The 144,179-nt window shown below is 45.4% G+C and overlaps 1 protein-coding gene across 1 annotated transcript; it reads left to right on the top strand.

The window, feature by feature from the left end:
- The first annotated feature begins 32,421 nt into the window (after window positions 1-32,421).
- B4GALNT1 (beta-1,4-N-acetyl-galactosaminyltransferase 1) lies at window positions 32,422-139,304 on the top strand. The gene is made up of 11 exons (XM_083169407.1): window positions 32,422-32,580; window positions 86,267-86,470; window positions 89,042-89,215; window positions 106,333-106,439; window positions 111,604-111,644; window positions 113,350-113,530; window positions 116,605-116,697; window positions 125,583-125,773; window positions 130,248-130,388; window positions 132,544-132,781; window positions 133,466-139,304. The coding sequence occupies exons 1-11, from the start codon at window positions 32,576-32,578 to the stop codon at window positions 133,675-133,677; spliced, it is 1,587 nt and encodes a 528-aa protein (XP_083025533.1). The 5' UTR covers window positions 32,422-32,575; the 3' UTR covers window positions 133,678-139,304.
- Window positions 139,305-144,179: the final 4,875 nt, after the last annotated feature.

Genomic DNA, 144,179 nt, shown 5'->3' with positions numbered 1-144,179 from the left:
TGGCTTATGATCCAAAGCATACCACAGCAGAGGCAGAATTCTGGGAGGCAATGGAGTCATCTGCCGCCGGGCTCCTGCTCCCAAGGGGGCACCTCTCCTCCCTATGCAGGTATAAATCAGTTATTTAAAAGCCAACAATATTGCTTCTGTGGCTGAGTTCTGAGAAATATATGTTTCTGAGTTATCTATCTGTTTCTTAACAGAAATATGTATTTTATATAAGGTTTTATTGGGAGTGTGGGGGGGGGGGGGCACCAACATATATCTTGCCTCCAGGCATCTGGAACTAATTTACGCCACTGTACCACAGCATCTGTAAAACACAGTGGATGCAATGTCATGGAATAGACATGCATGGTTTCTAGTGACACTGTGTCACTAGTTTTTATTGATGATGTGACAGAAGTAGCCATATGAACAGGGACGGATTATAATGGAGGCACAAGGGGTCAGTGCCCCTGGGCCCCCCTCTAGCTAGGGGCCCCCTGTGGTTGGCATATATTTTTAAAAAAAAAATAAAAAAAAAAATATATATATATATATATATATATATATATAAAAAAAATTAGCTAAAGGTTTTGTGCATGGCAGTGGGGTAGTGCTGCAGCTTCACCTATCTGCCAATGTGACAATGATTAATGGTACTGAGCATCGGGAGCCAAGGCACACTGACTGCACGAGTGTGCAGTGCATTACTGGGAGTTGACTAAGTGCCATGACACTTTGCAACAGAGGGCAGAGGCTGAGAGGTTTGTGCTGAACTCTGATTGGTGGAGCTCATTACATGCTTCTCAGGCCCATGGAGAACAGCAGCAGCAGCTTAGTCATGGGAGGGTTTTTAATCAGAGGCAGCACTAGGACTGTGAGGTCTCCTACAGATTAAGGTGCAGAGGGACAAACACAGGCTTTTCATGTGGTATGTATGTGTGTGTGTGTGTGTGTATATATCTATCTATTTATATATATATATATATATATATATATATATATATATATATATATATATATATCCCCTGCAGTTACCCATTGACCAAGTTTATTCTGCCTTTACTCTGTGTTTTGACAGTGTAATATTCTCCCGTGCAGTTTGCGGCCAGTAATGACAAGTGCAAGGGGGCCCTCCTGTCTAAAGTACCCCAGGCCCCCCGAAGGCTTAATCTAGCACTGCATATGAATACTGTATAGAGACATACTATTTACTTAGAAGTGTTTGGGGCAGGTTGGGGTTAGTAGGTCAGGGAAAGGTTTATGTAGGATACACACCAGAGCGATCATGATCGTGAGCAGATGATGAGACCATCATACGATGGTCACACGATCTGTTGGAGCACACGATCTGCATACGATCCAATCACGATCTGTACCCAGTTGAAGGGGTCATTTTCAAATCCCGACTGCAGCAGGAAGGATCTGCAAAACGGTCAAATAACCAACTGGGTCACGCATTGGATCGGAATCCGATCTAAAACATGATAATGTTGGCCAATTTACATACAATCGGTCGAGATTGTATTGAAATTGGAGGTATTGAGGCCAAATCATTCTGGTGTGTACCCAGTATTAGGCCCTGTGGAAGGGATGGGGGAAAGGTTATGGTTATGCTGCAGGGAGGGAGGTCTAAAGTTAGGCAGTGGGGTATGGGGGTAGGGGTTATATACAGCAGGATTAGGGGGCATATAGAGTATACTTAACTAACCTCTGTCAGGATTCCCTCCATCGGGATGCCAACATCAGTATTCTGAACGCTGGCATCCCCACTGCCAGGCAAGCATATGTATCCATATATATACCATATATAAAATATAACAGATACATTTTTTAACTCATAATATATGACATTGTCACAATTTATAAATTTGCATAGTATTTTTCTAAAGATTTTTTGCAAAAAAAGATTTTTTTCATACCCTACTATCCACTAGGATAGGGGTGGCCAACCCGCGGCTCGCGAGCCGCATGCGGCTCTCCTCTCTCTCATGTGTGGCTCGGCGGCTGCCTCCCTTTGATGTGCGGCTTATAGTGTGTACACCCTAATAGCACCGCCGGCTCAGCAGACGGCCCTTTCATGTGTGCCTCCTGCTTGCACAGTGCGACCACGTGCATGGGCAGTAGCACTAGGAGGCAGTGTCCCCGGACTTCCACACTCACCTCCCCACCCCCCCGACTGCAGGAATCAGGCGCCGATACACGCCTAGTGGGTCATCCGGCCTCTCACCGGCAGAATAACCCACTGAGCTCCGCCGGTGCTGGTTTGGGTTAAGGTGAGTACACAGATGCCCACAAATAGAGAGCCCGGGAGCCGGTTCCTGTGCGTCCCCTAATCTGTCTCCGCCCAGAAACTTTGGCAGTGCACTACAGTTCCGGACAGTGGCAGGGACAGAGAGAAGGCCTGGCCGGGTGGGATAGTAGTCCCACTGAATGACCGAAAGACAGCTGGGGTCCGGGCGGAATGACAGTGGGTGAGCACTCAGTGACTGCTAGAAGTGCTGGGTGTGAAGCCTGGTAGAAGTTCTCTCCACTCTCTCCTCTCCCTCCTCTCTCTCTCTATTTTCTCTCTCTCTCTTTTCCCTCTCTCTCTCTCTCTCTCTCTCTCTCTTCTGATAAATATAAAAAAATGTTTTATAAATTGCATAAAAGCGAAAAAAAAAAAAAAGGTTATCAAGCACATAGCAGCATATTGGTAAGTATATGGCCGGCTACAGGCTCCTCCTCCTACCATGATGGAGTGATGACTGTTAAGTAAACCTGTACCTATTGTGCTTACCAATATGCTGCTATGTGCTTGATAAACTTTTTTTTGCTTTTATGCAATTTATAAAAAAAAAATGTATATTTATCAGGAGGTGTGCGGATATCTTTTTTACAGTTTTGGAAAGTTTACATATACGAACTGTTATGAGATTTAGCACCCAGAATTTATAGCAGTGATGGAGTGCATTTTTTCTTATGCCGTTAACACAAAAATGGGCCAGGGCCAGGGCCTTGTGCCAGCTAAGCCACAACCCATTTAAACATGGGGCGTCGCCTACTGGGAGATAGGCCACGCCCATTTTAAATGGTATTGGCTCTTTGTTTTAACAGAACATATTTTTTGGCTCTTTGTCTCTCATTGGGACATGGAGGGAGAATAAAATAGTGGCCAAAATATGGCAACCAAAGCAATCCACGTAAGGGGACGTGGTACACTTAGACGGTGTCCATGTCAGCTTAAGTCGAAATAGACACCAAAAAAACCTCACCATGTTGACCTTTTTCATGTCGACCTAAAGTCCTTGTCAACCTATAGTCCATGTTAACCTAAGCCATTTTATAGGTTTTGACCTATGGCCTGTCGACATATGGGTGTCGACTCAATGTATGTCGACGTACTTTAGGTCAAACCAATGACCTATCAGGGGAAGGGCTCTGATTAGCATCAAATCACAGATATAATGGCAGCACATGGCAATACAGTGAGCAGCATGCTACTCAGTTTATATAAAGTGCCATTAGCACATACAGTATACGGACACATGCACTAAGCTTCAAAAGTGATCAAATGGAGAGTGATAAACAGCCAGCCAATCAGCTGGGGGGGAGGGGGTGTTTGTGGGAGCACCCACCAGAAAAAAATGTAAATCGGCGCCCCTGGCTACAATAGATTAACTGGCATTTCAGAGTTTCCAGAATTGTATGTTTTTGCAATGTCTGGCCTCATATCCTCTTCTTAAAATCCTCAGAAGGAATCACTGCCAAGGCCATAAATAGAACCTGGTGCAGCAGAACTACTCTTTTTTTCAAAACCTAAATGGTAAGGAATTTAGGATTCAGACGACAAGAGAAAACTGTAATTCTACAGCTGTGGGCTGAGAAATGCTACTGCAGGAGACGTTCAGAAACTGTAGCCATACTAATTTTACAATACAGTCTTATGTAGTATATTGTATAATCATTATATCATTTTGCAATGTTTTTGCCCCTTTTGCGAATATTAGTTACAATGAAACAAGGGATTAGCAAAAGAAAATTAACCACTTTACATCAGTTGTGCCTTTTTACTTTTTAAGTCAAATATTTTCATCAGAGGCAGTACTCTGGAAGGCAATGGAGTCATCTGCCGCCGGGCTCCTGCTCCCAAGGGGGCACCTATATATATCTTGCCTCCGGGCAACTGAAACGAACTTACACCACTGATTTTCATGACATAAATGTGTAGCAGTGAGTTACGCAGAGCCGGCCTTAGGCATAGGCAAACTAGGCCAATGCCTAGAGCAGGGGTCCTCAAACTTTTTAAATCGGGGGCCAGTTCACTGTCCCTCAGACTGTTGGAGGGCCGGAATTTAATATAAATGGGCCCATAGAGAACTGTCTGTGCCTCTCTACTCCTCCTACAATCATGTCACTGACCCATCACATGCACCCCTGTATTAAATAATACATCACTCAAATCCTGATATATCTGTGCTGCTGGGAAACCAGTACACATGGAGGCTGCAGGAAATGATCAGAGATCAGACCAATAATGATCCTTTGCCAGGAGCCCTGCTCTCCACAGAGCTGCCATTACAGGTTCTGCACCCCAAATTCAAATTACGCCATAAAGCAGTGCAACCCGATTTACATCTAACCGCACATAGTCCCCATATTCACATTCCATCATGCATGTGTCCTTTATTGTTAAGCCACACAGTAGTGCCAGGAGGAGTGGCTGGTCCACCAGCTGGTGGCTGGTCAATGTGGGAGAAGGGGGAGAGGGCAGCGCTGCAGCTGGTGGCTGGTCAATGAGGGAGAAGGGGGAGCGGGCAGCGCTGCCGCTGGTGGCTGGTCAATGTGGGAGAAGGGGGAGAGGGCAGCGCTGCTGCTGGTCTGTGAGGACTGAGGGGGAGCGGGCAGCGCTGCTGGACAGTCAGGAGGGGGACAAGGGGGGTCAAGCACCCCCAACATACCCCCAACCAGTCACGGCCTCCTCTCACCCGAAAGATTATATGCGCTGCTCCCTCCCTGCTGGCTTCTCATCCGGCTCCTCTCCTCTTAGCCACAGCGTGTGACGTGATGACGTCACACGCATAGGAGAAGCTTAAGCAGGGAGATGGGTCGGACCAGCAGACACTGCTGCTTCCACCTGATGTCCCAGGCCACGCCCCCGCCCGTCCATTCGCCAGCCAGCCTGCCTGCCCATCTATCCTCCCGGCAAGTGAGACTCTCACTTGCCGGGGTCTCACTTGCCGGGAGGTGAGAGTGATTGCCGCGGCAGCGCTTGGGCAGTGGCGGGCCGCATAAAAGTCCTCAGCGGGCCGCATCTGGCTCGCGGGCCGTAGTTTGAGGACCCCTGGCCTAGAGCATTGGCCTATGCCTAGGGGCGGGTGCCTCCTTTAACCCCTTACCGACGCAGCATGTTTTTGCCTTCCTGACAGAGCCCTTTTTTTCAAATCTGACATGTATCACTTAAGTGGGGATAACTTTTTTTGCTTTTACTTATCCCAGTGATTTTGAGATTGTTTTCTCGTGACACATTGTACTTTAAATTAGTGGTAAATTTTGGTCGATACAGTTTTTTTTTTTTTGTGAAAAATACCAAAATGTCGTAAAAAAATTGAACATTTTGCTATTTGCAAAATGTAAATTTTTCTGCTTGTGAGACAAATAATCATACCACTCAAAATAGTTAATAACTAACATAGACCATATCTAAACTTTATTATTACATCATTATTTCAACTTTCTTTTATTTTTTTGGACACTAGGGGGCAGCAGAGTCTAAATTTTACACATCACACAGTAAACGCTGCTTTTGGCTGTTCACGTTTGAACAGCCAATCGCAGCGATCGCCCATGGCGGGGGGCATCGCTGCCCCCCCTGGACAATGAGGGAAGATGTCTGCTGTCAGGGACAGCAGACATCGTCCCTCTGTCACCGCGTCTCTAGACGAGGTGACACTTTGAAGTCATGACGTACATTTACGTCATGTGTTGGGAAGTACATCCCGACCATGACGTAAATGTACGTCAAATGTCGGGAAGGGGTTAACATTGGTGATCAGTGGGGCATCCGTTTGTCAGCGCTACCGGCACTGGCACTTCAGCTGAACCGAGTGCCCGGATTCTGCCCACCAGCATGGGTGCTAGCTTATAGTTCCGGTGCTGATGCCGTCGGTAGGACTGCTGCGCTGTATATTAGAATCTGCCCCTAAGTAAAAAGTCCGCTTTGCAAGAAGGAGGGCAGCTGCGCATGCCCAGCAGCAGACCTTCCTCCTATGATCTAGTATGCAAAGTCAGTCTCCAGGCGCCGCATCGAGTTGGTGTCACCCGGCTCACCACACTCCTCCTCCCACTGCCATGTAATAAAAGTTGAGGAGCGGACCGAGGCGAAGGACAGACAGGGGTGCGCACAATTGCACCTCCTATTTGTCGGTACTGCTACCCCATCCAGCTAGCAGTACCTGTGATGGCCTGGGCTCCTACGGCACGATTTTTCAAAAGGGGGCGAGGCCACTGGGGTCCGTGATTAGGCCACGCCCCTCACTTTGCATGTGCCCGGGTGTGCACAGCGTGGGATCCAGTGAGTAAGTGTGTGTGTGATATATTGTGAGGGAGTTGGCTGTGTGTGAGCATGTAGCAGACCTTTTGCCACTTAGCGAGCAGAGCACCGCCTGCCGAACGCCCACCCCCTGTATAATGTGAATATGGGTTAGTATGCACTATGTAATGTGAAGCGGTCACTATGCACTGTGTAATATGAATATGGGTCACTACCATAGGCGAATTTTGTAGCTGAGGGATGGAGCTTTTCAACTAGCCCAGCCCCGTGTCTCTAGCCCCCTGGGAACCGGAGATACTGCCAGGCAAAGCTGGAACGTTTTCCCTATAGGATAACATGGGACCCGCTAATCCACACCCAGTTCAAAGGCTGCCAGTTCCCCTTTCGGCATCACTGAAGCTCGAGGTTGATCTCAGTCGAACCCAAATCGCTGGGCCTTCAATCTGATACCAGGCTGGATCCATATGGGTTAATTGGTTCCAGGGATATTGAGGTTAAACCGTTTTTTTTTTTTTCATTTCTTAAATGTAATTTCATGACTGTTTATGTTCTTTGAGGGCAGATTTCTCTGGAAACAAACAGTCCAGTTTCACTGGACCAAAATCATTCGAAGCCAACTCAAAAGTTCTTCAATATGATACTGGTCTCATGTAAATGGGTCAGTTGGTTCCGAAGATATAGCTGGTTGGTTAAAGGGGGGTAGGGAGAGGGGAGTGGTTGTCTCTCCCCCTCACACCAGAAAATGCAGGGACTAGGCTGGTGTATAAGGGGTCAGCCTAGGAATGTCCCTGCATGATCCTGGGACCATATTCCCAGGTAAATCCCTGCATTTTCTGTTGTGAAAGGGGTATTATTTCAAACAGCCGTGACCTGCAGTGCTCTGAATACAGCCGGGCAGCCCCCTGCTCTCTGCGCAGCTGTCAATGACTGTCATCCCTGCAGCTTCAGCTGAAATTCTTCTCCCCGCTTTCACCTCAGCCCGCCCCCCCTTTAATCATGTGGTGCCGGCGCCCGGCGTGCTCCCCCAACGTCACGCACAACAACGGCATGCACAATATTTCAAATGTCCACTCGGCTTGAGGGGACACCAGGAGGGTAGTGGGAGCATGCTCTGCGCTGCGCTCTGCTCCTCTCCCCATAGAAGCAGCTGCACCGCTCTTTATCTCTCCCTGCAGCAGCAGCGAAGGCTCATATACAAATTTACAGTAAGTGGCACTTTTGGGGGCATTGCTTAAGGGACGCTACAAGTGGCGGTATGTGGGGGCATTACGCATAATGTATGGCTTAATGTGTAAGGGGCATTACGGTGTGCAGCATCATGTGTAAGGGGCATTATGTGTGCAGCATCATGTGTAATGGGTACTATGGTGCGCAGAATCATGTGTAATGGGTACTATGGTGTGCGGCATCATGTGTAATGGGTACTATGGTGTGCGGCATCATGTGTAATGGGTACTATGGTGTGCGGCATCATGTGTAATGGGTACTTTGGTGTGCAGCATCATGTGTAATGGGTACTATGGTGCCATCAAGCAAGAACCCCCTAGCAATGAGCACGTAGGTAAGCAGCACTTATGTGGCAAATATGTAATGGGCATTACGGTTTGTTATATAGTATGTAATGGGCATCATGATGTGTGGCACGATGTGTAATGGGCATTATGGTGTGTGGCCTTATGTGTAATTGGCATTACGGCGTGTGGCTTTATGTGTAATGGGTATTACGGAGTTTGCTAAAATGTGTAATGGGCATTACTGTGTATGGTCTAAAGTGTAATTCCACACCCCTTTTTGTGATGCCACGCCTCCTTCCCATGAGGCCATGCCCCTTTTTGCTACGCCGCGCAAAGGTCCCCTTCTATTGTGTCTAGATCTGGGACCATCCATTACCATAATTCTAGATTCGCCTATGGTCACTACGCGCTGTGTAAAGCGAATATGGGTCACTACGCGCTGTGTAATGCGACTATGGGTCATTACGTGCTGTGTAATGTCACTATGGCTCATTATGTGCTGTGTAATGTGACTATGGGTCACTACGTGCTGTGTAATGCGAATATGGGTCACTACGTGCTGTGTAATGGGAATATGGGTCAATACCTGCTGTGTAATGCCAATATGAGTCACTACGTGCTGTGTAATGCGAATATGGGTCACTACGAGCTGTGTAATGCGGATATGGGTCACTACGAGCTGTGTAATGCGGATATGGGTCACTACGAGCTGTGTAATGCGGATATGGGTCACTACGCAGCCATTTTCTCAGTGGTCTTTTCAGCTGCTCTGCCATACTGAGGTGAGTAGAATGTAATAGGTGCAGGCCGTGTGGCACACCTTGGTCCCATTATGGATACGCCCGAGGATGGTGGGTGTTGATGGCTGCTGCTGTGATTTGTGCTGCTGAGTTATGGATGCTTTGCTGTGAGAGGGGTGCTGGATCAGAGATGGAACTAGCAGCAGTGCTAGGGGGCGCCAGACAAAATTTTGCCTAGGGCATAAAAATGGCTAGGGCTGGCTCGGGGCTGCAAGCTTAAATGTATTGATCAATTCATGAACTAAAACCCCATTATTTATTTGATCATTGGTATATAAGGTGAGTTAGTTTATTATGCTGAGTGCTGAGCCCCCTGTATTTGTATTTACTAGAGTGTGTGGTCACAGGCCACTGCACCCCAACCTGGGAAGTGTGGGTGCTGTTTGCACCCCATTCTTAGAAATGGCGAGTGTGTTGGTACTTCTGTATCTATCTGACTATCTATCTATATATATATATATATATATATATATATATGTATAAATATATATATATATATATACAAATCGATGGTTGGCGGCTGTTCCGCTGGAAGTATATATATATATATATATATATGTATATATATATATATATATATATATATATATATAGACACATACGTTTATATACACTATCTATATATATATATATGTCACATCCACCATGGCGCTTACCCAAATCCCCTGTGCTGTGCTCAGCCCTAGGCTCTCTAACCATTGACAATACCATGTCGCTCACCTCTGCTTATATCCCTGGCTCCGGTGGGGTACATGTGTCCGCGTTGTCGCCGCGTGGTAACACCGGTGATGTGTGCTATGGTTCCATGCAGGGTGTGAGTGGCGTGCCGCCATGTGTGTTTGTGTCTGGTTAGCTCTGTGACTGATTGCCGGCGTTTGCGCAGCTGCGTACTATCCTGGCTGGCTGAAATCTGTCGCCTCTCTGGCGGGCGCCATATTGTTGGTTCCCTCAGCCTCTCCTGTGCGGCTCCGCCTCCCCTGTCAGATTGCCTGACCTATCGCCAGGGCTTAAAGTGAGGGGGAACGGGGTGGAACTGAGTACCACCACCTCAAATGGTGAGGTGGAACATTTTAACCTCCACATTGGCCCTGCACAGTAAATCTCACAGCAAAGCATTGTAGTTTGCAAGGGGATGCCAAATACCCTACCACTGGCCCTGTATTTGCCTAATGGGGGGATTTAATTAGGTGGGATAGAGAAATGAGTTCCCCCACCTCTGCATGACCACTTTATGCCCTGCCTATCGCTGCACAGTCCACCTGTTAAGTACTGACTGGCCGGGTTAGACCGGCAGTCAGTACAATGATGTCTAACCCTAAGCATCATTCCTCCAGCCTGGCTCTGTAGTTGTCCACTACACTCCTGTGCGTCTTCAAGGAAGTCTCCCTGCTGATCGTCTACTGCTTCTTCAAGTGCCACGGACTCCATTGCCGCCAATGAGGATCCAGCAAGGTTAGCCCTCCAAAGGGGTATTACCTTGCTCTATATTCCCGACGGTTATTTCCCACGGTCACCTCTGTTTGCAGCCATGATCCTATTCAGCAAGGACAAGTCTTCTTCATTCATATTCTTCGTTATTATTCCAATCATCCAATCTTCATTCCAATCATCCAATCTTTAATCCAATCACCCAATCCTCGATTCAATTATCCAATCTTCAATCCAATCATCCAATCTTCAATCCAATCATCCAATCCTCAATCCAATGATCCAATCCTCAACCCCATTATCCAATCTTCAATCCAATCATCCAATCTTCAATCCAATCATCCAACCCTCAACCCAATCATCCAATCTTCAATCCAAACATCCTATCTTCAATCCAATCATCCAATCTTCAAATCCAATCATTCAATCCTCAACCCAATCATCCAATCTTCAATTATCCAATCAAATCCTTTCGTCTTCATTTATTCAACAACTCTTCAAGCAACATTACAATATCCTTTCATGTACCAAGCATCATCTTCTTCTGCAATAACATATTGGACTATTGACTTTATATTTGCATAATCTGCCATATATCATTTGTGCCATCAATATCATTGTCTTGCAATATCTTTATTAAACCAAATTCATTTTATCCTCTTTGTTTAACTCCCTTCTGTCGTGGATGCAACCCCCATACGTTAAAACTAGCCTCCGTTATTCTACAGCTGGTGCTCCTAAGAACGTGACTATATATATATATATATATATATATATGTGTGTGTGTGTGTGTGTGTGAGTGTGTGTATATATACAGTATATATATATATATATGTTTATATATATTGCACTCTATCTTTTACACACTAGCGGGAAATGCTGTGCAGCCACCAATCCTAATAAAAGGACTCCGACCCGGCCCAGCCGCTGGAACCATGGCTGGTTCTTAGTAATGTATGGATTTGATCCCACTGTTATTTTGGGTGTGGTATATTTCTCCGACGTTCGGGATTCCGACAGTCATTACTCAGACGTCGGAATCCCGACTGCACAGCGTGGGGAGCGCAATGAAGCCCCTTGCGGGTTTCTAGCTGTATACATCCTGTTTCTGTAGACCATTTATGGCCCACGATTACTAAGTCACCGCTGTTACTGTGACTTGATCGCTCTGTCATTAAGATGCTGGTTTTTCTACCGTCTGTGGTTTACTAATTCTGCCCAGTGATTGGCCAGTAAATATTTAATTGTTATCCTATTTCTGACCTGGATATCTCTGACATTAAGAAGTAGTTGTAACCATGACATCTGAGGCTTGTTAGAACAGCCTGTGATTTTTCACGTCATTTTTGAAATCTAATGTTAAGATTCCTCTCAATCTGAAGGAGACCATTTTTAGTTAACCTTGATGGTATGATAAGTCATCTTTAGCCTTGTATGAATTGTTAACTTCCATTGCCCCTGAGGAAGTCATTCTATATGAGGAAACGCGTTGGGAATTCTATTAGACTTTGGAGGTCTTAACCCTCAATGAAATTTTTAATTTATTTTATGAAGTGATGTTTACGATTGTCCTAAAGGCTTTTTTTATTGTTATTAATAAATTGTTTTTTATTCAGTGGCTGTGATTATATCCATTAGCGCACACACACACACATATATATATATATATATATATATATATATATATATTTTTTTTTTTTTAATTCCACACCATCTAGGATCCAAACATTCTGAAGGATAAGGATCTCTTCCAGTACTCCTCCAGGTGATGCACAAAGGATGGATCCTGTACTACTGTAGCACAGAGGGAAATTTAATGAGGCAGGCCAAGAACTTACCCAAAGTCAGCAGGTGTGGTGCAGTCATGGGATGAGTAATTGTCTCCACAGGGTAAGATCAGTCAGAGCAACTCCATCAACCTCCTAGTAGCCATTGTGGCAAGCAGATGCAGAGTAGAGATGTTGCACTCTCGGGGGGAAACACCACTTCTTCTGGCAGAGTTTTTCATACTTTGCTAAAATATTAGTTTGCATTGGTGTGTATGGAAAAATTAAGTAAGCAACATGCAATAGCCTTGTGATTATGGGGGTTATTCTGATTCATTTGGAAAGGCACAATCACTCTCTAATGGACAAAACCATGTGCACTGCAGGTGGGGCTGATGTAACATGTGCAGAGAGAGTTAGATTTGGGTGTTTTATTGTTTCTGTGCAGGGTAAATACTGGCTGCTTTATTTTTACACACCACATCCAAATCTAACTCTCTCTGCACATGTTACATTAGCCCCACCTGCAGTGCATATGGTTTTGTCCATTAGAGAGTGATTGTGCCTTTCTGAGTGAATCAGAATAACCTCTCTATATCTATAATTTTACCCATACATTTATGTACTTCATCATTTTTTTTTATCCATTAACCCCTTGAGTGGTGGAATTTGGTTGGGCAGGACAAACCTACCAGGGCAGGTTTGACCTGCACCAGCAATACTCACCACTCAAGGGCAGCAGCCAATCCCAACTTCCCCCTCCTGTCACCCCCCCCTCCTGTTCCTGACCTCTGCCCTGCTACGATCTTATGCAGCAGCTCCCTGCCACCATTCACACTGCATCAGTGACCAGGTGGCAGGCCAGTTTTGGGGAGGTTTGGGGTGGCTCGGGGGGACTCGGGCACCCAAATTCCCAAACGCTCCTGAGTACCCAGAGCCACCCCAAGTCCCCTTGAGTGGCCCTGAACCTCCCCGAGCAGGGCCTGCCACCTGGTCACTGATGCAGTGCTAATAGCAGCGGGAGCAGCAGCAGGGGAGTTCTGGTGTACAATCACCAGAGTGCGGAGGTCGGGGGGAGCAACAGGAGGTGGCGACGGGAGGGTGCCGCTAAAGGTGGTGCACAGCTGCAGGCACCGCTAGCGCCAGTGGCATAACAATAGCACCACAGCTCCCGCGGTCCCGGGGAGGCGCTGTGTAAGTGCGGGTGCCAGGGGGCTGTGGGGCAATTGTAATGCCCCCCATCCCCCGCAGCTTTACCTGTATTCGGTATGGTGGTCCCGGCTCCCCTCCTGGCTTCATTCTGATGTTATGGAGACGGCCTATCATAAAATGTCCGCCCCATATAGCAGATTGTCTCTGCAACTGTCTGCTGTATGGGGGATGACATTTTGTGATGGTCCATTTTTCATAGCATCAGAATTGTAGCCAGGAGGGAAGCCGGGACCACTGCAGTGAATACAGGTAAATCTGCGGGGGGCATGGGCGGCCAGGGTGGTGGTGGTGGTGGTGGTGGGGGGGGGCGATGCTTTATTATTGGCGGGGGGGGCGCACAAATTATAGTTACGCCGCTGGCTGGCGCACACCTACCTGCTGGTGGTATCCCCAGAAATTTTCCGGGACAGCGCGCTGCGGCATACCACTGAGAAGTGGTTAATGTAGCATGGTAAATTTGTACAGATCAGTGCAAACAAATATATGCTATATTTTTTGGGTGTATACAGTGATATCATGTTAAAGCAATATTTATTTTGTCCAACAGGTCTTTGTGCAAAGAATTCATGCCAAAAGAATCTGGGTACTTGTGTAATAACTGGGCGCCCGATTTTGAGATCGGGTCGAAAAAAATCGCATTGCATGCAACCAAATCGCATGCGATGCGATCAACGTGATTTTCAATAGGATTCAATGTTAAAATGGTCCTGTTCATTTCCCCACTATCCAAGTGGGCATAGAGTTGATTTTATAAAGCGTGGCGAGCGCAGCGAGCCACCGAGCCCGAAGTGTGGTGAGTGGACGCAGAATACATATAGGCACGCTTCGGGCTCTGTGGCTCGCTGTGCTCGCCACGCTATATAAAATCAACTCTATGCCCACTTGGATAGTGGGGAAATGAATAGGACAATTTTAACATTTAATCCTATGGAAAATCGCGTCGATCGCATCGAATGCGATTTGGTCGTGATGCGATGCGATTTTGCCGAAAATCGCGTCGCATCGCATCTGATTGTATGCCTTAAGTTAAGGTATACAATCAAATAATCGGGCGCCCAGATATTACACAAGTACCAGAATCTGGATGCTTTAAAACATGTGGATAAATCTGGTGACTCCAGGTGACTCCAATCAGAGAGGCTGCCGGTACACAAGCTCTGATTGGCTCACCAGCCAGTACTGCATATTAATTGGCTGCCGGCATCCTGCATTGAAGAAGCATGTGCTTCGGGACCTGCTGAGTCTGGTGGTAAGTTAAGGGAGGGGGAGAAATGGGAGCTCACTGACAGCTTCTGGGGGGGCCAAATCAGTCCACGGCTCCAAAATTCCTAGTGGCAGCCCTGTAGTGAAGCCAGATGCAGTCTGTGAGACTGCACTGGCTTCACTGTGACTGGCAGTGACTTCCAATTGGAAAACCGACCTGCCAGTCATGTGAGGCAGGATGTGTTCACTACCTCCGGGATGCCTCTTTATGGCTGCTGATCCGGGATCTGCTCATGCACTGATCCCAGTGCCTGTCATCTGTATTGTATAGGAGCCGGGACCATGATATCCCTTCTAAGGGCTGTCGCTGAAGCAGCTCATAGAAGCTGGCCGCATGTGCAGTACAGAGGACGGTACTTCGCATGCATCATAGTTCAGGCATTGGGACTGTGAATGTTGCAGCGGGGACCAGGATGAGCAGGGGAACATGGGTGGGGGGGTGGGGGGGGGTCAGTGCCAGCATCACCACCAGCAGCAGACCCCCCTCCTACCATAAGGTAAGAGCCGCCAGTGAAATCAATGCATTCCATTAGGCCGAACCAGAGACTGTTCAGCAGCAAAATGTGGAAGAACCTGTTGACACACCTTACTCTCTATGTTTTTAACTTTGATCATTCAACTTCTGCTGTTGAGGTTTTACTCACATGAGTCACAAGTCTCAGCATGAAAAAGATTTAAACACTTGGAGCTGCTGAGTGAATCTAATGAGAATATGAACTCCACTGAATAAAGCTCTGTCCCCATCCTTCGGACTTCAATCCATCTGGGGACACGTATATGAGGACGCTCACAGCTACCATCATCGGGTCGAGCCGTCGATTTGTCCGGCTCCCCGTTTCCTCCAGCACTATAACAACCAAACGCGGAGGGTGAGCTATCAAACTACTCCCTACAATACTAATTGTTGCACTCATATATGTGCCTAAATTGACTGCTACTAACATATACTATCTACTCGCTAACAAGCCTTTTGTATAGCAGCAGCCTGCTTGTTTTATCTGCTTGACTCTCAAAGCTTGCTTCCCTTAATGCTGGAATTAACCCCTAACTAACCTATTGCCTTGACCTATATGGAGACTCCCATACTAATTTACTATTTTAAAGTGCTATATATTTTTATGTTAAATATATATTTTTTTATTATTTTAATGTGATCTTAAATACAGTGATATTGTCTGTATGTACTATCTATATTTTGTGTTGTGATCACTTATACGTATTTTTTTTTTTTATAAAATGTAAAATAAGTACAGTGTGTCCAGTGTTGCTTTATTCAGCGGGTTCATGTTCTCATTAGATTCACTCAGCAGCGCCTAGTGTTTACACCTTTTTCGTTCTTGTCCACACTATTGTGAGCCTCCAGCAGACTCACTAAACACTTGCAGCAGCTGAGGATCCACTAATTCTATCTGTCACCGTAACATCATTTTTCTACCAAAGCGCCAGGACGTGCAGTTATGCCCCTTTCAGAAATGAAACGGTATATTGCCATTTCTTTACCGTTTCAAAACGGTAATATGTGCGGTCTGAAAGGTCCAGAGTGAATTTACCGTTATTTTAAAACGGTAAAAAAGCAGGGTCCTACACGTATCAGACCCGTTTTTTTTTTTTGCGGTCTGAACAGGTCTGAAACGGTACCCATGTGGACAGAGGGTTTGGTTGATCAGTTGCACAGGAAAAGGAGCAGATATTGAGTTTGATTTAAGGTTAGGCCCCCTCTAGTAAGGATGGGTAGTTTGTAATATACTTAGGGGTGTGCTACCACAGACAATAATAATAGCAGACTTTTATTAGGAGAGAGAAAGATTTGTCATATGCCGCTAACGAGTATTGTATTTATCAGTCCTTTTCAGGACTCTAATGTATTAGCAGCCTAACAGTCTCAAATCCCCCCAAGACCGCAGTAACAGCAGCACTAGCTGACGGCGGTACGGGGCAGGACGTTTGACTGACGGCTAACTCGTTAGCGGCATTTGTCCCTGCACAGGGAATGCCCGCAGGTTAGCCTAGCTATTAGGACCAGAGTAACGGCAGTCCCCCTGTCAGCCGTAGTACGATCAGCAGAAGCGGTCGGCGGCACAGGGTGAGACTGACTACGTCCGACAGTGCTTATTGCAGCATTCACCTCCCGCACAGGGAGTGTATTATTTAATACCATACATCTAAGGCGACCAATACAGCCTCGCTAAAATCACTATGATACCAGCATAGCTGAAGGTGATATAGCGCTTATTTCTATTTTGACTAATAAACAATTGGCTCAGAAGTAACATTAATCGGGCACAGCACCAAGACACTGTTACTTAACCAATTAACCTATTAGCCTAAAGGAATATAATAAATCTAATACGCCTATTATACTATAGACTAAGATATATTTGGCTCAGAAGTGACAATCATTGTGCAAATTGCCAACACTCTGATACCCAATTAATCAAACAATCTAGTAAAACAGATTTATTACCAGTTATATGCTGCAAATTCTAACACTGTAACCAGCAAATAGCCACTGATAAGGCTGCAGAAACTGTACTCTAACACACACCAAACTTCGACATAATAAGTATCGACACCTTCTCCTTAAACAATTAATATATGATGAAAAGGAATATTATAAGGTGATACCAGTACAAATTGAATAAGGTAGTTGCTCCTCGAACTCGCACGTGCCTTTTAAAACACACTGTTCCCACTTGTGTATATGTTATTTGTTGTTTGTCATATTTCGCGTTCCTTTTTAACGATAACCAATAAAAGGTATATTTTATGACTTCTTATAAATGGTGCACCACCATATGACAAATCTTTCTCTCTCCTAATAAAAGTCTGAAACGGTACCCAGGCAGCAGTGAGCAATATTGGTCCCCAGTGCCTGCATATTTAATGAGACGACCGCTAATTACATATGCGCATATGTAATTATTAATTAGCCGATAATATGTAATGCTCGGCCGGCTCGTTAAATATGCACTGCGCTGGCTCAGAGGGACCAGCGCAGAGGGGACCTGGCTCAGAGGGGACCCCCCCAATGTGTTTAAGAAAACCCCCATGCGCCGGTACCTCGTGCCTTATGATCCCGGCTCCTGCTGCTTATAAAAAAAGTGACTTTTGGAAAATGGCTGCCCCATAGGAAAGACTGTTTGAAAAAACTGTCTTTGGTATGGGGGCAGCCATTTTCCAAAAGTCACTTTTTTTATAAGCAGCAGGAGTCTGCACAGCCGGGATCCTCAAGGCATGAGGTACCGGCTGCACGGGGGCTTTCTTAAACACATTGGGGGAAGGGGGGGGTGTTAGCCCTATTGGTTGGGGGGGCGGGTGGGGTGTGTGTTAAATCTGTAACGCGCTGCCACACAGCGTGTTACGGGGGGGGGGGGGGGTTTGCTGAAGACCACACTGGCTTTGATCCTGTATTTGGAAACTTTCCAAAAACGGGTCTGTTAGTGTCAAAAAATGGCACTTAAACGGTAATATCCCTTTAAGAGATGCGGTGTGAAAGGGGTTTTACCTGGCAGACCCGTTTTTAGAAACGTTTCAAAATACCTGGTCAAAGCCAGTTTTGCGGTCTGAAAGCAGCATTAGTGGAGGAGCCTTAAAACCCCCCCACTACCTGCAAACCTTTTTACAAGTCTCAGCATGTAGCCAATCTTAAACAGGGAGATGTCTAGGGATGCTGCCACTCATGCCAAGGCTTGGAACAGCACACTGCAACCTGGCGAGTCAGAGTAATGCCCTTGACAATGCAGCTTGTGGTAGGGCAAAGCTGTGAATTGCGGGTCAACCAGAATCACCCTCTATGTGTAATAAGTTTAAAATTTATTTAGGGATAATTTTATACCCTTTAATCAGACCTCAGAAATGCTAAAACTATACATGGTAACAATTGAAATAATGGGCTGGTAGCCCCCTTATATGATAACACACAATAAAGACAACAAACATCCGATTTTAAGAAAGACAGCTACACCAGCCAACGTTTCTTCTATCCTTGACCAGAATAACAATGGAGCAGATGGAGCTGCTCCTCCAGGCCTCTACATAAAAATGGGCCCATCACCATGACAACATGATGATCACCAGATTATTAAAATAGCAACCATTCAGATTCTGTCTATCATTTCTCTATTGCATCATAGAAAATGATAGACAGAGTCTAATTGGTTGATATGGGCAATATTACCTCTTTATTTTTAGAATTTTTTATAACTTTTTGTTAATCAGACATGAAGGGTTTATAATGCCCAGATTGAATAGACTTATACCCCTTTCAGTGCCGGGATTTAAGACCCGTGTTGACCTTTTCACACCAAAGAAAACCCGGATTTTCAGCAAATTCCTGGTAATTTGCTTCTGGTGTGAATGGGGTATTTGTGGGTATCCTCATTTGATGATGTAGGTTGTCTAATTTTCAAATTGGTCTACCAGTAGTATTTCTACCCATTTCTATGCTTTTTATTCAAGAACAAAACGCATTCTCAAGTGCAGATATTATTATAAAAACCAATGTGCAGAAGAATGATACTAAAACAAGAATTAATAAGTATGTGACAGTTCATTTACTTTCCTTGTCTGTTCCATAAAGCCAACAACATTTGTCTGACTGAAAAGATCTTTTGGTGTAGCTCAGTGCAGACTTCTACAATGTGCACAACATGTCAGCATGCCGCCTCTTTCACTTCTGACTCCATACAACTTGTATTACTGTGATGACTAGGTGATCCAGCCTTCTAACAAATACAGCCATGTGAAGACATATATTGACCGGATACGTTCTATCAACTATCGAAAATCAATTTTGTGTAAGAGTGTCCCAGCAAGAAGAGTCTTCCATCTGCAATGTTGTTTCTGTCCTGTGAAAATACAAAAAATATATTTTTACAAACAAACTTGGTATAGGGAGAATAATGGTCAGTTACTTATATGGGTGTCAGTGTAATCCAACTTGGTCCTAGTTCTTGATGCGCATTTCCTCTATTGTCGGCTTGTTCCTTCTTCTGAACCCTCCTATCAAATCAGGCATAACTCTGGAAGGCAATTAAGTCATCTGTTGCCGTGCTCCTGCTCCCAAGTGGTACACTTTCCTCACCTGCGAGTTTGAGTCAGTTCATTGAAAGCGACAGCCATCGGTATCGCTTATGTGGTGGACTCCCCCTCCTAGCAGGACCTTAGACGTCACTCTCTTTATTCTAAACATCATTTTTGCAAGTGTCACCCCCTTTATTAGAATCTATGTCCTGTTCCACTAGAGGAGAATAGCGTACTGATTGAGCTTTTTGCTCATGCGTAGGAAATGCAAATTCTAGCTATACATTCAACTACATTACATAGCTCTGCCCAATTATAATGGTTTTGAACTAACCATGATGTGAAGTCAGAATCTGTAGGCTTACTTTGCAGGAGGAAATAGCTCTACCACTGTTAGTAAGGTGCCTGCCTCCAGTTGGACAGGTCACAGGTTCAAATCCTAAGTACAGCATGACTGCCAAGCACTGTATTTGTATAAAGTAAATACATATAGTATATATATATGGGGAACTATAGTTTTGGAACTCGGCGATAAGTTTTACTTGATGATATGGAACAAAGTCAAAAAGTTTCAAAAAGTCAGAAATTTATTTTAAAAAAGAAGGCTAACACAGCACACAATAAATAACACAAAAGGAGGTGACAGGACACTCTAGAATTATATGATGCTAAGAATATGTGTGCCCAGCAATACAAGAACAACTGAATGCTGAAAAACACCATAAAAATAGCTAGGCTCAGTATAAAATATTGCCTACACCAGGCATGTCCAAACTATGGCCCTCCAGCTGTTGTGAAACTACAAGTCCCTTCATGCATTGCCACAGTTTTGCTTTTATGGAATGCTAAAACTATGGCAAGGCATGATGGGACTTGTAGTTTCACAACAGCTGGAGGGCCACAGTTTGGACATGCCTGGCCTACATGGTCATATAATCATAAAAAACGGGATCATAAAATAGAGTTAAAAGGATATGGAAAAATCGTTTAGCTTGAGTGAGGAGACAGGATTAAAAGCTGCCCGACATGTTTCGTCTTAACAGACTTCCTCAGGGGGTATATATATATATATATATATATATATATATATATATATATATACTGAACGGTACTTATGTAGTTTCACGGCGGCCGGCTACGCTACAGCGTAGCCGGCGCCGTGAAACTACAGGAGGCAGCGCTAGGAGCAGGGTGGTGGGTGTTGTGGTTTATACTTAAAAGAAACAAGAGATGTGCCAATCGCACAGGACAAAAGTTGAAAGAAAGGACCCTCTATTAGAATGTGACAAAAATACTTGTCTATGTTTCATGAGGGTGTGCGTCCTCTGGACAAAATATTTTGGTATAGGAGAAGGGAGAGAATAGTATGTCCTTAATATGGTGCAACTATATCATTAAAATTTTGCTTTTATTAGGTATTTATAAAAATGGCTGCAAAATATAAAAAACACATTTAACACAAAGTGATATAAAGACACAACAAAGACGATCAAGTGTTTAAAAAAAGGTGGCGAGCAGGTGGCACGCTGTGATAAACACTTTAGATTTACACAGTCTCACTGATGCCCCTTTCAGACCGCACTTTAAAAACGGTATATTGCCGTTTTTTTACCGTTTTAAAACGGTAATGTGTGCGATCTGAAAGGTGCAGGACCACTTAACCGGTTAGAAAAAAACGTTTTTTCTAACCGGTTAAAATGCAGGGTCCTACCCGTTTCAGAACCGGTATTTTAGGCTCAAAATCGGTTCTGAAACGGTATTTAGGACCCAGCCACTGAGCTGGGTCCTAAATTCAGCACAGTGAATACTTAATAAGCGCTCATTAAGTATTCACAGCACTGGAGCCCCCCCCCGCACGTGTCGACGCCCCCGCACGTGTCGACGACCCCCCCCCCCCCGCCCGCGTGTCGGCGCCCCCCCGTGTCGACTTACCCCGTGCCGGTATCTCCGTTGTGGTTCCCGGCACTGCAGCTCAGTATGCTCTGAAAGCACTTATGAAAAAAGTGTCTTTCAGAAAATGGCTGCCCCCATACGAAAGACAGTTTTTTTAAACTGGTTTTCCTATGGGGCAGCCATTTTCTGGAAGACACTTTTTTCATAAGTGCTTTCCGAGCATACTGAGCTGCAGTCCACAACGGAGGTACCGGCACGGGGGCGCCGACACGCGGGGGGGTGGGGGGGGGGGGCGTCGACACGCGCGGGGGCGTCGACATGCGCGGGGGCGTCGACGTGCTCTCGGTCGACACGCGCGAGGGGGGGGGAGCTGCACGGAGGGGAGGGCTGAAGGCTGCACTGGCTTTGACCCTGTATTTGGAAAGTTTCCAAAAACGGGTCTGCCAGTGTCAAAAAATCGGCACTTGAACGGTAATATACCGTTTAAGTGCTGCGGTGTGAAAGGGGTTTTATCTGGCAGACCCGTTTTTGGAAACGTTTCCAAATACAGGGTCAAAGCCAGTTATGCGGTCTGAAAGCAGCATGACTGTTTTTTATTAGTAATGGCTAAATAGCCTGGGAGTTATTTTGTAACATTTTGAAACATTATATATCATGTTTTATGGCAGAGAAAGACTTGTAACAATGTGTTGCAAGTGCTGAATTTAACGAGTGACAGTTTGAGTAGGTGTGTTATGGATTTTATTTTCTACACTTTTATTTGATTTACTAGAAGGTGAACTGATGTCAGAATTCAGTTAAAGGTTAATCTTCAATGTATGTCCCGTAATAGGTATAATATGAGTTAACCGTATAAAACTGCTATTGATATTAAGGTACTTGTTTCCTAGCACGGCGCCCACAATTTTGATTGTATTGATCGGGTCGGAAAAATTGCGTCGATCGCATCGCATGCCAACCAAATCGCATGCGATGCGGTCGACGCGATGACGCGATTTTTACATTGGAATCAATGTAAAATGGTCCCTGAGACCCAATTTTACATTGATTTCAATGTAAAAAGCCCCCAAACCCCCCATATTATATATAGTGTGTCGAGCGCAGCGAGCCACCGAGCCCGAAGCGTGGCGAGCGGACGCGCATAACGCTGTGCTTGCCATGCTATATAAAATCAACTCCACGCCGACGTGGATAGTGGGGGTATGAAAAGGTCGGAGGACGCGTACCGCCGCCCCGCCCGACCTCCCCCTGTGTGTTACCACAGGTATCATAGATTCAAATGGTTTATACTTACCCTCCTCCTGGCGGCAGTACCCGGCCCTTCCCTGGCAGCAGTGTTCAGTCCCCCTCCTCCGGCATTCGCAACGGACGCATGGTTTCCCTGCTCCACCAGTGGCACTATGCTAATTGCGTACAGCATCCGCTGCGAATGCCAGAGGAGGGGGACCGAATGCTGCCTCTGAGGAGTGACCGTGGATCATAGTAGGCTTCGGTGGGGATGCGGTGCCTGTGGATTACAGCCTGGAGTCAGCAGGGATCGATGTAGGATGGTAAGTATAGATCTGCCATTTCACCCCCACTACCCCCACTATCCATGTCATATCCCCACTATCCACGTCATACCCCCAGTATCCATGTCGGCGTGGAGCTGATTTTATAAAGTGTGGAGAGCGCAGCGAGTTGACACGAATCCGCATCACCTCGTGCGGCTCGCTGCGCTCACCACGCTTCGGGCTCGGTGGCTCGCTGCACTTTATAAAATCAATTCCACGCCGACGTGGATACTGGGGGTATGATGTGGATAGAGGGATATTACGTAGTTTACGTAGCCAGCATAGTGCTGTATTAGTATTCTCAATACACCACTACGTAAACTACGTAACTGCCGCTGTGAAACTACACAAGTATCTACTAAACTAGTAAGCCCGCTCTCAAAAGCTAGTAGGCTAACTTGTGATTGCCTTTGTGTTTGTGCATGTGTGAGAGAGAAAGATATGTAGTTTCATTTGCTGCCAACAACTACATCAGCCTTTCTGTCCTTCTGTCTTTCTATACAAATCCAATTTACAAGCAAAGATATAGGAGCATATTAAAGCACGGCCATGGCAACTAAAAAAATTGAAATCGAAATGAATTACTGTTCATTTTTAATTAATTAAAAACCCCAATCATTGTGACAGTGACTTGGGGTGGTGGCTGTGAACATAAAGGCACTGTCATAGCCACCCTCACACCACCCCTCCCCCAGGCCTGGACACCGCCAAAACATGCCCCCATGACCACCGCTGACCGTACCCCTACCCCTCCGGAAAAAAAAATGACAGGGGAGAGGGGAGCCAGAACGCGGGGACAGATGACAGGTGAAAGTGGTATGCAGCGCCGTACATATAGAACATATTATAACAGTACAGGGTATACAGAACTAGACATAACAGTGACAGAAAAACAAAAACAGAGCACAATTAACAGCACAAATCTTGGTACACAATACAGCTGAGATATAGGGAAGTGAATGAGAATAGATGCAAGTATAGATTGTAGATTGTAGAGATTGTAAGAGAGCTGTAATTGAAAGGTAAGAAGAGTGCTGTGGGAACAGGAGGGAGGAGGGCCCTGCTCTAAGGATCTTACAATCTAGAAGGAGGGGGAGACAGACAGGTGACATGAGGTGCAGATAATGAGACCTGAGGCAAGAAGTGAGCATGGCAGGGATGGGCAGGACATGAGGCAGCAGGTAAAGAGAATGGACAAAGTAGTCCTCTCCCTCATCCTATCCTCCTCTCTCCCTCCATCTGCACCTTTGACCCCTAGCAGCCCTGCACTGTGGCCCATGCCACAACACACCCTGCTAGGGGGCAGAGAGCATGCAGAGTGATAGGTATACCACAAGATTGAGGAACCATGGCTCTGGTACAACAGTGTGGTTCAAAAAGATAGTGTTAAATAGAGAAAAGATAATAAGTACAGAGTTAGGGTAAGTAGTGTGAGAAGCAGGTGTAGAGAGACCTACACCTGTACAGTGCACAGAGAACTGATGTTTAATTTGGCACACAGAAATGGATACAGAGAAAATATGACTTGTGATATTAGGGTTAACAGAAAGTACTGGCTATGAGCATAGGTCTTTGAGACCTGCAGGCAGGGAGCTTGGTGAGGGCGGTCAGGCTGTACATTTAGAAAGTGTTGGAGGTGGCAAAGTCCTTAGCTCACTGTTGTATGCATACCCTCCAACTGTACCGATTTAGCCGGTACAGTACCGTTTTTTAACGGTCTGTACCGGCTAAATCAAAGTGTACCGAATGTACCGTTTTTTTGATAACTGGCTCCTCCTCTGGCTTCCGACAAACTGGCATGCATATGTTTGTAGTTTTATTCTTTCACAGCCGGCTGCTCTTCGGGGAGGGGGAGTGGCCGACCAAACTACAACTCCCAGAGGGCTTAGGGTGCCATGTCACACACCCTATCACGACGCGAGACACTTTGCGCCTGCCCTGCCGAGTGCTGACTCTGCTGCTGTGCCCCGCCGGCCGCAGCTGCTGCTACTACTGTCACATTCACAGTATATGACAGGATAGTGCAGCGCGGGAGACAGTTGGAAGAGCGGCTCATCCTCTCTCTGACAGAGCCACCCCGCCCTCCTCCTATGTGCCGTGTGTCCAGTAAGCAGCAGCATTTCTCTCCCTCTACCACCTCTCTCCCCCTACGTGTGTGTGCTAGCAGGCTTCGTCTCAGGCCACCTGCATGAATACAGTCTCAGACCCTGCACACCAACTGCCGCTGACTGCTCTCAGCCTGATGGACACAGGTAGGCACTGGGCAGCCTACTTAGTACTTACTCACCTCATACAGATGCAGTGTTTTTTTTTTTTTAAGTTTAGGGGTCGTGGCCACGCCCCCTTTACTCGTGACCACGCCCCTTTTCTGTAGTTGTACCGATTTGTACTCCTCAAATGTTGGAGGGTATGTTGTATGTTGATAGCATACTGTTTGGGTGATATTAGAAGGTAGATGGGTGTCCTCCTGTCCTCTCCTGTTTATCTCTGGGATATCTCCAATACTCTTATTAATATTTCCTCACACTTTACACTACACACTTAACAACTGCACACAAAACATCCGCACGTGGCAAACAGCCGTCCAGATTCAGATTAAAAAGAAGTATCTCAGACCTTGATTGCATTCATGGGGGGCACTGCCAAAAATTCCCAGCGAGGAGGTGCTATTTTTGTAGTTACGCCACTGCATTGTACTGAGTATATATATATATATATGCACCTTATATATATATGCACCTTGATAAAAAACCCGCTGTGGTTTGAAACGTTGGAGTTCACTACCTCTGTTTCCTGGTTCTTCATTTTTGTTACACCGCGAGTGCCTCCGTCTCACCCCCGCCTGCATACAAGCACCTGCATCGGCAGGTGTACAACGCGGAGGGCACCGCTTCTTTTTGCCTATTGGAGTGCCTTATCTATGAATAATATTATATATATATATATATATATATATATATATAGCACAAGTGTAGAGCTGTATAAGATCCACAAGGAGCACTCATCAATAAGAGATCACTGAATATTTTCAATGGAAGTTTTCTGGATAAATGACATTTTACTTTTTCAGGTAGTCAATGTTTCGGCCACTAGAGGGCCATGACAAGTCACCACACACATCCTTACAGCACCGAAAATCCCATGGCCTGTCTATCTGCCCTCCTCCTGGCCTCCGCTGGGTCCCCCGGCACCTGTGCATAAGGCGTCCATGGGGTGGCCTGGCTATCCGCCCTCCTCCCGGCACCGCTGGATCCCCCACCGCCTGTGCTTTAGGCATCCATGGGGTGGCCTGTTTATCCACCCTCCCACCTGCCGCTGGATCCCTGACTGGCATCTTGCTCTTGCACCTGATAGACTCTGCTGCAAAGTCCTCAAGTTTGTGACTGTCCATGAGCTACAGCTGGGGGGTGCTTGGGGGAGTTTGAGGCATCAATAACCAATTTCTTAAAAAAAAAAAGGGGGGGGGGTGCAGGACAGGGCGAACTTGGACAGGGTCTTAATGCTTGACTGGGGGGGAGGGTGGACAGTCAGGAAAGTCTGCATTTTTTTTGTAATGATATTCTTTCTAAATAGGCCATTATGTATAATCAGCACTACAATTGGCATTATATGTGTAAGGGTCTTGCCCCCTATAGTGTGACCAGACCCCTTTTTTGTGGTCACCGCCCCTTTTCTGGAGCACACGTGTGCAGAAAAACACTGCTATCTTCCATACCCTCTATTCAAAATCTCCACTTTGACCACTTTGTATATATATTTTGGTACTTGTGGAGTATCACGGCTCCCACGATGTGCATCGCATGCTAAAAAATCGCATTGCATGTGATCAAATCGCATGCGATGCAATGCGATCGCATGCGTTTTTGCACTGAAATGCATCCAAATGCATTGAAATGTGCAGCAAACATGTTAAATGCCCCCAAATGTCATTTTTTAGAGTGTACCACCCCCACTATCAACGCCAACCCGAAGTGTGGCGAGCGTAGCGAGCCCGCGAGGGGCGGCGGTACGCGTCCTACGACCTTTTCATACCCCCATTATCCACGTCGGCATGGAGTTGAGAATTGAATAGTGTGGCGAGCGCAGCGAGCCACCAAGCCCGAAGCGTGGCGAGCGCAGCGAGCCCCGCGAGGGGACGCGGATACCTTCACAGGTATCCGGGTCCCCTCGCGGGCTTCACAGGTGTCCGCGTCTTCCATATCCTCTATTCAAAATCTCCACTTTGACCACTTTGTATATATATATTTTGGTACTTGTGGAGTATCACGGCTCCCACGATGTGCATCGCATGCTAAAAAATTGCATTGCATCGCATGCGATCAAATCGCATGTGATGCGATCGCATGCGTTTTTGCACTGAAATGCATCCAAATGCATTGAAATGTGCAGCAAACATGTTAAATGCCCCCAAATGTCATTTTTTAGAGTGTACCATCCCCACTATCAACGCCAACCCGAAGCGTGGCGAGCGCAGCGAGCCCGCGAGGGGCGGCGATACGCGTCCTATGACCTTTTCATACCCCCACTATCCATGTCGGCGTGGAGTTGAATAGTGTGGCGAGCGCAGCGAGGCACCGAGCCCGAAGCGTGGCGAGCGCAGCGAGTCCCGCGAGGGGACGCAGATACCTTCACAGGTATCCGTGTCCCCTCGCGGGCTTCACAGGTGTCCGCATCCCCTCGCGGGGCTCGCTGCGCTCGCCACGCTTCGGGCTCAGTGGCTCGCTGCGCTCGCCACACTATTCTATTCTCAACTCCACGCCGACGTGGATAGTGGGGGTATGAAAAGGTCGTAGGACGCGTACCGCCGCCCCTCGCGGGCTCGCTACGCGTCCTACGAAAGTAGTACTGAAAGGGAGAATATACAGTACTTAGTAGTACTGAAAGTAGTACTGAAAGGGAGAATATACAGTACTTAGTAATACAATCCACAATTTGAATGCACTGTATACACTATACAGTACCCCTGACTTTTCTTTTCCCTAAAAAAGTTAATGTATACAGTCATGTGGGTTACTGTAGGTGAATCAGGAAGCTTGCTAGACTCTTCAGGGTCTATTGGATGGAGATTGCTGCTATTTCAGGGAATATCCTGCAGAATGCAGGAGGCTAGGCAGAGCCAGCCCTAGGCATAGGCATACTATGCAATTGCCTAGGACACGGGTCTTCAAACTGTGGCCCTCCAGATGTTGTGAAACTACAAATCCCAGCATGCCTTGCCACAGTTTTAACACTCCCTTATAGCTAAACTGTGGCAAGGCATGCTGGGATTTGTAGTTTCACAACATCTGGAGGGCCACAGTTTGAAGACTCATGGCCTAGGACATCAGCCTATGCCTAGGGGTGGCAACCTCCCACCCAAATGTCAGCGCTGTTGACGCTGAGCTGCCCGCCCGGTGCGTGCCCGCTCACTGTAGCATGCTGTGCCGGAGCGGGCGCTCGTAGCTGCAGCTGCCTGAGGGGCCTGAGGGGCTTTGGCGCAGTACACTAGAAATAAGCACAGTTGCCCATAAGAAAAATGACAGCTTGTGAAAAGGAGGGCTGCTGCACATGCCCAGCAGCAGACCATCCTCCCATGGTCCTTTGCCGAGTCAGTTTGACTCCAAGCACTGGGCTGCAAATATTCGGAGCCCAGTGAGCAGGTAAACGCCACCCCACTGAGCTCCTTCCGCCCACCCCTGTGCATGGCTGCGAATGTGTTTGCAGCTAGGCACACAGTGGCAAAAGCACTCACCGTAAAATTATTTTTTCCCCTGCTTGCCGCACTGAGTAAATCTAGAATCACTCGGCCTTGTGAAGACCGTGATAAGAAGGAGGCCCTCCCAACGGCCGGGCAATGCCTGCATTTTACGGACACTCTCAGGAAACGCTCTGCACCTGTCACTCACCTTTCGACAACCGCCAGGACTTGGCCCTGAGGCTCATGCAGGGGCTTACTCAAATTGGCTATTGGTCCTAATTCATCATGGATCAATAGTCCGAGAATTTGCAGTGGACTGCGAGGAGAAAGCCGCTGCCCAGACTGAAAGAAAACAATGCTTCTAATCTGCTACTGGAACAGACTGTAAGTGGTCATTGCTGATGTCAGAGACGACCCCCCAGAATCGCAAAGTGAGTGACACATTATGGCCGACCAGGTGCCATTTTCAGGGCATTCAGAAATTACCTTCAAGACTGATTTGCAACGATGTTTCAGCAATTATAAACTGCTGGACCAAAATGATTTGACAGCAGTGGGCATCCCTATGCTCAGATTAGCTTCTGCCCATATAATTACAAATGTATACAGCAAAAGATAGAAATGGCAGCAGCAACAACCACACCTGAATTATGCCCATTCTGCAGACTGCAAAGCATAAATGAAACCCAAAGATGGTGTTTGTTTCTCCATTGCACAACAATTTTAGAGGAAATCCATTCATACATGTGCAGGACGGATTTCCTTTTCCTCATCTAGCCCTCAGGAGTGACTGACCACCAACAATGCTGTGTGAATGATATTCTGGAGAGTACATACCATGCTGTATACATAAAATTAAGAGCAGGGCCCAATTCAGGTTGGATCGCAGAAGTACCAAAAGTGCAGATATGTCATTTTTGGACTTCGGAGCATGGACAGCAGTGACGCAGCTTTTAGGGATCGGTGTCCGGATTGATTTTAGGTGGCTGCGTGAAGTCGATGCGAAAGAAAAATTTGCGGCAGTGTGCCTGCATTGGCAGCCAGCCTGTGAAGACAGAGGTCAACCCTAATCGATGCGGTTGAACCAACTCCTGCCGAGCAAATGCAATTAGATTGTGACTGCATTGCAGGATGGGAATCTTCAAGCTGTGCGGCCTTTCCCTGTGCCGGGCGGCCCCAAGCATGTGAAAGTGTGCAGTAGCTAGCAAAACTGCACCTTCTGCTGAATTGGCACCAATATTCACTAATCTCTGCACTCTAAATGCAGAGATCAGCGGTGGGACTGCTCAGCCATACCTGTGACCTCTTCCGCTGCACTCTGCATGCAAAGAGGAGTTAATGACAAGGGGTGGGGGATAATTAAATGGTCACTGAGGACAATCTCTTACCACTAGAGTAGAGTTAATGTCACAAAGGTTTTTTTTTTCCACTGTAAGTGAGAATTTATAGATATTGGAAGTTTCCTGGTATTTTAAGGGTTACTTTTCAGTGGCGGACACAGATGTGAAGGGTCATGCCAAAGGGCGATCTATTAACATTTAGGGTTTAGCAGGAGTAGATTGGCCATATCGGGGGAGTCTCCCTGTATGTTGACGCACCTCTGAGGCCACTTATTATTATTATAATTTTATTTATAAGGCGCCACAAGTGTTACGCAGCGCCGTACAAAGGAACAAAGGAACAATACAGGGAGACAAAACTTGGCATAACATTGAATAAATAAGAAAATTACAGTACAAGTAAAGAGCACCACAGTTCAATACACATTACAGCTTGGATATAAGTAGTGAGGACTCAATCAACATACAACTAGAGGCTTGAGGCCAATGATGGAGATGAGTATGCAGACGAAGATGGTCACTGAGTGTTGGAGTAAAGGAGAGCTGTGAGTGAAATGTGAAGAGAAGTGGGCTTTGACAACAGGAGGGAAGAGGGCCCTACTCGAAGGAGCTTACAATCTAGTAGGAAGGGGAGACAGACAGATTACAAGAGGTGCAAGCGAGGGGGTGGTGGTTAGATAGCAGGATGTAAACAGGCAAGGGGTCGGAGAACCATCTGGTTTATATTTATGATCTGGCCCTGCCCAGAGTAGTCGCCCTGTCCCACTGCTGTGTCCCACATACACAACCTTTGCTGGATAACAGAGCAGAGCACCCAATGCTGCCGATACTCATCTAATGTGGGTGCCCATCTATATCCATTGTGACATCTGGTAATGGGACAGAAGCACTGTAGTTGCTCTCTGGAGGTGAAAAAAATTCTGGGGTGTTACTGAGCATCACTGGGGGAGGGGTGGGGATAGTTGTGTTATTCAGGGAATTATGCTAAAAAGTTGTTTGTCGGCATGGGGTCTGTGTTCAGTCTCAGTGGGGTGGAGTGAGGTACTCTCTGAAATGTGGAGGTTTGTGGGGTTTGTTACAGCAGCTTAAAAGTCGGGGAGTCACTAGACCATACTTGAAACCTAGGTTTTTAGAAAAAAAACCATCGGGCGCAAACACTAGTATGGTCACACTTATGGAAATAGAGGGATGGTAGAAGAAATAGTAATTGGCAGCTCCCAATTAGCAAATTGGATATATTTGCAAACTAGATACAGGGGAAAGCAAGAAGTGTGTACTGGTAACTGTACACAACCAGAGAGCGCCAAACGATTGGGGAAGGTACAAATGATTTTTATTTTTATATTAAAAGTGTATAAAACAACATTATATCAAATTATAAACACATAATAATAGAATATAAAATTTATAAATGAAAAGACATATTTACACTCAATGTGAAATCGTAGCAGCAGTCAATAGTCCCAATTGCGGGTATATGCTCTCCTTTGAGCCAAGGTTTCTAATACTGAGTGTCCAGCTTAAAGATGATGGTAAATAGCGATCGATTATAAACAATTTGATGCAGTCTGCAGACTGCTCAAGCCACTCTGCCAGCTGACGCCGCCTGTTGACGAACAGCTGATTTTGTATTGAGCAGAGAGCGAGCTGTCTGCCTCGGCAACAGCTTGGATGGCACACGCTGAATTGCCGGAGACTTTTGCACAACAGGTATGACAAGTGCACTCACCCAGGCTTATGTGATTCTGCCGAATAAGCCCATACTTGCCTACTTTTAAAAACTAGTTTCATGGAGAATATAGTTGGTAGTAGAATTTTACACAGCGCCCCATTGAGGGGGCGTGTCATACTCCACTCAAAGGGTGTGTCTAGTTTCATATATGGAGAGATTGTGAAAAGAGATTGTGAATGTGGCATCTAGAAGCGTGGGTGTGCACTGCTACATCTGAGAGGAATATTTTAAAATGACTTATATACAAATGTAGATGAGCCCCAAAGCAGTACGTTTATATTTGGTAAAGTGCTGGGAAATGCCGCTGATGATTCAATGTAAATGTATCTATCTCTCATTCCTTTTTTCCCTAAAATGTAACAGTGTAATTTGGGACAGGTGAAATGAGAAATATTGCTAGACTAATGAGGGAGAGAGGGAGATTGCTGTTATTTCAGGGAATTTCCTGCAGAACGCAGGAGGGTAGGCAACTATGCACTAGACTGACAAGCACATTGAAACCAACAGCTTCCACCCAAGTGTATTTATTTATTTACAGTTTCTTCCGTTGCATTTACAATCGGAACAACAGTGATAATAGTCCATGTATCTCCCTGACACGTTACATAAAGCACCTCCCTGACATGTACATTATTCTCTATCTCTGAACACCCAGCATCAGCACTACACGCCCTGTCAGGGCTTTGCAGCCTGCTCTGTGCGACTATGGCCACAAGAGGCTCATGTTCGGCATCTGCAATCCATATTGTCAGGATTTGTGTGTGAGGGGAGGGAGAAAACTCCCAGCTTGGTTCGTAGTCGTACGAGTGATAAGCAGAGCAGAGGGTTTCCATTGTGGAGGATTCCATTTATTGAGGAATGAGGTAAGGCTGCAAAATGTGTGTATGCGACACCTGCCCGTATGACCATAACCTGATGTACTGTGAACAGAGCCCAGCCTCGCCAGCTATAGCCAGGGGCTGCTGCTGCTGGGGCATTGTGTGTGTCAGGGCAGGATTTGCACTGATGGCCATTGTCTGTAGGGTAGCAGCAGCAGCTGTATAGAGCAGACCTGCAGTGTGCGCAGAACCCTGACATGACCTTATATAAAGGCACAATACTGGACACCTTATATAGATCCAGTACTGGACATAGAATTGAGCTATGTGTGGGCTGTATGTTCCATTATTGCTTTATAATGGTTGTGTTGCCATGTTTCTACGAAACGAATGGTCTGTGTCTTCCTTATGTCCCCTGATTAAATGGGATCTCATGTATTAGAACTGCAGACATCGTATTGCAATATAATGTATATAATATATTATTATTACACCTCTATATGTTCTATAGAGCACATTAAATGTCCCATGTGCACATGTGTGAAATATGACATCACATATTACATACATCTACAGTTATTATAACGCTGGGTAGTATTAACTCCTTAATAGGCAGTTGTATCTGTTGCTAGGAAATTATAAGGGAATAGAGGACATGAAAGGAAATGGCTGTGGAGAAGGAAGGATGTTGGCCTAACAATGATTTACACTACATGGTCATACTGTGTATGTGTGTGTGTGTGACAAGTGTACAGTGCAGAGGCAGAACTCTGGGAGGCATTGGAGTCATCTGCCGCTGGGCTCCTGCTCCCAAGGGGGCACCTCTCCTCCCCTGTGAGTTTAAATTCATTAATTTAAAGCCATTAATATAGTATCTCTGGCTGTGTTCTGAAACATGTGTTCTCTCTCTCTCTCTCTCTCTCTCTCTCTCTCTCTCTCTCTCACATTTTCTATATATTTTATATAAGATTGTGTGTGTATATGAGGGGGGCACCAATATACATCTTGCCTCCGGGCAACTGGGACGAACTTACGCCACTGCTACAGTGATGAGTATAATGTACAGATAGCAATTACAGCAGTCAATGGTGTTGCTTGGAAGGTCTAATATAGATTAGAATTGTATTATAATATTTTGTCAGCATTTTTCAGCGTTCCCATACACACTGAGCAATTTTCACTGGGTTGGATGGCTTTCTATAGCAGAACGCTATGGAAAGCCATCTACCCCGTCACTGGTAATACCAGCGGATGAGTGGTGGTGGCTGGCAATGATGTGGGAGTGCACATCAGCAGGGCCGGTGCAAGGCACCGGAGCGCCCCAGGCGAGTCGGGGTGGGGGCGCCCCGGTGCCGGGCGGGCGGGGGGGGGGGGGTCTTGGTTGGTACCTGCGTAAAAAAAATTTCTGTTCCCGGCGTCCCTGCTGAGTGCTGGTGTAGGGGTGTCCGTGCCGCCGGGGGAGCCTGCGGCGCTGTTATCGTGTATACGCTTGTCGCGCCCGGCGGGGTCCCTACAGAGCATAGAAAATAACTAGCGCTATGCGCGCGGCGTTATTTTCTATGCTCTGTAGGGACCCCGCCGGGCGCGACAAGCGTATACACGATAACAGCGCCGCAGGCTCCCCCGGCGGCACGGACACCCCTACACCAGCACTCAGCAGGGACGCCGGGGACAGAAGTTTTTTTTACGCAGGTACCACAGTGCAGGGGGTGAGGGGCGAACTGCCGCCCTCCAGGTGCCGGCGCCCTAGGCAAATGCCTAGAGCTGCCTAGTGGTGGCGCCGGCCCTGCACATCAGCACTCACCGCTGGCCTGTATACACTGGGCGGCTTTTGAGCTGAAAGCAGTTCAAACGGCAAAACTGAGCAAAATCACCCAGTGTCTATGGGCCTTTAAAGCACTAACCAATCAGCTTCTGATGTTGGATGTGTTTGAAAAATGACATTAGCTGATTGATTAGTGCTTTATCACTCTCTCTTTATGCTTTCATAAATATTAACAGGAATAGCTAATCATTTATTTTATGTTACTTATGGTCTTGATTTAATTGCCTGATATGATCTTAATAGTTTTGTGTCATGGAACGTCTTATTGGTCAGATGTGTCACACTATTAGAAAGGTTGAATATCACTATTGCTGCAGTAATCTTGTTTTGTCACATGCTAGGAACACCGGTTATTTGTGCAGTTATAGAAATAGGACAGTAGAGTAGTGTACAGTATATTTCATATATTTTGGCTTCCATACTGCATTGTGGTATCTGCAAGCTCATTATTTCTGAAAGCCTATGTTTCCAAAATAAATACTGAAAACAGGATTATAGCTTGTTGAAATGCTACACAAACAGGTTTAACAATGTTTATGGTATGTATAAGGTGACAATCTTAAGAATTATATAGTTATGTATTCCACTGTATTTGTCCTGACGACGTTGACAATCTGACTGAATAAACCAGTCCACCTTCTTTCACCGTTGAGAGTCCCTGAGTGCCCGTTTCTTCATCGCTATCTACAAGAGGCTGCAAGGTCTCCAAAGTTGGCAAGCTATTTCTTTTGGCTTTAACCAAGTCCTGCAGTGCCAGTCCCTACCTTGGTATATATATATATATATATATATATATATATACTTTTGTGAGGGTAGACGCAGCACTCCAGACTCTTGTATTCCGAATAGAAATTTTATTTGCAACGTTTCAATACATGCGTATTTTCGTCAGGCTACGAAAGTACGCATGTATTGAAACGTTGCCAATAAAATTTCTATTCGGAATACAAGAGCCTGGAGTGCTGCGTCTACCCCCACAAAAGTCTACATACTTCCTGATGAAGGCACCCGACCGACTGAGGCTAAGGAAAGCCGTGCCCGGCCAAGTTTGCAAGTGTATATATCTCTTATATATTTAGCCAGATCTGTCACTCATCCTCTGTGTATATAACGTTCCCGCCCAGTGGGATACACAAACCCGCCCCCCCTAGGAAAAAGACCAGTGTCTTATGTGTAGAACTTTTTTATGTGTATAACGTTCCACCCCCTTGACATCACCTCCCCCCGCCAACCTCCTGCGCCCCCATTCCCGCGATTCGCGGACCCCTCCGTGATTCACACCCCCCTCCGCGCCCCCTCCCGCAATTTGCAGACCCCCTCCCGCGATTCGCGGACCCCCCCTCCCACGATTTACACCCCCCCTCACGCAATTCATGGCACGCCTGCACCCACCCCTCCTGTGATTCACGGCCCCCCACGATCCCCCCTCCCACGATTCATGACCTCTTCCGCAATTCACGGACCCTTCGCCCCCCCTGCGCCTCCCCAGCCCTTGATTTACGGCACCCCCCTTGCCCCTCCCGCGATTCACGGATCCCACAACCCCCCTCCCGCAATTCACTGACCCCGACAACCCCCCTCCCGCAATTTGCGAACCCCCCTTACTGCGATTCAAGCTCCCCGGCGCCCCCTCACACGATTTGCGGACCCCGCCCCCTCCCGCTAATCGTGGATCCCCGCACACACACACACCCCTCCCGCAATTTGCAGACTCCTCTGACCCTCTTCCAGCAATTCCACCCCCCAGCGGACCCCCATGACCCCGCTGCCGCATTTGACATACCCCCGTGACAATGGGGGATCCTGTACTGCCACAAGCAGGTGCCGCCCCTAGGTGGGAAATCCGGCCCTGGCTGCCGCTCTGCAGGTTCCCCCACTGCCAGAAGTGTCCCCACAGTCCTCTGCACCAGCGTCACAACTTTTATCAATGTCTTGCCCACATACCACTATTATACAACCTCCTGCTCTCATTCACGCTCACTCCCTCCCTGCGTGGAGACGCTCACTCACTGCCGGGCGCTGCATACTGTCCCCCACACTCCTCCAGTTCTAGGGATGCCCATCGACCATCAATGATTTCAAATAATCGATGGTTTATGGCCGATGTTGAATACTTTTGCCATCGATGTGGGAGGACCAGATGGTTTCCCTACATCGATGGCAAAGGAGAACCGATCAAGTTTCATGGAAGTCCCACCACCAAGTTCTGATTGACCCACGGCCTATTCAGTCAGATATAATGGGTGACCATCGATAGCTACAACAATCGATGGTTATCCAAGTAATATGTTACTACTATCGATGGCAGGGTGCAAAATCGCCATCAATGCCAACCATCGATGGCGTCTGCACCAATGTCTTTCCCTACTCAGCAACAGCCAAAAATGTATACTACCCCTCATGCCCACACACCTCTATCACTGCCCTGCCTCCTGTTCTCCTGCCCCATAACTTCCGCCAGTGGGGACCCGCTCACCCTGTGTTGCCCACATTCCCCTATCATGCTTTACCACCCAGCCTCCTGCTCTCATGCACCCTAACTCCCACCCAGTAGGAGGAGACACTGACTCAGGGGCACCGTACTGTACTCCTGTGCTGCCACGCTGAACCCTTACCCACTGGCAGAAGCTGCACAGTGTCCCCCACCCTCCTCTTTAGTCCCCCGTATGCCCACACACCCCTATCACTACCCAGCTTCCTGCTCTCCTGAACTGTAACTTCCACCACTGGGGAGTCGCTGACGCTGTGTTGCCCACATGCCCCTATCATGCCTCATAGCCCAGCCTCCTGCTCTCATGCACCCTAACTCCCACCCAGTAGGAGGTGACACTGACTCAGGGGCACCGTACTGTACTCCTGTGCTGCCACGCTGGACCCTCACCCACTGGCAGAAGCTGCACAGTATCTCCCACCCTCCTCTTTAGTCCCCCTTATGCCCACACACCCCTATCACTACCCAGCCTCCTGTTTTCCTGTGTCGTGACCTCTGCCAGTGGGGAGCCGCTGACTCAAAAACACCCTACTATACTATTGCACACACACCTCCACAACACGCACCCCCCCACACACACACCCACAAATGTCACTGTACCCTCCACACTATCAATGTACATCTTACTCTGTAACCGCTTTTTAATTAAACCAAACAATACACACCCCCTAGCAAATCATATGCTCTCTATTTAACACATTTCACCTATAACTCAAGTTGCAATACAGGCCATCTTTCATACAATTCTAACCATATTTCTCGCAATACAAACTTTCACAAATTAAGGGGGCGCAGCCCCTTACGACGGTGTGAAGAGCGCCCGTAGGCCCGAAAGCTCGAAAGCTTGTCATTCCAAAGAGCCTGTGTGGTATGATTATTTCATGAACAGACCGTGGGTGCAGGACATTGGAGATGTTATATATATATATATATATATATATATATATATATATATATATATATGGCTTAAAGTGGTCATGCAGAGGTGGGGGAACTCAATTTTCCATGCCACCTAATTACTACCCCTCCCCTGCCCCCATTAGGCAGTTACAGGGCCAATGGTAGGGTGTTTGGCATCCCCCTGCAAACTAGAATGTTATTCTGGGAGAATTACTGTACAGGGCCAATGTGAAGGTTAAAATGTTCCACCTCACCATTAGAACTCAGTTCCACCCCGTTCCCCCTCACTTTAACCCCATTATATACACACACACACATATATATATATATATATATATATATATATATATGCAGCAGATAGACACGTCACTCCTCCGGACTTGTAAATGACAGACACAGCACACAGGGTGGTGGTCAACGTTTTGAAAGCCTTTACTTCCTTTTTCAAGACGGTGGGGTGCAATACTGTCTTGAAAAAGGAAGTAAAGGCTTTCGAAACGTTGACCACCACCCTGTGTGCTGTGTCTGTCATTTGCAAGTCCGGAGGAGTGACGTGTCTATCTGCTGCATGTATCTGTTTGAACTGGCACCCCGGCGATTACCACAAGTGTCAAGCGAGTGCCTGGGCACACTATGATTGGTCACTCGGTTCTTTATATTTCTATAATGCTCCAAAATTCTTATTTTGAGAGCCCGTTTTGTCTGCCCGACATATCTCATGCCGCACGGACATACCAGAAGATACACTACATACATAGTGTTACAATTAATTAGTGATTTTATTTTCCATCTTTTATTTCCTTTGTATATATATATATATATATATATATACTCTATTATGTAACATATTTGCTATAATGTTTTTTTTTTCTCTTTGGGAAATTGTTTCTTGTCTTGATCTAAAAATATAGCGCTCTAGAATGTGATATATAACCAATATGCACCAATTTTAAATTGTATTATTGATTTTTGTAAACTTTTTGGGCAAAGGTGAACAGAAGACGTATCATAATGTATACTCCTTGTTCCTGTGTACTTTGCTGTCTGTATATTGATATGTGCAGGGTTTGTTTGTACTCCATGTGTTTGCTTTAGAATGTATGTATGTGTGTGTGTGTGTGGGTGTGTGTGTGTGTGTGTGTGTGTGTGTGTGTCCCTGTGTGGTAGGGAATATAGAATATAAATTCCACTGAGGCAAGAACTGACATGAATGACTAAATATTCTCTGAAAAAAGCCAGATGCATGTAATGTATTATTTGTAGTTTTTACTGAAAGTGAGAATTAGAAATAACAACACAACTGAGAAAATGATGCCATAAATGAAATGAAAATGATTTGTAAAAGTTAGAGAGAAAATGTAATACAATAGTGTAAATAAGCAACATGTACAGTATGCCACGCTCTCAATAAAATACAGAACAATCCACAGTATAATTTACTTTATACAAGTGAAAGGCACTAAGGTTGCCAAGAAGACCACAAAAGAGTAAAGATAGCCATACACTTATATGATTTGGGCCCTTTTGACCCGATTCTGACGCATCGGACCAAGAAATTGGGTGATAATTGGCCAAATTGTATGTGCCTAACCTCTGATTCCGACCTGGTGCACAGTAATGTGCATAACCGATTGGATCGCTAGTACAAAAGGCAAAATTCATTGGATTCGACAGCACTTGCAAGGTCGCATACGATACATTGTATGCTAAAGCCGCATACGATGTTGCTGGGGTGTAGAATGCAAGGCTGCATGCAATACCTTGGATAAGTGTATGGCCAGTTTTAGAGATAGGAGAAGAGACAAAGGGAGGGCTGGGATAGTAAGGGGCAAAGTCCCACTACACACAGTAATGGCAGTAGTGGTTAATGACTTATAGCTGAGAGGCAGGTGTGACTGACATATACTGCTCTGAGAATATCAATAAAGTCAAATCAAATATAGTTGAGTACATTGTAATCAGTAAAGGGGTGTGTCTTAAATACTGATAAAGAAGACTGCAGGAAGAAATGTGAAAAAGTCACTAATACTGCTTTCATACCACAAATGTCGGGTCACAGACAGCATTTGGGCACGGGGTGGGGGTGGCATGTCATCGAGGGCTGGGGAGGAGGCTGTGCTTGGAGCTGTCTCCAAGTGCTGCCTCCTCCAGTGTGTGTATGGGACCCATATCACTCAACCCAGGGTACTCGTTCACACTGCACAGCAACCCAGGTCAGAGCCATGATCAATCCTGGCCATGACCACGGTTGAAATGCCGGGTTGCTTGAACCGGAAATTTGGTCAATGGTGCTTTTACAATGCAGATCAACCCGTGTCGACACGGCTATAACCCGGGTTGCTCTGGCGATCTGAAAGGGGTTCAGAAACCTGTACATTTTTTTTGTAAACAACAAAAGCTAAATACAGGTCGGGTCTCTCTTATCTTAACCTATTTTGTATTCCAAAAACCGAAATATTCCGAAAACCGTGGTTTTTCAGAATATTTAATTTTGGGGGTCCCCCCCCACACACCCCTTTTTCATACTTACCTCATCCCCCAATGTCCACGTCAGCCTCTGGGATCCTCTTCAGTGGCGTCTCTGGTCCCAGGGGTGCATTGCTCGAATGCATCGTCGCAACGGTGACATCACCGGTGCGACCGCGTACTTGTGCAATGCACCCCTAGGACCAGAGATGCCGCTAAAGGCCACCGTGGATGCTGGACATCATGGGACCATTAGGGCACCACCTGGAGGCCAGATGAGTATGGGGGGGGGGGGGAATATTCAAAAAAAAAAAAAAAAATCACTGGTCGTGGTCCAGAGCATTTTGGATAAGGGGTACTCAACCTGTACCAACACATCATCTTGCCAGTACTACCTCATCTCAGCATATCTATATATTGGTCTCAGAAGCCGAGAGCCGGAGAGGACGCGGAGCAGGGAGAGCACCGGGTCTCAGGCAGGCACGGGTATCACACTTCACGTTTTGATTTAGTTATGCAGTCAGTTGTCCTGAGGAAGGAGCGTAAGCTCCGAAACTGTTGACTATCAACACTGACTTTTTTTTTCACTGTGATGTTTTAATACGGCTTTTTCACTATTTTGAGAATGCCGCCTCCTGTTTTCATTTATTTGAAAATCACCTATATATCAAATATTGTCGAAGGCACCTCTCACTTATTCATCTGGATGTGCCAAGTGCCGGTCCTCACGCTATTGTGTGTATATATATATATATATATATATATATATATATATATATATATATATATATATATATAAAAGGCAAATACTCCTCAGCTCTATGAAGTGAAGTACCGCTACTGACCACTAGAGGCCACTTGGTAGACCAGATTACTCCTTTTAGTGAAACCAATTTTTGCAGGGACACTTCTATGTTTCAAACCTGCTGTATATGGAGAAAGGGAGCTATGAAAGCAGATATTGGAGGTATGAGAAGATAGGGAATGGGGGTGGGGTGGAGAGTTTTTGTGGGCTAAAAACTGTCACAGTTCAAAGTGAAAGTATATTGCGGAAGTCGTTATTTATATGTGTCATATAATGGGAACGGGAGGCGTGGCCATGGCAGGACGTGAGTAAGGGCGCGAGTTTCTGCTCCCCTGTGTCTGCAGCTACTTATGGAACCCTCCCCTATGAGTGGATGAGCTCTCCCGCATGCCAGTAACCTAACCTGGGTAAAAATTCTTCTTCCCCCGATCCTTGTATGCCATGTATGTCCCTAGAAGCAAGGGAGTATCTAGATGCCCCTATAGCTCAGGAGGAAGTGGTTTATGCTATAAAGTAGCTTCGGGGATGTAAAGCGCCAGGGTTGGATGGGATCCCTGGAGAAGTTTACCAAAAATACTTGAAAGTACTGGGACCACAATTGTTGAGGGTTTTCCAGGATATGATAGTAGCAGGGCATATGCCCCTGTCAATGACAGAGGCCTCAATATTTGTGATTCCAAAAAGTGGTAAAGATCAAACCCGTATGGACTAGTTTAGGCCAATCTCGCTCATAACAACAGATGCAAAAATATATGCGAAGATTCTTGCAAATAGACTGAGCAAGGTGATCAGTCAGATTATTCATCCGGACCAAACTAGTTTTATGGCGGGGAAGTCCACCATGATTAACCTGCGGAGAGTCTTCTCATATATTCAATGCATAGAGCATAAGAAAAGGGATGCAGTGTTAGCATCGTTTGATGCGAATAAAGCAATTGATTCAGTGGAATGGAAATTCCTCTGGGGTGCATTGAAGGCTTTTGGGGTAGGAGATGGGTTTATTAACCTAGTATCCCTGTTATATCAAAACCCGAGTGCCCGGATGTCTATTAATGGGTTTACATCTTCCACATTTCACCTGGCCAGGGGTACACGACAGGGGTGTCGTCTTTCCCCTCTGCTGTTTGCAGTGGCGATGGAACCCCTGGCGTGTATGCTGAGGTCAGCTCTGGATAGGAGGGAGCAGGGAAGGGGTACCGGGAATAATCTAGTATCATTGTATGCAGACAACCTTTTGGTTGGGCTGGCAGATCCCCAGGAATATCTCCCAGTAGTAGTTGAGATTTTACAAGTATACGGGGAATATTCAGGTCTAATTATGAACTGGACAAAGTCCCACCTTCTACAAATAGGTAACAATGTGGAGTTTGCACTTTATGATAAGGTACCGCAACAAGAAAGTAGATAAGTTTAAATACTTAGGGATCTGGGAGGCTAGATCACCACTGGATTTTATCCAGGACAATATTGTGCCATTCATTGAAGAGCTGAGGGTCAAGTGTCGCTGCTGGACCAGGCTGCCCATTGCCCAAATTGGGCAGGTTAACCTGGTCAAAATGGTTATCTTGCACAAATTTACTTACAACAGTCTCCAGTGTTTAAAAGGGACGACTACTTCAGGAAAATAAATAGCTTAGTTTCGTCCCTGGTATGGTGGGATAAGAGGCCTAGAGATAGGCTGGAGGTTCTCTGCAGAGATAGAGATAAAGGTGGGCTTGCCTTGCCAGATTTCAAGACATACTATATGGCTGCACAGATTGCCCATATATGTACGTGGGTTCAGCAAGAGGAAGGAACAGCGGAACTGACACAATTAATTGAGGCGGTAAACCCGGAATCAACACCCCAGCAAAGATTGATGGTGAAGGGTCTCCTTCGCAAGCTCCCATTAATTATAGTGCAGGCCGTTAAAGTGTGGAAATGGGCTAGCAAGATTACCAACTTTGAGGGACTAGACCAAGATGCTTCTATTTTATACAAAGGCTATTAAGGAACAGCAGGGGGAGATGGTCTGGCGTACCTTTGGGATAGAAACAATGGGTCAGTTGTATCAGAGGGGGGTCCTGAAATCCTTTACCCAGTTACAAGCTGAGTACAAAGTCCCAAAGGAGATGTTCTTTAGGTATCTTCAAATGCGTAGTGCTCTGGTCCAATATGGTAGGGGCGAACTGGTGTGCATTGAAGAATCCCCATTTAAAAAACTCATTAAACAACTGGGACAGGGCAAACGATTGTCTAAACTGTATGAGTTCCCGCACGTATATATACAGGCTGAGGAACTGGGGACAGTGCGGGTCAAATGGGTGGAGGATATACCTCAGTTAAATGAGCTAAGTTGGAGTGGGGCCCTATCCGCTTATAAATCGGCTACTAATTCAATGTGGGTACAGCAGATACAGTTTAACATCCTTCACAGGATATATATTACCCCAGTAAAATTAAAAAGATTTAATGGTGCAAGATCAGATAAATGCCCCAAGTGTGGAGAAGGAGCCTCCACATTCTGGCACCTACTATGGAGATTCTGGGCTGAGATAATTAAAATAATGGTCAAGATTGGAATCCCTAGGAGTTATCTGAGCGAAATTAATGTAGTATTGGGTGTGTGGATGGAAGGTAACACTTCGCGAGATATGATGCAATTGGCCAGGAATCTATCAGCCCTGGCAAAAGTGATCATTGCTAGACATTGGTTGGCAGTTAAGGGTCCAGAGGTGGTGGAATGGTTAAATTTAGTAAACTATACATACGGTCATGAAAAATTTATATATGACTCCCGGGGGAAAATACAGAAATTCCAAAGTATCTGGGGATATTGGTACAGCTCTACTTATTACAAAGTGATGAATGGCAACTAATTTTAAGAAGTATTAAACCGGTGGTAAGGTGTATAAAGTGTTAAGTATAATCACGTGTGGAGTGACACTATATCTACGGCATAGAATAAGAGTGATTCACGCAACTATTGATTGTATAATTAATATGTTCTCAAGATGCATGTTAAAATCCTATATAAAAAAATAATAATAAAAAAAAAAACACCAAACAAAACAATATAAAGGCATCAAGATTGATATAATTTTCACTAAATGTAATAATGGCGAATACAGTATAAAATAAATTTTTGAATAACATGTAGGTTTCCTCACTATGGGCCTTATTCTGGTCGATGCGGTCCGTTCCGAATTCTTTCGGAGTGTCTGCGCACGGAGTGTCTTTCTAGCCGTCTGCGCATGCGTAGGCAACGCTATGCGCATGTGCCACGCATGGTCTCCGTACTCGTTCTCACTAATACCGTACAGCAATGTCCACCGAATTGAATCGGGAAATATGGGTGTTTTGGGGCGTCATTCAGACTTACACAAGGGCGTGGTTTCAAAGTGGGAAAAACTGGGCGTAAATATGGGCGTACACGAGGGAGTGCACTAACTCTGGTAGGCGTGCATTCAGACAGCACACCGACTGCAAACAAACCAACACGCATGAAATATGCGGTCTTCATAAGCAAGTTTCACTTTGCAGAGACCACTTGTTCTTGTGCTAGGCATTCGGTTCGCCCAATTAGTATGCCCACACCTGAAACACTGTCAGCTGAACACAATACAATCCACTCCTCTACTCATTAGTCATTAATTACACTCTTTTCATTGCTTCAATTGGAAGCATTGCTGCCTAAATGGGCCATTACTAAATACACAAAGATAACCTAAAACACCACTGCATGTTTGCTATTTTACCCACATTTACACTGCAAGCAATGGTCAGAAATTGCTACCAATAATATAATTTTACATGTCACTTTTACATTCAGCAATAACACCACACATTTGGGGGTAAAAATAACATTTATTAAATTGGTGGAAATTATATGAATTTTCGTGCATGTTATTTGGCACATGCCTAAAAAGGTAACATACAAATAATTACCAAACAAAAACAAAGTGTATAAAATGTTTGCCATTTCATACATAGCCACAGCAGAATCTTTAGGAACACATCAGGTGGCTTCACAACAAAAGAATATGACCAACACTTCAAGAACAGCAGACAGTAATGGTAGCAGAAAGAGGGCAACAGGGGAACCAACCAAAACATTCCAACCGAAGGAACCACAAATTAGTGTACCCTTTGCACGGGATTGGGTTGCACACATTAGGTTGACACACACAGCAAAATGAAGATTTGGGAAGACATAAGGGTGGAGATTAATGCGGAGCCCAGTTCACTTTCGTGACCGTTTGGCCCTGGTAGGGGCCTTGCCACGTGCAGCAGCTCCTCGCCCACGGCCATGGCCACGTTGTGATGGTGGGGCAGGTGGAGCAGATGATGTGACGTGCAATTATGATATAATATGCATACATAAAACATAGGTAAAGGGGTAACAATGAATGAATAGCACTTCACATGATGTAAGGGTTAATGTAAAGTTGTAGTAATGTGTTTAAATATCAGTTAGGATTTAATTGATGACAATTACAAACAATCCATTTTTTATGAGGTTGGCTAATTGCATAAGTGTGTCATGTGTCAGATGTATGAGTTCATTTAAGAGTCGTGAGTTTTGCGGACATACCCTGCATCGGTGTGTACGGGCAGCTTCCCGTCCGTTCTGACGCTGTAAGACCGTGCAGAATCTTTGTGTACCCACCGCACACGCACGGTTTGGATGTTGTCTGAAAACACACCCTCTTCTTAGAGAGTGAGTCCGTCCGAATGCGGAGGACCTGTGGGCGTTTGTTCTTACAATGTCAGCACAGCGTGGCGTTCGGTCAGCTCCGAAAGAATTCGGAAAGTTCCGCACCAACCAGAATAACCTCCTATATTTAATTCTATATGCATAATTAATATAAAAAATAAAAAAAAGAGTGCTGTAATGTATCACCACATTGGTATTTATAGGCGTATGTAATCGGTATAACTATGGGCCAAATGTATGACAAAACATGATAGGGGGAGTATAGGACGGACAACATATAGAGGAGACAGAGTAGGGATAATAGTCTCGGACATGGAGGGGAGGGAGGAATGGCAGGAACTTGTATGTTATGTTATGTTTTGTGTGGTCATGTCATGTATATGGTATTTTATATATATTTATTGAAATATTTGAAATGATTGTATGTTGAATGTTGTGATATTATAAATAAAGACTTAGGGCAGTATTCAATGAGAAAAATTTGCCGTGTTTTTATGGCGAGTTTGTGCTATTTTCGCGTTGGAAGGAGCATTTTGCTCTCCAAAAGTGAACCACCCTATTCAATGTGATATTTTCGCTGTCTTTTTAAGTGATTTTCGCCGTGTCTCTCCATGTAGCAATTCTCCATCTTTTCATGAAGAACTGGAATGTGAACTTTTAAACTAAAAGTTTTTTTTTTTTAATTTTGGTGTAAAAAAAATCAGGATTTTTTTCTGTGAAGGGGCATGTTATTTTTATTCATGTGCTATTTTTTTTTTTTTTTTACACAGAGCAGCCAGCAGGGGGCCGGAGCTCTCGAGCCGCTCATTAGATATTCATATATTCCCCTGGTCAAATGTATACCCTGCTTCAATTAAAAAAAAATAATAATAAAAAAAAATAAAAAATAAAGTCAAGCATAGCATCTGAATCATTTCTCTAGAACAGAACGTTCGTGCACTGTGACCTTCAAAACAGCTGCAAAACAATGGTTTCTGCCAAAACCAAGATGAAGATATCTTCTACAGACTTCCTGAGAACATCTAAGTATTTAGGAGCATCACTCATTAATACTGCATAACTCAGCAGTAACTAATCAAATAGAAGATTTAAACTGCAGAATACACTTACAGTACAAGGTTTTGGAACCAAGGGTCTGATTCAGACCTGCTCGCTAAGCAGCATTATTTTGCTGCCTAGCAAGCAGGTAATTGCCACCCTGCCGAATTCCTGACCGGGGGGGTTCCCCTTCCTCGTTGCCCGCACCGCCCGCATCCCCTCAGTAACATGTGAGGGGATCAAATGATTTCTCTCCCCTTTGGAAACGTCAGTGAAAAGGGGGTCAGCCGCCCGCCCCGAGCAGGCATCGGTCTACCTGCGTTCCCTGGAAAACGTCCAGAGTTCCCCTGAGCGTTCCCCTGATCTGGCCTGGTGTCCGGCCCGCGTGCCCCCTCTCGAGCGGACACCTCGGCGAGTGTGAAATATGCGCATTCACAGACCCCCCACCATTGGAAGGGGGCGATCAAAACTGAATCCCCCCCCCCAAGAGCATTTCTGTATGCATCAGTAGGGTGTGGATCATTAGGTCAACAGTGAAAAGGTCATCAATCGATAGGTTGACCAATATTGGACGACTGTAAAAGTCTGACAAGCACTAGGTCGACACTGACAAAAATTTGACTAGCTCAAAATGGTGGCTTGGAAATTGTCGATACATGAAAAGGCCGACAGGAGGTTTTCACTTTTTTTGTGTCTGTGGTGTTTTTTGTGTCTATGTTGACATCTTTTAACATAGATCCCCAATTAGTGTAGTATCCAGTAGTGGAAGTACTGCTGAGTCCAGAAATGAGGGTAGAACCTGTAGTTGCTGTCTCTCTACAACAGCCGCATTGCCCATGTGTAGTTCCACAGATTGGATTCCGTAGGCAGATAGACAGCAGCATTAGGCCCTCCAATATATATTATATATGTATAATTCTGAATAAAAGGGGGTTTGTTTGCAAGAAGCAAACTGTAAGACAAATGTGTCTTTTTGGGCGCACTCTTTCTTGTATTAAATTATGTGGTTTGATTAATCATTTAAAACATAACTTTTATTGGACTTCTTTATCTAAAATATATGGAGCGTTCATAGGTTAATAATCAGTCATTTAATTTGACTGTCAAAAAACACAAACAACACAGCGACATGACAAAAGACAAACTTACATATACACACATGAATTTTCTATTTCACTTAGAAATATAACCTTTCATAGGAGGTATTTTAAGCCATTGTTATTCGTTCATATGCCTTATTTTAATTGCCTTGGTAAGTGGCGTTATAGACAGCTAAGCCAGATGGCCCAAGTGTAGTATAGGGATATATTCTATTTCTGTGCGGTCGATCTGTTGTATATCAAGGATCAGAATAGTCCCACGTGAAAGGTACTCCTGCAACTGGTGGCTCCTGTGTATCTACTGTTCAATCTGAGCCACCGGTTGCAGGAGTACCTTTCACGTGGGACAATAAAACTAAGTAAATAAGATTACAGGATGAATGATGGAAAATTGAGTGTGGGGTGAGGCTTTTTTTTTTCATCAGCCAAATAATGCTTCATGTAACAGGGCACAGTCTTGCATTCACTTATAAGCTGAGATCAACGGGAGGGGGCCGCTAGAGGTGGTGCGCCAGTGGTGCACAGCTGGAGACACCACCGGCACACACCTACCTGCTGGTGGTATTCCCAGAAATTTTCCGGGACAGCCCCCTGCGACAGCGCAGCTGAGCCCCTGGGCATACTACTGAAGTGGTTAATATAATAGTCATTATCACAAGATGAGTCATAAGATGCTTAGACAATATAAAATCAACACAGGAGGCGTTATGGGCCTAAGGGGAGTATAATTATTATTCTTATTATTTCGACCATATCAGACTATATAGTCCAAATCAAATCGAAAATGTCACTGAATTGCACAGTGTTAGCTGCATTCAATGCAGATTCGATACCGATGTGCGGCCCTGTGGCATCGGTATCGAAAGCAGAAATAGACATTGCAGGCAAGACTATTTTTGCTTCGATCTGCTAGATCAGTGATGGCTAACCTTGACACTCCAGATGTTGTTGAACTACACATCCCAGCATGCCCTGCGTCAGTTTTACTATTTGGCCATGCTAAAACTGATGCAGGGCACTAGTTGAATGGTTGGAGGAAAGTTGGTCTGATGTGTGGCCAGCATTATTATAAGCTGTGTACATACGGTTCGATTCAGTCTCATTTTCAATTTGTTTTGGACTATGATTATGGATAGTTGAATAGTTATTGGAAGCCGAATACATTCAAGCAATGTTCTTGCTATGCTTTTAAGTAGAAAAGGAATTGTTTCTTTAAGAATGATGTAAACACATTTAATTAAACTGTTATCTTTTGATATGTTAAGCAAGATAGAGCCGGATGCCGGTGAATCATAGAATGTGGTCAGCTAGTGTCTTTTAAAGTAGGAAAGTGACAATTCCCTACTAAACTATAGCAGGTTATATTTTTAACCCCTTGAGTGGTTGAGTGGTTGTACAGCCCTAGCAATACTCACCACTCAAGTGCAGCAGCAAGTCCTGGCTCCCCCCACCTGTCCCTCCCCCCTGTTCCTGGCCTCAGAAACCAGGTGGCAGGCCAAGCACAGGGGGACTTGGGCGCCCGAACTCCCGAGCGCTCCCGAGCCCCCCCCCCCCCCCAAGCCGCCACAAACCTCCCCGAGCGGGGCCTTCCACCTGGTCACTGATGCATTGCTAACGGCAGCAGCAAGGGTGCTCCAGCTTACAATCGCCAGAGCGCGGAGGTCAGGGCAAGTGCCAAGATGGGAGAACAACGGGAGGGTGCCGCTAGAGGTGGTGCGCCAGTGGTGCACAGCTGGAGACACCACCGGCACACACCTACCTGCTGGTGGGATTCCCTGAAATTTCCCGGGACAGCCCCCTGCGGCAGCACAGCTGAGCCCCCGGGCATACTACTGAAGTTGTTAATATAATAGTCATTATCACAAGATAAGTCATAAGATGCTTAGACAATATAAAATCAACACAGGAGGCGTAATGGGCCTAAGGGGAGTATAATTATTATAATCGTTGATATGTGATTGGACTATGTATATGATTGGCCTGTTACTGTAGTTTTATTGGTTTCAGTTGAATCTGTAACGCAAATGTCTAAAGCTATAAAAGTCTGTGCACACCATAAACGTGTCAAGCTTACAATTAGGACCAATACACCATACCTTTCAGATATATACTGTTTGCACAACTTGCTGACAGGTACTTAAAGTGGACACGGCAAAAAAATCCCAAAACTCCGGATAAAGCTGCACCACTCTCAGTGGCGTAGCTACGTTTTGGGCACCCCCCGCCGTTAGGGGGGGGGGGCACCCATACCCACCCCCCGCCCCGTCGAGCACCCCCCCGTCGCCCCATCGAGCACCCCCCCCCGTCGCCCCGCCGCCTATGCTAACCCCCCTCTCCCTCCCCCGCAGTCTTACCTATCGCGCTGGTCCCGGCGGCTCCGTCCGTTCATCTGCTGAGGACCACCACAAAATGGCCGCCCCCGTACAGCAGACAGTTTCAGAGAACTGTTTGCTATATGGGGGCGGCCATTTTGTTGTCGTCCTCATCAGAAGAACGGAGCCGCCGGGATCAGCAAAATACGTAAGTCTGCGGGGGATTGGGGGGGTAACTATAGCACCGCAGCCCCGGCGCCCCCACATGCACAGCGCCCCCCCGCGGTGGCGGGGGCTGCGGTGCTATAGTTACGCCCCTGACCACTCTGGTGATTCAGCACCAGCAGCTGGGAGAACGGTGATCCTTACTACGTGTCAACACTACAGGTACCTGCTATACAATGTCTGGCCAGACATGAAAAGGATTGTTTTTATTTTTCACAGTGGAACTACAGTACAGGTTGAGTATCCCGTATCCGAATATCCGTTATCTGAATTATTCCGAAAACCATACATTCCAGAAAGTGAAAAACAAATATATTTTTTTGCTAAAAACTCACTGGGGACATTTGTAACAACATTACTGAGGGAATGATATGTAACTGCCATTATATATGTGCAAGACAATGATTGCTTGGCATTCAAATTCAATATCTGAGATAGTACACAAATTTTGTTTCATGTTTTGAAACCTTGTTTTTTGAACAAATAAAATATATTTGTGTGTATTTCATGTGTTTGATGTGATTATACAGCATACATGCAAGATTCTTCAAAATACATCATTGAAATATTAAAATATTCCGAAATACGGAATAATCCGTTATCCAAAATTCTCTTGGTCCCGAGCATTTTGGATACGGGATACTCGACCTGTACTAATCTACTAACCTCTGCTTAATGAGCAACTAACACTGCTTATTGGGACTGTATGAGAGCAATACTAACTTTGCCCAGCTGGAATTAACATCAGGTTTAATATTGTTGTCATGCTGTCTTAGATCAGTATACTCTATATCAGGGGGATGCAGTTGATTTCCCGGCGGTCGGGATCCCGGCGGTCGGAATCCCGACACTGACACCCATAGAGGGAGAATAAAATAGTGTGCCGAGCGTAGCGAGGCACCGGGCCCGCTGCGTGGCGAGCGCATCGAGCCCGCAAGGGGGGGCGATCCATGTCCCCCCCTTGTCGGGATTTCGGCGGTCGGGATTCCAGTGTCGGGATTCCGACCGCCGGGATCCCGACCGCCGGGAAATCGTATCGGATCCATATCAGGGGTGTCAAACTCAAATTCATCGGGGGCCGCATCAGCAGTTTGGTCACCCTCAAAGGGCCGCTGTATAATAATAATGCAATGACACCACAGGCTGCTCCCGCTGTATAATAATAATGCAATGACACCACAGGCTGCTCCCGCTGTATAATAATAATGCAATGACAGCACAGGCTGCTCCCGCTGTATAATATAACAATAGTAATGCCATGACACAAATTATTATACAGGGGGAGCAGCCTGTGGTGTCATTGCATTATTATTATTATACAGAGGGAGCAGCCTGTGGTGTCATGGCATTACTTTTATATTATACAGGGGGAGCAGCCTGTGGTGTCATGGCATTATTATTATACAGGGGGAGCAGCCTGTGGTGTCATGGCATAATGCCATGACACCACAGGCTGCTCCCCCTGTACAATAATAATGACACCACAGTTTGCTCCCCCTGTTTAATATAAAAGTAATGCCATGATACCACCACCAGATATATTGTTTTTTTTTATGTAACTTACTGTATTTTATCCTTCAGGCTCCTTTACTGCTGCTGCTGCTGTGGCTCCAGTAATTTCCAATTCCACTCTCTGCGCCGCGACCTGTCCTGCTGCGGCCTCCTTCCTCTCTGCAGACGCGTGGGTGGGAGGCGTCATCGTCGTTACGTCCCCACCCAGCGTCTGCCACTGCCTCGATAAGAGGGAACAGACTGCCGGGCCCTCCTCCATGTAGCCGTGGAGGCCGGCGGCCATGTTCCTGTGGCCGCAGACATCTTAAAAGACCACAGGAACATGGCCGCCGGCAGTGCAAAAAAAAAAACTCTCAAAAAAGATCTAAAAAAAGAGAATAAAAGGTGAAGGCTGGCGGCAGCCACATGACGAGGTCTGTCGGGCCGGATTTGGCCCGGGGGCCTTGTGTTTGACACCCGTGCTCTATATTATAGCAGACGAAAAAGGCCTATTGTGACATTGTTTCTTAAATTTTGCTATTTTTAAATATACATTTTATTCATTGAATTGTATTGTTTCAATTTAACCACAATCTTGCTCTGTTTTGTCTTCGTTTCACATCTGTCTTTGAGGAGTTTGAGCAACTCCCCACAAAAAACCGCAGCAATTGGTTGTAGGATTTTTTATGTAATTGTTTCATCCGATATAGAGCGCCAGACTTTTTGTTTCTTTGTTTCTAAAGCTAAAGGGGCCCATACACGGTCCGTTAAACGGATCCGTTTGGATCTTAATTAGCATGCTTCGCATCGGATCACATGCCTAGTGCATGCGGTGTGCATGCAATGCGATCCGATGCGAAGTTTAGCTAGTACAAAAAGTATGTGCAGCACATACTTTTTGTACCGTACTATGTGATGCGCGGGAGCGCGCATCGCATAGTACAAAACGGACGGTCCGGGAACGGACCGTCTATGGGTACCTTTACAATTATCCTTATTGTATGCTCCGTGTATGCTACACAACGCAGAATAATAGAATCTTCAAGGAGACTCCATTATTATTATTACGACCATATCAGACTATATAGTCCAAATCAAATCGAAAATGTCACTGAATTGCACAGTGTTAGCTGCATTCAATGCAGATTCGATACCGATGTGCGGCCCTGTGGCATCGGTATCGAAAGCAGAAATAGACATTGCAGGCAAGTCTATTTCTGCTTCGATCTGCTAGATCACATGCACATCGGTATCGAATCTGCATTGAATGCAGATAACACTGTGCAATTCAGTGACATTTTCGATTTGATTTGGACTATATAGTCTGATAAGGTCAACATAATAAGAATAAAGTCTCCTTGAAGATTCTTTTATTCTGCGTTGTGTAGCATACACGGAGCATACAATAAGGATAATTGTAAGCTTGACACATTTATGGTGTTCACAGACTTTTATACCTTTAGACCAGTGGTTCCCAAACTGTGTGCCTAGGCACCCTGGGGTGCCTCAGGATGTTAGCAAGGATTGCCTTGGATTGGGGGTCCACAACCAAAGCAAATTATTTATGCTCAAAGCGATTGGCAGCCATCCGCACTGGTTTTGCCCATCAAAATGTATGGACAATTAGAATCACAGCTATAATCCCCACCACATAACAAATATTTTTTTATCCATAAGAAGCTTTTTGACTAGGGGTGCCTTGAACAAATGCTGATATTCTAGGGTGCCCTGATCAAGAAAGTTTGCGAACCACTGCCTTTAGACATTTGCGTTACAGATTCAACAGAAACCAATAAAACTAACAGGCCAATCGTATACATAGGCCAATCAGATATCAACGATTATAATAATTATACTCCCCTTAGGCCCATAACGCCTCCTGTGTTGATCTTATATTGTCTAAGCATCTTATGACTTATCTTGTGATAATGACTATTATATTAACCACCAGTAGTATGCCCGGGGGCTCAGCTGCGCTCACCCTGCTGTTGCTCTTCCCCGTCTTCGCACTCGCCCTGACCTCCGCGGTCTAGCGATTGTACGGTGGAGCACCCTTGCTGCTGCAGACGCCATTAGCAATGCATCAGTGACCAGGTGGAAGGCCCCGCTTTTGTGGCGGCTCGGGGGGGGGGGGGACTCGGGAGTTCGGGCGCCCAAGTGCCCCCATGCATGGCCTGCCACCTGGTTACTGATGCATTGCGAATGGCAGCGGGGAGCTCCGACATAAGATCGCAGGAGGCCAGGAACAGGGGGGGGGGGGGGGGGAGCGACAGGTGGGGGGAGCCAGGACTTGCTGCTGCACTTGAGTGGTGAGTATTGCTAAGGCAGGACTAACCTGCCCTGGTAGGTTTGTCCTTCGCCAGCAAATCCCACCACTCAAGGGCTTAAAAATATAACCTGGCCATCCTAAAGCTGATGCAGGGCATGCTGGGATGTGTAGTTCAACAACAACTGGAGTGTCAAGGTAAGCCATCGCTGTGCTAGATCAAAGGCAGTTCTCAATGCAGCATGCCCCCTCCCCCCAGCATGCTATTCTCCCACCGTCCCTCCCTCCCTCGATGCCGGCAACACAACGGTTTCCGCGGATATCAATATCGAATCGGAATTGGCGGCCACCAGGTCAGGCCGCGTGTACACGCCATTAATGTATAAATGTAGAACAACGAAGATAATGCAACATTGTAGTTACGATCTAGTGCTTGCCCAAACAAAGAGAAATATGTGTACATAAAATCAGTGTGTTCCGGGATAACAGCTGGGATATAGCCAAAAGTGACAAAGTCATTGAGCACGTTGGTATGAGCGATTCTGCATTGCAGGGCTGTATGCATGATATTATTCACCTGCTGTATTATAAATAGGTGGGACTGAAATGGCCAGGGATTTGGTCATATAGTGCAGGTACAGTATATATACTGTATAGTCATTTGTACAAATCTAATTTTGATTATGTTACGTGTTACATAAATATTTAACTCTAATATTTAGCACTTACTTGAAAAAGCTCTCTATCATGTTCTTAATCTAAAGGTGCCCACACAGTACAATAATTTTTGGAACGATCAGCCAATTTTTATCACAAATCGTTCGCAATTTAGTTCCCATATGCATACCCTGCTGCCTGGCAGATCAGAAGATGCAGCTGAAGATCTGTGGGACTTATTATTTATTTATTTATTAACAGTTTCTTATATAGCGCACACATATTCAGCAGCGCTTTACAGAGGATATTTGAACATTCAGTCCCTGCCCCAGTGGAGCTTACAATCTATGTTCCCTACCACATATACACGCACACACAGACATTCTAGGGTTAATTTTGTTGGAAGCCAATTGACCTTCCAGTAAATTTTGGATTGTGGGAGGAAACCGGAGTACCCGAAGTAAACCCACGCAAACACAGGGAGAATATACCACACAGTTAGGGCCATGGTGGAGATCTAACCCATGACCTCAGCGCTGTGAGGCAGTAATTCTAACCATTACACCGTTCGTGATGCCCCTTCAGGCATTCTTGGATATTCGGGCACCCTTGGATATTTAGGCACGTTCTGGTGTGTTCCTGCACTCGGGCATTTGGCACGTTCCTGTAGTCGGGCTCTTCCCTGTGCTCAGGTATTTGGGTGTGTTCCTGCACTCGGGCGCGTTTTTGCACTCGGCAATTGGGCGCGTTTCTGCACTCGGGCAATTGGGCACGTTCCTGCACTCGGGCAATTGGGTGCGTTCCTGTGCTCGGGCAATTGGGCGCCCTCCGGCATGTTCCTGTGCTCGGGAGTTTGGATGCATTCCTGTGCTTGGTGTTGGGCATTTGGGAATGGTTGTGCGCTCGGGTGTTTGGAGGCATTGTGGAGCGCACCGCTCAAATGTTCGAGCGTGTTAAGGTGTTTGAGCGTGTTAAGGTGTTTAGGCATTTTCGGGCTTTCGGATTCGTTCTTGCACTCAGGTTTTTGTGCGCGTTCAGGCATTTGGGTGCTTTCGTGCACTCGGGTTTTCAAGCGCATTCTGGTGTCCAGGCACGCTTGGATATTTCGGTGTTCAGTCATTCAGGCGTCGTCGAGAGTTCAGGTGCGCTCAGGTATTCAGGTGTGCATGGGCGCTCAGGTGTGTTCGTACACTTGGGTGTTCTGGCGTGCTCAGATATGTGAGCGCTTGTTGTGTTCTTGCGCTTTGGTGTTCAGGTGCATGCACTTGGGTCTCATAAATCCAAAGACTAAATATACAGTAGTATAAATGGCACTATAATGGAAACTACTGAGGAAGAGAGGGATCTAGGTGTCACTATTTCAGGGGACTTAAAGGCAGGTAGGCAATGTAACAAGGCAATGAGGAAGGCAAGTCAGATGCTTGGTTGTATAGGGAGAGGTATCAGCAGTAGAAAGAAAGAAGTAATAATGCCACTGTACAGTATATGTCATTGGTACGACCTCATCTAGAGTACTGTGTTCAGTTCTGGAGGCCATATATCCAGTAGGATATAAATACATTAGAGACTGTACAAAGAAGGGCAACTAAAATGGTGCATGGCCTACATCACAAAACGTACCAGGAAAGACTAAAAGATCTTAATATGTATACTTTAGAGCAGAGAAGGGAAAGGGGGGACATGATAGAAACTTTCAAATATATCAAGGGCTTTAACAAGGTAAAGGTGGGAGACATTCTTCACAGGAAGAGGAGCAACAGAACACGAAGACATGCACTGAAACTAGAGGAAGGAAGATTCAGGGGAAATGTGAGGAAGAATTACTACACAGAAAGAGTAGTAGATAAGTGGAATAGCCTACCATCAGAGGTGGTAGACGCAAATACAGTAGTACAATTTAAACATGCTTGGGATAAGCATATTGATATCCTTACAAAAAAATAAGGATCAAATATGGTTTGAGGTAACATGTTTAAAAAAGGGGCAGACTGGGTGGGCCAAGTGGTTCTTATCTGCCTTCAAATTCTATGTTTCTATGTTTCTATGTAATACCCCTTTTACACCAAAATCCCTGGTCGGACCCTGGTCTTTGAACACGGGAGTTTCCAGGGTTGGACCCAGCTTCATACCCAATTTACACAGCACTGTGACCCAGGTCGGACCCAGGTCTGCGCCGTTTACAATGAACCTGGGTCAGCACTGCTTTTCCCTATGAATGACATAAAAAAATGTCCATTTTAGGACTGATAAACTGGCATCCAACTTTCCCCTAAATGATTTTAAATAAAAATTAAAAGACATGACAAGTTAGCATTGAAAAATGTTGGTTTGTTTATTTAATAAAATATTTTTCAAAAAGTTTTATTCAGTGCTCAAGCGCACATAGCGGTATAAAGGTGCAGCATCACCCATGTGCTCTCCCCAGCCCCCTCCCCTGCAGCAGCAGACCGAATCTCCCATGTGCTCCCCCCCCCCCAAATAATAATAATAATAATATAAATGGTACTGCATCCAATTATGATTTCTGTGTGTGCACTGCCCGTATCCTTCCTGGCTGCTGTCTTTTGCCACTGCAGCGCACTGTGGAAAGGCATCCAGCAATTCTGGTATCCTTTCAGCACTAACCGGATGTCCCAACCTGGGTTGGGACCATTTACACCGCCCACGACCCAGGTCCAACCAGTGTTCAACCCTGGTCAGGACCTGGGTAGGAGACCAGTGTTACTGGACCTGGGTTGGCCCCTTTTACACCAAGGCTGACCTGGGTCCGACCTGGGTCCAACCTGGGTTATTCCTTGGTGTAAAAGGGGTATAAGACAGCAGCGCAGCTGAGCCTAGAAAATTTCCTTTCATACCACCAAAGGGGAATTTTTATTTTCTGAAGTCATAAGTTAAATCTTTGTCGAAATGTACTCTTTATATGAAATCTTTTCCAGGACTGATGAGGAGTTCAAGGAAAATCTTAAGATCACAGATCTTTCTAGTGTGTGGGCACCAAATGTCCATGCAGACTGGGCATTTTTGCCCAGCGTGTATGCTGACTAATGATAGGGAAAATCATTGGGCTGAAAATCGCTCCGTGCATACACACGGAGTGATTTTTGCCCGTTTTAGCGATTTTCATCGAGGGGACGACTTTTCAAAGCAGGGTGCAATGGAAAGCTCATCTGCTAGGTAATACCAGGATGGGGGTGTCCGGCAATGGCGTGGGAGTGCGCATCAGTGCTTACCGCTTATCGTTGCCCTGTACACACTGGGCGGCTTTCAAGCTGAAATAATTATTCCAAAATACGGAATAATCCGTTATCCAAAATTCTTCTGGTCCCGAGCATTTTGAATAAGGGATACTGAACCTGTATTTGTAAACTACACAGTACTACTTCACCCCTCGCCGAGTCTTCTCATGCACACTGTCTGGTCCATTGCTCGGCTCCCATATGGGATACGTTGATGATTAATATACATAAACCTTCCTCGAGAACTGCACTACATAATATTTTAAACTGCACAAAAATGTGTACAGCAGTTTTCGAGATTAGCACAGACAGACAGACACGCTTCGGGGACTTTCTTTTATAATATGTATGGATTAAGCTGCATCTTAACCAAGTAACCTCTGGACCAGGGCTGGATTAAGGGGGTGGGGGTGGGGAGGGGGGGGTCATTTCCCCTAGGCCCCCCTCTATCTAGGGTCCCCTGTGGTCAGCATGTATTTAAAATGTTTTTTTGTTTGTTTGTTTTTGGGAGTGGGGTAGTGCTGCAGCTTCACCTATTTGCCAATGTGGCAATCATTAATGGTGCTGACCATCAGGAACCAAGACACACTGACTGCGCAAATGTGCAGTGCATTACTGGGAGTTGACGCATGAGACTTTGCACAAGAGGTCAGAGGCAGAAAAGCTTGTGCTGAGCTCTGATTGATGGAGCTCTTCACATGCTTCTGAGGCTCATGGAAGACAGCAGCGGCCTCGTCATTGGAGGGTTTTTAATCAGAGGCAACACTGTGCATTGGCTAAATTGGGACAGCTAGGCAATACTGCATGGCTGTCAATTATGGGGGTTTTTCAGACCTGATCACTGGGCTGCTTATTTGTATAAAACTATGAACAGATAGCTGCTGTCCAGCCAGAGTGCAAATGGTGAAAAGCTTGTGAAAATATCACAGTCCTGTGCTTTGCTGCAAATCCATTAGCAACTGCTGACCATTGAATGATCTTTCCGGAGTGGGCAGTCTGCGCATAGCCCAGTGCGATAGAAACAGGCTGAACAGGGCCAGAGCTGACGTCACACACCTTCCCCGAAAACAGTAGGACATGCCTGCATTTTCCCTGACACTCCCAATACACGGCCGGGTTACAGCCACAAACGCATACCTCCCAACATGACCCTCTCCAGGAGGGACACAATGCTCTGTTTCTGGACTTCCATCTTAATTTATAATTGCCATCACCTGTTTTAAACAGGGTAAATGATAACAAAGGTGTTTCAGCACAGGTGATGGTAATCCATAAATTAAGAGGAAAGTCCAGGAACAGAGCACGGTGTCCCTCCTGGAGAGGGTCATGTTGGGAGGTATGCAAACGCGGGGTTCCTGGCAATCAACATGCGCATGGCCATCAATTTTAAAAATCATTTTATCACAGGATGGCCTCGTGTATGCATATTGCGAGCTGTGTGTATGCACAGTTTTTCACAGTTTTTTCGCAAAAATCACCCACCCTGTGAATCTGCAGCTGTGTGATCAGGTCCTAAATTTAATTTCACTGAATAGTTTCAATTGATTTAACTATATCTTCAATGTCTGATCTCACATTCCACCTCTGCTGTAGCTTTTTGTGTAAATTATAATTGTGTGCAGCTGTGGAATGTAATACATTTTTATGATGAATTGACTTTTGGCACATTCAGTAACTGCATCAACATATCACATAACATTGTACAGTATATATCCTGTACTTTGCTGCATTATTATTGTCTCTCTGTTTTATTTCATATATACAGTATGACTGCATGTCAAAGACACTGTAACCAGACACCACATATGCAGACATGCATTTAATATACTCATACAATCTATAATATTCTCATGCCCCTATAATATTCTCTGGCCTAACTGTGGGAATCGTGGCCACCTCCTATGATGAGGCCATGCCCCCAAAACGTTTAGGGGGGTGGAAACACACTTTAAAGTTGAGGGGGGGGGGGGAGTGTTATTGCCCCCCCCCCCCCCGCAGCAACAGCAGCAGCAGCACATACCTACAGCATGTGCTGTGCTGACAAAAGGCTCAGCATGAGCTCTCACACTGTCAGTGAGAAGCTCATGCTGAGCCTGCTGTCAGCACAGCACATGCTGTAGGTATGTGCTGCTGCCGCTGGGCCCCTCCAGAAAGCCTGGGTCCAGGTAATTAGTACCCGCTCCTCCCCCCTCTCATCGGCCCTGCACAAGGGGTGATGGGAGCAGTGTGCTGAGCATCATGCTTTAGCACAGATCACTCAGCACACAACGCTGCACTAGCAATGTGTGCTGAGCGATCTGTCACGGCCAATGCTGATGACTTGATTTATTGTGCATGCAGTATAAATCTAGTCAGGTGATAGTCAGTCACCGGAGGCCATGAAATGTTACAATAGAAACCATATGCAAAATGAAATGAATGCCAACATAGCAGATTTGTGACAAACATTAGAATTGAGTGGGGTGCCGAGGGATCTGTATATTAGTTTGACATTTAATAGGTCAACCACTACTAACACACACACACATATATATATATATATACATATATATATATATATATATATATATATGAAACTAAGAGTGTGCTTATATATATATGTGTGTGTGTGTATGTGTGTGTGTGTCTGGTGTCCATGAGTCTCCAAAACACTGCCATCTGCTGGCAAACATAGAAGGTAGCAGCCTAGCTTTCGAAACTTTTGCTTAGAGCTGGCATGCATATATATATATTTATATATATATATTTTAGGGTATGATATGAAAGGTGAAATAAACTCTGCAAATTGGTATGGGATATGTGTGAATTATATAACTAACTAATAGTAATAATAATAAAAAATAAAATAAAAATATATATGTATACCTGCCCCCCAGTATGATTGCTGGGGGACAGGTGAGCGAGGACTGGGGGGGAGGGGGGGGGGGGGGTTCGGGTGTAGGGGAGGTTGCTGCCAAATGGTAGGCATAATGGTTATAACAAACCTCTGAGTTCGTCCAGCATCCAGCACAGCCTCCAAACTCAGAGGCTATTACATTTGGCCCCCAGACCCTAGAGGTTAGAGTAGGACTTGTGGTGAAAGGGTTAAAAAAAGCTGTCATGATTTTTATATTGTTTCTTAAGTGTGCAGTTTCCTATGCAAACAGAATTCATTTTAGAACCAATTATACATACAGTATAAAAATTAGCGTGTCATTAAAGAAAGCCCATCACCATAGTAACTGTTTACCAACGGTAGGGCTGGTAAATACCAACGGTAGGGCTGGTAAATAGCAACGGTAGGGCTGGTAAATAGCAAGAACGAAAAATAAATAGAACTCTTTAAAAAAAAAGAGAATGAAAACAGAACGCGAGACTGAATATAAAAATAAAGAGAATGAAAACAGAACCCGAGACTGAATATAAAAATAAAGAGAATGAAAACAGAACGCGAGACTGAATATAAAAATAAAGAGAATGAAAACAGAACGCGAGACTGAATATAAAAATAAAGAGAATGAAAACAGAACGCGAGACTGAATATAAAAATAAAGAGAATGAAAACAGAACGCGAGACTGAATACAGAGCAATAAAACAGGATCTATTGTGTCTGTCAACACCGCCTCTTCTGAAAGAGAGTTCCATACCTTTACTGCCCTGACTGTAAAAATGCCTTTCCTTCTAAGGGTATGGAATCTTCTCTCCTCTAGTCTGAGCGCATGCCCACAAATCCTTGCTTCTGACCTCAAAACAAAGATGGAGTCTGATAGTTCATTATATTGCCCACTAATATATTGTACATGTTAGGCATGTCTCCTCTTAAACGCCTCTTTTCCGGCGTAAACATTCCTAATTTGTCTAACCTAAAAGACTCTATCCCTTGTATTAGCTTGGTTGCCCTTCCCTGGATTTTCTCCAGCTCTAATGTCTGTAATGCAGGGCCTAGAATTGCACTCCAAATTCCAAATGAGGTCTAACCAGTGACTTGTAGAGTAGTATAATTACATTGCCATCCCTAGTTTCCATGCCCCCTTTTTATACAGATTAGTATCTTATTGGCCTTGGCTGCACCCTGACACTGAACACTGCACCCCAGTTTGTTGTCAATTTGGACTCCTAGGTATTTTTTCTATTCTGTTTTGCCAATTCTACCACATTTAACTTATAAGTCGCTCACTGGTTATGTCTCCCAAGATGCAAAGCCTTACATTTATCAACATTGAACCTCATTTTTAATTTGTCCGCCCACTCTTCTGTAAAATGGAGATCTCAACCGTTCTAATCACCCTACACTGTTTTGTGTCATCCAGAAACGGGCTTACTAGTAAATGAATATGTTAAAAAGAAGATGCCCCAGCACGGTACCCTGAGGTTCTCTACTTGTTACTGGAATCAGCCTGAAAATATACTGTTTACAAACACCCTCTATTCTTGCAGCCAGTTTCCTACCCAGCTACAAATGTTAACCCCTAGTCCCAAATCCTCAATTTTATTCATTAGCCTCTTATGTGACACAGCGTCAAAAGCCTTTGCAAAGTCCAGGTAGACCACGTCTACAGCATTGCCAATGTCTAGGTTTGTGCTAACTTCCTCATAAAAACTTATTAGGTTCAGGGCCGGTGCAAACACCCCCCCGTGCTTTGGGGGGGGGGGGGGGGGGGTTTGCGGGCGATACTACAGCGGGCGCGTGCACTGTGCAGGGGGGGGGGGTGCGGGCAATACTGCTGCCGCAGCCCCTGCATCCAGGGGGGGGAGGTAGCATTGATTCACAGGTGGGTTCGGGGGTGGGGGAAGAGGGAAGCCCTCTGTCTTACCTGCTCCCCGCTTTCTATGGTACCTCTATGGTACCTCTCCTCGGCGGATCATTACCGCCCTCCAGTGGCCGGCGCCCTAGGCAAATGCCTAGTCCTGCCTAGTGGTGGCGCCGGCCCTGATTAGGTTAGTTTGGCACAATCAAATCTTTTTTTTTTTCATAATGGTTTTTATTAATTCAATACAAAAGTAACAGAATATGCCTCACATGAGGCCTCACCATGTAGTGACAAAGTCAAACCGACAACGGAAGGCACAAGCAAGTCAATGTAACACAAGCAAAAAATGTACTGATGTATTTACTAAATTAGAAAATAGGGAAACATGGAAAACATAAGACATAGGGGCACAAAGGACAGACACGCAGGAGGACAAACAAGTGTGTGTGTGTGTGTGTAGGGGGGGGGGGGGGGGGTAAGGGAAAAGAGAGAGCCAGGGGAATTAGGGTATTATACCATGTACCATATAATGTCTTACTCAGTGGATAATATCGGAGTATGATCGATTTGAAAGGATATTCCGAGCAGAAGATTGTTTTTCTCTCTGTAGGTACACAGAAAGGAATATTTGCAATCAATCGTTTTGAATAGATAGTGTTTATGGATTTTACCTATGATGTGATGTATATCAGGGGTCTCCGGGGATTTCCAGTACTGGCCAATCGCTGCTTTAGTAGCTATTAGGATCTGGCCTAGCAAATAGCGATCGTGTTCTGGAATGGAAGGAGAGAAATGAAACAGGGCCAAGACAGGGTCCATAGGGAAAGTGGTACCTATAGTCTCTTTCAAAAGGGCAAACACTTCCTCCCATAGTGGCCGTAATTTTGGGCAGTCCCAGAAAATATGCAAAAGAGACCCAACACCTCCGCATCCCCTCCAACAAAGATTGGAGACCGACGGCCAAATGATATGCAGTCGACGAGGAGTAAAATAGGCTCTATGATACAGCTTATAAAACATTTCCGAATGGCTTAAACATTTAAAAATCCTAAAGCAGGAGAGAGTAATATAATCCCAGTCATCCCTAGTAAGAGATCTACCCAAGTCGGACTCCCATCTGGCCTGTGATGTTAATTTATCCGGCTGTAGTCTACTGATCAGTTCAGCATACCATCTCGAGATACCTCCTTTGTTATTCTGTGAAGTCAGAATCATCGTCAATCTTTTAGGAAAGGAGAGTGATACTTCAGATTTACCAGTACATGAATTCAACCAGTGCCTTAACTGTAGGAACTTGTAAAAATCATGTCTTGGAATATTGAATTTCTCTGAGATTTCTGTGAATGACATAAGACTACCAATCGGACAAATGTCTCTAAGGGCCTTATTTTGGTTCATTCTTTCTGACAAAATCCTTCTTAGATGGGCAAAACCATGTGCACTGCAGGTGGGGCAGATGTAACATGTGCAGAGAGAATTAGATTTGGGTGGGCTTTTACTTCAAAGTGAGATCTATATTGCAGTGTAAAAATAAAGCAGTCAGTATTTACCCTGCACAGAAACAAAATAACTCACCCAAATCTAATTCTCTCTGCACATGTTACATCTGCCCCCCTGCAGTGCACATGGTTTTGTCCATCTAAGAAGGATTTTGTCAGAAAGAGTGAACCAAAATAAGGCCCTAAGTGTGGATATGCCATTATTTACCCAGTTATCCAATTTCAGATTAGGAATTAGAGATGCAATGGTTACCATAGCCAGATCCGGGTTGGGCAGGGAGGCCTCTGAGTCTTTAATTATTAAATCATGCCAGATTGTTAGGGTGTCCCTTATTGCCGCGCCTGGTCCTACCCATAAGGGAATCTCCCTCCTAGGCAACCAGAATAGCTCTGACAAGCGGACTCCAGATAAGAAGGACTGTTCCATAGACACCCAAGTTTTCACTTTGTCTGTTGCAAACCAGTCCCTTGCTTGATTCAACAGGCATGCTGAAAAGTACCCCCATAGGTCTGGGTAAGCTACCCCACCCAGCTGTTTGGATAGGATAAGTACCTTCTTAGCTATGCAAGGCCTAGATCCCTTCCAAATATACCTGGCAAATAGTTTATTAAAGTCAGAAAATAACGATTTAGGAGGAATTCTAGGTATTGCCCTAAACAAATACAATATTTTCGGGAGCAGCACCATCTTAGCTGCCGCGATACGGCCCAACCATGAGATTTCATGGAGGCTCCATTCCCCTATCAGTTTTTCCATCGCCCCCAATAGAGGCTTATAGTTGCACAGAAAGACATCAGCGGATCTAGCTATATGGATACCTAAATATTTAATTGAGGATAGTTGCCAAGCATATCGGTATTGATCTTTCAATCTCCTAACTCTCTCTAGAGGGATGTTAATAGGAAGAGCTTCCGTCTTGGCGGTGTTTAACTTGTAATATGAAACCCTAGAGTATATAGTCAGAACTTTATGGAGCTCACTTAAAGAGACCTCTGGATTAACTAAACACAATAAAACATCATCTGCAAATAAACTAATTGTATGGTTCATCCCCCCCAGTTTGGGTCCCTCTATGAGGGTGGAGCTCCGAATTTTCTCCGCTAACGGCTCCATTGCTAAGGCGAATATGAGAGGCGAGAGGGGACAACCTTGTCTAGTGCCATTTGTTAAACTAAACGGATCGGATAAACAACCATTATTAAACACCCTCGCAGACGGGAAAGAGTAAAGTGCAAAAAGGGAATCCAAAAATCTGCCGGAGAGACCAAATTTAAGCAGCACACATTTAAGGTAGCCCCAATGTAATCTGTCGAACGCTTTCTCAGCATCCAGGGAAAGAATTAACAGAGGGGTCTTTTTAAATTCGCAGCTCTCTACAATATTATATACTCTCCGGGTATTGTCCGGGGCCTGCCTACCCGGAACAAAGCCAACTTGATCAGCTGCTATAAGTGAAGGCAAGAGGGGGCCTAATCTATTTGTTATGAGTTTTGCATGTAATTTAAGGTCTGTATTCAAAAGGGCTATTGGCCTAAAGTTTTGGACAGCTGTGGGGGGCTTGCCCGGTTTGGGGATAGTGACAATCCGTGCCTCTAGCATCTCTTTGGGAAAGTTACCTGTCTCTGAGGCCTTATTAAACACGGTAAGGAGAATGGGCGCTAAAATAGATTTAAAATGTTTATAAAAATTAGAAGGGTACCCGTCCGGGCCTGGAGCCTTATCTCTAGGCAGAGAATCAATAGCTGCCTCTACCTCCGCTAAACTCCACAGAGAGCACAGAGCATCAGCTGTGCCAGGCTCCAAGCTCGGAAGGGAGACATCAGCCAAAAAGTTCTCAATCTCCGAGGCAGAGGGCTGGGGGGTCTCAGCGTCAAGATTCAAGTTGTAGAGCCCAGAGTAATATTCAGCAAAAGTATTAGCTATTTCAAATGGGTCAGAGTTTTTTAATCCTGCTGCATTGTAAACACCATGGATTCTAGCTTTATCTTGGCGACCCCTAAGTTTCCTAGCCAGGAGGCAACCCGCCTTGTTGCCTAACACATAAAACTTCTGGTTTAATTTAAAAAGATTCCTCGAGACTAATCTAAGGGAACAAGCATTCAGTTTTCCTCGAGCGTTAAGTAGAGAGTTAAGGATTTGTGTATTTCCCGGATTAGATTTATGTTCCTCTTCTAACCTGATCACATCAGACTCTGATTGCCTAGCTTCTGCAGCTTGAGCTCTCTTAATTTTAGAAGCGACTTGAATGGCTGACTTTCTAATTACTGCTTTTAATGTGCACCAATGGTTAAAGGTACTAGTGTCCCTCGGGTCATTGGCGGCCAAGTAATCCAGTAAAGCAGTCTTAATGGTTTTACAAGCTTCTGGGTTAGTCAGAGTATGGGGACCCAGCCGCCAGGGACTCGGGGACACTCTGCGGGAGTTCGCCTCATATTTAATCAGTAGGGGGGAATGATCGGACCACGTCATTGGTAAGATACGGGCCTTGATAATAGACTGTAGAGTCCACTTGTCAGTTAAGTTTAAGTCTATTCTAGAGTATGTGCGATGGGGATTAGAAAAGAAAGTGTAGTCTCGCACCGATGGATTCCTGGCTCTCCAAGCATCAAATAAACCATATTCCCCTAAGAGATTACGAAACCCTAAAGATTGGGAGGAAGGGGAGGCAGACTGGGAGCGACCACCAACAGGGTGATATTTATCAATTTTAGCATCAATCACCATATTAAAATCACCCTTTATGATAACAGAACCTCTGGCGTGTTGCTTAACTAAAGCACAAAGCTTCCTGCAAAACTTAAGTTGCCCTGAGTTAGGGGCATAACATGAGACCAACGTTACAGTAGAATCTTCCAATTTGCCAGTCAATACTAAGTATCTACCTTCCGGATCTGCAATCTGGGACTCGACAGTAAGGGAGATTTTAGCGGATACCAATATAGCCACACCCGCCTTTTTAAGAGGTCCATTCGCCATATAGCACTGTGGGAATCTGTTGTCAAAGAATTTGGGCGGCGCAGATTTAATAAAGTGCGTCTCCTGTAATGCTACAATATCTGCTTTCATTTTAAAGAAAGAAGTTAAGGCAAGCCTCCGTTTCTGGGGGGAGTTCAGCCCCTTAGCATTTAAGGAAATTAGATTCACCATGGAGCAGTCCGGAAGGTAGAGTAACCCGGGATAGGGGGGAGGGTAGGGAAACGAGAGGGAGGACACCAGACACATGGGCAGGGAACACAAAGACATGACAGAACGGCTCTATACAGAGTCGAAGTGAAGCGCCAAGAACAAGGCGCCACACCAGGCATTCTAAGGCGGGGTAGTGGCAGCCCACCCCACAGTGTCGATATAACAACATAACAGAGGTCATATATTAGTAACATGGGAAACAAAAGTAGAAACAGTCAAAAGAAGCATTCAGACGAGTACATTAAGGCCTAGTAAGCCAGGCCAGGGGCATAGGCAGTGGCACTATAGACATACTACTGCTGATCAGGAGCTTTTACAGAAATGTCCAGAAACTACTGTGCTGTGGGTAAACCCCTAATCAGGGCACCAGCTGATCTCATAGTGCAGAATCATCACTCGCCCCCTTTAAGTCACTAGTATAATCAAGCAGAGAGAGTAAGCTAAGAGCAACATGAGAGCCTAGATATCAGGCTAAAACTTGAAGAGTAGACTGAATCTCGTAACATAAAACAGGTAGTTTGCAAGGCGCTGCAGATATCTCACTTCTCCACCACCGACCAGTCCTGCTGAAGTCGATTTTCAGTAGAGGAGGAGGATGGAGACTCCAGCAATTTCCACTTCTGAAGCAGTTTCATCCCTTCATCAACCTCAGATATGGCAACAGTGGAACCGTCTCTGGAAATGAGTAACTTTGTGGGGAATCCCCATCTGTACAAGATATTGGCTTTACGGAGCACACTGGTTATTGGGTGAAAAGAGCGTCGCTTATTCAGCGTATCTCTGGATAGGTCACTGAAGAGTTGTAAGGAGCCCAAAGCTTCAGCAGTGTCAGAGGAGGGCCTAGCAGCTTTTAACAGGGCTTCTTTAATATGGAAGAAATGGACGCGCATCAAGACGTCTCTAGGGGCATCCTCAGGGGCCCCCCTGGGTTTGGGTAGTCTGTGAATCCTGTCAAGAAGGAGGTCTGAGCTAGCAGCCGAAGGAAGGAGTTTCTTGAAAACATCTATGGTGAAGTCATGGAGACTGCTGTTGGACACATTCTCGGGAACTCCTCTTAGTTTCAGGTTATTCCGTCGAGATCTGTCCTCCAGGTCGCTGATTTTATCTCGCAGAGCCGCCACTTCATTCTCCAGGGCCGCATGAGCATCTATAAGTGTGTTGTGAGAGCCGACCACCTCGCCCATTTTGGTCTTTAGGGAGTGTGTGCGGTCGCCCAGATCATCAATTGACCTTTGACACGCTTGGAATGAAGCCCGGAATTCCGCCGTCATGTCTTCTTTAAACTGGTAGAGAAGCTGTTTTAAGGTTCCTACTGTCAGAGCGGCAGTGTCCTCAGTCCCCGGGGTCGCCAAAGGATCTGTAAGGGAAGAACAGGAGGGGGCACCAGTACTCAGGGGCTGAGGGCTGACCGTAGAAGATTCGGTGGCTGAAGGTCCCTGATTCGTTGCGCGACGCGGTGACGGTTTGAAGAAGGGCACCTGAGAGACAGTCTTTGACATTTTACTCCTCTTGGACGGCATAACTTGATAACAGTGGGACTCAGAGGGGGAGAGTACCACTCCGGTGTGCGCTGAAAACTATAGTATCCAAGTGAGTCTTCCGCTGGAAGCTATTATATATAGGAAGGCCTTGCCGTATTTAAGTAGACACCGTGGGGTGGTACGGATTAGGGGACTAGCATGGTGGGTATATCCCTGCAGCCATGGTCATAGTTTAATGGATCTGCGGCAGATTGACAGGCAGAGTAAATGGACAGAAGCCTGCAGTGTAGATCAACTTAAAAGACCCCAGTCATGCCCTTCAACAATACTGTGAAGCATATACTGCACCTCAGAGGGGATTACAGTGGCCTTCTCCCACAGCTCTCCCAGGGGTATAGGAGAGGAGCTGATGCCACATCCAATATGGCCGCCGCTCTTTGCTGCACCGTTTAGCTGGGGGCAGGGGCCAATTTAACAGTGCTAGGGGACCTGTGTGGCGGAGGTGTGTAGTGCCCACACTGCAGTTGGTCCGGGAGAGCTCCCTGGGCGAGGTAGGGGGCGGTAGGGGGCGCAGCTCCGGCGTCTCTGGTTTCCAATATGGCCGCCGTCCGGGGAGAAGGAGGCCTAAACGGCTCCTACCTTTAAAGCGGAGCTGGTACAGGCTCCCTCAGGGGTCCGGCGGCACCAGGGGTCCACTCGGAGGGTCACCCGATCCACGACGCCGCCTCCGGTGTTGTCTAGCCGCGCTTCTCTGTGCGGGAACTCAGCGGCGGCCCGGGCGGCAACTCGAGGTCCCGGCTTCTGCAGGTACTAGGCCGCAGTCCGCAGGGACCCGATAACGGGACCCCCGACTCCGCAGCGCTTCCCCAGCAAGCTCCCCAAAGGTGAGGGGGAGCCCACCACCAAGGATTAGGCTCGCAGGGACGGGTAGAGGGGATTTGGGGGTGATTTTAGGTCTCCCCAGTCGGAGCTCCCTCACCAAGCAGCCTCTCTCTCTCCCAGTCAGGCCACGCCCCCGGCACAATCAAATCTTTACAAACCCATGCTGATTATTGATAATTATATTATTTCTCTCTAAGTAGTCCTAGATACCATCCCTTAAAATTCCCTAGAGTTATATCCCCATGATCAACTTTAAGCTAACAGGTCTAAAATTTGCAGATATATCAGTTATGGGGGAAAGGGGTATATCTGCACTGGCTGGTGCTATAGCACTCGTATGGGCCCCAAGCGAGACAGTCCAAATCCGTTGATCTCAGTGGGGGTGCAGCCAAAGACACTAATTGATATGAAGAAGAGGTGGACAGGGAAGAATGTCTTTCTTTGTTGGCGCACAGAGATAAATAAGAAAATTGTGTTTGTGAATTTATAATACAATTTCAATGTTTTATTTGATATCGTTAAAAACTGTCAAATGTGTGAAATATTTCTGTGTTGTGTACAAAGTAATCAATAAACAATTGTATTATTAAAATACGGTGCCCTTGTCTTTTTTATATTTATTTTGAACTTATTTCAAACTTTTTGGAGTGTTTGAGATAGTACACTAGTGCGTTTCAGGAAATCTATGCCTTGGCCCCCATTCCGCCACTCTTGGGGTCAAGGGATAATTAATTAATTTTCCCAACTGGGTTATTACAATTGAATGAATTCTGTACTTCTGCAGTATTCCCACAATTTTGCTACTTCTTATCTGATTAACCTATTTACTTTCTAGGCATGTGGTCAAATTGTGTACTGTATCAATATTTGTACAGAGACGTACTTGTTAACTCTTTTACTAGTATGGTGCCATTACACATACATTGCACCTTTAATAGAGGAGCAGTTCCTTAGTGTACCCCAACAAAGTATTGAATGGTCTTAGACTTATTATATTTGAATGGGTACCTCCTTTTCCTCAAATGAATTGTCAGGTTTTCTTATATAGTGGGATCCAGACAAAGTTGTTTATATTCGATTTTTTGCAATTTAATTAAGCCCAGAAATAAATATTTCACACATTTGACAGTTTTTAACGATATCAAATAAAACATTGACATTTTATTATAAACTCACAAACACAATTTCCTTATTTATCTCTGTGCACCAACAAAGACATTTTTCCCTATCCACCTCTTCTTACTAAAATTTGCAGTCATTTTGCTTTACATTTTTAAATATCGGTACTACATCTGCTACTCTCCAGCCCGTTGGAACTATACTGGTTTGAAAAAGATTTATCAAAAATGTAATGCAGAGGCTTTGCTAACTCCTCCCTTAATTACATCAGAACCCTCGGGTGAATCTCATTTGGACCTGGTATTTATTTGTTTTAATTTTGCATACAATCTTTATGGGCACCATCTTAACATTTCCAATTTGAGTTTAGATTTCTACCATTTTTCAGCAAGAGTAGCTTTAGCAAAGATAACAGATATCCATAGTATCCAGAATGTCATTTTTATTTTATTTTTCTGCTAAAAACCTACTGGATAAAAATATTCTGAAATACAGAATAATCCATTATCCGAAATGCTTCTGGTCCTGAGCATTTTGGATAAGGTATACTTAATGATGGGCTTCCCTTTTGTCTGGCCCTGTGTATGTCCCCGGCCCTCCATCCCCGCTTAGAGTGATCCTGAATCGGCTCCTTTATAAATATCCAAATTTTTGTATTATTTGGTAATCCTCTGGTATTGTGTAAAGAAAGGGCCTCACAACTTTAGACTTCATAAATGCTGCTGCTTACTTCGCACCGGTATCTATAAACCTTCATGGCAAGTGAGTGAGTATATCAGGACCAATTGTGTTGGGGCTGGACTAGACACAGGAGGGTATCTTCTGTCTCTGCTACCTGGAGATTGCCCTGTATAACACTGAGGCCAGTGCAGGGTATTAACCCCTGGAGTTGGAGATGAGCGTGCCTCTGGAGCAATATATATATAGACGAGATATAGGTAGTGTCATTGGACTGCAAAGATGATGCTACTGTCTCCTATATACCTTGGACATTGATAGGAGATGAGATATAAGGTCTGCAGGGGGATGGTGTGAGTGAGAGATAGTGGCCGATACTGGTTCCACGGACCAATCACTGTAGTGCTGCCCGCGAGTAAGAGAAAGTGAGAGGGGAGAGGGCTTCCAATGGTACCATTCAGCACATGCTATTAGACCACTGTGCTGTACAGACTGCAAGTTCCAGTGGGCACCGTGTGGCAGAGTGAGCCACATGTTCCAGTGGGCAGGTTACTCCAGTGAGTGAGCCGCCGTGTGGCAGAAGTTTTGCCGCGTGTGTGACATTAAGGAGTCTTAAGGACTCCTCAGCTATGGAATCAGCAGAGCATTGATAACTTTCATGCACTGCATGCCTTAGCTGTTGTAGACCCCGCTATGCGATTTTACGTGGTCTTCCCCTTTATGGCAAAGTTGCTGTTGTCCCTAAATGCTTCCTCTTGTCAGGGTAACCGGCACCACCCTGTATTTCTTTACCAATCATCTTCGGTGTCTGTCAGTAACTTTAGAAATTCATGCTTAATTGATCGATTGGAGAACAGATCACTCAGTCAGACAATGGGTAAAAGTATAACAGGGCCTTGAGTATCATGGATCTGCGCTGAGCTCTCAGCAGTTTATTTGCACAAAACAGGCAAGGGGTATGGTAGGCTTAACACCCAATCACAAAGGAATACAAGTACAAAGGAAACTTTTTAAATAAAAACCTGAATATTGGGGTTTTCCAGTAAAAATCTAAATATTGCTGGCGTATTTGGTAACTTTAGGTGTTTCTGGGAATTTGCACATACTGTACTGTATGAACTTTTATTTTTTTGCTTTTTTCCATGGTTTTGTCTCTTATTATCTTATTGTTTATTTAGGTCAAGCATTAATTCTTCTTGTAAAAGCATTCTGCAAGCGTCAGTGTGGTTAGAAGAGCATTCTGTCTTTAGTGTACTCTGGAACAGGGGTGGTAATAACAATTTGCGGCAGTTTTGCCAATACCTGCGTTTTTTTCTGATGCTGGTTTTTTCACCCATTATTGAATATGGCAATTTGAATTTGCCCCAAAAAACAGGTGAAAACTGCAGATATTTATACCCCTGACACCCACGAAGCCCCGCTCCCCGTGTTTTTATTGGCCCACAGGCCAATCAATCAAACACAATGGATGACCGTAGATATGTAAAAATATCGATTGTCAACCATTGCATAGTTTTGCACTATCGATGGCCAGTTGCAGAATTGCCATCGATGGAATGGCAACGATGGCCATCCCTAGTTGCTTCCTGAGCGGACAGTGTGATTTCACAGAAGTGTGATTGACTTGGAGTTACATTGTGTTGTTTAAGTGTTCCCTTTTTTTTTTTTGAGCAGTGTATTTACATCTTTAATGGTACACTGATGTGGCGTTCTACACTTCAGTGGGTATACACTACAGTGCCTGCTCTCTATGACATTGGTGCTGGTTCTCTGTTCCTTCTTTTCTTATATGAATGATGTAATTTGGTCTCGGCCAGTTCATTTGAGTAGATCTGTACGGCAAACCATTTAAAAGTTTCACACTTGTGTGCCTAATAAGTCTTAAGGTCCATACACACTAGACAATGTGTATGGACAGCGTGTATGAACGAAAGCTGTCCACCCCGTCACTCAGCTGCTGGTAATACCAGTAGGTGAGCGGCGGCCGCCTGCGATGATGCAGCAGCGTACACCAGTGCTCACTGCTCATTGCTGACCCGTAAACACTTGTTGGCTTTTGAGTTGAAAGCAGCTCACACAGCAGTACTGAGCTGCTTTCAGCCCAGAATCACCCAGTGTCTATGGACCTGACTTAACTGCAATTTGTAAGCCTTTAAAGTTGTAAGCAACCAGTGACATCACTGACATAGCTGTGACTGCAGTGTCAGGAAATGAGTTCACCCTATACAACCTCCACTGACTGGAAGTGACTTTAAATTCATTTTATCATATGTATTTACAAATGTGCATTATTCTCTCATGTATTTAACTGGGAAACAGAGTGGAGATTTTTCTTCAAAGAATACAGTAGTCTGTTTTCATTTCTAATGTGCTTAAGCTCATATTTCTGTAAATGACAAAATGCTGTGAGTAGGAGCACACAGTGCACGCAGATACCCGTAAAATGCAAATGAGCGTAAACTACAGGGTGGAGAAATATTTCTGTCTCATATGACAACATATTAGGAAGAACTGTAGTCAGTTTGGCCTGCTAGCTGAGGCAGGATTCTTTCTTTCCGTATACAAAGCAGAACAATCGGACAGAAATGAGAAAGACTTCTCCAGAATGAGGTGAATACACTAAACTCCAATGATTCTATTATTGGCACACAATCCAACAAACCACATTAATATCAGGAGTCTCTTAGCCATTTGGGATAAAGGGGGCAACTTACTGTATATTATTATGCGGTTAATGGGTCGACAGTCACTAATGGTTGACCCACTATTTCTCCCACCACTCCATGCCCCCCTCATTCACATCTGTTTGATGTTCCTAGGACAGAGGAGCTGAGACTGATGGATCTTCCTCAAGATAAGCTCACGTGGTGGTGCTGAGGAGCACCACTGTTATTGTGGGTGATGTAGTGCAAAGTATATGTTCATCTACAGAAGTGTAGTGATATAGTGTAATGATATACAGTAGTACAGTAGTATAGTGTAGTGGGGTGTGGATCGTTTTATTGACCATAGTTAGGTCGACAGTCATTAGGTCGACACCTTTGGGTTGACAGGTGGGAAGGTCCACAGGGTTCTAGGTCGACATGGGTCAAGGTCGACAGGTGTCTAGGTCGACATGGGACATGCACACAGTTGGAAGTCAACCGCATCCCCTCGCATCGCTCACTTCGCTCGCAAAGCTTCGGGCACGGTACCTCGCTGCGCTCGGCACACTATTTTATTCTCCCACCATGCCCTAGTGGATGGTAGGGCATGAAATACCACCTGTCGGCTCAAAAAACTGTGAAAAAACCCATGTCGACCTGTCGACCTAACCCTATGTCGACCTAAACCTATGTCGACCTTGTCCCATGATGACCTAGAAACCTGTCGACCTTGACCCATGTCGACCTAGAACCATGTCGACCTTCCCACCTGTCGGCCCAACGGTGTCGACCTAATGAATGTCGACCTAAATGCTGTCGACGATACGACCGTATGCCGTGTAATGATGTAGTGCAACTTATGGGGGAACACAAGTGGGCATAAAGTGGAACATGCTGCTAGGGGGGGGGGGGGGTCATGTGACAAAGACGCTAAGGGTATTTGGGGCACACAGTTGGCATATGGGGACCACGCTGCTTTGGATGGGGCATGTGAGAGAGGCACTTGAGGCAAATCATGCAGGGGTATGTCGAAAACGCTGCTGTAGTGGGGGCACAGACACTTCTTTTAACTTGTTTTTAAGTTGGGGGGCCCAAATCATATCTTTGCACCTGGACCCACCTCTTGCTAGTTCCACCACTGGACCTCTGTTTGAAAAATAACTATTAGGAGTTGATTGGTTGGCGATTTATCTCTCTCTCTGTCTCTCTCTTTCTCTCTCTCTACTTTATCTCTCTCTACTTAAGCCATACTTTTATAAATGCTTCATTATTTTATAGAAGAATTACTATAGTGAAAAAAGCTAATTTAATATATCTAAAAAACCCAACTTGTTAATAATCATAGAATGTTGCACATACACCAGGCACAATTGTTAAGTATATTTTATCCAGTACTTTCACATTAATAATAAGAAGCTGTTATATAAAGGTGAAGACTGACAAGAAGGTTTCATTATAAACAACATCTATTTTCTCTCATAGGTTTTCAAAAGGTGCTCCAAGCACCTGCAATAATGACCTTGCTATTTTATTGACATATTTGTAAAAGGGAGTGGTAGAAAATATAGTAACCTGAACAGAACTTACATATCTTGCCTACAGTGTGAAACCTTTTGACCTTTGTTTCCAGTGCCAATTTATTGTGTTTTCAATGTTAACTGTAACTTGACTTCTCACACCTTCTAATTAATATTGAGTCAAACTTTCCACAAGAGAAAAGCAAGCAGGAAAGTTGATTACCCTCAAGGGTACAGCTAGGGGGTGATGATGCAGTATGTACCCCAGATGACAAAGAGCTGGAGGGAGCAGAAAACTAAAGCAGATTAAGAGGGGGTTCGCTGGGCCACCCAGATACAGAGATGCCTGGATCACCACAATTGCAATCAGCAATGCTATGGGATGCCACGTAAATTTGTCAAACAACATAATACACAATGTACATAATTTCAATTTATTTTACAAATGTGTCATTTTATGCGGATATTTTGAACATCTCTCACAGAGATGTTGGCACTCAAAGGTTTAACAACAATAATACTAGAGATGTGCAGGTTCTGATTTACTCTGATTTATTCTGATTTTAAAGCAGGATCTTATTGGCTATCCCAAATCACATGACAGTTGTTGACAGTCGATAGCCAATAATATCCTACTTTGAAATCAGAGTAAAATCAGAGCACATCTCTATATAATACCAATAATAATTAAAGGCAAAGTAAACACTTAATAATTGGGGGTTTGTTTGCAAGAGGCAAACGTTAAGACAAATGTGCCTTTTTGGGCGCACTCTTTATTCTATAAACTTGTATGATTTGATTATTTAGTTAAGACATAACTTTTAATAGACTTCTTCATATAAAATACAGGGAGCATTAAATAGGTTATTGATCAGTCGTTTAGCACATTATAATTAGACTGTCAATCAAACAACACACAACATAAAACAAAACAAGGACATACATACATAGATACACATGATTTTTGTGTGATAACCTTATTGTGACTTTTTCACACTTTTATTTGTGCACTCATGTGTCCTGTTTCAATTGCCTTAGCAAATAGCATTACTTAACATTACTCGGCTTCTCCAGCTTGCCCAGGTAATCCCACACAATTGTTTATATATAATATCTGTTTTCAGTATTAGTTTTTGGTATTCTATATAGGGGATAGTTGTGTCCCAATCTGATAGATGCTCGTCGTCAGCAAGATCCCACGTGAGAAGTGCTCCCACAACCGGTGGCTCCTGTGTATCTACTGTTTGATCACCATGCCTGTGTTACCATACCAGTTGTTCACCAGGGGTCTCCTCTCTAGTTGATAGACTGGCCCCGTGTTGGCACTGCTGGATTCCGGCCCGGGTTGGGGTATATAGGTAACGTACGGCAATAGTGTCAAATGAGACTACCAGGTTGGTTGTGTATGGGAACCAAAATATGAGTCACTTCTGCTTTCCAAACCAGATTGTTAGGTCACCCTGATGCTTTTCAGTATTGCAGGGAGACACTATAGGCTGGATGGATGAGAGAGTGCTAGAAGAAGGTGGGTCACAGTGGCAGAATGTCAGTTCGCCCAAAAATTGGACCTCTGCTTTCATAGATCTGCTTTATGCATTGAATCAAATGATGAGAGAGTCCTATATTGATGGGCTTACCACTGACAATGAATAAGTGATCAGATACAGATAGAAGGGAAAAACGAAAACAATAAAGAGTACCAATCTCTATTACAGGAGTTATTTTTGCATTAAATTGTTGTCAGATATTGGATTACTAATGTTCGACTTGAATTATCGTCTAATAAATCTCCCAGTAAACATCCAATTTATCACAGATTGCACCATGTGTATTCCACATCTATTATCTGTCCCCAATTGTAGACTATCTTGGCCAGATTATTGTGGCCCACCTTTTGTAAGGCGTGGTTGTCAGGCCAAGGTTACAGGGCACCAATGGTCTATGTATAAATATCTTGGTTGGCTGGCAGTGGACTATAACTCATATAGGGCGGGATGTATTAAAATACATCGCCGCCCTTCGCCGCCCCCCGCCGCGATGCTGCCGCATATGTACTAACGGTGACGGAGGCCCCCCGCGATATCTGTTCTCTGGTGTGCGGGGGGCCTCCGTCACCTCCCTGCCGCCACGCTCTCCCCTCACGCCGGGGACAGCTAAGCATGCTGTCCCCGGCGCTTCCTCCTCCCCCTGCAGCCGGAAGGATGTCCGGCTGCTTCACTAGGGGGAGGCAGGGCTTACCTTCCGGGGTCCAGGAGGACCCTTCAGGAAGGTAAGCCAGAGGGAGGGTCGACGAGGCGGCGGGTTTGCGTCGGCGGGCGGCGAAAAGAAGCCCATAGGCTTCAATAGGGTATCGCCACCCAAAGGTGGCGATACACTACACTGCGGTATCATTTTTGATACATTGGAAAATGCGGTAAAACCGGGGTTTTACCGCATTTTCCATTTGATACATCTCGCCCATAGCCACTTGTGGTGTCTACCTAGATTGAGCACATTGATATCCCTGTGGGAATAAATTGAATTTCTTGCACACAATTAGCAAGCAAAACATATACCTTAGTGCTAGGTGAATATAATTCAATCACAATGGGAGTTCCTGTGGTGCTTACATCACTACTTAGTTTTTTATAAAGCATGTTCTATATAGCCATACACAGACACAAATTACCACTGGCTGTCTGTACTTGACTAGTTCTGTTGTCAGAGGTTTAGCCTGTTATGAAGTACTAGACCTGATAGAGAGGGTCATGACACACATGAATAAATCAACTATTACAACAATCCACCCGCACTCCGAATACACTGCGGCACTGATTATCTGTTCTAATTGAAGCCACATCCAGTGTCTGACAGATTGAGCAGGATGCTATCTCTGTGAAAGTGACCGGAATTGCTCCGTTTTTAGTATCCAGCTGTTAAAGCAGAATAACCATTGATATATGGCTATTTCTAGTGGCAGACCTGCTTTGTGAGAGTGAGAGAGCAGAGATTATCAGCACCAATAAACTGTTCATACACGGTAACCATATGTTGCCATTAGATACAATCTGGTACATACACATTGGTGTAACAAAAGCATTACTGCTTGGTTTTAAAGATTATTGACACAAGTAAGCTGTTCATACAAAGTAGCTATCAATGTTACCTTTGGATACAATCTGGTCACACAACACATTCATGTAACACTAGCATTACTGCTTGGTTTTCTTATATGGTAGCAGAACTGCTTTATTGCAGTAGATGTGAGTAGAGATTTGTCGGCACAAAATGAAGAGAGGACTAGCCGCTTGCACTCTGTATGTGCTGCAGTGTGAATAACCTTGCTGAAACAGCGTGTTTAGATGCTGTGTGGGATACAGTGGGGGAGACCGATCGCACGCTCTTGATGAGATGCGGCGGGGGTTACCTTACTGGCGCCGTGTGTTTGTCACCAGCCGGGGGTGGCGGGTCTGGATGCAGCGGCTCATACATCTCCTCGGCTGTCCTGGGGCAGTGTATGTTTAGCTGGGAGTAGCTGGGGGCTGGAAACGCGTTTCACCTATCGGCTTCTTCAGTCCAAAAAGGCACATTTGTCTTAACGTTTGCCTCTTGCAAACAAACCCCCAATTATTCAGTTACAAATACTGAATGTGTTGGGCGCACCACCAATTTAAGACTACAAGAATTCACAAAAGTAGTCCAACATATTGGTTCAATAGATGTTTAACTAGAATGTTCTAACTTATAAGGAAAGTCTGTGCGGATCCAAAACCCCCCTTCAAAGTAAACACTTAACCAAGTGGTCCCCAATCTGTGTGCCATGCAGGGGTGCAACTATGGCGGTACGGGGTGGTACGGCGTACCATTAAAACAAATGGTGCCGGTACCCCGTACCGCCATAACAAATAGGCCGAAATATTTACTGCGCATGTGCGCATATGTAAGTGGCGGGGGGCGTGGCCACTTACATATGCGCGCTAGCGCCGCTCCCCCCCGCCGGGTCTTCCCTGCTCTCGTCTCCCCCGCTGTGTACGCGGGGGAGACGTGCTGCTGCTGCTGCTGCTGCTCTCATGATTTCGTTACAGCTCCTGCTGCTGGACCGCGCGCGGCTATTGGTTAGCGCGCGGTCCAGCAGCAGGAGCTGTAACTATCAGGAGCAGCAGCAGCACGTCTCCCCCGCGTACACAGCGGGGGAGACGAGAGCGTGCGGGCGGGCAGGCACAGGGGGCTGTGTATGTGCCTGCCTGCCGGGGGGGGGGGGGGGTTCTATCCCCCTGGGCAACGAGCAAAGTGGCACAGATATATCCCCCTGGGCAACGAGCAAAGTGGCACAGATCTATCCCCCTGGGCAACGAGCAAAGTGGCACAGATCTATCCCCCTGGGCAACGAGCAAAGTGGCACAGATCTATCCCCTGGGCAACGAGCAAAGTGGCACAGATCTATCACCTGGGCAACGAGCAAAGTGGCACAGATCTATCCCCCTGGGCAACGAGCAAAGTGGCACAGATATATCCCCCTTGGCAACGAGCAAAGTGGCACAGATATATCCCCCTGGGCAACGAGCAAAGTGGCACAGATCTATCCCCCTGGGCAACGAGAAAAGTGGCACAGATATATCCCCCTGGGCAATGAGCACAGTGGCACAGATCTATCCCCCTGAGCAACGAGCAAATTCAGTCCACCTTGGCATCGGCATGAAGCCCCTGGCATTGAGCATGTAGGTAAGTGGCACTTATGTGTCAAATGTGTATGGTGTGTTATACAGTATGTGTTGGGCATTGCGTAGTGTTATATAGTATGACATGGGCATTGCGTAGTGTTATATAGCATGTGATGGGCATTACACTGTGTTATATAGTATGACATGGGCATTGCGTAGTGTTATATAGTATGACATGGGTATTACAGTGTGTTATATAGTATGTAATGTGCATTATGGTGTGTTATATAGTATGTAATGGGTATTACGCTGTGTTATATAGTATGTAATGGGCATTATGGTGTGTTATATAGTATGTGATGGGCATTACAGTGTGTTATATAGTATGACATGGACATCGCGGAGTGTTATATAGTATGTAATGGGCATTACGGTGTTATATAGTATGTAATGGGCATTACAGTGTTATATAGTATGTAATGGGCATTATAGTGTGTTATATAGTATGTAACGGGCATTATAGTGTGTTATATAGTATGTAATGGGCATTACAGTGTTATATAGTATGTCATGGGTATTGCGGTGTTATATAGTATGACATGGGCATTGCAGTGTTATATAGTATGTCATGGGCATTGCGGTGTTATATAGTATGTCATGGGTATTGCGGTGTTATATAGTATGACATGGGCATTGCAGTGTTATATAGTATGTCATGGGCATTGCGGTGTTATATAGTATGTCATGGGCATTGCGGTGTTATATAGTATGTAATGGACATTATGGTGTGTTATACAGTATGTCATGGACATAGCAGAGTGTTATATAGTATGTCATGGGCATCGCGGAGTGTTATATAGTATGTCATGGGCATTGTGGTGTTATATAGTATGTCAGCGGGCGTACAGACTCTGTGGGGGGGGGCGGTGGCATGTAACCACCCCCCCTTGTGTCATATGACCACGCCCATGGCCACTCCCCTGACCACGCCCATTTTTCGCTGCGCGCCGAAGGCGCGCAGCACAGTACCACTAAGTCGTTTTTTCTACTCGCACCACTGGTGCCATGGCACCCTTGGGTGCCTCAGGGCACTTCAAAAGGTACCCTGAGTTGGTGGTCCAGGACCAATTAAAATTATTTATGGTCAATGTAAAAGGCAAAACTAGTGCTTTTGGCCTCCAACAATTATGTGGGCAAACCTGTCTCTCATCACATAACTGAACCCAAGGATGACATATAAACTGACATATATATTTACCTAAATTTATATATTTTTTATGAATTTCTCAATATCAAACTTTAGCCTATAAGTGCTGTGAAAACATTTCTATTACACGAAGGTGCTGTGATTGTGAAAAACCCCAGAAAAGTTTTGCGCTCCTCCTGCTATCATAAAAAATGTCCCTTGCAAAATGTCTGTCACCTCACAGCAGAAAGTTATTATGGATGCTAGAGGAGGCCGAAGCTTCCTCCAGCAACCTCAATAACTGCTGTAAGGGGGTGGCCATTTTGTGAGGGGCATTTTTAATGACAGCAGAGGTAACGCAGACAAGTAATTCTGAAAATTCCAGCGGCAGAGCAGCAATAGCCCTGCAGACCCCTGGCTCCTATGCTTACCCAGCGCCTCCAAGATCAAGGTTAGATCACTGCTCTGAAGTTTAGTGTGTTCACTGTAATATATGGAGGCACTCTCCATTTAAACAAAAAAAGAAAGAAAGAAAGCACTTTCGAGTTTAATGCTCCAGACCAATGGCATTCAGTTTGGAAGTTGGGGTTTCCATATATACCAGTAGCTCACACAATCAATAAAGGACCTAAAATCCACCATGTAGCTGTGCAATAAAGTACAATTGTTCGTAAAGTTTCATAAATTCCATCCACGCAGACTCCAATTGGGAGAGGTAAAGTAGGCCGAAGCATGCAAGGGGAAGCAGTACACTAATGTATACATGCTCAGGTCTCAGTGAAAAACCCATGTCCACCTTTTCAATATTGACCGTTTGTCAGTCGACCTGCACAGGTCGACCTTTTGCTGTCGACCTTTTGCTATCGACCTAGACATTGTCTGTGAATTATTCCACACCCATCTTGGGTAGTGGATGCAGTCATAATATTGACACCACAATGTCATTAACCATGTTGGCAGCTGTAGAATGGCAACAGGTTGACATGTGAAATGTCCAAATTTTGAAGGGACTGTTGGGCTAGGTTAGGCTACAGAATGGGAAGATTAAGGTAAGGAACTTGGGAGGGAGTTTGGGTTAGATTCTAGGGGACAGATGTATCAATCAAAAGTGATAAAATTGAGAACGACCAGCTAATCAGCTCCTAACTGCCATGTTACAGGCTGTGTTAGAAAATGACAGGTAGAGGCTGATTGGCTGGTTGTTTATCACTCTCCACTTTATAATCTTGTGAAGCTTTATACATCTGGCCCTCTGGGAGGTTTAGAATTAGTCTATGGGAGGGGAGGAGTAGGATATGGGAGGATTAGGAATAGGCACTAGGGAGAGGATTAGGGTTAGCCTATGCAAGGGTTAGGGTTATGCACTTGGAGCAGGGGTAGGTTAGGGTTAGGTCTAAATTCAAGTGGGATAAAGGACTTCCTGATGTGACAGAGGAGGAGAGGGAGCGGAGAGAGGAGGAGCAAGGCCGGAACAAGGAACCCAAACTGATCTTCGTGGGCTTACTTCGCTCGCCACACTTCGGGCATGGTGGCTCGCTCCGCTTCACTCGCCACCTGGTTATTAAAGGCAACCAGTGATGGTGTGGATAGTGAAGGATCAAGCCACGCTGACCTTGCTCCTCCCCATGGGCGTGAAAGGTCTTTTAGCCCACTAGAATTTGAGTTAGTTAGAATTTAAGCCTAGTGAACTAGAATTCACTAGGCTTAAGGTCAGAACTAGGGGGAGGGTTAGGCACTAGGGCAGGCATGTCCAAACTGTGGCCCTCCAGCTGTTGTCAAACTACAAGCCCCATCATGCCTTGCCACAGTTTTGCTATTAGGGGATGCTAATACCTTGGCAAGGCATGCTGGGAGGGGTAGTTTCACAACAGCTGGAGGGCCACAGTTTGGACATACCTGCACTAGGGGAAGGCACTTTTCTTACAGTCTAATGTTTGGTGGTTTCAAACCACCAAACAAAAAGAAAAAAAACTATCATAATACATGAATGAATTACGTGTGTGAACGTTGGTTTCTCTGGGCTTTTCTATGCCAATCATCCAACAAACAGGAGAAAGGAATGGGAGTGTCCGCTGCCTAGTTACTGTACATTCTTCAGCAGTGAGTGATGGATCTGCTTCTGCAGGAAGTAAAGAAATAAAAAGCCTTTCACAGTATATTTTTTTTAGTGAGAATTGTATGTATAGTAAGCTCACATGAACCAATTATCCTTTGTAAAATGCAACTTTACGTTCTCTTCGAGCATTTTATTAATAGTCTCACATAAATATTATCTCTGATAAGAGCTTTTTTTTTATAACTTATTCCTCAGGTTTTAAGCAACAGCTAAATTGCAAATTAAAATGTACATTTACAAACAAGAAGGTGAAATACATTGTGCAGCTGATACTTCTTGCAGTCTGAGAAGTTTCCTGGAGGTGTATGCGGCTGCTCAGTCTGTACACCAAGTGACTGGATAGTATCCAGTTTGGCCAGTAACGTGTGTTGCCATTGGACACAGATTCTGTTGTTCAGACAATTTCCATTACCCACCGAATGAGATCATTTCCCTCCATTTTTTGTGTGACTGCTCAGCATATAGGAAAAACAAACATTCAGCGCTTGTAGATATGAATGACAAATACTGTACGTGTTACTGCTTCAGATACACACATTTTAGTATTATACAACTCAAACAGCTACAGCTACTGTACAAATAAATGTGCTCCTAGCCAGTGTTTACATGTAAAAATACCTATTTAACCCTTTGAATGTCAAAGTTGCTGTGAGAGATTTTCACAATATCCGCTAAATAAAAATGCCAGTGCCGCTCACAGCGACTGTTCTGTTTTTTTGGGTGAAATATTTAACTAAACAATTAATTGACTTGTATTTGTGCTAATTTATACAAAAAGAACAGTCGCTGGCATTTTTTTGCGGATATTTTGCTTATCTCTCACAGAAACGTTGGCACTCAAAGGGTTAATAGCAGTATATACGATTGGGCTATATATCGTGTCATATGCATTTTTTGACACTTTACTAGAAGCTTGGCCAATCTGTTGTGAAGCTACAAATCCTAGCTCGCTTTACCTGCTGATTGGTGGTCAGGCATGCTGGTAGTTTCACAACAGCTGGAGAGCCACAGGTTGACCAGGCCTACTGTATTCCATAGCTCCCAACTGTCCTGCTTAACGCGTGAATGTCGCAATTTTCCTGCCGGGGGGGGGGGGTGGGCAGTTGGGAGTCCCCCTCCAGCCTGAAGAGAATAGATGCTATTCAGAGACGCAAAGCAACGGAAAACGGGGGTGTGGCCTTAGGACGCGTCATTCCGCAAGGTCATGCCCTCTTTTCACAGGCCACACCCCTTCACCACGTACATGTCCCGATCGGCAAATAACAAAAGTTGGGAGGTATGGTATTCTATAAACAAGAAAGGAAAGAAAGTTAGCTCAGCTGGGAGGACTACACACAGATCCATGTGGCCAGGCAATTTGTTCCTATTCTATAAATACAGAAGCAGGATATACTATATGAGCAACTGATGTGACTTAAATTGTTTTGTTGTTAAGGTACCCAAGCAATTATTTCTACATACAGTGCTATACTTTTCTAATCTAGGCTTCTAGAGGTAGGGAGCTGCCAGGTATTGAACACTTGAGAAATTCCCCTTTATGGCCAGTCGATTTTAAATCTGTGATTCTGATTAATTTCCAGCACCCATTATGTCAGGGTTGACTACCCTCCTGGAATGGCCGGGAGTCTCCTGAAAATTGGGTCCCCCTCCCGGCCCCCCGGAAAGGTGTGCAACCCTCCCGGATTCAAGGGGACCTCCACTGCGCCCCCAGATCTGGGCATCTTCCCCCGACCTTGGCATTTAAATGCCGCAATCCGCAGGTCTCAGAGGAGGGGGCGGGGCTGAAATGTCACAATCTCACCATTTTAGCCCTGCCCCCTCCACAGAGATCCATGAATTAGGCTATTTTACATCCTGGGAGCAGGGCTTAATGACATCACGCTCAAGCCCGGCCCCCCCAACGGCTGCTGAAAGTCTCCTCTCCGGGCTTCTCCCAGAGAGGAGACTCTAAAAGTTGGCAACACTGCATTTTGTTATGATACTTCCTAACATAGTGGCCTCTGTGATTGGGACCTGTACGTGGAGCAGTGTCTTGAAATGGGGTGTGGCCTCATGGGAATGTGGCTCCCATGAGGCCATGACCCAGTTTTGCTGCTGTGGGAGTATGGCCAGTGCTCTGGGAGCTGCTGGCCATCCCGCCATCCCCTCTGTCTCACTGAATGGATGTTGTGCGCATGTACACAGCGTCTTCACCACTGCTAAGCTGTGTTGGGAGCAGTAAGCTGACATTTTGCCTAGGGTGCCGAAAAACATTGCAACAGCCCTGTTCCAAGTGCTGTCATCACAATACCATCCCAGAATGTAAAAAAGAGAGCATGCTGTATGTGCTCAGTACAATGCTTGGGAAATGTAGCCTGGTATATATATGTCTGGAGTTTGCCATCAGTATCTAAATACAAACCATTCATTGTTAAAAAGAAAGATGCCATTCAGCCATTCCCTGTTTATGTTCTCTAGCAAATCTGATATGTGTATATTCCTAGTATGCTTCCCTTCTTCACACTTATGTACTAACAGCCTGGTATTTATGTGTTCATTTCAGAATGCGTGGCATCAGGAAGCTGTGCTTTGTTCTGGTAGTGCTCGTACCAATGAGCTACATCTGCTTTCACATGTGGCACAAGTCTGACAAAGTGGTAGCGATCTCGAACAGAGACTCTCCTGAAGATGTGCTGGATAGTGGTATATTGCAACCACTTGATAAATATGCTCACATATCCCTGAAATGGAAAAATGATGTTATTGAGTATGTACCTAAATATTAATTTGCTTTTTATAGATTGTATGTTATATGCCATAAATGTTATGTGTCGGACAGTCAGGGTTTGCAACATGGTGGCCAATATACCAAGAGTTTATGGTCTCCCTACTATTGTAGAGACAAAGAGCTCGATTCAGACCTGATCGCTGGACTGCAAATCTTTGGAGCACAGCGATCAGGTAAATGCTGAGTTCTCCCCGCCACTTTGCACGGATGCAAATACGTGCGCAGCCATGTACATGTAGATTTACTTGGCACTGCGATGACCGTGGGGAGATCGAGTCCGCTGATGACATCAGCTGCCCCCCCTCCCCACATGACCATTTGCATTTATAGGCGGCACTCCCATAAAACGCAGAGGTGCCACCTACAAACGCCCCCCCCACACACACACACACACACACACACACTGTCATTCAGCTTGCGAACAGCCAGCGATGGCTAGCCATCACTGGCTTTGTTCTAAAGGGGATCCCACACATGCACACAGCATAACGGTCATTCGATAAGCGTCTGAGTCAGGCCCAAAGTCCAGTCTGGTACACATAAGTCTATTTGGGGAGTTGCCAAGTTAGTTAACAAGATTGGGGCTACAAAGAGCCTAGAACTGGGCTTTCCTGTAGGACAGCATTGGGGCAGCTATATCAAACCTGAGTGGAGATGATGTCTACAGCAACCAATCAGGTTCTAGTTATTATCTTGTACATTGTGTAAAATGAGAACTAAATTCTCATTGATTGGTATGACCAACATTTCCACTTGTCTTTGTAAAGGTTGTGTTGTCTAAAATGATTGGTACTTGTGTAGTTTCACGGCGCCACCGCGCGCACACTCTGTCTCTGAAACTTGGCAGCCTGCCAGAAGCTCTGTTTAACTGTGCGCGTGCCGCTCTAGCTGTAAGATACTTATTGTCAGCTTACGTTATCAGCGTAGCGCCAGGCAGCAGCAGCAGCATTGCGCTGACAGGTCACTGTGGTATTTGTAGTTCCACAGTGAAATAGGCAGCCCTGCGCACCTCTGACAACAGGGGCATGTAAAAGTGGACACCCCGGGCACACCCCGGCACACCGCTATCAAAGGGGGAGTCCCCATGCAGATGCTAAATTTAGACGCAAAAGCGTCAGAAAACCAGACTACCTGCTAGCCGCTAACAAGCCGGGGTTTCTGGACTTAGGCGCTTTAGCGTCAGAAAACCGGACTAACTGCTAGCCGCTAACAAGCCGGGGGTTTCTGGACTTAGATGCTAAAGCCTCTGAATTTAGTTGGGACTAGGGGTACATCTAAATTTAGATGCTAAAGCATCTAAATTTAGTTGGGTCTAGGGGTACACTATTGAAACCTGTCCACAGTGCCACTAGTCGATGCAACAGCTGTCGACCGTGTAAATCCCACTATCCACGCCAACCCGAAGCGTGGCGAGCGGCGGCGTAACGCGTCCTACGACCTTTTCATACCCCCACTATCCACCTTGGTGTGGAGGTGAGAATAGAAAGTGTGGCAAGCCACCGAGCACGAAGCGTGGCAAGTGCAGCGAGCCCCGCGAGGGGACGCGGACACCTGTGAAGCCCGCGAGGGGACGCGGATACCTGTGAAGGTATCCGCGTCCCCTCGCAGGGCTCGCTGCGCTCACCACGCTTCGGGCTCGGTGGCTCGCTGCACTCGCCACACTTTCTATTCTCAACTCCATGCTGACGTGGATAGTGGGGGTATGAAAAGGTCATGGGACGCGTACCGCCGCCCCTCGCGGGGCTCGCTGCGCTCGCCATGCTTCGGGTTGGCGTGTATAGTGGGATTTACACGGTCGACAGCTGACAATACGTAGCTTACAACGTAAGGCGGCACACGCACAGTTAAACAGAGCTAGAGCGGCACGCGCACAGTTAAACAGAGCTTCTGGCAGGCTGCCAAGTTTCAGAGACAGAGTGTGTGCGCGGCAGCGCCATGAAACTACACAAGTACCAAATGGTTATTTAGAGACCGTTAGGAGTCTTGAAAGCTGCAAAATACCCTTTAACCCCTTGAGTGGTGGGTCTTGTTGGGGCAGGACCAACCTACCAGGGATCCCACCACAGAGCCCCCCCCCCCCCCCCCCCCCTCCTGTCGCTCCCCCTCATCTCTGCTCTGGCAACCGTTTTAACTCTTTCTTTAACTTTTGAAAATTGAAGCACTGCAGGGATCTGACTGATCCGTCCATGCTTCTGCAAATTCGAATGGCAAAAGGTGATCTATTTGCCACTTGTATTTTGAGCTGAATTAAATTAATGGCCTACTTTTCTCAGGCAAGTGATTTCCAAGTAGTCCTGGTGCCTATGCAAAGTCCTGCCGAGTTTGGCCGATGGTCAAGTGATTCGTGCTTGTGTTTTCTACCATGATTTTCATTCGGAAATGAGCAAAGTCATACAATTTTTCGGTTTAGTACATTTCCAATGTGCAATTCCCGGACGACAATGGGAGATTTGTACCCATTTGACCTAAATTCGTTCCTATTCGATCTTAGTAAATTTTCCTAATAATGTCTGAATCTTTAATCACTATTGCTATTGTATTTTTTTATAGACACTTGCCAAAGAACAATTGCAAATGCATGGTAGAGCCCGTTCTGAACATTCCCTTCAGACAAGAATTTATTGGGACACCTTATATGGTAAACTTTGTTGCAGATGTCAACCAATCACTGACTGAAGAAACTATTAGGAGGAGAGAGTTGGAATATAACAATTTCAAGATGAGGTAATCAATAATCTTCACTAATATTCTTAGAAAATTTACTAATACTGCAAGTAAATTACATTTGGACATTGCATAGATACCACCATTGTACAACCCCTGATAGGTAGGCGTTCCTCTCCTCACGTACCACATTTCCACTCAGGATGTGACTAGTGAAAGATACTCCTGAATGTGGAACAGCTCATCCATTAAGCTCTGTCAATCCCCCTTTTATCTAACAGATTTAGGGGTATAATTCCTTAATTTTTAGTTTATAAAAATGTAGATTTGAAATTCTCCATTCCCCTAATAAGCTTTGTTGCTCTTCTTTGGATTTTTCTAATTCTGTGATGTCCTTTTTATAGTGCGGGGTCCACAATTGTACTCCATATTTAATGTGAGGTCTACCCAATGCCTTGTACAGTGGCATAATTACTTTTGAGTCCCTAGTTTCCATGCCCCATTTAATACATGCTAGAATTCTGTTGTCCTTTTTTGTTGCTATGTGACATTGAGCACTACACCCCAGTTTGTCATCTATTTGGACTCCTAGATCTTTTTCAAGTACGGAATTACCCAATGCCTCCCCGCTTAGGTTATAACTAGCACACTGCTTATGCCTCCCAAGCTGCATACAACCAATCACATTCTATTTATCATTTACCTAGCACCCTCTAGAAGTTAATACATAGGGTGAGATTTAATAGGATTAGAGATTCAGAAAGTGAGAGATTTGGTAAGAAATCTCTAGTTTGTGGCAATCATTTACACTGCAAAACCAGTTTGATTTTGCAGTGTAAATGATTGCCGTTTAAAAAAAACCTGGAGATTTCTTAACAAATCTCTCACTTTCTCAATCTCTCATTCTGTTAAATCTCACCCATAGAATCTAGTTGCTATGAGCAACCTCTCCACTTAAATATTCCCCTACTGTTATAGTTGGGTTGATTATTAGACAGACAGTGTCCAGACAGTCATTAAGTCAACACCAAAGGAATAATGGGTTCAAAAGGTGGATAAGGTCAAAAGTAGACATGAGATTTTCACATTTGTTGTTGTTGACCCCTGCCAACATGAACTCCCAATTAGTGTAACATATGCCATTGCATGGCTTGCTTTACACGCCATGCTTCGGACCATTCTCAATTGTAGCCCACGTGGATGGTGAAGTATGAAAAAGTCCCAAAAATTGTCTACCTTTTTTCATGTCAACCTTTTTTTGACCATGCTGACCTTTTGAGCCAGTCGATCTATTGCATGTGGTCCTTTTGGTGTCGGCCTATTGACTGTCTATCTATACACTGTAGACTCTCTGGTTGTTATTGCACAGAATACTGCAGGAAACACCGAAGTCGTTCTCTGTTGGGGTTTGCACATGCGCACCAGGGAATGTGCCTACCTTGCAAAGTTTGTTCTAAAATGTGTATACTCTTTACCCTACAGTAAAGCAAAGCTCATGTAATGCTGAGCTAATTTGTAAATGTATCACTCAAATTACTCAGCTATAGCCTGATTGACAGATGGGGGGGGCGTTCCTAGATGGACCCCCATCATTTCATGGGCGTGCCCACAAAAAATGGTGGGTGGGCCTGACGGAATGCAGGCATTCCCCTGCCTGCATAACGTCAGTGCCGGTCCTGCTTTCGTGGAAATACAAAGAAGCTGCCATGTGACTCCTGGGTCACGCGGCGACTGCAAGCACAGGGCAAAGGAGGTAAGTAACCACCATACACATCTGTTTGCAGACCTGTACATGGGCTTGGACGGCGTGGGGGGGGCAAGACTGCCTTAACCAGCTCGCTGGGCTCAGAACACACGCAGGACCTTATTCTGGTCCGTTCACATCGGTTTCTGCATTGCACATCTGACATCATCGGATGTCAGCTGCCCACCCACTTCCCCAAAAGCATAAACGCATATGTAAGGTTTCTTAGAGCAACCTTACATATTGATGCACGTTCCACATCATGTGATGGTCGCCGACCATAGAATGATGTGGGTGTTACCTCACAGGCTGCGAATGGATGTTTATGTAAAACATCCATTCGCAGCCAGTGTGAACTTACGCACCTTGCGAATGGTGGGCCGGGGTACCACTGTTCGCAAGGTGCGATCTGGGTCACTTGCTTGGATGCAATTTCACATCCGAGTGAATAAACCAGAATACCCCCACAGCCCAGCGAGGAAAGGTCTGAATTGGGCCCATAGTGGCTTTGATGGCAGTTCTTAGTGGATGTTAGAGCTGAGTAAATGCTTAAAAAGAGAACCATTTATGGTACTTATGTATTATCTGGGCTCCCGACTTTTTCATTGCATGCCACTACTTAAGGCATGCAATACAATGCATTGCAATGCGATTTTTCATTGTAAAGATCTGATTTTTAATTGTATAGTCAACCATGGGTGATTTCATACCCCCACTATCCAACTACGCATGGAGTTGATTGTATATAGTGTGGAGAGCGCAGCGAGCCACCGAGCCCAAAGCGTGGCGAGCGCAGTGAGCCCCGCGAGGGGACGTGGATAACTTTACATGTATTCTGCGTCCGCTCGCCACGCTTCAGGCTCTATATACAATCAACTCAATGCGTAGTTGGATAGTGGGAGTATGAAATCACCCATGGGTGACTATATAATTAAAAATTGGGTCTTTACAATCAAAAATAGCATTGCATTGCATTGTATGCCACTATATTGCATGCGATGCAATTAAAAAAATCGGACGCCCAGATAATACATAAGTACCCAATTTATTTTTTAATCCATATGTCCAGCTGATAGAATGATGGAGGACTGGACCAGGGTGAATGGGTTAATCTGTTCTCTGTACATTTTGTTTTAGCTCTATGGTTGAACACCACATAACATGGATGGTGGATGATCCATGACACTGACAGAAAAAGCTGTTGGTCAAAGTGGCGAATCACACTCAGTGGGTCATGCATTTTCAACCCTTCCTGTCCTTCTAGATGGGGGTCAATTTCCCCAAAAATGTATGGCACATAACATTCCTGTTACACACCTGGCCAAACATACTGGGGCCATGTAAAAAATATTTTTACATTATCCAATTGGTAACCTATAGATCAAATAATGAGAAAGACTAGGGGTCTGGGTATCAATCATAGCAGGTAACATGGCAGTTAGATGTTCATTGGTTAGTCCTATATCTCAATTCACTTTATCTCTCTCTAGGCTTAGTATGTTGACCCTTAAAAGTGATGTTTCAATGCTCGAATTCTATGTAATGTATAAGTCTTACTATGTTCATGCTATTAAGACACTTAGGGGGAAATTTACTAAAGGAAATTTGTAAAAATAGGTGTAAAAATAGGTGTATTTGTATCCAGAAATACACTTATTTTTGACATTTACTATCCCAAAAAATACGGCAATTAGTAGTCGTATTGATGTGCTATCAATAAGAATACGAATTGCCGTATTTTCGGGATAGTAAATGTAAAAAATAAGTGTATTTCTGGATACAAATACACCTATTTTTACACCTATTTTTACAAATTTCCTTTAGTAAATTTCCCCCTTACTGTATGAGCCGAAACTATACCGCCATGGGGTCCAGGGGGAGGCAAGCGTGCTGGTAAGAGGCAGCAGCCAGCTCCTAGCATAATCGCAGAGCGACTTCATGGAAGCGGCAGCATGGGGGCAGTGCCCCCTGCTAGCAGCTGGCTCAGCAGCTTCTCAGGACACTCTTCCCACCTACTCTGGGAAAGAAGTGTTGTGGCAAGAGGCAGCACCAGCTGGCCCCTGCCAGCAGCAACCCGAGTGGCTAAAATTTAGGGGCGTGGCCTGGCAACAAGGGGGCGTGACTTTCAAATAGCATCATTCCGTGATGTCATGCCCTCGTTTTGCTGTTGTGTTGGCATGGCTAAGATGCTCTGTGAGCTTCTAGCCATGCCCCCAGTCTCCCCTGGCTATGGGAATAGACGCTGTGCACATGCGCACAGTGTCTATTCACTGCTGCTCAGTGGGGGAACGTCACCAAACATCGGGATGTTCCCACGGAAAGCGGGAAAGTTGGGGGGTATGTTTTTGGGTAACTTTTATTCCTGGCACATCTGTTACTTGCATAAGGAGAGAATGTACAACTCTAAATTAGGCCCCATTTGAGACCTGATTCTGGTCTGATTTTGATTTGGAAGTAAAGCAAAAAAAGTAAGGAAAGTAACTGTACACCTGGCCAGAACCATGCTGCGCTGTAGGTGGGGCAGATGCAACATGTGCAGAGAGATTTGCCAGAGGTCTTTAAAAACTAAAATCTTAATTGCTGTGTTAAAAAAAGCTGCAGGCTACAACATACTTGCTTTATTTTGCATTTCTTCCAGATCAGAATCAGTCCCTGAGGGTTTACATTTACTAAAATATCTATTTTGAGAATGCCTTACAACTGCATAAAAGTAAGCCTGTTCGATGTTATATGCAATTACCAAATGCTAATAGATTTGCAAAAATGAATGCCGTGGGTTAGACAAAATATTGCCATATGTTATAACTAGTGGAAGTCTGGATTGTGGTTTTCATTTTTGACTGAGCAGACAAACTAAGCATTGTCCTATTCAGTTGTATAATGAATGCCAATGTGATCACATTTGCTGTTTTACTGTAATATTCCAGTAAGGAAAAGACCCACCACATTATTTACACATAACATTTTAATAGTTCAAGCTCTCATAGCCCTCGGATATATATATATATATATATATATATATATATATATATATATATATATATATATATTTGTGTTTGTTTTGCAGTAGTTACTGGGGTAGAAGGGTTGAAATATTTAATTTTGGTGGACATCTATTTTAAAGGTGTACTACTATTGCCACCTTCCTCCTTCCCATAGCCTTGTGTGGTATGACATTCAGACAGTCGGATTTCCAAAGGACATCCCAACTGCCGGGACTCCAACAGGGGATGAGTGACACGAGGCGCTTGACATGCTGCAGGCTCGGTGGCTTACTGTACTAGCCACTTATGGGTGGGGTCCACAACAGAGAATAGCCCCTGTCAGTCAGTATGCCGATTGTCAGACATTTAACAGACGGGATTCCGATGTCGGACTAATGACCATAGGAATCCCGACTGTCAGAGCATCATCCGGCACCCCCCTAGCCTTGGGGGTTCTCTCTATAAAGCCATTTTCCCAGCATGCATTTTCTGCATTTTGTGCATTAGGTATTCTACCTGCCAAAAATAAAAAATATTATAATTATAATAGTAGTGTTATTCTAAAAATAATAGTGCCACAATACATTTGTTTTTTGTACACATGGCCTTAATTAGCTACAGAACCTGTATAATTTGTGAGTGTCTGGTTAAAGCAAGTCTTGCCTACCCTCACGGAATGGCCAGGAGGCTCCTGAAAATCGGGCCTGCCTCCCAGCCCCCCGGGAAGGTGGACAAGTCTCCCGCTTGCTGGCCAGAACCCCCCTTCTCCACTGATTAAATTTTTGCAAATGGCAGGTCCACGAATTATGGAGTATTATGGAATGTTGCATCTCTGGACTTCTCCCGGAGAGGTGAAAATACAAGTAGGTTTAAAGGGATGGTATGGTAAGCCTATTATAGGTATAGAATAGAATTGAACAGTTAAACATCAGGTCATACGGACTGTACAATCTGTCTTCCACAGCTCCCCTGAGCTGAACTTTTGACTGTAATTTATGTTTATATGTATTTTATGACTGTAATTTATGTTTATATGTATTTTATGCTCATGTTTTGATTCTGATTTTAAACAGTAAAAGTTTTACAATTTAGTAAAAAATTGTGTGCTATTGTATTTTTAGCGCTGCTCTCACGCTTAGAGCGTGATTGGTGTTGTTGGTTCCACAGCTCCCCTCCCACCCCCAAAACCCGTGGTGTTATATGTTTTATGTTCCTAAACATGTCCCGTCCCCCCCCCCCCCCCCACAAAAAAAAATGCTAAACATTTACCAAATCCGTCACCATGGAGACAGAGAGGAGAAAGAAATGTGCACCAATAATGGGAAAAATGGGCAGAACCAAGAACAAGGCAAAAGAACTATAAGCAGAACATGACACACAAGTGTGGGCATGACGCCACCAAAAGACAGTATGGGCGGAAGTGCAGCAAAAATACTAAGACGTCAGCACCAGTCAAAAGCAAGGGCAGAAGTGATGCCACCAAAAGACAGGGTGGAAGTGATGCCGGGTGGAGGAGCGGCAACGGCAGATAGCTGCAATTACAAGCTAAAAGACGGTGCAGACATAAGCCCGGCGATATCAGGGCGGAAGTGACGCCAGGAGAGGCCGCCGACGCCAGGGCGGAAGTGACGCCAGAGGGTGGCAATTAAGACTCCACAGGACAAAAAATCAGCAGCCTTTAAAATGGCAGAGGGAAGGAGGCATCAGCATCACGATCATCCTGAAGAAGCCAGGCTACTGGCGACACTAGTTGATGTGAGTTACTGGACCCGCCAGACACCGCACCACAGACGAGCGGTAACGACAGGAGTCTACTGGCAGACACCACCTACCTCACCCTTGGAAAAGGCACCTTGCCCATTGGGGCCACAATATATATTTTTTCTGTACACACGGAAACTGCAACAGAGTCTTGCAGCAACTTTTTAATTTAGGGGGGTATTCAATGTCTGTCGAGCTCATTCGCTGTCGAGCGTCACATGGAGTTCGCCTTAGAAATTAGTTTTTTTTGCATCTCGGATATTCAATCCTTGGGTTTTATTCCGCGCTCGGGTTTTTTTTTTCTCATTTAGGCCCTTATTCAGATCGGTGCGGATATTCCCGCATTCTTACGGAGCGGTCCGCACGCCACGGTGTTTTGCCGCATGCGGCCATCGTCCGTAGAAACGCCCACGTGTCCTCCGCATTCGGACGGACTCACTCTTTAAGAACAGGGCGTGTTTACGGACGACATACAAACCATGCGTGTGCGGGAGAAACACTCCGATTCTGCACGGTATTACAGAGTATTACAGAGTATGCACGGGAATACCGCATCCGAACGGGAGCCAAGCGGTGCTACCGCCCGTAAGCGGAGTATTTACGCCAAACAACCCACTATGAAGTATCTTCTGCAATACATCACATGACCCACTTATTCAATTACCTATCCTCATAAAAAACAGCTTATTTGGAATTGGAATCAATTAGATGCCAATATATCCTTACAAGCATGCCTAACACATGCATTGCACACATTAACCCTTACAGCAATGTAAGTGCAATGGTTTGTATTACACCCTGTGTAAAAGATTATAAACAATCTACACATATACTGTTCCAAGTGCAAATAAAACCAACAACTGTGAACTTGCATAAAGAATTTATTTCAAAACACCATTAACATATAAAAAAAAAAATATAAAATAATAAATTAAATCAGCAGATCTCTGATGTCCTGCAGGTCTGCTAGAAGGAGCCTCAAATGGTGCTCCGCTCGCAGGATGGCCCCATGCACCCCCTCATCTGCCGGTGTGGTGTCATCTGTGGGCATGTCAAAGGGGCAAAAATTAGTCATGTTATTCATGCATACATTTCACATACTGCGACATAAATTGCACAAATGCTAGGTGACATGTGTGTATATATATATATATATATATATATATATATATCTATCTATGTAGAGAGATAGAGACACACATAGATAAATAGATATGACACATACATATATACATACATGCAAACTTATTTACTACATACTGTCTTTTTTGGCCTCTACCCTTTACTCTGCAGAAGACATAACAGTCATATTGTTTCTTCTCAGTCACAACCCACCCATGACTAACCAATGACAAGCATGTCATGGCCTCCGTCAATAAGAACTTGTCACAATCTGCTCAGTCTAAGTTCAGTGATGGTTCGTGGCATGGGAGTTATGCAAATGTCAGGAATGCACAGTACACATCCTCAAAATCATAATTCTGTCTAAACCAACCTACAATTCTGTGAGGTCAAAAAAACAATCTGAACTACAGGGGGTGTTTAGGTAGAGGAGGCTCCTGGGACACTGGCAACTTGTGACTCCATTCCAAGGTAGGCCGGCCCCTACTCCATTTATAGCATACATCCTAGAGTTTATAAATAACATTCACCAACAATATAGATTCCACTATTTGATGGGTCATAATCTACGCTTGCAGCAGGTGATTTTAATCCACAAATGATCCACTCATCCCTTTACTCCTGGATCCTGTTTAACTACAACGGTTATGTGGCAGTCAAAATGGACCTCCAACCCATCCCACAAACCTGTGTAATTGAGAGGTGTCCTGGATGAAAGGGATGCCTTGGACACCCCATCTAACCCGTACCTGTATCTGTAGCTACCCACTTTGGGGTCTATATGAATAGGATGGGGCCAAAATTTTTTATCAACAGTGCTACATAACAAATACCAGTACAACTACTTCATGAATGATGCATTATGTTAACATACCGATCTGCTGGGACTCCGGGGCCTGGCACGCCTCCTCCCCCTCGTAATCACAATCCTCCGGGGCAACCGTGGCCTCCTCAGCCCCCTCCTCCGCCAGCTCCTCTGCCACAAGAACCTCCTCCTCCAACTCCTCCTCCACCTCCTCCTCCACCTCCTCCTCCTCCACCACCACCACCTCCTCCTCCACCTCCTCCTCCGCCACCAACACCTCCTCCTCCGCCACCAACTCCGCTTCCACATCCTCCTCCACCACCTCCTCACGCACCTCCTCCTCCTCCACCACCTCCTCCACCATCTCCTCCAACATTTGCTCCTCCTCCACTTCCTCCTCCTCCACCCTTGCTGCCACCTCCTCCTCCGGGTCTTGGGCCTCCTCCTGGGCCAGGGCTGCCTCCGCCTCTTCACGGGCCTGTCGGGCTCGGGCTCGTGCTGTGTGGTAGAAAAAAACATCATGGTCAATGTCGGGTCATTGGGGCACATGTATTAATCCATAACAAGACATACATGGAAGGGTGATAATGATGGCAAACGATGCAGGAAAGTAGCTCCTTACTGTTAATGGACTCCAAATTGTGACATTTAAATTATTATGTGATTGTTAGTAATTTGTTCACACATTACAACCCAGGCATTTATCAATGTGTAACACATATTAGATCTGGCACATTGTATGCATCAGAATCCTCAATGCTATGGCATTACATATTAAAGCCACATGACTGCATGTTAACCAGGAAGAAGCACACATAACAGTCTATGGACTTTTAAACCCATGGACACCCACTTATCATGAGACACATTTTATTGTTTATATATGCTATGTTGTAAGTGCGAAATTTCATAGCTAAAATACTCACAATCCGCAATTTCGCCCCTGATTTGCTGGAGCAGCTGGGGCTGGCGCCTGCGGAGGTCCGACCACCGCCTCTCGAGCTGCCCGAGGGACCTCCGCACCCGAGTGCGGGCGTAAATACGGCGCCCTGCCGCAGCATATGCCCTCCGCTTATGGCGGTTTGTGATAAAGGGCCCCGCACGGCCCAGCCTTGTCTCCATGACGGAGACAAGAACCCTCAGCTCCGCATGTGTAAAGGGTTCTGCCCTTCGTGTCTCCGCCATGTTGACAATGGCATCTATCAACCAATCAGGTGGTGGCATTGGTTGATCACAGTTATTTGTGTTAATAACTTTATTGTTCATCTTTACATGAACAGCGTCTCTGCGCCAACACAAATGGTGACAAATTCGCATGCCTTAAAAACAGTAGTGTTGATGTATGGCAATGAACAAATCTGATATATATAAAACACAGTGTGTATGCACTTAGCAAATCCAATGACGCCTCGCTCCGCCAAGCAACGCGTGCTATAGCTTAGCAACGCATAGCTGTAGTTAGCATTATTTACTCTATGCATCTATGTGTATGCGTACATTTATGTGTAAAAGACACATACACACACTTGCAGGTATCCTGAGACCAGCATTATACACCAGCCCTGCCTGCCTGCCTGCCTGCCTGGGTGCCTGCCTGCCTGCCTGCCTGCCTGGCTGGCTGGCTGCTCCTTGAAATGTTGAAACATGTGAATAACTTCAAATATCATATATATAGATATATATATATATATATATATATCTGCAAACAAATCATACATCAACACATGAAAAAATCCCCAACACATTAGAGAATAAATCAATGTACTCACCAGTCATCAGGGATAGTATCAACTACAATAATGAAGATATAACAAACACATAAGATCCCTTGAACAAGGTATAATAATTAGCACCTATATTGAACTTCCCCCAAAACTAAGCACATATGATAAATATCTCCTATTTCTTTGCCATTAGGAGGGCAGGCTGGCTAATTTTCGTGTTGTAACACTGACAACTAACACACTGTACTTATTTGAAGGGGTGATTTTTACAATAATTGGTGTGTTCTGTCAACTCGATAACATGTACCTGAAGTATCTTTGCGCCACAGAGTCCCGCAGCTGGTATCCCCTCCGGCATTCAGGGGCGCGGGATGGGCGCATGGGCGGATCTTGCGGCTCAGATGGTACCTCCCACTCATCAAAGGGTATCTCACGCCGCACAGCAATGTTGTGGAAAAATATACACAGGCCCACGATCCTCGACACCATTTGAGGCGCATATTGTAAGTCACCACCAGTGCGGTGGAGCACTCTAAATCGACCTTTTAAAAGGCCAATTGAGCGCTCCACCACTTGCCTGGTGGCAACATGCGCCCGATTGAATGCCTCCTGTGGGCCCGGTGCTGGGTAGCTGTACGGCGTAAGTAGCCAGGGCGTACATGGGTAACCGGAGTCACCCAGAACCCACGCATCACGGCCTTCCAGCTCTTGGAGTCTTTGCCATATCCCGGTTTGTCGGATGACATGAGAGTCATGGGCACTTCCGGGAAACTTCGAGTTGAAGGCGAGAATTTCCATGGATGGGCCACATACCACCATCACGTTCAGTGAGTGGAACAATTTGCGGTTCCTATATATCTTCTCACTTCGAGATGGAGGCACAAATGGTACATGGGTGCCATCCACAGCCCCTATCACATTAGGGAAGCCAGCAATTTGATGGAAGGCCTGCTGGCTTCTGCGCAGGGTCTCGGTGGCAAATGTCATGGCCATGAAGTGCCCCTTGCGCCTGAACATGGCCGACGTCACACGCCTCAGGATTCGGCAGAAGGCCGGCTGAGATATTCCAGCAAGTACTGCCACTACTTGTTGGAATGATCCTGAGGCGCAGAAATGCAACACCGCCAGCAGCTGTGTGTGAGGCGGAATTGCTGTCGTGATCCCGTGTAGAGGTTCCAGATCGCTCTGAATTAAGGTGAGCAGATCCAGAATGACATGTGGCGGTAACCGGTACCTAGTAAGTACCTCATCATCGGGCATAGCAAACAGAGTCACCCGTGTGCGATAGATTCTAGCACGTCCTGGCCTCCTTGGCCGACGAGTGGGGAGAGCCGCAAGTGCCCTTAGCCTCCTCTCCATGTAGCGCATCATTGCTTCAGCAACCTATAAAGAAATGAACATAAATACTGATGCACCTATGCACATAATGGCCATATCCCACTACAAATAGATTTGTAGCCTTCAATACGTACAATAGATGGCCGCCCCGTGAAATCCCTCAGATCCATTTGACTCTATAATGATGACACAATAATAAGAACTCAATACACACCGTCCCAAACACTCAGATAAAGGTGTCAGCATTTTTTGCCGACATCATGTACTATGAGACATTTCATCTATTGCTGGGACATGTTGTCCTGCAATAGATGAACCCACACAGGTTTAAGACCTGTGAGTGAAATAGTGAACATGTGACATGTTGCAATAATGCTACACGCACTTTGCTGACCCAACAATCTGTAGTCACTGAGGCAATGGTGCATACATTCATACACTTACATTGTTAATGGATATCATATCTACAAGGAGCATGGAAGAGCTTACCTTACACCCTGACAAGTCCAGATCTGGAGACAAATGATTCTAGCAGCAAGTCACTATTTATAGGCCTCTCACATGTGTGGTCTATAATAGTAGAGATGAGTATTGCATGACTTGTGGCCTGGATTATCTAAGGGATTGGGCTACTTTTAGCTTGCAATAAAACGCCACAATACCACAGTAGTCATGACTCAAATGTCATGTCATGCTAGCAAATAGCATGTGTATTGTGCAATAGTCACAGGTGTATCAGAAGATTGTATGCAATGTTAGCATTGGTGCCCAGTATTTCATGTAGAACTTTCGCCAGGTTTTACACAATGGAATTTCCGCCACCGTATGCGGCGCGAAAAAATAGCGACGTACGCTCACGCACGGAACGCAGCTGCCGCTGATGTCCGCCAAACAGGATACACAAACAGTATATAAAGGTGTATTAGAAGGTGACCATGTTGTTGCTAACATGTCTGGATCACAACCAGAGGTGGACCCAGATCTGCAGCAACTATTTGACCAGATGGACTCCAGCACCACCTATGTGCCACTGCACATGCGGGCAGTGGGTAATGAGGAGGCTGCTGGCCCTTCTACAGCAGGGCAACCTGCACCTGAGCATTCTACAGCAGGGCAACCTACACCTGGCCCTTCTGCAGCAGGCCAACCTGCAGCTGGCTCATATGCACCATCAGCAGAATTGATTGGAACACAACCGGGGACTTCACAAGGTAGTACCATGGCCAGCACTTCAAGTGCAGCGACACGTGACAGGGGGCGTGGCCAAGGACGTGGCAAGGGGAGAGCCAGGGCAACAGAGGAACCACCCAAAAAAAATAAGGCATATGAAGCACAGGAGCTTGCCATCCTGGTTCCCCGAGCACGTGATTGGATTGAGTGTCCATCGGAGAAGCTGACACACACACGCAGATGGAAGATTTGGGAACAGATAACGGCAGAGATTAATGAAGTAGCGCCACAAGTTCGTGAGACGGACCATGTGAAGAAGAGGCAAGTTGTTTTGTGATACATGTGCCCAGTAATAGCCAAGTAATGATTGAATTGATGCTTAGATGGATTTTGCAAATGGCCCGTGAGGTTGTTACGATACACATACATTATTGCCATGTTATTTCGGTGAGAGTTAGAGTAGGGTGATTGTGAATGTGTATTGTAACGGTGGATATCATAGTTGCATGTAATATTATCTTTAGGACATTAATCACATGTCGTAATATGTAGCACAGAGCAATGGCTGCAACAGCTAACATCTGGAGTGACATGTATTAATATGTCAACTTACATTGCAGGTGGCAGGACTTCAAAACCAACCTGAAGAGGAAGATGACCAAGCGGTGGGAACACAGCCAGACATCTGGGGCCGGGCCCATGCCATCAGGGCTAGAGCTCACCCCCCTGGAGTTGATGGCCGAGAGCTGTATATCAGTTGAGGAGATCAGGGGGGTGAGCACGATGGATAGCCCCAGCTGAAGTGTTTGCGTCTTTTCTGGAAGGTAAATATTGGTCATGCCATAAACTTGTGCAAGTAATTATCTTAGAATGTCTCCTAATTGTGTTTATCTTTTTCCACAGACACCCCACCGCTTGGTGACGACTCTGCTCAGGAGGTGGAGGAGTCCGTGCCACCTGGCCCCAGTGGTAGGCCTGTGCAGCAGCAGCCGCCATCGGCCCAAGCCGATTTGGCCGCCTTGGCCCAGATGCTTGGGGACATCAACCAGCAGGGAGACTTGGCATCAGAACGGATGCATAGGACCGAGGAGATCCTGGCGAGCTTGGTCAGCACCCAGCAGGCCATCGCTGCGAGCATGCAGGCCATGGCTGAGTCACATCAGGCCATGGCTGCAAGTGCTCAGGTGCTGGCCGAGCAAGCCACCCGCCAAAATGATCTCCTCCTCCACCATAATGAGCTTATGGTGGAGCTGGTTACCAGCAACAGGGTCCTAATGTCATCCGTTTCTGGTGCATTACCACCGGCAACACTCCCTGCTGGCAGGAGGGGTAGACCAGCCAACCCCTCAACATCATCTGCTCCACCTGCCCCAGCATCTGGCCGTCCCCGAAGAGCTGCTGCACAGGCCAAGGAGCCTACCAAGGCCAAACGTGGTCGCAAATGAACTTGTGGCTGCATTAATCTCCACCGTTATGTGGTCCCAAATCTTCCATTGTGCTGTGTGTGTCAGCTTCTTGTGTCCAATCACGTGCTGAGGGTAACCAGATGAGCCCTTGCTTCATATGTCCTTTTTGGTTCCCCTGTTGCCCTCTTTTGCCTGCCATTAGTGTCAGCTGTACTTGAAGTGATGGCCATGGTACTATCTTGTGAAGTCCCCGGTTGTGTTCCAAATGATTCTGCTGATGGTGCATATGAGGCAGCTGCAGGTTGGCCTGCTGCAGAAGGGCCAGGTGTAGGTTGCCCTGCTGTAGAATGCTCAGGTGCAGGTTGCCCTGCTGTAGAAGGGCCAGCAGCATCCTCATTTCCCACTGGCTGCATGTGCAGTGGCTCATAGGAGGTGCTGGAGTCCATCTGCGTGCAATTATATTTGTTTTGTATTATTATTTATTTTGCTACATTCCTGCCATGTTGTTTCTTTTTTGTATTTTGTATTTTTTGGTCATTGCATCACAGTGGCATTGACTGTGACATGTATAGAAATAAATTTGTTTACTTTACCCAAAAATGTGTGGTTTCATGAGTACATGTCGAATACACATGTGTATTGATAGTATTAATATTCAGTCATGTCCATTGTTAGCAGTTTTTAAGTGTGGGACAAGTACAGCATATGTGGGGGATTACTAAGGTTTCCTTGAAGCAGCAATGGTTTCAATTAAAGCACTGACAAGCGGCCTATTAGTGAGTAATGAGTAAAGGAGTAGATTCTATTGGGTTCAGGTGTTAATGCTTGTAGTCATTAGGCGTACGTTCGCCTACCGCATGAACGAGTGGTGTCCGCAAAGCAATAGTACACTTGTGGACACCGCACATTTCTGCCCTTTTTGATCGCGTGCATTCGGAGTGCTATCCGAATGTACGCCCCCCAACATAAGTGTACTCCCCCGTATCCGCCCATGTTTCCGCCCCGTTTTGCCCACTTTGAAACTACGCCCATGTGTCATTCCGCATGACGCCCATAATATGCCCCTATTTCCCGACTGATAGCGGTGAACAGTTCTGGACGGGATTTGGCCGAACTGGTACCGAGTCAAGGCGTGGCACATGCGCGTAGCGTTCTCCACGCATGCGCAGACGCCGTAAAGACGCGATCCGAAAGTATGCGGTAAAGTCCGCGTCAATCAGAATAAGGGCCTTAGTTTTGCTCGCCTGTCCAGATTATGTGATATCGAGTAGCCGAGCTATCCGGACACTTTTTTTTACTCAACTTGACACGCACCCTATACATTGAGTTCATGCATGTATGTTTTTCTCGACACAGTTTAGGCATTTCTTCTACTTGTTTTGCTCGCCTCCATCTTGAGGCGTGATGTTTGTATTTTATTGAGAAATTGTTTGAGATTTACATCTGTTACTCGTCATAAATTTTTTTCTACTATGTTCGTTATTATAACTTGTTTTGCAAAGGACATATCAGCAGCGGTGTTGTCAGCATGTCTATAACAAATGCTGTGAGCATATTTGCTAACAGCAATTTCAGCATGGAGAGACTTTTTGAGCAGAATAATGTATTGCATTTATCACTTAGCTTCCTCTTTTTTGAAGGTGTCTAATGTTCCTCCCCCATACACATCACATGTATCAAATGCTGTTATCCTTACGAGAACCGCTGTGTTTGCATATTGAAGTACATGTGTTTGTTCTGTCTAGTACGCGATTACATTTAACTTGTTTTTTTATTATATGATTTTGTGAATAATAAAGCATTATGTATATTCTCTAATACAAGACTCCGCATCTAACCAAAAGCCAGTCATACCGGGAATAGGTGACGGACCACGAGTTACAAGCCTATTTATAGGCAAGGAGATGGCGCGAAGGCGAGTTTATACAATGTTCCGAGTTATGGGCGTTCCAAACGTCGACAGGAGGAGACTTCAAAGATTGACACTTTGAATTGGCGAGATCACAGTTTGTTAAAAAAAATATTTCTGTCGAGCAAAACGTAACCTTAAACAACTCGACTACACGTGGGGAAAAAAGTGAGATTGAATACCCCCATTAGTCTTTGCAGACGAACCTAAGGATCCATCACCACTGGTAGTCTGAGTTTGTGATCCCTCCCCATCACCCACCCTTGTGTATATGTATACTGGTATTAGATAGTTTACAGTATTTAAAACATATGCATGTGAGATTTTTTATCCATATTTATTCATTTATTGTCATTTTCAAAATAGCAATTGAATTTGTCACAATTGGAGCGAAAATTGCCAAGCAAACAATTTTATTCATCATAATGACCTGTCATTTTTAACTTATATAGGAAATATAATCCTTTTTTACACAATAATTGTTATTTAAACCTATGTAACAAATGTGAGCGACACTGGCATTTTTAGCAGACATTTGAAACATCTCTCACAGAGATGTTGGCACTCAAAGGGTTAAGGGCCAGATTCTCTAAGCTTCGAAAGTGATAAAATAGAGAGTGATAAACAGCCAGCCAATCAGCTCCTACCTAACATTTTTCAAACACAGTCTGTGACATGGCAGGTAGGAGCTGATTGGCTGGCTGTTTATCACTCTCCATTTTATCACTTTTGAAGCTTAGAGAATCTGGCCCTAAGACTGGTAAAGTGACAAAGTTGAAGGTAATAATGCACCAGCCAATCAGCTGTATTTGAAATGACAGTTAGGAGGTGATTGGTTGGTGCATTATCACCTACACTATCAAAATTATAACATTATGGGCCAGATTCTCCAAGCTTCAAAATTGATACAATGGAGAGTGATAAACAACCAGCCAATCAGCTCCTGCCTGACATTTTTCAAGCACAGTCTGTGACATGGCAGGAAGGAGCTGATTGGCTGGCTGTTTATCACTCTCCATTTTTATCACTTTTGAAGTTTAGAGAATCTGGCCCTAAAAATATGATGATATAACATATATTCCCTATATGGCCTATTCATATTAAATGTTCCTCTTGTGCAATGTAACATGTCAGCTAATATGTAAGATAGAGAAAAATATAAAAAAAAGTGTAAACTGATTTATTAAATTTTCTTAATTAAATGTCGCACTCAGATCCTACAGTCCAACAGACAGGATCATCATTGCACAGGCAAACTCTCCATTGCAGTATCCTGTGCAGGGTGTAAACGTCAACCCTCTCAAGACAATACTTATACCAGGTGAGTGGCACAATTCTCTATGCTTAAAATGTGTCTTTCTTCGATGAACCTTGTAATAACTCAGTATAGAGCTGTCTATGTGGCCATCATAGATGTTTGTAAAAGCTAAAAAGACTTTTTTCGACTAGCCTATCCCTCCTCCTAACCTCTTTTGATCCTCTTATCCTGCCTCCGTTCCCCTCCGTTCCTACTCATCCTATTGTTTTTCGTTCGTCCACCCACCTATTTTTAGTATGTTAACTCTTATGAGTAGGGCCCTCCTTCCTCACGTACTCACCCTACCTCTTTACCTCACCTGTGCTCCTGTCCTGTTCTTCCCTTCCTCTACTTCATCTTTAGTCTCCTTGACAATTTTGACACCTACTTCTGAACTGATGCTGATTTTAGTTCTACCAGCTATACCCCCATTTATACTGTATTTTTCAACACACCCTGTACGTTACCTCGTCATTTTTTTTTGTTTGCTATGTACGGCGCTGCGGACACTTTGCGGCGCCATATAAATAAACGTACTACTACTAAGGCACAATAAACATTGACATTTCTTAGCACATCAGTATATAATACATATGGAAATACGCCTATTAACGACTATGCCTGTGCGCAGTTTTGTTCCTTTTTGCTTATCTGATTCTCATTCTGGGATACTGAGCAATCCCTAACAACACAGCGGCATTGTCCTAGAGCAGTGGTAGCCAACCCTAGCCCTCGAGAGCTACCAACAGTTCACATTTTCCAGACAACCTAGCTGCTGCACAGCTGCACTCATTAATCACTGACACATTTTAAAAGATACACAGATGGAGCTAATAAGCTCATTACACATCGTGGGTGCATAGCATGTGTTCCGCGATGGGCTGAGCGATCTGTGCTTAAGCAGCTCACTCAGCAAGGGGGACCCGTCGCCTCGTGTGTACGTGGCTTTACATCCTATCCTAAAACTGCTGAACAGAGATCAAACGTGCACTTTGCCTTTCTCCACTACACTCTCAGCAAACACCTCATGAGATCATTGTCTACAGGAAATCGGGATACGGTCATCTGTCAGACCAGACTGAGGTCGACAGTCATTAGGTCGACCACGGAAGGTCAACTGTCCCCAAGGTCGACAGGGTTAAAGGTCGACATGGCTCAAGGTCGACATGACTTAAGGTCGACATGGTTTTAGGTCGACAGTCATTAGGTCGACATGAGTTTTTCACAGTTTTTTGAGCCGACATGTGCCGACAGGTGGTATTTCATGCCCTACTATCCACTAGGGCGTGGTGGGAGAATAAAATAGTGTGCCGAGCGCAGCGAGGCACCGTGCCCGAAGCATTGCGAGAGAAGCGAGCGATGTGAGGGGCTGCGGTTCGACTCCAACTGTGTCCATGTCGACATTCGGGTCAAAAAACAGTGAAAAACTCATGTCGACCTAATGACTGTCGACCTAAAACCATGTCGACCTTGGACCATGTCGACCTTAAGTCATGTCAACCTTGAGCCATGTCGACCTTTAACCCTGTCGACCTTGGGGACAGTCGACCTTCCGGTGTCGACCTAATGACTGTAGAACTAAGTCTGTTCTGACAGATGTACCGCTTCCCAGGAAATCATAGCTATACACAGAGGGGGTTATTCTGATTCACTTGGAAAGGTACAATCACTTTCAAACGGACAAAACCATATGCACTGCAGGTTGGGCTGATGTAACATGTGCACAGAGAGTTAGATTTTGGTGTTTTATTGTTTCTGTGCAGGGTAAATACTGGCTGCTTTATTTATACACTGCAATATAGATATCAGTTTAATGTACAAACCCCACCCAAATCTAACTCTCTCTGCACATGTTACATCAGCCCCACCTGCAGTGCATATGGTTTTGTCCATTTGAGAGTGATTGTGCCTTTCCGAGTGAATCAGAATAACCCCCAGAACCCCCAAGCACTTGAGTGTGATTCATGCAGGAAGGGATTAACCATTTTCCTACCACTGACCTATGTAACATCACTATCACACTTCGACAGCTGGCAGTGTATGCTGTTGTTCAAATGCATTTCTACACTCCCAAAATTCTGAGTCATTTGCTGACTTCCTGATACACCATCACATGTATCTTTACTTATGTGGTCACCTTGCAAATATATAGCTTTTGTTTCTTATTTTATTGCCATTTTTTTTTCTAAGAGTCATAATTGTTGGCAGAGTATATAGCGGTGCGTGTGGTGTTGTTAGACGACAAGAAACGTTTTTGAAGCTTAACCAGGACTTAAGGTTTATTTTAGTAATATGTACAAGAGTTTATAGGGTAGTCAAGGTTTAACTTTGAGGTATGCAGAATAACAGATATACTGTATACAGGCAGGTGTACAACAGGTGTATGGTGCAGGTACTGTACTTATCCTTCCTGTACCTGCAGTGGATACAGGAGGGTATTGAGCTCTCTCATGCAGTGCAGGCTGGAAGCTGTAGTCTGTGAGGATTGACAGCGGGGCTAGCACTGCAGACATTATTTGCAGGAACTCTTCCGGGAGGTGATTGACAGTTCTCCCCCGTCGGGTTGAAGTGTCGGGGCTCTCAGGATGGGCTGTGTCTAGTGGTGCCGTGCTGCTCTCCACACACTGGGCAGTATTCATGTTCTATGGCGAATGTGTGCTATTTTCATGCTCTAAAGTGAATCTTTTTACTGAAAAAGTGAATTACCCTATTCAACGTGCAATATTCGCCGACGGCGAACAGTGAATGACAACAATTCGCCAACTGATAGTCACCACAATTCACTGTGGTTTTTCAATGGGTTTTTCAATGTGATTCGCCGTGAGTGTATTCAATGATGGAATTGAATGGTGAATCTAAGTGATTTTCGCGGTGTGTCACTGTGTAGCAATCGCCATCTTTTTATCGGGAAGTGGAATATGAACTTTTAAAATAATTTTGTTTTTCTTTAAATTTGGTGTAAAAAAATCAGGAATTTTATTATGTGAAGGGGCATGCTATATTTAATCATCTGTTTACAGCACATAAATATATATAATATAATAAAATATATATATTTTTTTACACATAACAGCCAGCAGGGGGCCGGGAGCCGCTCATTAGATTTTCATATATTCACTGGTCCCAATCATTACATATGCACGATCGGGAGCAGTGCAAGTGACTCCCTACCCGCGTCCCTTGCTAGCTCTCCCGGGGGGGGGGGGGGGGGGGGGGGGGGGGGGGGGGGGGGCAGCTTCTGCTGCCTATGTCCCCGCGAGCCCTGCTTCTGTCCCAGAAGGCTCCAGCCCTCCGGAACACGGTGACTGTGCAGCAAATCCTAACAGGATTCACTGCACGTGCCAAGTATTGTCATTGAATACTGCCCACTGTGGGGGCACACTGAGGTAACTCAGCACACTGGGCGCGCTGACAACTAACTGTACGCAGTGCTCCGGGACACTGTACACCTGTATAGGCGTGTGGGCTTCCTGTCAGTCATAGCGCACAGGGACTAGGGGACCACCCACTAGCAGGGACGAGGGGCACGGGGGGGGGGGCACAAAAGGACACAGCCACTGCCATTGAGACAAGCATTCTAAGCAAGGGCGTAACTAGGTGCAGGGAGTGCAGCTGCCATGGGGCCCAGAGCTGACAGGGGTCCACCTTTCTTGTCAAAGTAACATGTGCTTTATACATTTTCACCATTGGGTGGTACAAAGGGGCCCCTACAAACCTTTACTATGGGGCCTACAAATATCTAGTTATGCCGCTGGTTCTATGCACTCTCCATGCAGCTCCACAATCTGCACATTGCATGGATGCTGTGGGTTGCACTGCAGCAGTGCAGGCCACCCGCAGGTGCTCTGAGGCAGCAACAGTGCTTTCCCACAGCACCTGACAATCTTTCTGTCCAATCTTTCAGCAAATATCTAGTAATGTATAAGAGCAAATGCCAATCAGACATATTCTCCCAAAAGCTGGAAAATAAGCAAAAATGGTTATTTGGATAAATTGGATAGTAGTAGTACGTTTATTTATAAGGCGCCACAAAGTGTCCACAGCGCCGTACATAGCAAACAAAAAACAAATTACAAGGTAACGTACAGGGTGTGTTGATAAAATACAGCATAAATAGGGGTATAGCTGGTAGAACTAAAATCAGCATCAGTTCAGAAGTAGGTGTGGAAATTGTCGAGGAGACTGAAGATGAAGTAGAGGAAGGGAAGAACAGGACAGGAGCACAGGTGAGGTAAAGAGGTAGGGTGAGTACGTGAGGAAGGAGGGCCCTACTCAGAAGAGTTAACATACTAAAAGGAAGTGGGTGGTCGAACAAAAAACAATAGGATAAGTAGGAATGGATGGAGGATCAAAAGAGGTTAGGAGGAGGGATAGGCTAGTCGCAAAAAGTGGGTTTTGAGGGAGCGCTTGAAGGAGGTAAGGGAATCAGAAAGCCTGATGGGTGGCGGGAGGTTGTTCCAGTGCAGGGGGGCAGCGCGAGAGAAGTCTTGGACACGGGAGTGGGAGGAGGTGATTAGGTGAGAGGTTAGTCGGCGGTCAGCGATGGAGCAAAGAGGACGGGAGGGAGTGTGGATAGAGATCAGTGAAGAGAGGTAAGGAGCGGTGGAGGAGGAGACAGCCTTGTAGGTGGCGGTGAGGAGTTAAAAGAGAACTCGGAAAGGAATGGGGAGCCAGTGAAGAGATAAACAGAGGGGGGAGGTGGAGGTAGAGTGGCGGGAGAGGAAGATGAGCCTAGCAGCAGCGTTAAGAATGGATCGGAGAGGTGCGAGGCGGGTGAGAGGTAGCCCAGAGAGAAGGATGTTGCAGTAGTCAAGGCGGGAGAGGACAAGAGACTGAATGAGAATATTGGTCGCGTCAGTGGAGAGGAATGGTCTGATGCGTGAGATGTTGCGTAGGTGAAAGCGGCAAGACTGTGTGAGAGCACAAATGTGGGGGTGAAAGAAAGGGAGGAGTCAATGATGACACCGAGGCAGCGCGTTTGGTCGGTGGAGGTGATCTCGGTTTCACCAATGCTGATGGAGATAGTGGGAGAAGAGGGGATGTTTGGGGGATGGAAGATTAGAAGTTCAGTTTTAGCCATGTTTAGTTTCAGGAAGCGTTGGGTCATCCAGGCTGAGATGATATAATGTAATATGAGCTATTACACCAAACACGTTTTAATATTACTATTTAATGTTTTTGATTAAAGGTTTAAGTTTGCTGGAACTGAATAAGAAAAACATTTATGAGGTAATTACTCTTATTAATAAACTATTCTTTTTTTTTACTGAAGTAATTGTACATGGTTCAGTTTTGTTACATTGAGGCAGATGTATTAAGCCTGGTAAAGTAATAAAGTGGTGATAAAGTTGAAGGTGATAATGCAACAGCCGATGCGCTATCATTTGAAAAAATGACAGGAGCTGATTGGCTGGTGTGTTATCACCTACACTATCAACGCTTTAACACTGACAGGCTTAATACATCTGTCCTTCTGCCTATTTATAATTTTCTGCAAAAAGTCCTTGTAACATAATGCTTGTTGCCACTTATTATAAAGATGGTTACTATGGGCAACATCCCATCTTCAATAGAACTCCAATCTTAGTAAATTTACATCTGTCTCCCTGCACAGCACTGACAATGTTGAATCTGCTGCCCAGTGTCCGATCACTTCGACTTCAGTGACAAGGGCGTGCTTTCATATGGGCTGAAAACACGTCCTTCCTCTGAGGCACCTGTGTAGGTGCCACTTGCACCGTTTCTTTTTATTAATGTAGAATGTAAATTTAAACAAGCTTTTTATACTGAACAGGGTTAGATTAATATAAAGAATATACTTATGCAACAGAATATATGTCATAAGTATCTTTTTTGTATTATTTTAGTCATTGATGATAGGGGAGGCACTGGCTCTCCAGACTGCATGTCACTGGTACTTATGCTATACACACAATTGAAATTGCTTTTTAAGCCCCATACACACTAGAGGATATTGACAAGGGCCTTTGAGTCTTTTACAAATATATTCAGAGGCGTTCAGTCTGGGAAGGGGGCAGGGGGGGGGGGGGAGTGGGGCAGGCAGGGAGCATCAGCAGGGAAACACCTATAGTTTTCAATGATTTCTACAGCCACCCCTATACTGGTGGGGTGTACACTCACCAGCAATCCCCCTCCATAACCTTACCAGCCCCCCAGCAGCAACCCCCCCCATGGGACGGCGACGGCAGGTCTCCCTCTAACAAGTACCAGTGGGGGGGCATGGGATGGCGGCGGGACTGCTGGCAGGCGGAGCGGTGTGTGGGAATGCAGCAGCGCCGCTTGTGGGAGAATTGGACTGCTGTGGAGAGGGCATGGGACTACGGTGGCGCCGCTGGAGGGGAGAGCGTAGGGACCGCATTAAAAAAACTACAAAGGGTGCAGCGGATAGCCATCTGGGCCCCAGGCCCCATAGCAATTGCATCCCCTGCACCCTCCATAGTCACGCCACTGATTATACGCATTGTTAACAACCCCTGCCTATCTACTGAACACGCAGGTCAATTTGGCTATATATATCCAATGATCTGCATGCTCAGTGGGTCCCGGTGATGTCATGCTCATACAGGCCTTTTTGTCAGCCACGGCCCAGGTCCTCTAGTGTTTTTGGGCATTAAAAGTGCAACTAGCCCTGATGTACTTCTTACTTTCTTTTGCCCCAAAGTGTACTACTTTGCTGGAAAATATTTATACATTGTTATGATTCAAAATGAAGACTGTGCCAACATTTACTTTATCCGTTTTAACAACACAATAATCAGCAAAGAAGTATAAAAGGAGGACCCCATAGAATAATTCTGAATGAGATCCTTCCTCCATCGCCCATCCATCTTTAATAAGACTAAACCCATAAGCATACTCAGTACACAAATGACCACTTACAGTGCGATAGTAACATATACAGACAATATTTCAGGTGACCCTGTCATGTACCATTGGCACATTTGACGTGGCCGCTGAAGTGGACAGCGTGACAATAAAAGGTGCAGGAGAGAAAAAAATCTCGCTATCCAGCTCCATTTTGGATAATCTGAATCGCCAACTCCAGTTAATTTCATATACCAGCACAATCTTCCATCCAAACACAGCTGACACAGGTAAGTCAATGATTATAAATGTATAATACTGTGCTAGATATTATTTAATATCTTGTATATCTGCCCTGTCGTTCATCTGCAGGCCACAGTAACGCGAGGTGTGGAGGGGTTAGGTCGGAAACGAATGCAGGTCATTTCCTTAATAAGGATCTCCTGGAAAGAGTTTGGATGCTCCTCATCAAACACTAGGGAGAGGCAGAACATTATTTATAAAATTCGCCTGGGCGGGCAAAAAGCCTTGCATTCCCTTTGACCGACTCCGGCTCACGAAACAAGATGGAGGACTGGCTATGCCAGACATACAGGCCTTTTCGCTAGCCTCCCACTTTCGATATATTACTGACTGGTTTGTGGATAGATCTGAGTACACGGCCCCCACTCTGGAAGTACAGCTATTCCAACCATACTCTCCGGCAGCACTACTTCACGCTCCGGTTAGAATGATACCCAAGCAGATCAGAGAGTCAGTCCTATTTAGAGACACATACAGAGAGTGGAACAAAATAAATAGAATACTACATAGAAAACCCGCTTACTCTCCATTCACCACTCTGTGGGGTAACCCCCTATTTACTCCAGGCTTGGAAAATACAGAGTTCAAGGTGTGGAGAGACAAAGGCATCACTAACATCCGCAAGGTCTTTGACCCAGGGGGAGTGGTAATGCCGTTCTCAAAACTAGTGGAGAAATATGACATTCCAAATCGGCAATTTTATATGTATTTACAATCTAGGCACTTTGCACAGTCCCAGGGGAAGCCTATGGATAACAAAGAGACCACCGACCCCATAGAGGCCTTACTCCGGCCGGACTTTGTGTTGGGCTACAGGATACGGTACCTTTACTCGTATCTAATTACAGCTGGGGTAACACATAACCACCGGCAGATACATGAAAGGTGGCTGGCGGACATTCCTGACCTTCCCGCTCCTCCTGGATTGTTTAATAAACTTACATTTATGATGAAACATCTGCAATCTATTTCCCTACAGGAAACGCATATAAAATTCATTAATAGAGCATATATCGAGCCAGTTCAAAGATCCCACTTTGTCCCTGAGGACACGGGGGCCTGCTATAAATGCCAAAAATCAAAGGCTTCATATTATCATAACTTTTGGGAGTGTGGTAAGGTCAGGAATTTCTGGGATAAGCTGATGGGATTTGTCAACCAGATATACTCCCTGAAACTGCAGAAAAACCCAGTAGCTTGTCTATTTATACAGTTCCAGACATGGGACCTTGGCCCCAAAAAGACACAGATAATACCGGTCCTTACAATCATTCTGACACTAGCAAAGAGACTAATCCTATTACATTGGATCCATAGGAGATCCCCCTCTATACTAGAATTAAAAAAAGCAATACTTAACATACTGTTTTATGAAAGACAGGCCACGATATCAGACCTAGAAAAGGGAGCCCCACCATTTTATAAGAAGTGGGAGTTGTATATTCTGAGTCTTGACCAGCTGACACAGGAACGTATACAAAGAATCTTTGAATCCACCTCCTGGTACCTTTTGAGACAAATCGCTGGATAGAGAACAACCAGGTGACCACTTGCGAAAGTTCTGAGCGACCAGGTGCTGAAGTCTGAGCTGCAGGACCTAAAATTGTATCAGATATGATTCCACCCCCCCCCCCCCATTCTATCCCACCCCCCCCCCACTTCCCTTGATGTTTAATAAGATGTATTAAGATGTTACAATAATTGTTACTTTTTTTTATAAATGTTGGAGATAGCCGCACAGCCAGATAACATTCTTTATTGAACCACCTATCTGCAGGATAAAAGTCTTCCCCGATATGAAATAGAGTGCTAGACTAATACGGCCTACACACATGCCGATATTAAGGCATTTTATAAGCGATTTTGCTTAGTTTGGCAAAGTCGCTTAGAAAATGCCCTCACATCGGTGTGTGTGTGGGGACTATATCGGCAGCAATGCGCGTCCCCGCGTGTCTTTATCGCTGGCCGAGATTGATGGACAGTGTCCATCAATCTCGGCATCGCCAGGGTTCTCCCACCGGAGAACACTGGCGCTGTCTGCTCGCTTAGCACACAGAGCTGACGGCTCGCTCTGTGTGTGGGCTGTCAGCTCTGTGTGCTATGCGATATCGGCGCAGCACAGCCCGACCTAGCATAGCTAGGTCGCCCTACACACATCGCTAGGGCCCATAACAGCTATAAATATGTTTGTCATAACAGGAAAAATGTTATAATAATAAAAAATAAAAAAAATAAATCTCTCAGATACACAATAGAAAAATTAACTGACTTGTCATTAGCTTATCCCCCCCCCCCCACCCCACTATTGTTACGCTGTTTCCCTTCTGTCTTCACTCTTGGGGTACTCCCAGATTGCCCCCAGCCTGGTTACACCCACTAACTCCACATCACACATAAGCAGGGGGCGAGTGGTCTGAGAGACTTCTGCAGGAAACAAGATAGGGTTAAAGTTAAAAAAAAAAACACCAATCCTCTTGGCTGTAATGTTATCCTAGGCAATAGAAGGTATTGTGAAAAATGTACACATCAATGCTGTATATTGTTTTTCATATTTTCCAAAAGAAAAATTGTTTGAAAAAAAAACAAAAACACTAGGGAGAGGGACTGAGTGCCTTTCATTTATCATGCATATATATATATATATACTATTCTATACTGTGTGTATATATATATATATATATATATATATATATATGTGTCACTTCTCTGCAGTGGGTTGCCATTTTAGGAGGAAGGTACCCCATTCATTTAGCAGGCAGAGAGGGACTAGCATCTTTGTGACTTGCTTTATAACATGTGCAGCAGGGATTGGTGGCTCCGTACACAGGGATACGGGCAGGGATGTTCTGTTCATGTGTACAGTTATAGCTTCAGCAGCAGTAGCTGTCAGTGGTGGGAAGTATTATAGAGCTGTGGTGAAATGCCATGTCATAATTACATATTTTACTTTGTTTCACACTTGAAAAGCTCAATATTGGGGTTCAGTTATTTTTCAAATTTTCTGTGCCCTGTTTCAGTATAGGGGAAATGACGCACTAATCATGTCTCATTTTCTTTTCAGTTCAGTTTCAGACTGATGGACACTCTGCGGTATTTAACATCAGAGTCCGGCACCCTGTCGTCCCAAAATTATTTGACACGCAATCTAGTAACTGTAAGTAGCAATGTTGGAAGAGAACTCAAGCTTGTCAATTATTTGTCTTTAGAATTAAATCCCTCTAATTGCTACTGTACCTTCCTTACAAATCCCTTCCTTCCCTTGCTCACCAGTAGCACACATCACAGTAATTTATGTGTAGTGTAGCACATTACATTACATACCTCCCAACTTCTGTGTTGGGGAAATAGGGAGCGCCTGAAAAGGGGGCGGGGTGTATGCAAATGAGGGTGCTGCTTATGCTAATTAGCCACAACCTCATTTTCATACTAGAATAGACGCTGTGCGCATGCATAATAGATTGGGGGGTCTCCCAACTGCCACCCCCCGCAGCGGGACAATGCCTGCCGCGGGTGGGACAGCGGGACAGGACCCGAAAATCGGGACTGTCCCGCTGTAATTGTGACAGTTGGGAGGTATGCATTACCACCCCCTCCTGCTATCATTGCATTGTGTCAGTGGTGACGAGAGAGGGGGGGAGGGGGGTGGTCTCCATTACCTGGCAGCAGCAGCTGCTCCACTTATGATGCTGTGATCTGGGCTGCAGTGTGGCCAGGGAGGTGCTTAAGGTGCTATATTTTATTAGTAGTCCATGCCCCCTTGAAAACTACTGGGGCCTGGCCTGGCTCTCTAATGCCCTGCAGTGGAGAATTACGAGTGGGCGGATACATCTGCTGTGGAACCTAGTGGGCTTAAAGCGTGGGGGGGTAGAGGAATTACAGTAATTGAATAGATCAGAGCTGACAATAAGCCACAAAGTAAACCCTGTGTCTAACTGGATATGCCCCTGATGGTCCAGCAAAAGACACAACTGAGCACACATACCAAGTGCCAGCTCTCTAATACCCCTTTTACACCAAAACTCCGGGTCGCACCCAGGTTTTGGACCCAACTTCAACCCGGGTGTGACCCGGCGTTTGTTCCCTTTTACACTGGCGGCTGCCCCGGCAAACTTCACCTGCACACCGCCCCCGGTGCAGGCAGTTCCTGAGCCGGCGCTTGGAGATGGTACCATCTCCAAGCACTGGGACCGCCAATTGCCGCGCTGGAGGCAAGCCCAGCACCAAGGTAAGCTGCTGGACTGCCCCCAGTCCCTGTCCACCCCCCAGCCCCCATCAGCGAGGGATTTTGACCGCATCCCAGTACAGCAGACAGCAGCGGAGGCTGTGTGTGCCCCCCCGTCCAACCTGCGGAAGATGCGGTCCGCAGGCTGGGCTTCCCCAATAATGTAAATTGGAGCCCGGTCGGATGACCCGGCAAACCCGTTTACACTGCCCTCTACCCAGGTTCTGCCCATGTTCTATCCTGGTCAGGACCTGGGTAGAAGTCCCGTGTAAAGGGAAAGGGTTAATCCCTTTTACACCGCCGCTGACACGGGTCCACAAGGGAAAAACCTGGGTTTTTTGCGGTGGTGTAAATGGGGTATAAATGTTTTTACAGGTCTGCACCACTAGCATATAATACCAGGTTTAAGTTGTGCATTCACAATGAGCCAATCACAAACGTATTCAAAAAATGATTGTGTATTTCTAGATGTATCATCTATTCGCCTCTGTGCAGGGTGCATGTGTGTAATATGTCAACATGCCAATACCCGGCCTAGGTCAATCATGTATACATTTCCGGGTCAGATGACTTTGCATGGGTGCGTATGCTTGCGGCTTGCGGATTGCATGCTAGCTACACAAACTGACATAAGTCTCACTCTGGGTCAGTATTGATTTGTCATATAATATTATGCCCATTATTAGTAACTGCACTGATTACTGCATGTAAACGCATTAGACAGGATTTATTAAATAATTGCCATTTGCAGGATAATGACTGGATTATGGGAATAATTGGAATAATTGAGGAAGACCAATTAGCTGGAAAATTGTTGGTTAATTGTTAGTGGATGAGAAAGTATGTGGTGAATTGAAGGTAATGTGAGGAATAAGGTGTTGTGTGTATCCTGAGCAGGAACGAACATGAACAGAATATATGGGGGAGGAGAGCCTGTGACATATTTGTTCTGTTAGCAGTGGGGAAAGGCATGGGAGAAGCAGAGCAGTGTTATTCTTCCCACACAGCCATCTGCGGCATCAGCATGACTGGAGACACTTGTTTCTGTGGCATCTGGAGTGTCAGCACTTGAAACACAAAGCTTGATCTCAAGCAACTTTTGAGGAATTCATACAGCAAGTATTGGGCAATCGAAACAGTTCCCTTGTGGAGTATACTATTATTCTATAATAATCTCTAATTAGCATGTAAATATATGGGATATGGTCACTGGGTCGACATGCATCAAGGTCGACATGCATCAAGATCGACATGGGGTTAGGTCGACAGGGTCATTAGGTCAACATGGGCTAGGTCCACAGTGAAGTCGACATGGGGTTGTTCACTTTTTTTTGAGCCAACATGTGCCAACAGGTGGTATTTCATGCCCTACCAATCACTGGGGCGTGGTGGGAGAATATAAAAAGTGTGCCATGCGTATCTAGGCACCAATGCATGTGTTGATATAATGACCCTGTCAATCTAATCCCATGTAGACCTTGATGCATGTTGACCTTCAGTGGTTGACCCAATGCATGTCGACATTACTCTTGTCGATTGTCGTCCCTATATCTGGAATCAGAGCAATCAGGGGGTATTTGGGCTTTATTCAGACCTGCTGGAATGGGAGTGCTCACAGCCCAATGAGCAGGTTAACGCCGCCCCGCCCAATGCACGCCCCCCCCCCCCCGACCTTCCCTGCCCCTATGCAGGGCTACGATTGGATGTGCACAGAGGAAGGAACATGTGATGGTAATTTACCACTGAATGATCTTTCTTCCTCTCGCTGCCGCTCGCAGCTGCTGCGTAAGTAGTCACTCAGTGCCGGAGTCATGCACTCGCCCCTAGCAGGCAAAGGAATACCTGCATTGTGTCGGGCATTCCCAGGGTTTCTATTGTAACGCCCACTATTTTTGTGGGCACGTCCATGAATCGCTGGGGGTCCACCAAGGCACTCCCACAGCCTGTCATTCATGCTGCGTGCATCATGGAAACACTGACGTTTGCCAAAAGTGATCGCAGCCACGCTCTGTACATGCGCATTACGGAAAATGTGGGTGCGCAGTGGCCTCGCCATCGGACAGGGGCCAAATTCGGACCCAAATGTAATAGGACCTAATAATGTTGCACAGTGTAACTAGCACTGTACATACTTGATGGGAGAGTGGGCCACACCCCCAGTTAATTGTGCTATGGATTACCGACACCTCCTGAGGGGAAATGTCCGGTGGGTTCAGAACTTTTATACAAGTTTTCTGGGGAGTGATAATCATGTACAAATAGTAGAGTTGAGCAGTGCACTGCCTCCTGTTGCAGACCTGTGCTATTTAGCAAGGCTGTGTCAAACTATTGACATAAGGAGAGTCACTTTTTTTTTATTTAACTACATTTTCTCAGGTTGTGTAGTGTTCAGGCAATCACACATAGCTTAGGGAGCATTGAGGGAAGCTGGGGGCTCTTACACCGCTTTGAAGGGTCATATTTGACCCGTGGGTCACAGCTGGGCAGCCCTGCTATGTACAGTCGTACTGCACTGTATGTCATGATGGGTGCTCAAATATGCCCAGATTTTATGTTTAATATGTATAACTTTTATAAATGTTACCGTTGTCCAATCCATAGTAAATGGAATACATTTTTGTCATTAATAAAGACAGTAATAGATAAAAGATTAAATATTTCCAACAGCATTGCAAAAAAAGTGTGTCCTAGTGGAGTATATTTTTTAATGCATCACAGATGTATATGCATGTATTTGGCATACCTGCTGCTCTGCTGTGAGTAGGGCCTATCTCCCATCATTCCCAGCAGCCACACCATATACATTAACGCTCGGGATGACAATCACTTCAAAACCAGACTCTCTTGCCTAAATTAGAACAGTTGAATAATATATTAATGGCAATAACGCATGGATTTCCTACTGGTGGCTTGCAGTATGGATGTGGCCATCGGAGGATTGTTAGATTGTTAGAGTTGGAGTGCACTACTGTGCAGTCTCCAACAAAATGGCTCCCTTAGGGTAACTTTAATCCTTAACCAAAAAGGTCATTGGTAGTGTATCTGGACTTGTGCAGTGTCACCTTGCTACTGTGTATAATTTACATGATGAAGGATGCATGTCTTCCTCTTAGTTCTGAGAGGAGTGCTATAACAGCTGCTCCTGATCCCTGCACTGCTGCCTTGTGAGAAGACATTCACCGGCTGGTGAGCCACATCCCTGCTCAGCTACGGGTGCCGCCAGGGCCGGATTTGTGCCGGCCTCAGGGCAGCACCAATTAAGGGCGGCAGGCAGGCTGACATTCTGTTAAATGGCACAGCAGGTGGGCAGCGGCGAGTGACAAGCGCCGCCGCTGCAGACATGTATTATCATATGTCGGCGGCAGCGCCGCTCGTCACCCGCCACTGCCCACCCACTCTGCCATGCACATTACATCACCGCTTAGTTGCTGGGTACAACGGTCCCCCTGCGCGTCCGGAAATGGCTCAGGCTCACTGCTGCCGGCTCCCACCCATTGGCTACTCTACACACACACACACAGTCTATTGGCTGCTGTGTATCCAGCAGCTGAGCTGTCAGTCACAGTGTGTGGGCCGGAGAGAGACTGACGGAGACACTGTGCTAATCACTGTACTAATAAGTGCCTCCCTCCCTTCGAGTCCTCCGTACAGTGAGCAGTCCAGAGTGCTTAAAAAAATATTAAGGTGGGCTACAGTTACATTTTTATGAAATATATAAATAACAATGTATATACATATATGATTACATTAAAATAGGGGGAGGGGGGGGACACACAAAAATGTTGTGCCTAGGGGCGGCCTGACCCCTAAATTCGCCCCTGGGTGCCGCTCGATCGCTGAACCAACCAGTGTAAGACTATGCGCTCCATGAGCAATATCATCAACAATGTCTTTTGAACTCCCCATGATCATGCTCTAGTGTATACACAATGAAACAAAATTGTTAATGACATCATCTGGCCCCCACTATGTACATGCAGCCCTTGACGATATAGTCAGCTTAAGCTTCATGTACAGATGACACCGGAGGAGGGGGGGCCTTAACAACCTGCAGGAGCGTGCATTGTTCATCTTCCGTAGAGTTCAAACTTGGTAGTTTTAAGTGCTATCGCTCAGAAGGGCCAAAATATTTAAAATATTGAATAGTGCTTTCTCACCTCAACAGTGAGTATGGCTGTACATTTACTTGCACAAATAAACCCTGAAACCTAGTTATCTTACTGGACTGGGCATTGCTTACCCACTAACTGCATCTGGCTTCACTTTGCCAGAGAACAGTGGTGGATTTTAACTACTGGAGCTGCAGCCCATAGGTAAAAACGGCGACTGGCTGCACTATGGACGGGATTCTCTAACATCCGCTTCCCGCACATCGCCGGCTACCGCTGACATAATTATTGCATATGCTCTAACATATGCGATAATTATTGCAAAGACAGCTCTTGCGTTAAGAGCTGTCCTTTGTGGTGAGCCAGCGATGCGGAGTGGGTCCCGGCGGCTCCTCCCTCTCTTACCCGGCTTATGCGCTGCTGCTGCGGGCAGACGGGCTCTCCGGAAGAGGATTTACAGTGCAGGGAGGAGGAGGTCACAGGTCCGGGCAGCACAGCACTGTGCTGCCCTGACACAGGTGAGGGGGGGGTCAGCAGGGGTCCGTTCGGGGAAGCAGTGGGTCGCGGTAGAAGCCCATAGGCTTCTATGGGGCATTGCCAGCTTTTACTGGCAATGCCCCCGTTGTTGTAACCCAGTGGGAGGTCTTTAGAGGATCCCACAATGCGGTATAAACCCAGATAACGGGGTTTTTACCGCATTTTTAGTTTAGAGAATCCCGCCCTTAATCTGTAGACAGCTATTTTAATAGGAGTACTTTGACACACACATTTGTGTCCCAAATACATTAGTTTGCATTGTCACTGTTGCTTTGCAACAAAACTGACAGTTGGTTTTACGTTACCTTTACAAACAAGATAAATGCTTAAACTTTGACATCTTGGACGCCACAACCATCCCACACCAATCCAACTGAGACATTCTGTACTGCTCTCTCTAGTTTTATCACTTATCCAACTTCCCCACTCTTTTGCCCTCACATAACTGGGTCCGGCACACGCACAGTACTATCTGCGGAACTGCGCATGCGCAGAACACTTTTTTGGAGCTGCCCCACAGCTGCGCATAGAGATGCATCCTGGAGGGATGAAACACATCCCAATGAGACTGCCTTGAGTGACTTGCAGGTCGGACCAATAGGAAGTCACTGTCAGTCACATTGAAGCCAGAGCAGTCTCACGAACTACATCTGGCTTCACTTAGGCAGAGAACAGTGGCAGACTTTACCCTGGGGGGTAAAAACCACCACTGCTTAAAATTAAAAAAAAACAGTGAAACATTTTTGTAGCTAGTTATGGCGGAAACAATGGCCACAATAGAACCATGGAGGCGTGCAACATTTCTGCTATAGGAGGTTATTCAGAGCTGATAGCTGTTGTGCAATTTGCACGGTGATCGATTATCGAAGGACTGCGCATGCGTGCAGATCACAGTATGCATGCGAAACGCCAAACATCGACAAAAATCAGCTTTGCATCTGGTCGCCAATTTTCGCAACCTTTCGCAAACTTGCACGAATTTCACTCTGTCTGCTTGGAGACTATCTGCGCGCAGGGCTATGCAAAATCACACAGGAGCTATTGTATTCACAGCTCAGCCACAGTTTGGCCCTTATTCTGGTTGACTCGCTTGGTCAGCCATTTCGCACCCTTGTGAGTCATCCAGAACACGCCCGGCGAACGGTGGTACGCCCACCCCCATTCCTAAGCCGAGTTCGTTCGTCCGGCATGCGAATGGATGTTTTACATTAAAAAAAATTGCATGCCAGTGGGAACCTCCCCCATCTTTCGATGGTCGCCGACCATCGAATGATGGGAAAGGCACACGCAAACATCTGGTTATGTGAGCTGCCAGCCCCCCACATGCAAGGCAGGGAGCGTGCAATCGGCAAACAGATTAAGCACTGAGTTTGCATGCTCCCAGTGTATGCACATGCGCAGAAATGCAAATGCACATACGCAAAACATTGGTCCCGGTCAGGGCCGGATTATAATGGAGGCACAAGGGGTCAGTGCCCCTGGGCCCCCCTCTAGCTAGGGGCCCCCTGTGGTTGGCATGGTTTTTTTTAGCTAAAGGTTTTGTGCATGGGCTTGGGGTAGTGCTGCAGCTTCACCGATCTGCCAATGGGACAATGATTAATGGTGCTGAGCATCGGGAGCCAAGGCACACTTATTGCACGAGTGTGCTGTGCATTACTGGGAGTTGACTAAGTCCCATGATACTTTGCACCAGAGGGCAGAGGCTGAGAGGTTTGTGCTGAACTCTGATTGGTGGAGCTCATTACATGCTTCTCAGGCCCATGGAGAACAGCAGCAGCAGCTTAGTCATGGGAGGGTTTTTAATCAGAGGCAGCACTAGGACTGTGAGGTCTTCCGAATGAGTAAGGTGCAGAGGGACAAACACAGGCTTTTCATGTGGTATGTGTGTGTGTGTGTGTGTGTGCGTGTGTGTGTGTGTGTGTGTATATATATCTATATATATTTATATATATCTATCCCCTGCAGTTACCCATTGACCAAGTTTATTCTGCCTTTACTCTGTGTTTTGACAGTGTAATATTCTCCCATGCAGTTTGCGGGCAGTAATGAGAAGTGCAAGGGGGCCCCCCTGTCTAAAGTACCCCGGGCCCCCCAAAGGCTTAATCTGGCACTGGTCCCGGTGCAAATTCATGCCCTACCGAATCAAATCTGAATAAGGGCAATTAATTGAAAGGAAGGCGCTGTTTGTGGGTGGGAACTGGACATTTTCGAGGAGTGTCAGAAAAAAACGCAGGCATGCCCAGATGTTTTCAGGAAGGGTGTGTGATGACAGCCCCGTCCTCGATCAGTCTGTTTCTATCACAGAGTTGTGAACGGGTCAGGGTTAAGTACAAACAGGAAAAGTCATATGATTATAATTGAGTTGCTTATGGATTTGCAGCTGGTCGCTAATTGGTATGATTTTCGCAACCCTTTTGCAGACTTGCACGGATTTCACTCTGTCTGGGTGGTGCCTATCTGATCGCAGGGTTCTGCAAAATCACACAGGAGCTATCAGGTCTGAACACCTGCCATAGTTAGCCATTAAACGTATCTTAATTTTGCTATTAGCTCAGATATTACTGTCACTCATAAACAACTATACATTAAGTGGCAGTAACATTACCAGAGCTGGGGAATTAAATTTTGTTTGTAGGGTAACGAGGCCCTATTTCAAGGGATCTACCTGGTCTATACCTTTGGGCAAGCATGTCAAAACTATGGCCCTCCAGCTGCTGTGAAACTACAAGTCCCATAATTGCAACTGCCTTGCCACAGTTTTGCTATTAGGGAACGCTAAAACTGTGGCAAGGCATGATGGGACTTTTAGTTTCACAACAGCTGGAGGGCCATAGTTTGGACATGCCTGCCTTAGGGTGTATCCCAAACGTCCCAGAATTAAACACTGAAAAAAATCAATGGATGATATAACATTATAGAGATTACTTCCCTTAGACTTCTGTGATGATCATCCTAGAAGTCTAAGGGAAGTAACCTCTATAATTTTAAAATACACTATGAGATTAGTTGTCCAAAACAAAGGGGAGCGCCCAGGTGTCCATACCACCCATTGATTTTTACATTACCAGAGCGGGCTTTAATTATTCATCACTGTGCATTTCTATAAGATTGTATAGACCTTTAATCAGTAATAATACAATCATATACTTAATACATCATTTTTCCCCCCAGCTAAATACAACATCAGTGCTCTCGTCACCATAGCAACCAAAACTTTTCTTCGCTATGACAAGCTGCAGAATTTGATAGACAGCATTAGGAAATTTTATCCCACTGTGACCATTATAATTGCTGATGATAGTGAAAAACCGCAGAAGGTCGAGGGTCCTTTTATTGAACAATACATCATGCCATTTGGAAAGGTACAGTATTAACATGTTTTTCCTTTATCTATGCATTTAGGGCCTTATTCTAGTTCACTCTTTCTGACAAAATCCTTCTTAGATGGACAAAACCATGTGCACTGCAGGGGGGCAGATGTAACATGTGCAGAGCGAATTATATTTGGGTGAGTTATTTTGTATCTGTGCAGGGTAAATACTGGCTGCTTTATTTTTACACTGCAATATAGATCTCACTTTGAAATAAAACCCCACCCAAATCTAATTCTCTCTGCAAAAGTAACATCTGCCCCACCTGCAGTGCACATGGTTTTGTCCATCTAAGAAGGATTTTGTCAGAAAGAGTGAACTAGAATAAGGCCCTAAGTTTCTGTATTTTTTCAAGATTCACATACCCTCCAACATGACCCATTCCATTAGGTACAAAATGCTCTGTTCCTGGACTTCCCTGCCAGTGGCAGTAACAGAGGTTGGACTCCAGCACAGTCCAAAATTCAAAGAGGGGGGTCACATCAACGGCCAGTGAGTCCAGGACAGTGATGTTTCTGGTGGCATTAGGTGTGGCTTCCCTTTTTGAATATTGGACTGTGCTTCAGCCCCACCTCTGCAAGCACCCACCTCTGCAACAGGGAAGTCCAGGAACAGAGCATTTTGTACTTAATGGAATGGGGCGTGTTGGAAGGTATCGATTCCCTGCTTGTTATTTGCACATTATTAGGAAGGGAAATTCAGAGAACTATCCTTTAGTATTTCATAATATCATTGATTTACACTGCAGTGTACAGAGAATGTTAGTCTTGGCTGCCACAACGATTTTTCTGTGTGCATTTGATGTGCATTTCGATTGGATTTTAAGCAAAATCAAATAGAAAAATAGTGCATATCTCACCGTGTGTGTATGCTCTATTAGTATACAGCGGATGGTGATTTGTACTACTCTGAGGTCTTCTGAATTGAAGCATGAGAACAAAAGTGGTCTCTGGCTCCACCTGGTGCAGCCTTTTACACTTACTATACTTACCTTGCAGAAGTGACGCTCCTTATCTACTGTAGTACAGGGGAGTAGTGAGGCTGGCACCACATTAATCCAGTTTAAAGCAGTCCAGCACTTGTGGTCAAACAAATTTCAAAAGTTGTTCAGCCTCTTTTATGTATATTCAGAGGCTCTGAAACTGATTTCACATTGTAGATTTTTTTTCCCTTTAGATCTGTTTATTTAAACATAGGGTGCGAGTAGGTCAAATTGTGATTTAGAAAATGCCCCTACATGCTGGATAGATCTAATTACATCGCCGGTCAGGGTCACCGGAGAACATGAGACCTGACAGATCACTCAGCACACAACCCTGACACATCGCTCACATCGCTCATCATATCTCCCCATGTGTAGGCCCAATAACACTAATGCCCCTTTCAGACCGCACTTTTTACCCGTTATTTTGTCGGGTTTTTTTACTGTTTTAAAACGGTAATTTGTGCAGTCTGAAAGGTGCAGAGTGAATTTACCGGTTCTATTGAACTGGTATTTCTAAACGGTAATAAAGCAGGGTCTTACCCATTTCAGACCCGTTTTTTTTCATCCACTGTTTTCTGTGGGTTAAAACGGGTTCAGTGTTGTTAATGGACAAAAACTGCATTGAAATACCATTTAAAGACATGCGGTGTGAAAGGGGTTTGAGCTGGCAGACCCGTTTTTAGAAACGTTTTAAAATACCTGGTCAAAGCCAGTTTTGCGGTCTGAAAGCAGCATAAAGGTTGCACATTTTTCTTACACATCCACAAGGTTTAGTCCCAAATACATCCAATCCTAGCAGACATGATCTCACTCCAACAAACCCAAATTATAGACATCCTGCTAATCTCTTTGTTAGATCATGTACCTTTTGACATGATAATTAGATTTAAAAAAAATCCAGTAAACCACGAGACGACCCTGGTGATTAATGATTTGCCTACTACTATCTGATTATGCAGAAACAAGTTCTACTGGGAGAACACGTTTTCTACAAATAAACCTCCTGGGAGAACTGGGAGAACACGTTTTCAACAAATAAACCTCCTGGGAGATACAATACCGTACCTATATTAATGTTCTGATAAGCACAGATATAAAAGCAGCTACAGGCTCATAATAAAGAAAATAAAGCACCCGGATTAGCAACTTGTATTATTAGACGCAACATGATGGTGGCCATTAATACTAAAACAACAGATAACTCCTAGGTGGATAGAAAAGTGACATACTTTGTCTGTAGCTCACAATTATATCAGACGTTTTATTCTCTGGTCAGCAGAGCTAGCAGTTTGCAAATCCAGAAGTTAAGATGGAAAATAGAAATTAAGTAATCAAGGACTTCACATATCCAACCCAATATTATTAGCAGGTCAGTAATTAGACGGATATTAGGCAGGGTGCCGGACGGCGCTCCGACAGTCATTACTCTGACGTCGGAATCCCGACTGCTCCCTCGTGGGGGTCCATGACCCCCATAGAGGAAGAATAAAATAGGTGGCGAGCACAGCTCGCCACCGTGGCCGCAGCGTGGTGAGCGCAGCGAGTCCGCAAGGGGCTTCATTGCGCTCCCCCCGCTGTGCAGTCAGGATTCCGACGTCTGACTAATGACTGTCGGAATCCCGACTGTCGGGAAAATATACCACACCCATTAGGCATTATTCAGCTTGAGTTGAAGTTTTGCAATAATTTTCAAAACTACAAGACCCAGCATTAGCATGTGAGGGGGGAGAACAAAAACCCTGTGTCGACCTTCTGCAGTGTCAACCTTCCGCTGGTCGACCTAAGGACCCTGTTGACCTTCCGGTGACGACCTAGGGAGTGTCGACCTTTCTTGTGCCGACCTAAGGACCACATTCCAATATAACAGTAGTAGGAAAGCAATGGTGATAGCCACCTGGCTGCTGCAACGTCCAGTGGTGCCGCTGAATGGCTGCCTAGACGCTGTGCAGCTCGGCGGGTATGTGTTCCCGTGTGAAGACTGTACTGCTTAGATCGTTACCCACCTGGCTGCTGCATCGATCAGTGGTGCCGCTGATGGCTGCCTAGGCGATGCGCAGCTTGGCAGGCATGTGCCCCCCGCATGTAATGTCTTAATGTAATGTATGTAATCCCCCCCCCCCTTTAACCCTGCTTGTTGCTGCACTGTAATCCACAAAAAAGTTGGTACTTGTTTCGTAGCACGGCGCCCATTGCATGGCATTGCGTACCGTTATTAGTGATGTGCGATGCGATCTCCATGTTAAATGCACAGGAGTGCTTGTACAATGAAATATCGCATAGGATCGCATGCCATCAAATGGCTTGCGATGCGATATTTCATTGTGCAAGCACCCATGCCATGACATGTGATGGTGCTTACAATGAGATGTAACCCCCAGTATCCACGCCATCCCGAAGCGTGGCAGCGAGCCCTGCGCGGGGCGATGGTACGCGTCCTCCAACCTTTTCATACCCCCACTATCCACGTCGGCTTGAAGTTGATTTTAGATAGTGTGGCGAGCACAGCAAGCCCCACGAGGGGACGCGGAATACGAGCCCGAAGCGTGGCGAGCAGACGCGGAATACATGTAAAGTAATCCATGTCCCCTCGTGGGGCTTGCTGTGCTCGCCACGCTTCGGGCTCGTATTAAATGTCGTATTACGCTGCGCTCGCCACGCTTCGTGCTCGCTGCGCTCGCCACACTATCTAAATGGTGGAATCACATTGTAATCACCCATCTGTGTGCTTGTACAATTAAAAATCGAATCGCATCGCATGCTGCAATATTGCGTGCGATGCGATGAGTTGTCGTACGATGAAATCGTGGGTGCTGTGCTAGGAAACAAGTACGAAAAATTCCTAGTGTGCGCAAGCACACATGGCCAATAAAGTTGATTCTACAGGTATTATATTCTATTCTAATCTAATGCGCCAGATTCCTGTAAATTTGCAGCCAAAATCTCTATGTAATAGATTATCATTTTATTTTATTTTCCTATGCATCAACCTCTTCCGTCCCCATCACACTATTCCCTCCACCTACCACTTGTATCCATGCCCCTGTTTTCACCTGTATGCCTGAATCTTTTAAAAACATTTTAAAAAATGTCAAAAAAAAATCCATTTATGTTTCTGAACTCGTTTCCTATATATACCGTACACCGCAAAGACAAGTTTTTTCCCTGACTATAGTAAAAACAACTGAAGCAGGTTTTGCACTATAAGTAAAACAGTCAAACACCAAGATATCAAACCCCAGAGATACTGTATTGCAAAAAGCCATTTCTTACATTATGTTACTGCGGCAGATGTGCAGAATCCCAGAGCACACTGATTCCCATCCTGTAGTCCTGTGTAAAGAAAAAGTAGTACTCAGTGCACCTACTACTCTACTATAATTATTATAATGCTATTTGTTCACCTAATATTTCGTCATGGTCATATTTCTTTATATCCACCCATCTTTTTTAATTATTAACTGACAATCTCATAACTCACAGGGCTGGTTTGCTGGAAGGAACCTGGCTATATCCCAAGTGACCACAAAATATGTCTTGTGGGTTGATGATGATTTCATATTTTGCCCTCGCACTAAGATTGAAAAAATGGTGGATGTTTTAGAGAAGACAACCCTGGACTTAGTGAGTATATTTGTTACAGTACATGTATGGAATACCTTATCCACAAGTATGTTATCTGTGATATGCTGTAAGGGAAAGGCCGTGCAGAAAATAATTGTTTCAGGCCAGCTGGGCCTTAACTAAGGGTGCAGGGTCATGTGAGCAGCATTGTCTCTGTCCCACAGCACATGCACGTGGCTTGTGGGGTTACAGGAACGGCACACACCTTTCAATTATGGTTATTTACAGTACTTGTGAGATGCAAGTGCCAATTTCTTAGGCAAGCCCAGGTTGATTATGTAGAGTAGATATATATGAAGAGAAATAGACTATTACTACTAATGGTTGGGGGTTTGTTGTTTGTAGACAAGTCTAGCACAGAAGGAGATACAATTATTATAAATATAGCATCCCATCCTGATAGCCACGGGTGTACAGATGTGTACTTCTAGCTGCCTCGCATAAAACAGCCGCCCTTCTAGTATACCCATGCAGTAGTGTGACTCAGTAACACCGAGCATTTTTGCTTGTGACATTTTCCATTAAAATGCATCCTATTCACAAGCAGCTCTGGTGATTAAAATGATATGCAGCATGCCTGTAATATGTGTGCGGCATGCCTTTATTTTCCAGTAAAACGCTGTAATGCAGCATATTAATATGCAGATGTAGCCGCGGTTGAACACAGAATATAGTCACGCCACGCCTACTTTAATCAGCAGAAGCTGCTTATGCATCCTATTCACATCAAACTGGGAATAAGAAGCATTTTAATGGAAAAGTCACATGCAAAGACTTTCGGTGCTACTGAGTCACATGGATCTTACGCGTTATGTGTAACAGGACTTGTAGTGGATATATGTACTGTATGTGGAAACATCTGTATCTATAATGGGTGCAGGGTGTGCAATGCACAATGTATGTAGTCGACCCGTGAGTCCAGTAGAGCCATGCACATGAGCCCTCATCACTGCAGATGGCACTCACCCATGTGTGATACCTGAGAGACCGCCATTTTCTTATAATGTATACTTACAGTATTAACACGCTCAAACTATGCCTGTGCCACAATCTTTAAAAAAGGGAGTACAATTAGATTTAGGAATTTATAAACCTATAAGCTTAATTTTTACCATCAAAAGGGGATGCGATTCTGTCATGTATTGTAGGAAACAGTGTCAGTATGGTTTATGAAGGACCAGTTCTCTCTAACAAATATGATTCGGTTTTTTTGTGAGGAAGAAACGTTTATTTTGTAATGTAGATTGTTCAAAAGTGTTCAGTATTGTTTGATATAAAAGTCTGGAATATAAAATGAAGGCAGTGAGTTTATAGGAAGCAGTAGTGGCAGGGCCATAATAATATGTGTATAAGGCTGTGTGTATAATGGGTGCAGTGTACACAGACCCCAGGGGGGCTTGCACTGTGCAAATTGTACCCATTTTGGTCAGATTCGCTGCAGAAATTGCCGTAAAAAATGCACGGTGGCCATTTTTTCCGCCGATCTGTACATGCGCAGTGGAGTCTGGGTGCTGTAGTGCTCAAACCACAGCACAGCGGAGGTTCATACATGCACAGTAGGAACTGAGCACTACTGCTCAGACCCTACTGCTTCCGGTTCCGCTCCCAGCACAGAGGAGGAGGCATGAACGGGGAGGCTGCAAATGGGCCTCCTCCTCTCTTAAGACACCCCTGTGTGTAAGAGACTGGCAAAATCATTAACATTGAGAATGGAAGGGTTGCTTTAAAAGGGAGTTATTTATCTTAAAAATTAGCTAAGTAATATTAGGCTAAATTGCCTAATGGAAACAAGAGAAAAAGTTGCCCAAGGATTCTACTGTACCTATAATTTTATAGAATCCCCCTGATATATGCTAACTAGAAGTTGATTGCTATGGTTTTCATGCTACACCTCCCCATATGTGTTTGTAATTTACAATATCTACAATGTTGTGTCAAATACATTTGTTTTACTGCACCCTACAATGTTGCATCAATCTGTTCAATTAGAACTGTGTGGAGTCTATGAGATAGGAAATAATTTAAATGTAAAATGCTATATTGTTACTTCAATGTATAGTCTTATGCCAGTAAAATGCAGCTTTTTTTAAAAAAAAAGTTCTAAGTTCCGAATAAACAATGCTATGAAATGTAGATTAATTATGGTTTCTTGTAGGTAGGTGGCGCTGTAAGGGAAATAACTGGATATTCTACAACTTACCGACAAAAGATTAATGTCCTGCCTGGAGGCAAGGAAGGGGACTGTCTTATGACCCGACTAGGTTATCACCATGTCATTGAGGGCTTTCCTAACTGTGTGGTGACAGATGGTGTGGTAAACTTCTTCCTGGCACGGACAGACAAGGTGATGAAAGCTGGCTTTGACCCTCGGCTGTCCAGGGTGGGTCATTTAGGTAAGTTAAAGAGTCCAGGAACAGTACAGTTATGGAGGACCAGCAAGATAATTCATAATGAATTGGTTCCCAAACTATTTTGAATCACGCGACCCTAGGGTATCAGAATTTTTTTTCAGGCACCCTTGGGCTAAATGTTTCTAATTGACAAAAGCATATTAAACTAAGACAATTGTATTTATATGTCATCTTTAGGGTCATTTATGTGATGAGTGGCAGGATGTGTTTATTGTTGTCTACATAGTTCATGATTGGAAGCCACATACACTAGTTTACCTATTACATTACATCTAAATCATTTTAATTTGTCCTGCACCACCAAGCCAGGGCACCCCTGCAAGTGCCTTGGGACACTAGGGGGATTAGGACATCAGCATATTTTCCCTTTTGTGAGGCATTTTGTGGGTATTGCGATGCTTAAGAAGCTCTGGGGAAACTTTATAATAGCGACTGATCATCGCAGCAAACCTTTTCTGTGTGTTGTTTGTCAATGTCAATGTCTAGGTCAACAGTAAAAGGTTGACTATGCAAAAATTTGACTCATGAAAGAGTTGACATGGCTCACCATGCTTCAGGCCGTTTTACCATTCCCAGTATGAATCCACATGGATGGTAAAATATAAAAAAGTAAAAAAAAAAGTATAACCCATTTTGAACTTATTGCTTTCTTGTTTACTTTGGCAGAATTCTTCATAGATGGACTTGGGATACTGCACGTGGGCTCCTGTGATGATGTCATCGTAGATCATGCTTCGAAAATCCATCTTCCCTGGTTCAAATCACAGTCAGATAAGGACTATTCCAAATTCCGCTACCCCAAAGCCGCTAATCAAGTAGAAATAAGACATCAACTATTTTACTTTAAAAACTACTTTAAGTGCATGACTGGGAACTAAAGAAAAAACGGACATCAGTTAAAGAAATGGGAAAAAGTTTTAAATTAAATAGAATTGACTATTTAATTTCATTGCACTTTGAAGGAACTCTTTAACCACTTGCTGGCCTAAAAGTATGGTGCAGGGACTAGACAAGACATAATGAAGACAATGATAATGAAGAATCATGGATTTATGTTCCGCTACAGGGTTGAAACCAAATATGTTGCCTGAATTTTTCATAAATACTATTACAGAAAGCTTTCGGAGCATGTTATCTGGAGGGACAAGCCAATGCTTTGATGGAACTGAAAGTATGAAAATGCTGCTACACAAACTATTAAATCAGCTCGTGATGACAATTACACATGGTGAATGAGCCATGAGGAGACTGCACTAAAACATACATAATGGCAATTGTGTAACATCAGTGTGACGAAGGTTGGAAATGAATTTGCTGCTCCAAACAGTAGACTTTTAGCATGGTTAAGAACTAATTCTAATAGTAACCTTATGTAAAGGTTAATCTATCAATTTGCCATTTACTATTGACATCAGTGCAGTGTCTGAATGTTAGCACATAGGATAGCTGTGCACAATGGGTGAGGGAGACATGCCGAGATTAGAGGGTATACATGTTATGGTCTACACAGGGACGTGCACTAATTGACCTTGTTTAGTGTCCAGTGCTTGGCCAGTTCCTCATTTGAGGCCTGATGTAGAGTTGCATGATAAGCGAGCATATGCTGCTTGTGGACTGTGTGCACCGGAGAAAAATGAATACACTGGTAAATATCATGGAAAAAGTACAGAGTATATACTCACCTGGTTTGCTGATAGTCATCATCATCATCATGGCGTACCTTCACCTAACTCCAGATGTGTCCATATGCATTTCTCCCCAATTGCACCAAGTAACCCCATTTAGTGTGCCACAATCTCCCTAATCCAAGGTACCTGGTAAGTACACTATAAGTAAACTAAGACCCAAAAAAAGTTTAAGGTAGCACAATGAAAAGTAGTGAAGTTAAGGAAAAAGTACACAAACCAAGCTGAACAGGTTCATTCGGAGGGGGGAGGGGGTCAGGGTACTGCACATACCACCATGCATGACTTCATACTAACTACCTGGTACACCATTTGCCATAAGATGCAAAATTGAGGATAAAGTAGCACAATAAAGCAAAAGTAATAATGTTGAGGAAAACGTAAACAGGAATCGCAGCAGGTATATCGCACCATAGGCCCCAATAGGGATATTTACAGGAGATACATATTTATAATAGGGGCAAAGAATACAACTACACTTACACTGAGATCAGGCTAGCGGAACTCCATGAAACTGGCCCATTTCAGCCCAGTTACACTATGAGCCCATACATGTAGATACTATTCATACTCAGGGCTTAAAGTGGTCCCAGAAAGGTGGTGGAACTCATTTCCCCTGACATTGACACCCATCCTCCCCTAAGGCGGAGCCCAGGCCAGTGCCAGGGTTTTTGGCACCCTCTGCAGACTATAAATGTGTGCGCTAACTCCCATAAAGGAATAAGGGTCCCATAAGGTAGGGAATTGGTCACACAATAGTAACTCCAATTAAAATGACGCCACACAGTAGCACAATCATATACATATTACACCGCATGTAGTGCCCCTGACTTATTTTACATAACATAGTGGTGCCCATTATTCACACAGTAGTGCCCCTTAGTCAAATTACGCTACACGGTAGTGCCCCTTATACACATAATGTACTATTGTAAAGCGCAAAGGAATCTGCTGCGCTATATTAGAAACTGTAAATAAATAAATAATGTCCACAAGGGGCTTCTTATAAACATCTGTCTCTGTCACTTCAGCAGCTCACTGTCCATGTCCCTCAGCAGCTCCATGCCCTGTGTCCTGTGTCCCTCCAGCAGCTTTCCCTCCTCTGATTCCTCCAGCACCCTTTCACCTTGTTTTCAGCAAGCACGGAGCCTACTCCTCTTAGTGGCTCTTCTGTGCCAGAAGAAGAAGCCACTGGGAAAGTCTTTTCAGTTGAAATTACTGTCCAAAAAAGGGGCAGACTAGATGGGCCAACTAAATGGGCCAAGTGGTTCTTATCTGCCGTCAAATTCTATGTCTAGGGCTGTGATGGAGGTGGATTCAGTTCAACCCCATCCCCCCTCGCTTTAACCCCTGTTCACTCACATACAGGTCTGCATCCCAAATACAGGTTGAGTATCCCTTGTACACATATCCATTATACAAATTATTCTGAAAACCATAGTCTCCATAATGTACTTTTTTGTGTGCTAAAAGCACTGCTGGGGACATCTGTGACTGGCACTACTTGGGGACATGATATATAACTGTAACTGGCACTAAATATTTGCAAGAATATGATTGCTTGGCGTTCAAATTCAGTGCCTGAGATAGTACTCCCTTGTTTCATGCACAAATAAAATCTATTTGTGTATATTTCATGTGTTTGATGTGTTTATACAACATAAATGCAAGATACCTCTAGATACCTCATTGATATATAAAAATATCCCAAAATACGGAATAATCCCTTATTCAAAATGTTTCTGGTACAGAGCATTTTGGATAAGGGATACTCAACCTGTACTTGCATGCATAGTGCAAAACACGCAAGATATGCTGCACAAAAAGACACATGTTCAATTGCGCATGAACCAGACATAATCTCTGCAGTCCTATGCCATGATGATAATGATAACAATGAAATATTTTAACATGAAAATCTAGAATTTGATGGTAACTTAGAACATACAGGTCTATCTGATCTAACCTAGTTTCTAACACTTAATAATAGTTAAGTATAATAATAATTAATTAGATAAATAAATGTATGATTAAACATAATGGCATTATTACTTTTGACCTCTCACTGTAGTAATCCCTGCTATTTCATGGTCCTAGCATCCTTTTAAATACTGTATGTTCTTTCTTTCTTAAATTACATTTCAGTCTTTCTCCCTCTACACCGAACGCCTGTTCTTATATTATAAAAATCCTTATTTTTTTTAAAAGCACTGAGTAATTGTTTGTTGTATTGGATGGTTTCTATCATATTACACATACTGTAGCTTTAGCTTTATGTAGCTGGTTTTGAGTCTGTCCTTGTCTGTGACTTTATGCCAGTACCACTACAAAGCCCTTTCCTGGTGTACATCAGATCGTCTGAATATACACCAGGAGACACAAATTTAGACTGAGACACAAACTTGTAGGGTCTATAGATGCTGTATTACTATGTGGTACATCTTTAGATGCACTACCAGCATCAAAACATGTAGTGGGTTAGCTGAACCACTCTGTATGCATTCGCCATCAGTGGCACACCTTCAATGCACTCATAAGATGCAATGGGGCAGATGTATTAAGCCTGGTGAAGAGATAAAGTGGATATAAAATGGAAGGTGATAACGCACCAGCCAATCAGCTGTTTTTGAAAAATTACAGCTGGGAGTTGATTGGCAGGTGCATTATCACCTTCCACCTTATCTCCACTTTATCTCTTCACCAGGCTTATTACTGTACATCTGCCCCTATATCTCTATGCAACTTATTATCTGCCCACCTGTCCACTTACACTGCAGCTACCATGTGCCTAAAGTTGTTCTACAAACAAAATGTGGATGCAAGATGGCGAAAATGTCTTCAGCTCTTTAAGTCTTTTTGCTTTGTCTATATGGCTTCCATAATCTCCTCATTTCAGTTACTGTTTAAGGCATAGATAATGTGGAAATCTATTCATGATAGGTGATAATAGATCTTTAAACCTGCAAGTTCCTTGCTAATCACAGACACTTAAGCTCATGAGCTAGAAGGAAGACTTATTGCCACCAAGTGGTAAAAGTAGAGTGTTCGTGTTAGTTTAAATGACTATTAATGTTTTTGATATATTGGATGTATTTTCAAATGCATTTTCCAAAAACAAAAATCCATTGTAGTCGACATACTCAATGCAAGCTGGAGGTCACATGCAAAGCTGTTAGAGTTGGCATTATACAAATATTTCAGCAATTGTGTATTTGTAGTACACTACCCGAGAGCCAGCTGCAAGGTCCATGCAAAAGTTGAGTTCTGTATCTGTGACCACACATACCAATAATACCTCCTCAGGGTCCAGAGATAACTAGTCAGTCATTTAATATGTGAAGTCAAATGGCAGGATGACTTCTGGTTTATATGTGGCATGGACATAGAGGATGTTCACAAAGCCAATATAATTCATCCTCTGACATTATTCATCATGTTCCATAGTAAGCCTATTTACTTTAAATCATCATTATTTGGTATCATGATTTTGGTACCATGTACAATGCTTTACTAGACTTTGTGCCCTATATTAGCTGCGATCTTATATGTGATCAGTTTAAGATGGATGTAGGAGGAATCCCAACAGTCAGAATCCAGAAAACTTGCAATACTACCGGCTATATCCAGACAGGTCAACTGCTGGCAACTGCTAATGGTAAGTATGAGGGGAGGGATAGGGTTATTCTGTGGAGGGAGGTTAGGATTAGGCTGCCACAGGTGATGATCAGAGTTAGTCTGTGGAGGGAGGTTAGGATTAGGCTGCCACAGGTGATGATCAGAGTTAGTCTGTGGAGGGAGGTTAGGATTAGGCTGCCACAGGTGATGATCAGAGTTAGTCTGTGGAGGGAGGTTAGGATTAGGCTGCCACAGGTGATGATTAGAGTTAGTCTGTGGAGGGAGGTTAGGATTAGGCTGCCACAGGTGATGATCAGAGTTAGTCTGTGGAGGCAGGTTAGGATTAGGCTGCCACAGGTGATGATCAGAGTTAGTCTGTGGAGGGAGGTTAGGATTAAGCTGCCAAAGGTGATGATCAGAGTTAGTCTGTGGAGGGAGGTTAGGATTAGGCTGCCACAGGTGATGATCAGAGTTAGTCTGTTGAGGGAGGTTAGGATTAGGCTGCCAAAGGTGATGATCAGAGTTAGTCTGTGGAGGGAGGTTAGGATTAAGCTGCCAAAGATGACAGTTAGGGTTATGCTGTGAGGGGAGGTTAGGATTAGGTCTATGCTGGTAGGTAGGGTTGGGGATGGAGTAAGGCTGCAAGTAGGGAGGTTAGGGTGTTGGGTTTAGGGTTTAGGGTTAGCTGTAGAATACCTATTTCACCATCGGGATCCCGTACCCAACCAGCGTTGATGTGTCTAGCTTGGATCACTGTACTTCTATTGAGCCACAAACTATTTTAATTCTCACCAGCTGCTCCGTGCATTCTAAATATGTTTTTAAAAAATTACCAGTTTCATAAAAAATATTAACATTTTGACGTGTAGCTTATGAGCCATGTATACTTTTTTTTTTCAATTTAAAAAATGTTTTGTATATGTTGTCTGTACATTTCTTTTGAATATGAGTTAATTTATTTTTTGTGGGGGTTTTTTTTAACCAAAGATCTTCTTAGCAAGAAATGGCCAAAATCCTATCATTTGGACCACTAGATCTCATGCTGTACATAATCATACATTCAGTTTTTTTTGGTTTTTTTTTGGTGCAAATGTTTTTTTTTTTTTATTTCAAAGAAACCAGAGGCGCACAAATAGATCCGCAATAATCATGACAAGTGAAGATCATTTACAGACATGAAATTCACTTTATAAGCTCGGATGTACCTATTTGTAGGCACCGAAAGGGGCTTTACCTCACTTGGTATGGCTGGAATCGGTCCCACTAGTCTCCTCCGGTTCACGGTCTGGAGTCTTCTCGTACTATAGGATGGGTACACAAATCAATCGACACACTTTCTTAATTGATGCTTTATTCTGGGCCTTCAACTAGGGGCGCCAGCTGGTTTTTGTACCTTGGAATAGGGTGAACACCACGTAACAGTATAAAACAATATCACAGTGCAAACATCATTTGGAATACAAACAGGACAGTAGCTCTAGGACAGTAATGGCCATTATTTACGATTCTCACTAACACAGCAATAATTAGGCTTTATCTTAACCGCTACCTATTGCAACACCCATATCATGAAATATTACTTCGCACCACTTAAGCCTATGTACCCGGGTACTATCGTTAGCTAAGACCGGTCAGTCCTCAACAAGAACCTATGCATAGGATTTAATTATGTCTATGGGTCCCTGTACTTTTATCCTTTTGCCACCGGGTGGCAATGTTGGTCCAGCAACCTTTTCCTTGGATGTGGAAAGTGGAGTGACAAAGTATGGGGGTTAACTTTTAGGTCAGGGGTAAAGTACCTGTGGCACGGTGCCAGCTCCCGCTGGGTATGGGCAAACATTCACCGGTCGCAGTGCACCCCGACGGGATTGCTAGTGTGGGCGCCAGGCGTTGCCACACTCCGCTACACTGCACCCCGGCTGCTGTTGGGTCCTCTGGTTGGGCTGCAATTACTGCTGGGCTCTGCAGTTCTCCCCGCTGTACTCCTTTCTCCCTCTGGTACGATACCGGCACCTGGTGGGGGGTCTGCTGGTGGTCTGGTGCGGTTCTCAATGGGCCTCTACTGGTGGCCTGGGCTGCTGGTGGCCTGGGACACTCTCTCCACGGCCTCTGCTGGTGGCCTGGGCTGCTGGTGGCCTGGGACACTCTCTCCAGGGCCTCTGCTGGTGGCCTGGGCTGCTGGTGAGGTCAGTGGGGGTCCCGGCTACTGCCACGCTGTGTATGCGGCTGGTCAGTGCCGGACCCTGAGGGATTCTTCCCTCTCTAGGTGGCGTGGCCGGCGCGGCTGATGGACAGGGAGGTCAGCGGGGGTCACAGACCTCTCCGCGCTCCCTCCGGCTCTGTGCGGCAGTTTCTCCCCCAGGTCGGCGGGGGTCACCGGCGCGCTGCTGCCCGTCCTACCTGGATGCGGCAATCTCCGAGCGCCGCGTCTCTACCTGGAGGTCGGCGGGGGTCACCGCTGACGTCGTCCGCTTCTCCGTCTCCTTGCCCAGCGGCGGGCGCTCCACTCCACGCCGGGGACCGCGTGCTGCAGCTGGGCTCTCTCCCTCTTCACCCTTCCACCTCGCTTCCCACGTGAGTCTCCGTTTCCTGCTCCCTGCCACCGCCTCTTCCTCTACTCTCCCCTCCAATCCTGGGCGCACTCGGCGGCACTGATTAACCCCTTCCTTCTGGGGCTTACATCCGCCCCTACTTTTTTGTGGTCGTGTCCTCACGCCACGCTCTCGGAGACACAAGTCCGAACCGTTCAAAGTTCTGAATCAGTAAAGTCTCTTTCACAGTCCGAACACTTTCAGTAAGAAGAGCAACCTACCGACAGTTATGACAGTGTCATCGAAAACGAACAATCTACATATATACATAAATATATACAACATCAGAACGGCATGATATTATTGCAGTTGGAGCTTATTCTCTGTACCGGGCTGGCAGCGTACCTTTAGTACTTCGGGAGGACCGCCTCACCGGTAACGCTCGCGCTTCTTCTTCTGGCGCCGGGGTCACGTAGTCTTCTACAGGATCTGTGGTCAGTGTAACCGGGATGGACGGTATGCTCCACCCTTCGTTTAACAGCAGTTCCTGCGGGCCCCTGGGCATGCTCCCGGGGGCGACGGTAGGGGCCTCCGTCTGTCGAGAGTATGACTTAGGCTGGTTGCGATGTACCCAGTGCAACCGAGTCCTGTCCGGTTCTTCGCTTTGGTGGACTTCGATTGCTGCCGTCGGGCTCTTGGCGGCCACGTAGGGCCCGGCCTCCAATTTATGGTGAAATCTACGCCAGGGATGGTGGTTAATGATAGGGGTGTGGTGATTCCACTCCTTCCCTGCAACCGGCTTCACTCCTCTATTGGCGGGGACGAGGCTCACCTCTGAAACTGAATGCTGCGGGACTGGCCTGGGGGACATCAACGCTGCATTCTGCCCACTTTGACACCGATGGGCTCGCCTGCGGGGGAAACGTCTGTCGAGGTTCGGCCGGTTTCTTCTCGCTGGCAGCCCACCTGAACCTGTCACGTCCACCGCTTTGGGACCCTTTTCCTCTTCTACCACGTCGAACTCCACCGTTTCGCCTTCTCTGAGACTGTACACAGTTTGCCGCGAGTGGCCCTTCCTTAGGGCTGTCCGGTGAACGAAAATGTCATCTCTCGTGTCACCCCGGTTGATGAAGCCATATCCCCTTCGGATGTTAAACCACTTGACCGTCCCTTGAAGACGCGGGGCCAGCACTCTCTTCTCCACTTGGCTCCCCTGGACGCAGATTGTGTGCTGTTGGGCGATCTCTCCACCCTGGTCTTGGTTACTGGGTTCGTGCTTTAACGCGGCAATCAGCTCCTCGGGGCAATTCCTTAAGATGTTCATGCCCAGGAGGATGGGGGCGACTCTTCCTTCCCCGCAAGTGATCACTAAGTACCCCTGCCTGGGTAAGCGTGTTCGTCCAATCTGTAAATCGGCTTCCCAGTACCCGTTACAGGTGACCTCACGGCCATTGGCAGCGACCACCGTGACTTGCGTGGGGGGCTGCCTGAGCGGGACTTCTCTTCCCCAATACTTCTGGAGAGTGGGTAACTGGATCATGGATACCTGTGACCCGGTGTCGATCGTGGCCACTGTCGCTATCCCATCGATCACTACTGGGATCCTCGGGCATTGTCCTACGTATTGGGCCCACCATTCCTCCGGGTCGGAGTCTACTCCCGGTGTTCTCCCCGAGGTTCGGCCCTCTCCCTCGGGGCATTGGAGTTTAAATGGTCGGACGAGGGGCAGCTTCTCTCGACGTGCCCGGCCTCCTGACAGTGTCGACAGATGGGCCGACCCTGCTGGTCGAATTGGTCTGAGGCTCGCCTCCCATATTCCCGAGGTGGGTCCCATCGCCTCCGGTTTGATGGCTGCCTTTCGGCTCTCCACCTGGCTTCTTCGTTGCCCAACGTGGCTTGTCGCACCAGCTGCCGTATGTCCCGCTGCATAGCTGCCATCTCTAGGGCCAGGTCTTCTACCTGACGTTGGAGGGCCTGATCTGAGTCATCCGTTGGTGGTTGGCCACCCTGATTGGGCCGATCCCTTGGTCGTGCGGTTTGTTCGAAGCTCGTGGCTATGGGACCTCGAGCCCCCGCCATCTCTGGATATTCCGCTTCAGGGTCGGCATGATTCCCAATGGTCCGGATGGCCGCATTCTTAAAATCGGCAAAGGACTTCCCCGGCATCTGCAGTTTTAGGAGTCGCAACTGGGTCTTGATGTTGGGATTCAACGCCCCCTCCACGAACTGGAGGGTGAGCGCCTCGTCGCTGTTACGCACCTCATCTTGATCGGCCGCTTGGATGAGCTTCAGGGCCTTCTGTAGACTTAGGGCGAAATCACGGAGAGTTTCGCCAGGTAGTTGTTTTCGGCCATAGAGTTGCATCTTCAACTCCGGTAGGGTGGCGGTCTCGAAGATCGTGGCCAACCGGTTCAAGATCTGGTTAGTATCCTTCTTCTGGTCGTCATCCCACGATTCGACCTCACTGAGGGCGGAGCCTGTGAGTTGGCCGATTAGGATCTGTACCCGCTGCTCTTCGCTCGGGGTGTAGAGCTGGGCCATGGACTTCATCTGATTTTTGAATGCGGTGAACGTAGCGCCCTTGTTGGGGTCTCCGCTGTAGGTCAGCATCCATGGGGCCCCGAAGTAGTAGGGTAGTGTGACAGGGGCACTGGCCACCGCCGGGGCTACCACCTGTTGGTCAGCGTTGGGGGCCACAGGGGGTGCCTGCCCACCCCCGCCCTGCGGTGCTTCCATCCTGGGTTCAGATTATACTCCGCCTTGACCGTAATCCTGTTCGTGACGCCACGAAAGATGTAGGCACCGAAAGGGGCTTTACCTCACTTGGTATGGCTGGAATCGGTCCCACTAGTCTCCTCCGGTTCACGGTCTGGAGTCTTCTCGTACTATAGGATGGGTACACAAATCAATCGACACACTTTCTTAATTGATGCTTTATTCTGGGCCTTCAACTAGGGGCGCCAGCTGGTTTTTGTACCTTGGAATAGGGTGAACACCACGTAACAGTATAAAACAATATCACAGTGCAAACATCATTTGGAATACAAACAGGACAGTAGCTCTAGGACAGTAATGGCCATTATTTACGATTCTCACTAACACAGCAATAATTAGGCTTTATCTTAACCGCTACCTATTGCAACACCCATATCATGAAATATTACTTCGCACCACTTAAGCCTATGTACCCGGGTACTATCGTTAGCTAAGACCGGTCAGTCCTCAACAAGAACCTATGCATAGGATTTAATTATGTCTATGGGTCCCTGTACTTTTATCCTTTTGCCACCGGGTGGCAATGTTGGTCCAGCAACCTTTTCCTTGGATGTGGAAAGTGGAGTGACAAAGTATGGGGGTTAACTTTTAGGTCAGGGGTAAAGTACCTGTGGCACGGTGCCAGCTCCCGCTGGGTATGGGCAAACATTCACCGGTCGCAGTGCACCCCGACGGGATTGCTAGTGTGGGCGCCAGGCGTTGCCACACTCCGCTACACTGCACCCCGGCTGCTGTTGGGTCCTCTGGTTGGGCTGCAATTACTGCTGGGCTCTG

Source organism: Crinia signifera, chromosome 2, assembly GCF_055691185.1.
Source record: "Crinia signifera chromosome 2, ASM5569118v1, whole genome shotgun sequence".
Classification (NCBI taxonomy): Eukaryota; Metazoa; Chordata; class Amphibia; order Anura; family Myobatrachidae; genus Crinia; species Crinia signifera.
The sequence above is the reverse complement of the archived record's forward strand: the minus strand, read 5'-3'. Positions and strand labels throughout refer to the sequence as shown.

Excerpts from the sequence above, each read along its gene's own strand:
- B4GALNT1 (XM_083169407.1), top strand. Across the intron at positions 89,216-106,332 it reads TATAACAATTTCAAGATGAG|ATCCTACAGTCCAACAGACA; the intron begins GTAATCAATAAT and ends TGTCGCACTCAG. Across the intron at positions 111,645-113,349 it reads ATAAGAAAAACATTTATGAG|GTGACCCTGTCATGTACCAT; the intron begins GTAATTACTCTT and ends ACAATATTTCAG.